Source organism: Neoarius graeffei, chromosome 7 (assembly GCF_027579695.1).
Source record: "Neoarius graeffei isolate fNeoGra1 chromosome 7, fNeoGra1.pri, whole genome shotgun sequence".
Taxonomy (NCBI): domain Eukaryota; kingdom Metazoa; phylum Chordata; class Actinopteri; order Siluriformes; family Ariidae; genus Neoarius; species Neoarius graeffei.
Window position 1 is genome coordinate 42,773,440 of NC_083575.1, and position 144,179 is coordinate 42,917,618.

Sequence of the window (144,179 nt, forward strand, 5' to 3'; positions counted from 1 at the left end):
CGGTTAATTACGTTCCCTGTCAGCTGTTTAACAAATGGCTATAAAGTTATGTCTCTGTCTCATCCAGCTTAAGCCAAATGTAGGCTAATTCTATTACAACCTTCATTAAATAAGACAAGAAATAATTCAAAACAATTATTATTTCAAATGTTGGCGATTTGGATTCTCAGTATGCCTTCCCATCTACACAAACAGAAAAAGTGCCAAAAATGAAAGAGAATTCGTTTAGTGTGTTACCAAAGGCTAGTCAGGCCCTATGCATTGATTGGCTAACAGAGGTTAACGTCATTTAATGTTTGCGAGCCTCTCATTAATGTGGACAAATATATTGATATCGTGTTTCAAATTGAAGTTTCTGAATAACGATAGACTGCAATATTTACCTCTTATTTAAGATGTGGAGACGTGATAGTAGTCCACCCTCCCGCTCTCTCCATTCAGTCAGCGAACGTCACACAGGAAGTGAACCCCAGCGGGTCATAGAAACTTGCGCAGGAGAAGAATGACTTTTTTATTTGTACGCTACGGAAACTTTGAGGAACGAAATAAAAACCGGTATTAACCGGTTACCATTATTTTTAATAAGCGTTTCTGTTCCGGAACATAAAAAATAATAAAGTTTCTGGTTTCGTTTCTGTTCCATGTGAAATAGAAAAAGTTCCCGGTTTTCGTTTTCGTTCCTTGAACCGGTTCAAAGCCCTGATTTACAATACAGAAATGTCTAACTTCTGAAAAGTATATTCATTTATACACTCAATACTTGGTTGGGGCTCCTTTACCATGAATTACTGTATCAATGCAGTGTGGCATGGAGGTGATCAGTCTGTGGCACTGCTGAGGTGTTATTGAAGCCCAGGTTGCTTTGATAGTGGCCTTCAGCGTATCTGTATTTTTGGGTCGGGTGTTTCTCATCTTCCTCTTGACAATACCCCATAGATTCTCTATGGGGTTCAGGTCAGGCAAGTTGGCTGGCCGATCAAACACAGTAATATCATGGTCAGCAAACCATTTGGTAGTAGTTTTGGCACTGTGGGTAGGTGCTAAGTCCTGCTGGAAAAGGAAATCAGCATCTCCAAAAAACTCATCAGCAGATGGAAGCATGAAGTGCTCTAAAATCTCCTGCTAGATGGCTGTGTTGAGTTTGGACTTGATAAAATACAGTGGACCAACACCAGCAGATGACATGGCACCCCAAATCATCACAGACTGTGGAAACTTCACACTGGGCTTCAAACCCCTTGGATTCTGTGCCTCTCCACTCTTCCTCCAGACTCTAGAACTGTGATTTCCAAATTAAATGCAAAATGTACTTTCATCTGAAAAGAGGACTTTGGACCACTGAGCAACAGTCCATTTCTTTCTCTCCTTAGCCCAGATAAGACACTTCTGACATTGTCTCTGGCTCAGGAGTAGCTTGATATTAGGAATGTGAAAGTTGTATCCCCTTTCTTGAAGATGTCTGTTCGTGATGGGTCTTGATACACTGACACCAGCCTCAGTCCACTCCTTGTGAAGCTCTCCCAAGTTCTTGAATCAACTTTTCTTGACAATCCTCTCAAGACTGCGGCCATCCCTGTTGCTTGTGCACCTTTTCCAGCCACCCTTTTCAGCAATGACCTTTTGTGGCTTACCCTCCTTGTGGAGGGCATCAGTGATCATCTTCTGGACAACAGTCAAGTCAGCCGTCTTCCCCATGATTGTGGTTGTGTGTACTGAACTAGACTGAGAGATACACCATGTTCATACTGTTTTACTCAAATTCGAAATGAAATATTCTAATATTTTGAGATTTTTTTTAATGTTTTTGTACTGTATGCCATACTGATTAAAATTAAAATAGAAAAATGCTTGAAACATTTTAGTTTATGTGTAATGAGTCTATATCACATTTTCACTTTCTTAAATAACTGATGGAAAATATTGAACTTTTTCACAATATTCTAATTTTTTGAGATGCACTTATATAAGAAAATGGGCAACACGGTGGTGTAGTGGTTAGCGCTGTCGCCTCACAGTAAGAAGGTCCAGGTTCGAGCCCCATGGCCGACGAGGGCCTTTCTGTGCGGAGTTTGCATGTTCTCCCCGTGTCCGCGTGGGTTTCCTCTGGGTGCTCCGGTTTCCCCCACAGTCCAAAGACATGCAGGTTAGGTTAACTCGTGACTCTAAATTGACCGTAGGTGTGAATGTGAGTGTGAATGGTTGTCTGTGTCTATGTGTCAGCCCTGTGATGACCTGGCAACTTGTCCAGGGTGTACCCCCCCTTTCGCCCATAGTCAGCTGGGATAGGCTCCAGCTTGCCTGCGACCCTGTAGAAGGATAAAGCGGCTAGAGATAATGAGATGAGATGAGATGAGTCTATATCACATTTTCACTTTCTTAAATAACTGATGGAAAATATTGAACTTTTTCACAATATTCTAATTTTTTGAGATGCACTTATATAAGAAAATGGGCAACACGGTGGTGTAGTGGTTAGCGCTGTCGCCTCACAGTAAGAAGGTCCAGGTTCGAGCCCCATGGCCGACGAGGGCCTTTCTGTGCGGAGTTTGCATGTTCTCCCCGTGTCCGCGTGGGTTTCCTCCGGGTGCTCCGGTTTCCCCCACAGTCCAAAGACATGCAGGCTAGGTTAACTGGTGACTCTAAATTGACCGTAGGTGTGAATGTGAGTGTGAATGGTTGTCTGTGTCTATGTGTCAGCCCTGTGATGACCTGGCGACTTGTCCAGGGTGTACCCCGCCTTTCGCCCGTAGTCAGCTGGGATAGGCTCCAGCTTGCCTGCGACCCTGTAGAACAGGATAAAGCGGCTACAGATAATGAGATGAGATGAGATATTAGGAAATTCCTGTTCCTCTTTCGAAATCTCAGTATGTTTTCACAAATCACAGATGCTTTTACATTTAAAAAAAAATAAACTCCCAGGTTTATTCTTATACATTTTCAGCTAGTACATCTGAAAACTGTTGCATAATAAAATTATTTGAGCTGTGGAATGTGGCCATGTAAACTACTGATTGGAATGTAAAGGACACTCCTGGCATGTATTAACCCTCCTATGTATTATTAACCCTTTCGAAGCCGCAGAGCTGCATGGACATCGTCCCCAGCTCACGTTACATTTCCAGCCGAGCTCAGAGACATTGCTCTAGGATTGCATTCGCCATTGTAAGAAGGCCTGTGTGACTAACTCCAGGGGGAGGGGGAATAAGCGCAGCCAAATTTACTATGCTTTTGACAGTTGAAAACATTAGAATCCAGATCATATTTCGAATTACTCATTTTACAACTATCTAACATAACTGACTTAAGAAAGGTCATATCTATTCTGTGAAGAAATGTTTATTTTGTTAGTTGACAAGCGGAGTGTCCCCCCTCCTCACAGAAATGGTACAGGCGGTTGCTATGCTCGCTCGCCAGTGTTGCTGTTCTCCAGCTGAGGCTGTTGACTTGACTATGGAGATGTGCGCGAGCTGAAAAAAAAAGAAAGAAAAAACGGCGATTTCACTGTAAACCCTGATTGTTTTTTCATATAAATATGGCGAGTGTGTCCGGTATAAGTAAGACGAATGGAGAATCTTCTTTGGTCGGTCCGTCCGTGAGGTAATTACAAATTTCGATTTATAAGAAAGTGGATATATTTTTACTTGAAGGATGTGTCGTGTTTGAAACGAGATGACGGTTGTAGTGGTGATGATGTAATTGGGCCGATAGCTAACGCCAGCTAGCTGTTACTGTTTGTACGCCAGTGGTTGCTTTTTTATCCAGTCAAGCACCCGGTTATGGGCAGTAATAATTTTAATATATGTGTTTAATTTGGAAGTGCACGCAGCCTGTTGTCTTAACCTTTAGCTAAACCGAAAACATTAGATTGTTTGTGTTTTTCAGACCGTTAACCAGAGGCCCGGGGCCCAGAGGGAAGTTAATGTAAAACTGAGATTCGCCAAACCCACAGTTTTCAGAGCCAAAGTTTAAACAAAAGCCATATCACTTAGCTATTTATACTCCAGTTTACACTCTGACCTAACTTGCAAAATGTTTGCTTATTATGACTAATGCTTGATTTACCAAAATGCTTGCTTTTTATGGCTCCGGTCTGCGTATTATATTTTATTTGCACTTTAATTGGCCAGATATTCTTTAAAACAATCCTGTAACAATGCAGGAGAAAGGAAAGCCCCTAAAGAGCCAAAAGGTGATTTTTTTTTTATTATTATCATAATTTTCCCCCCCTTGCGCGGACATGATAAAAATATCACCTTTTTGGACTTTAGGGGCTTTCTTATCAATCCATTGTTGCATGATTGATAATAAATTGTGCATACAAGTTAAAGTTATTATCTTGTGCACACAAGATAACTTGTTCCCACAAGGCAATAACTTATGAGCACAAGATTTTTTAAAAAAAATCACCTGTAGAGACTTAAAAGCACCCCTGTAAATATCCAAAATAAAATGACATTTACCTACTTATGTAACTAGAAATCAGTACATTGAACATGTGTTTCCAAGATTAGTAGTTTTGTTATTAATAGTTTATTCACGGTACATTTAACAGTTATTCAACGAAATCGAGTCATACATGAGCTGATAGTTGGCTATAATCTCAAATGTACTTTTCTGCATTAAGTGCAAGTTACCTTTGGCAGGGACACTGACACAACCCCATAACATGACAGAACCTGGCTTTTGTTGCCGGTAACAGTTTGGATGTTCCTTTTAGCCTTTGGTCTGGAGTACATGGCATCCATTTCTTCCAGAAAAGACCTGGAATACTGATTCATCTGGCCACAATACACATTTTCACTGTGTGATGGTCCATCCCAGATGCCTCAAAGCACAGAGAAGTTGACAGCACTTCTGGACACAGTTAACATAAGGCTTCCTTTTTTGCACAGTAAAGTTTTAAAGGAACAGTCCACCGTATTTCCATAATGAAATATGCTCTTATCTGAATTGAGACGAGCTGCTCCGTACCTGTCCGAGCTTTGCGCGACCTCCCAGTCAGTCAGACACAGTCAGACGCGCTGTCACTCCTGTTAGCAATGTAGCTAGGCTCAGTATGGCCAATGGTATTTTTTTGGGGCTGTAGTTAGATGCGACCAAACTCTTCCACGTTTTTTCTGTTTACATAGGTTTATATGACCAGTGATATGAAACAAGTTCAGTTACACAAATTGAAACGTAGCGATTTTCTATGCTATGGAAAGTCCGCACTATAATGACAGGCGTACTAACACCTTCTGCGCGCTTCGGCAGCGCATTGATACGGAGCTCAGATATCAATGCGCTGCCAAAACGCGCAGAAGGTGTTAGTACGCCTGTCATTATAGTGCGGACTTTCCATAGCATAGAAAATCGCTACGTTTCAATTTGTGTAACTGAACGTGTTTCATATCACTGGTCATATAAACCTATGTAAACAGGAAAAACGTGGAAGAGTTTGGTTGCATCTAACTACAGCCCCCAAAAAATACCATTGGCCATACTGAGCCTAGCTACATTGCTAACAGGAGTGACAGCGTGTCTGACTGCGTCTGACTGACTGGGAGGTCGCGCAAAGCTCGGACAGGTACGGAGCAGCTCGTCTCAATTCAGATAAGAGCATATTTAATTATGGAAATACGGTGGACTGTTCCTTTAACTGGTATTTCGTGGATGTAACTCTATATTGTAGTGCTTGAAAAAGGTTTCCCAAAGTAATCCCGAGCCCTTGTGATTATATCAGCTATAGATGAATGAGGGTTCTTGATGCAGTGCCATCTGAGGGATCGTAGATCACGGGTGTTCAGCTTAGGCTTGTGCTCTTGCCCTTTTTGCATCAAAATGCCTCCAGATTCCTTGACTCGTTTAATGATATTATGTAATGTATGAAATGAAATGAAGAAGTTGACCAGGTAAAACATGAAATATCTTGGGTTCATACTACCTGCAATGAAAATTCACTTTTACAAGTCAAAGTAAATTTAGAAATCACTGTTTTCTTTTTTTAAATTTGCATTTTCCATACCATCCCAACTGTTTCTGATTTGGGTTTGCATAGGAACCTGATCATTAAAATTATGTACAAGTAGGTGATTGGTTGGATTGTATTAGAATTTTCTTCGAAATTAACTTGAAAGAAAAGTTCTGACTGCTATTGCTGCCTCAAACTGTAACCTTGCTAAGTTTAAAAAAAAAAAAATTAAGCTTTCTAAAAATAAGACAAACTTGTGACCAGGTTGTACATATTGTTAAGGCCAAAGGTAGATCTTTACAGGTGTGCTGCGTTTTCAGTTGTTCACGCTTACGGCAAGTTCAAGCTCTCCTGAAGGCTGATGACGAAACAGTACCAGATGGCATTCTCTGCTCACTGGGTGAGTTCATTAATGCACCCATTCCATGTTATATGTATCCATGTTAACAAGACTGAGAAAGTTAATAAACTGCTTCTTGATGCACTGTACCATATCCACAGCCCTCAGTGGCAGTGTGGCGTATACACACACACACACACAAAAAAAAACAAAACTTTCTTCTGCTTTGACACTGTCCTGCAAGATACCCAAACCCACACAGTAACAACTATAGCAAATATATACTTCTATATTTAATTAATTATAAATCCAGAAAGCAATGCGAGCATCAACATGATTCTTGGTTTCACCATTATTTTTCCTATATGCAGCACAAATGATTATATACTATTCAAAAAAAGTAGGGGATATTGGATTTACAAGTAGAATGAAATGCAGATCATGAGGTCAGGAAGGAAACAAATGACAGAAAAACATTAAGGAAACATTTGTCAATTTATTCAAAACCCTGTGTATAGTCAGTAAAGGACAGATTCTCCAGAATAAGGGTCAACACAAACACAGGGTCACACAGCAAATTTACCACCATTTTGAAACCGAGTCAGTAGTGGGTAAAACCCCCTTGGCGTGGCATACTCCTAACGAGACGTCCCAGGTCATTTTGGGGAATGTTATTCCATTCCTGTTGCAATGCTGCAGCAAGTTCTTGGACATTGGCAGGAGGTTGTTGACGTTGGCGTAGCCGCTGTCCAAGCATGTCCCAGACATGCTCGATGGGGGAAAGGTCCGGACTGAGTGCTGGCCATGGTAATCTGGTGATATTCTGCTGCTGGAGGTAATCTGTAACGATCCTGGCCCTATGACATCTGGCATTGTCATCTTGGAAAATGAAACGGCGGCCATAACGATGTGCAAACGGCACAACATGGGGTGCCAAGATGTTGTCCCGGTAATACTGCCCTGTGACACGTCCAGCAACAACATGCAAGTCTGTTCTGCCGGCAGCAGTGATGCCTCCCCACACCATTACAGAGCCACCCCCATACGGATCATGTCTAATGACGTTAACATCATGGAAACGTTCGTTATGTCGGCGCCAAACCCTCCTGCGTCTGTCCAGGAAGTCCACAGTGAACCTCGACTCATCTGAGAACATTACGTGGTTCCATCGGCGATTATCCCAGCATTGATGATGACGACACCATTGGAGTCTGGCCCTAATGTGACAATCCCTCAAACAGGGAATGACACGAGGACATCGGGCGTGTAAGTGAAATCTGTGCAGTCGATTCCTGATGGTCTGGCCACTCACTACCAAGCCAGTATCCCTTCGAAGTTGAGACCTTATCTGATTTGCTGTTACCATACGATTTCTCAAGGCAATAGTGCAGATGAATCTGTCCTGAGCCTGAGTTGTTGCCCTTGGTCGACCGGATCGTGGTCTATCCTGAACAGACCCTGTAGCACGATGTCTGGACCATAATCTGCTGATGACAGACTGGGAAACATTCAATGCTCTTGCCACAACGACCTGTCTTGTGCCAACCTGTAGCATGCCAAGGGCACGTAACCTCTCATCCTGTGTTAGACGGCGCATGGTCTCTGTTTAATTAACTACTTCAACCACTGATAATCTGATGCTTTCTCTTCAAAATCTTCCTTTGGAGTGGCTCTAACCTTCCAATTCAGAGTCATGCAAATTAGTGGCACGACCCCCTTGATCATCAGTAGCATCCCGTGCTGATCATGAGAGTGTCATTGATGTGTTTGGGTGATGAATTTCTTTGGAAATGCTTCCTCAGTAAGGAGCTATACAACATGCTTTCGTATCCCTTTGTATATGTGAAAATTTGGATCTCAAAATAAAATATCCCCTACATTTTTTGAATAGTATATTATGTACTGTACATCACAGGTATAGATAGATAGATAGATAGATAGATAGATAGATAGATAGATAGATAGATAGATAGATAGATAGATAGATAGATAGATAGATAAAACTTTATTGATCTCTTTGGGAGGGTTCCCTCAGGGAAATGAAAATTCCAGCAGCATCATTACAGAATAAACAGAGAATAGAAAATAGAGAAAACTTCTAGATAAATTAAAGTATTAACATATACCAAATATATACAGTACCAGTCAAAAGTTTGGAAACGCCTCTAATTCAGTGTTTTTTCATTATTTTAAAATTTTCTGAATTGTAGAATAATACTAAAGTCATCGACATTATGAAGAAATATATATGGAATTATTTGGTAAACAAAAAAGTGTTAATCAAACCAGAATATGTTTTATATTTTAGATTCTTCAAATTAGGCACCTTTTGCTTAGATGACAGCTTTGCACATCTTGGCATTTTCTCAGTCAGCTTTATGAGGTAGTCACCTGGAATGGCTTTCAGTTTACAGCTGTGCCTTGTCAAGAGTTAATTTCTTGAATTTCTTGACCCCTTAATGTGTTTGAGACCATCAGTTGTGTTGTGAAGAGGTAGAGTTGGTATACAGTGAATGGCCCTATTTGAGTACTGCTCTAATCCATATTATGCCAAGAACTACTCAACTAAGTAAAGAAAAATGACAGTCAATAATTACTTTAAGAAATGAAGGTCAGTCAGTCCGAAAGAGTTTGGGATGAGTTGGACTGCAGAGTGAAGGCAAAGCAGCCAACGAGTGCTCAGCACCTCTGGGAACTCCTTCAAGACTGTTGGAAAACCATTCAGAGTGATTACCTCATGAAGCTGATTGAGGTGGTGTTTACATTAGACCGTATCAGCGGATCATCAGATTAACGTTTTTAAAACGATTCGCGTGCACACAGCAACGCCAATACACGATTCGCGTGCACACAGCAACGCCAATACACGGATACGCTAATCACATGACTAATTAGACGGCACGCAAGTTGAAATGTGTCAGTGTGGCTCAGCGCTTCCTCCTCAGCGGCTGCGCTCCAAATCACTCCGCCCTGAACAGCGAGTGCCCTCTGGAGGGTGCGCACTCCGGCCCTGCGCAGCTCACAGAGCGCGCGAGTGAAGCGCACGAGCAGTGATTCGGGACTGAGCCGCTGTGTGTGTGATCCCAGTGCATATCGGGCATGCGCAAGTCACTCACCACTTGCAAGTGGAAGGATGGCAAGCCTAAAGACAATCATAACTACACAATGGGCAGTATTTGCATCTTACCATGAACAACATTAAGAATGACAAAGCAAAGCATTATATTCATACTTTTATACTTTTTAACGAAAAACAAAAAGATGATACAAGGCGGAAACAATAGCAGGAAGTGAAGTCCGCGCCGTTTTTCAGCAGTCGCGTCACATGACCAACGTGGCATGAACAACGCCAGCGAATCAGGAAGGTGGATGTCACAGTGACGTTGTCCAATGACGACGTCAGCTAGAGCTCAGCACTGCGTTTCCTCGTATCTCAATGTTTACACAGCACCGGATCAGATACGAACTGGGTTGAATACGTGGGCCCTGGCGGATTCAAGTTGTTCCGCCTGTGGAGTCGTTTCCCGGCGTTTTAATGTGAATGGACAGTGCATCCGCGACGAAAACGAGACAGATACGGTCTAATGTAAACACCACCTGAGAGAATGTCAAGAGTGTGCAAAGCTGTAATCAAAGCAAAAGGTGCCTACTTTGAAGAATCTAAAATCTAAAACATATTTTGGTTTGATTAACATTTTAAAGTTTACTAAATGATTCCTTACGTGTTGCTGCATAGTCTGGATTACTTCAGTGTTAATTTACAATGTAGGAAAAAAAATAAAAACATCGAATTTGAAGGTGTTTCCAAACTTTTGACTGGTACTGTATATATCAGCAAAATTTTCTCATTAGGAAATTATTTCAGCTTAGAGATTGATGTATTTTATTAGTGCAGAAATAATTTTTAGCAGGTTAAACGAGCAAATCTCATGTTCCATATAGCCCTAATCTTAATTCACAATTCTTTCTGTCTCCATTTTGTGCATCTGTGGCTTGATCAGGTATCGACAGCCGTTATAATGAGGGCTGTAGTGAGCTGGCCAGCTACCTTTTCTTTGGTCTCTATCAACACAGCCAGAAGCAGCTCTGTGAGGACTTTCCTGAGGAGGTGCTAGATGGTATAACTACTTCCTTCATCAGACTTCTTTTCCAAAAGATTTCAGAATGCAATGATTCAACATATGAAGATTTTTCTTGCGTGGCTTTCAGCTTGAGTGTGCATGATTGCTTGCCCAGTGCAAGTTTCAGATTTTGCTTCAGTTTAGAGTATATTTAATGTATAGAATGTAACATGTAACATATTTGTGATCCTCCAACAGAAGTTACACTAAATACTTGAAACTACTGTGCTGGGGCTTTATATCTCGCTATTATACTGTAAATCTCGATGTGGTTGTTTCCAGATGTGATCCTTCTCATAAAGGCAGAGAGTGTGCACCTGTATTGTAACCCTGTGAATTATAACTACTTGCTTCCTTACATTTCCCACTGGAGGAATCTGCACCTGCACTGCATGACTGAAGCTGAGGTGATCAGCTACACTACCCATTACAAACATAAAGCAGAGACTGAGACTGTATCATAAATTTTGTAGAAGGAATCCTTATTCCTTATATAGTGTGATCTGAATCCAGGAACCAGTGATTGAGTGAATGAGTAAGCACTTTCAGACGTACAGTACCAGTGAAAAGTTTGGACATACCTTCTGATTAAGTAGTTTTTCTTTATTTTTTATTAATTAAAAGACACTTTTTTATCTTAAAGCAGGGGTGCCCACAATATTTTGATTCGCGAGCTACTTTTAAAATGACCATGTTAATATGATCTACTCGGACTAGGTTGTTACCACTACTAGGCCTACTATGACTACTAGTACTGCTACTACTACTACTACTAATAATAATAATAATAATAACAATAATGACACTTGTTTTGATTTATAAACATTCATATGCAATTTGTTTAATAATATGCAAACATGCATACAAAAAGGTGACTGAAATTTACATTCAAATTATGTTAAATGCATAAGCTTTGTACTCCTAAACGTATTTTTGTTCAAATCACTGTTAACTTTTATAAACCGCAAACTACTAATAAGTAGACATGAAACAAGCCCACTGTAAAAAAAAAATGGGCTATGTTTAGAAAAAAAAGTTAAATGCATCCAGACAGGCATTGTAAACCCCAAAACATTTTTGTTCACATCAATTGACTTTTGTATAGCCTGCTAGACAGAGATTTGACATTTACAACAATTTTATATAAAAACATTTTTCCTTCTTTTATGTTTTTTTTTTAATTATTATTTTTTTAACCGTGGAACTTAGCAACAGCACAACATTAATACATAGCATACTGATGTAGGCCCTAAATCAGATCTTAATCCGATGATGATCGGCACTGGAGGGAGTCAGAGAGGGCTGCATAGTCCGGACAGTAGCTGCTGGTAGCGAGCCTCAAGCAGGCCTCGAGATGATCGTCGGACATACTGGAGCGGTATTTAGACTTGATGATCTTCATATGCGAAAAGGCCGACTTGCACAAATAAGTGGAGCCGAACAATGCGGTTAAGGAGGTGGCACATTGCCGCATGTTTGGGTACTTCGCCTCCGTGAGTAAATTCCAAAAGCCCATGTGCCCTGGACTTCAACTCGATGTCAGACTGCAGCATCAGCATCTCGTCTTGCACGGCAGACGTGTTCAGCTGAAACAGTGCCGCAACTTTTGAGGCGAGGGAATCCACCTCAGTATCTTCCCCGAATGGGTGGCACATGAATGTAGCTAGTGGCTCGAGCAAAGCAAAGCCTTGAAATCGCTTCTCAAACTCTGACTGGAGAATTTCAATCTGCTCAGTGTAGCGCGCACTGTTAAGTTGCGCAAACGCCCTCCCTTGCATCTCCAGCTCCGAGGCGAGGTTTCGGAAGTTTCCTAAATCACGGCGCTGCATCTTTGAAACCAGCAGTTTCATTTTACAGGTTGTCATGGTAACCTAATGTAACATTTTTTTTGACACAGCACTTGGCTGACATTTCGCTTCAGGGAAAAAGCGAATTTGTTTACATGTAAAAATGACCACGACGTGTTTTTTTTTTAATTTCATAAATATATTAATATTTACATATCAATCATGAGATCTACCATCCCTGCCTTCGAGATCGACCGGTCGATTGCGATCGACGTAGTGGGCACCCAGGTCTTAAAGTAATGATGGACTGTCGTTTCTCTTTACTTACTTGGTTCTTGACATAATATGGATTACTACAGTTGTCAAATCGGGCTATTGACTATACTTTTATTATTTACTATTGTAGTGTCCCATAGCAGTGGGATGTGACACAGGCACGTTGACAACAGGGGTGAGGTGCAAAAAGGTGCTTTTTTTGCCTCAATTGTCAGCTGAAGTGAGCCAGTCAGTATGTGAAAGTCCAGTGAAGGGTTGCGTGCTGGAGGTTTCCAGGGTGTGAGGACTGAGAGACTTCCTTTCAAAGTGCACGGGAGCCACTTTGTAGTCCTTCTAGTGAGGCAAGGCATCATCTGAGTTGGTATCTGACAAGAGAATTACACAGTGGGTCAGATTAGGCATTTAGATGGACCTAACCACATTCCATACATGGTGCGCTGCCCTTATATACTCTTCTGGAGGCTCGTAGAGGGTGAATGCATGCACTGTGATTAGCACTTGCCAGCCACACAGCATTAACCTGCTCCTCCCTTCATGTGCGCGAGAGACACTGTTTTCCGCCAGTGGTGCTGAACTGCCACTGCTGAGTGCGACAAGTGGGGCGCTGTACTTTCAGCACTATGGTGGCAGGGCCATGAGGAGTGCCTGCATAGAGGGAGAAGACAGCTGCTGGCCCACCGTCATTACATTGCCCCCCCCTCCCCCCAGCTCCGAGCTGGCCATCGGAAAAGATTGCACCCAGAGTGCGTGTTGTCGGGAGAGGACATCAGCATTGCCGTTGTGGGCTCCTGCTCAGTGTTGTACCTGGAACAAGAAGCCCAGAAGAAAGAGAAACCAGTGGGTTGTGTTCTCCCTCAAATTCTTGCAACAGCACAGCTCCTAGGCTTGTCTCTGATGCATGTGTGTGTACCAGGAAGGGGCACTGGAAGTCAGGGTTCCTCAGGACCAGAGAGCTGGTGAGGTCGGTTTTGAGGGTCTGGAATGCTTCCTCAGGTGGGGAGTTCAGTGGACTTTCTCCGGCTCCCCCTTTTTGGTGAGATCTGAGAGAGGGGAAGTTATAGAGGCAAAGTTAGACACACAGTGCCAGTAGTTGCTGGCCAGCCCCAGAAAGGCACATACCTGTTTCTTGGTGGTCAGCCTGGGGTACTTTTGGACAGCTTCCCTCTTCTTTTTGGGGGGTTTCAGGAGGCCCTGGCCAATGCAGTACCCCAGGTACTGTGCCTTGGTCAGCCCCAGACAGCTTTTTTTTTTGGGGGGGGGGTTTGCCATCATTCCTGAATTATGGAGTCTGCTCAGGACCTCCCTGAGGTGGTAGAGGTGATCATGCCTGTTGTTGGAGTGGATGATCACATCGTCCAGATAGGCTGCAGCATAGGGGCTATGGGGCCTCAAGACGATGTTCATCGTCCTCTGGAACATCGCGGGTCCTGCCAGCAAGCAAGGAACTTGCAGCTTGCATTTTTGAGGAGCAGGAGCACATGATCACCTGTTTAAAACTCTCAGGGTTGGGCCGGCCGGTTGTAGATCCACTGTTGTTCCTTCTGGACTGCTTGCATGTGCTCCCGGATGATGGGGGTCAGCCATTCAATACACTCTTGCATCTCCTGGATGTAGTCTATGAGGGAGCAGAAAGGGAATGGTTGCTCCGCCCAGGCTTTTGTGACTGTGTTCAGTAGGCTCCTGTGCAGTCAACTGAACGGGAGCTCAAATGGCATGAACCCTGTAGAGTCCTGAGGAGTCTCCCACATGGTGAAGAGGACATAGGGGAGGAGTAGGTCCTAGTTTCACCCATCTTCATCTACCACCTTCTTCAGCATGCGCTTGAGAGTTTGGTTGAAACTCTCCACAAGGCCATTGGTCTCAAGGTGGTAGACCAAGGTCCCGAGGTGTTTGAACTGCAGCAGCCAATACAGGTCTGCCATGAGCTTGGAGATAATGGGGGTTCCTGGTCAGCAAACAGGTCCTTCGGGAGTTAGACCCAGCTGAAGAGGAGCATCAGTTCCCTGGTGCTATTTTTAGAGGTAGCTTTGCGAAGAAGTACAGCCTCTGGGTACTGGGTGACATTGCTGACAATGACCAAGATTTACTCATGGCCCTGGGCAGACTTAGACAGCAGCCCTACGAGATCCATGCCCACCTGCTCAAAGGGGACCCTGATAATTGGCAGAGGGATTAGTGGGGCCGGTGCTGGCCTGTACAGGGAAGTCCGCTGGCACCCTGGGCACTTCTGGCAGAAGTTACGGACCTCAGCTATCATTCCTGGCCAGTGGAACTGGTCCCGGATCTTTTCCAGCATGTTCTGGGGTCCCAGGTGGGTGCCAAGCAAGTGGGTGTGGGCCAGGTGCATGATGGTGTTTATTTTGGACCAGGGGCCAACAAGGAGGTTACAGGGCTCACCCCGGCACTTGCAGTAATAATATAGCAGCTTTCTCTTTACCAGGAAGTAGGCCGGGGGCAGCCCCTGTTGGGATACAGGCTCTCCCCATTGACCTGTAGCACCTGGCCCCAGCAGTGCTTCAGGTGGTCATCCTTCTTTTGTTCTTTTCTGAAGTTCCCCTCCTTTGCAGCTTGCTGAGACAAGGAAGATAGAGGGATGGGTAGGGAGGGCTCACTTTGCCTCTGGCTTCTGCAGCTGCTGTCTCTCCTTCAGCCAGGAGTGCAGTTCTAATGGTGGCTGGCAGTGTGTGCTGTTGCTGCTGTCACAACCTTTTGGAGCTCCTCTTTTTTCTCTGCTCTGGGCCAGGAGGCCAGAAACCCCAGCCAGCTTCTGCCTACAGGGAGGGGCACAGGGAGATCAGGGATCATACCCATCATTACCGGCCACTCACCTCTTTGGCCTCCAGTCTGGACGTCTGCAGCAGGGACCTCCTTTATGTCCCTGTGCACACAGGTGATGGCCAGACTTCCACAGGGTGGGGAGGTCCGAGCCAGGGTAATGGTGGTCCCTGAGTCCAACAGCACAGGCACTGGGACACCATTCAGCCTAAGGGTGGTGGTGGGAGCCAGTGGCTGGGGGGGGTATGAAGGGCGCATCCCACCAACTAGGGCTTGAAGGGTTTAGCTGCTGCACGATGCTCCAGCTCCATGGGCATCGAGCATCCCGAGGTGAGGACTGTGGTAGGGGTTCCTCCTGTGATCTCCACGCAGCCCCGCAAGGAGCCCTCTACGACTCCTAAGGTTGAAGTGGTGGGGCTCATGCTAGACTGTGGTTCTATTTTACCCCTTCCCCATCTCCAGGGTGGCTAGGGTCATCCCCTCTCTTCACAGGTCTTCTCTCTTCACCCCGGAGGTCCCACAGGAAGCGGTTGAGGGCAACCTGCTCTATGATTTCTGCAGGGGTTAGCTGGTCGGGCTGGAGACACCTCTGAGCAATTCTTAGGAGGCCATCCATCTGGTCCTGGGCTCTTAGGTCAGCCTGCAACTCCTATGGTGGAAATCAGAGGTAGCTTGGGTAGGGGAGAGCCCGCAGCGGGCCAGGATCTCTTTCTTGAGGGTGCTGTAATCCTAGGCTTTGGCTGGGGGACGGCATGGTAGGTCCACTGCCTTTGCCGGTGAGGAATAGGGCAAGGATATGAGCCCATTCTTGGGGTCGCCACCCCTGTCTTTCCATGACCCTCTCAAATGTCTCCAGGAATGCCTTGATGTCATCATCTGCATTGAACTTGGTGAAGAGGCGTTGAGTGTCTTGGGCTGGGTCGGGGAGGGGGACCACGGCTGTGGGCAGTGTGTGCCTTAAGCTCATGAGCTCCTGGGCAACAGTATGTAAACCATGGGTCAGCTCCTGAAATAGTTGGCCTTGCTGCATGCTGACATTGAGGAGGTATCTCACCACCGGGTACATGGCTGGAGTGCTTGGGTCTATGTCTCCTGCCCACATTCTCCACCAGTGTAGCACTCCCTAGCGGCAGGATGTGACACAGGCATGTGGACAACGGGTGAGGTGCAAAAAGGTGCCTTTTATTGTCTCAATTGCCAGGTGAGTTGAGCCGATCAGTGTGTGAAAGTCCAGTGAAGGCTGGTGTGCTGGAGGTTTCCGGGGTGTGAGGAGTGAGATACTTCTTTTAGATGTGCAGGAGATCTACTTTGTAGTCCTTCCAGTGAGGCAGTGCCTCATCTGAGTTGGTATCTGACGAGAAAATTACACAGTGGGTGAGATTAGGCATTTAGACAGACATACCACACTCCATACATGGCACACTGCCCTTATGTACTCTCCTGAAGGCTCTTAGAGGGTGAGCGTGTGTGCCGTCATTAGCGCCTGCCAGCCACACTGCATTAAACCACTCCTCCCCTCATGTGCGCACTAGACACAGTCTTCTGCTGGTGGTGCTGAACTGCTGCTGCTGAGCGCAGTGAGTGGAGCGCTGCCCTTTGAGCACCACAGTGGCGGCACCATGAGGAGTGCCTGCAGAGGAGAAGATGGCTGCTGGCCTGCCATCGTTAGAGTATTTACTGTTTAATGGTCTCAAACACATTAAGACATTAATCTATCATGCAAAATTAGCCATAGTGGGCAGCTACAGTGGTGCTTGAAAGTTTGTGAACCCTTTAGAATTTTCTATATTTCTGCATAAATATGACCCAAAACATCAGATTTTCACACAAGTCCTAAAAGTAGATAAAAAGAGCCCAGTTAAACAAATGAGAAAAATATTATACTTGCTCATTTATTTATTGAGGAAAATGATCCAGTATTACATATCTGTGAGTGGCAAAAGTATGTGAACCTTTGCTTTCAGTATCTAGTGTGACACCCTTGTGCAGCAATAACTGCAACTAAACGTTTCTGGTAACTGTTGATCAGTCCTGCACACCGGCTTGGAGGAATTTTAGCCCATTCCTACATACAGAACAGCTTCAACTCTGGGATGTTGGTGGGTTTCCTCACATGAACTGCTCACTTCAGGTCCTTCCACAACATTTCGATTGGATTAAGGTCACAGGGTTGCCGCGGGGTTGTAAAAGGTAGTGAAAGGTAGTAAATGAAATTAGACCAAATTAAGGCTTGTAAAACGTAGTAAAAAGTAATAAACGTCATCTGACCAGGTAGTAAATTTTTTAACCTCCATAATGTGTCTAAAATATATTTTTCAATTTGTGTAATTCACGTGCAAGCCTATCTCCTTGAATTAATAAACTAGCGTGAATTTATTTGTATGTTGCGAGTAGGACCTGAATGACGTCACTATCATAGCGTTACTTCAGATATGGGCAAATGCAAGTTTTCAGACCTCTGGCTGGAGGAAGCTACGTTTAAAGACTGGCTTAGGCCAGTAGTTGGCAACAGCCGAGAGGCTTATTGCAACGTCTGTAAGAAAGCTATAAATATTACGTGGATGGGGGTGAAGGCGGTGAAATCACACATGGAATCGAATAACCATCAAACAAGGATGCGGGGAAGAAACGTGCAGCTACCGCTGTCTCTGTTTTGCGTTGGCACTACGGCTACATCTACGTCCTCGACCTCCACTGCTCCCTCAACCTCCACCGCTACCTCAACCTCGCCTGCTCCCACCACCAGTAACGTTAATCCCACCAATAGCATTCAGCCGCTCTGCACTACCACCGCTACACTGCAGGCCGAGGTGCTATGGTGTTTAGATTTAGCAACGAAACACCACTCGTTCAAGTCGAATGATGGCATAGGAGAGCTGTTTGGCAAGATGTTCCCGGATTCCCAAATCGCCAAATCGTTCGCTTTGGCCAAGGACAAGACCGGCTACATGATCAAATTTGGCATTGCCCCGTATTTTAAGAGGCAACTGGTTGAGGCCATAAATCATGCCGGCTCTTACGTCCTTATGTTTGATGAGAGTCTAAATGAATCGTCAAAGAAAAACAAATGGACATACACATTCGTTTTTTGGAGGATGGGTGTGTTCGGTCGAGATATTTTGGTTCACAATTCCTGGGACATGGAAGAGCTGACGATCTGTTGCAGCACATCAAAGTAAGTTTATTTTCCTGTACTATTGGTTAGGGAGACATTGTTTGCATTTGAACATTTTCATGGATTTTTATCATTTTATTTATTTAGCCTTCTGTTGAATTTCTGTGACATAATATTGGAAAATGTAGCCTATAATTAAAAAAATTGTAGCCTAACTGCTTAATCTGAAGGTTGATCATTGCTCTGGATTTTGAATAGTGAAATTTGGCAAAGCAGTCCTTGGCATGGGCCTATACTATCCATCACTGTCAAAGTATTCCAGCACCTGACTCATGTTTTACTTAAGATAATAAAGCTAAATGTTTAATTTGAAGCATAGGATATACCATATTACTGTCTTTATATTGAATGTGATTTTCTTAAGTAATATGTTATTTAAACAAACTTTTTTCTCAAAATAATTAGTTTTTCTTTTGTTTCAGACATGTAAAAGCTTTTTACCTTTACCTGACATGTTTCGACGGTGTAACTTCCGTCTTCATCAGAGGGTCACCCTCTGATGAAGACGGAAGTTACACCGTCGAAACATGTCAGGTAAAGGTAAAAAGCTTTTACATGTCTGAAACAAAAGAAAAACTAATTATTTTGATTTAAGAAGAAGACATAATGAACGTAATATATTTATTTAAACTTTTTTCTGTTTGAATTCACAGGAATGCATTGCTCAACTCAATATGAGGCAGCTCCTCTCAGTTGGAATGGATGGGCCCAATGTAAATTTTAAACTCCTTGATCTCCTTCAAAAGGAGTATGCTGAGCTGAATGGAGGTGCTCAAGTCCTGGTGGTTGGGAGCTGTGGACTTCACACTCTCCACAATGCCATGAAGGCAGGCTTTACAGCCTGGCAAATAGACAAGCTCCTGCGTGCGCTCCATTACCTCTTCCACAACGTTCCTGCCCGGAGAGAGGACTACACCAACATCACTGGGTCGACCTGCTTTCCCCTCTCTTTCTGTGGCCACAGATGGGTGGAAAATGTGCCAGTTGCGGAGAGAGTCCTGGAAGTTTGGCCCATGATTCAGAGATATGTCAGTGCTGCGGAAGATAAGAAAGTCCAAAAACCGAACACAGCCTCTTATGACGCCATCCTGGCAGCAAGAGGGGATCCACTCTTAATCCCAAAGCTTCAATTCTTCCTCTCCATTGCGAGAAGTTTTAACCCTTTTCTTCAGAAGTACCAAACAGATGAGCCAGTGTTGCCTTTTTTGGCAAAAGATTTAACTGAGCTTCTGTTGGTAAGTATCACTATAAACATTTTGATGAATTCATTTGAATGTAAACCTGTATTAATTGATGGAATGGCTTGGTAACTATCTGATTGTTGCCATCATCAGAGTTTACTGCGGCGCTTCATCAAAAGGGAGCTCCTACAGGACCAAACCCCCTTGCAACTCATTAAGTTGGACATCTCTGATGAGAAGAACTGGGTCTCGCTCAAAAGGGTAGACATAGGCTTGGGAGCTGAATCAGCCATCAAGGTAATTTCATTGTTCTTTAATTGTCTGGTGAGATAAATCTGTGAATTTATGACTGCATAAATCACATCTACAGTAGTAAATGCAATTTGGTCAGTAATAATATTATCATCTTTAAAGGAACAGTATGTAAGTTTGTGGCCAAAACTGGTACTACAATAATTTTCAAAATTCTGCAGAGCATGGTATTCCCTCCTCCTCCCCCCAGACAAGAGGTTATCAGCTACTGTAGGTTGCCGAAATCAGATAGGTGAAGGGTGGCGCAACAGGCCAAAACAAATAATACACACACACAATGCACACATATCAACAACATCAATGTAAGTTGAGGGCTGCAACTTCATTTATGTAATGGGAATAATCTGGCTGGATTGCTGTTGTCAGTGATAAAAATATTTGAAATGATCATGATTCCTCAATGTCTAGTGATATACCAGGGGCATTTAATGATTATTTTGCATTTATTTCTAACATGGGCTACTGTTCCTTACAAAGGCTACTGTAATATTAAGCAAACATTTCTTTTCAAAGAGAGCACTGACATGCATGTTCCTTAATGTTCCTTAATAGGCACTCATGGGCAAACCAGGAACCAAGATAGGGGAACACTCTGTGCTCAGCCTGAGAAAAGAGTGTTTGCAGTGTCTGGTTCAGATCATAAAGAAACTGCAGGAAAGGTCCCCGTTGAAATTCCCCATTGTGAGGCAGATTGCCTGCCTGGATCCCACAAAGATGGCCAAAGATCCAGAGTGGTGCATCGTACAGATGAAAGCATTAGTACAGACATTCATCCAGGGGCAGCAGTTGGCAGGTGGCGTTGCAGCTGATAAGAGAATATTGTATAGGGACAGTAGAAGTCAATAGGTTATTCTAATTGATTAAGGTCTTGTGCTAGGAATCTCCCTTGGTTCTCTGCCTTTTTTAATTCAAGAGGTGTGAAGGTGTTAATGATCAGTTTGTAATTTAGACAAGACTTCTGTGCCCCCAGGTTGAGAACCACTGCTTTAGATACTGCTGTGTATCTATGATGTACTGTATGTACTTTTGTTGAATGGTTGATGAAGCAGTGGACTGGAATGTGTTAATGTAATGAACACATCTTAATTTTCTTGTTCATGTCGCAGGTGATGTCATCATTCAACAGTTCTCCTCTTTTCTCTCGGATGTGGGCAGAGATGAAGAATTTGTGTCCTTCCAGCCCCTTAGCCAGCGTCTGGATGTCTTCCTCCATTCCAGACTGCGCACTTCCCACCCTGACCTGCTGAAGTTTTGCCAAAGTGCTCTCCTCCTGTCCCATGGGCAGGCCACAGTTGAAAGAGGCTTCTCGGTCAACAAGGAGGTGGAGACGTGCAACCTCCATGAAGAGTCTCTTGAAGCCCTCAGGTTAATCTGTGACAAAGTGAATGTCTGTGGTGGTGTCCTGAATGTACCTCTGTCCAAGGAGCTCCTGGCCTCTGCTGGTTCATCAAGATCACAGTACAGGCTACACCTTGAGAGTGAGCGGAAGAAAAGGGAGAGTGCCACTCAAGAGCTGAAGAGAAAAACAGCGGAGAAAGAGCTGGAGGACCTCCGGAATCAGCGGCAGGTGCTCCATAGTGTGTGCCATTCCCTGGAAAGTGATGCTGATAAGTTTGCGGAGAAGGCCGAGGGTAAAGCGGGAACGAAGATGGCTGAGCTAATTGCAAAGTCAAATTCCCTTCGACGAAGCCACAAGGGGAAAAAAGCAGAGCTTCTGACATTGGAAAAAATGATCGAGGAGAAGGCCACACAGCTCAGGCACTTGTGACTATGCATTGCTGTCTAACTGTTTTAATGTTTGTTTGCCTGTTGTTCCTGTTGTTAATTACTTAGGTTTATTCTCTCTCTCTCTCTCTCTCTCTCTCTCTCGGCCAGTTTTAGTGTCCAGTATTGAAGTTTAAGTTTAGTTATTTGTTCCCAAGTTATTTATTTTTTAATGAAATACTGTTTTTACAGTATAAAATTGCATTTTATTATTAAGTTTCTTCCCCTTTAAATACCCTGATTTTGCAATTTGCACATTATTTCAAAGTCCAATGTGTAGCTGTTCATTCTAAAGGTCCAGTCTGTCTTCTAATTGTTATGCAATTATTACTTTGTGACTTATTGAGTAAAACCTATGGACTAATTCCTGGTCTGACATCTTGATTAATCCTACTCCTATAGCAGAGATCACTCTTACTTAAATGTATCTCACTCGCTTTCCCCAACACACATGCACAGTCATATACACCTACAAAGCCTCTTTCTCTCGCTCTTTGGTTCTATGTTCTGTTTGTCCCTCTTTCTCCCACTCTCTATTTGGCGAGTTGTGTCCAGTGTTGAAATTATTAAATTGTGAGGAAATATTTTAGTAATTAATTTTGGAAGCATATTTCTTTACTTTACCCGTCACTTTACTTTACACTATGCTGCTACAGTTTGACGTCGTGTTGGTAGTAAAAAATATTGTGGAGGTAGTGAAAAAGGTATTAAAAAGGTAGTAAATGCAACTTAAGAATCTCTGTATAAACCCTGGGTCAGGACTTTGACTTGGCCATTCCAAAACATGAACTTTATTCTTCTTTAACCATTCTTTGGTAGAACGACTTGTGTGCTTAGGGTCGTTGTCTTGCTGCATGACCCACCTTCTCTTGAGATTCAGTTCATGAACAGATGTCCTGACATTTTCCTTTAGAATTCGCTGGTATAATTCAGAATTCATTGTCCCATCAATGATGGCAAGCTGTCCTGGCCCAGATGCAGCAAAACAGGCCCAAACCATGATACTACCACCACCATGTTTCACAGATGGGATGAGGTTCTTATGCCAGAATGCAGTGTCTTCCTTTCTCCAAACACAAGGCTTCTCATTGAAACCAAAAAGTTCTATTTTGGTCTTATCTGTTCACAAAATATTTTTCCAATAGCCTTCTGGCTTGTCCATATGATCTTTAGCAAACCGACTATTACATGCCTTGCTCTTGGAGTGTTCTTTGTTGGTCGACCACTCCTGGGAAGGGTAACAATAGTCTTGAATTTCCTCCATTTGTGCACAATCTGTCTGACTGTGGATTGGTGGAGTCCAAACTCTTTAGAGATGGTTTTGTAACCTTTTCCAGCCTGATGAGCATCAACAACGCTTTTTCCGAGGTCCTCAGAAATCTCCTTTGTTTGTGCCATGATACACTTCCACAAACATGTGTTGTGAAGATCAGACTTTGATAGATCCACGTTCTTTAAATAAAACAGGATGCCCACTCACACCTGATTGTCATCCCATTGATTGAAAACACCGGACTGTAATTTCACCTTCAAATTAACTGCTAATCCTAGAGGTTCACATACTTTTGCCACTCACAGATATGTAATATTGGATCATTTTCCTCAATAAATAAATGACCAAGTATAATACTTTTGTCTCATTTGTTTAACTGGGTTCTCTTAATCTACTTTTAGGACTTGTGTGAAAATCTGATGATGTTTTAGGTCATATTTATGCAGAAATATAGAAAATTCGAAAGGGTTCACAAACTTTCAAGCACCACTGTATGCAGGGTAGATTACTTTTGTAAAGTAAAGTAAGCAAATCTGAACCTTCTTAGTTAACCTGTCTAATACAACGCTTCATAATGTCACATCCACACATGTTCGTGCTTGGCGCGCCTTAGACTGTCACTCTCGTCCACGCGCATTTTTGCTCTGAGCGAGTAGCACATGCCGCAAAGATATTTTGGAACAGTTTGTCAGCATGCGTTTCAATAAACTGTTTCAACACTTCCATCCGTCTATTGCCCATTATCATGACAGTTAGTGCTACTAATAATAGTAATACTAATAGCGTTAATTGATCATTAATATTATTCTGGGATATTAATGATATATTAGCTCTAGTCTAACACGTTAATGTTAACGTGAGTGACTAGATTTTCTGTAAATCTACAGGGTGTTTCAAACCATTTGATATCATTTCACAGTCTAATAACTTTGCCAATTGTCAATCAGTTGACCTCAAATTTTAACAGCATGTGTAGAAACAGGTCAGAATTTTTTGTTTATTGTTTTTTGTTTTTATCTTTTTAGGTATAGAAATGCCATTCACTGGAAAAGAAAAGGCATTTTGTGTGTGAGAGTATGCTCGAACACAGTCGAACAAGACTGTGCAGTATGCATTTATGAGAGAATTCGATAAAAATGCACCAATTGCAATGCAGATTTGGACATGGCGCAAAAAGTTCAAAGAGGAAGGCTGTTTGTGCAGGGCAAAAGGATCTGGACGACCAGGTGGCGCGCATATTGAAAATTTGTGAAATCGTTCATGGAATCCACACACCTTTTTGAATTTCTCATTCAAATTTTGAGGAATAAATCTTATATTGCTCAACATTAAAGGAACAGTCCACCGTACTTCCATAATGAAATATGCTCTTATCTGAATTGAGACGAGCTGCTCCGTACCTCTCCGAGCTTTGTGTGACCTCCCAGTCAGTCAGACGCACTGTCACTCCTGTTAGCAATGTAGCTAGGCTCAGTATGGCCAACGGTATTTTTTGGGGCTGTAGTTAGATGCGACCAAACTCTTCCGCGTTTTTCCTGTTTACATAGGTTTATATGACCAGTGACATGAAACAAGTTCAGTTAAACAAATTGAAACATAGCGATTTTCTATGCTATGGAAAGTCCGCACTATAATGACAGGCGTACTAACACCTTCTGTGCGCTTCGGCAGCACATGTATCAATGCACTGCCGAAGCACGCAGAAGGTGTTAGTACGCCTGTCATTATAGTGCGGACTTTCCATAGCATAGAAAATCGCTATGTTTCAATTTGTGTAACTGAACTTGTTTCATGTCACTGGTCATATAAACCTATGTAAACAGGAAAAACACGGAAGAGTTTGGTCGCATCTAACTACAGCCCCAAAAAATACCATTGGCCATACTGAGCCTAGCTACATTGCTAACAGGAGTGACAGCGCGTCTGACTGCGTCTGACTGACTGGGAGGTCGCGCAAAGCTCGGAGAGGTACGGAGCAGCTCGTCTCAATTCAGATAAGAGCATATTTCATTATGGAAGTACGGTGGACTGTTCCTTTAAGCCTGTTCAGTTTCATTTGCCTAGACTATGTAGTTTCTGGGATATTTACATCTCAATATCAAATTTTTTGAAACACCATGTATAGATAAAGTCTCAATCTACCGGTCCTAACTTTTGATTGAATTTGTTTAGTCCTCAGCTTCTAGATCTACTTACGTTCTGGTAAACAGAGATGCTAGTTTCTGTGAGCCCCTTGCTGCTTTTACCAATTCTTTTTTTCACACCTTTGTAGGCATTGCTGTTTTTCAAACATACCTTGCTTCACTGACTCATTATTGTAATAAGACAAAATGATCGACAGAGCATGTCCATGAGCCTGTGCGAATAGTGTGTTGTGATTGGTCAACATGTGTTACCTTCATTGCATATCGGCAACACTCGTTAGGGCACACTTTCTTTCTGTGATAGAAGGTATGTGCCGGGCACTTGGAAAGTTCTGAAAAATTATGAGTAGGTCGCATATAAATTTGGTTGTGGCACTGGTATTTGAGGGTAGGGCACGTTCTTGAGGGCAGGATGTGGCAAAATAAACTAGCTGGAACACTGTCCACAATGCAGAAAATAGTCAAGGTACAGAAAAACCCATGAATGAGTAGCTGTATTGAAATTTTTGACTGGTACTGTAGCTTAAGACTCAGTTACACTATTGACACAAATTTTTATCACTTATGCAATGAGAATTAATTTGGTTAGTGAATTTGGGTTTTTACAACTGATACGTTTATTTCAAGACTTTTGTTGATGTAAATTTTTATGAATTATGAGATTGAATTGGGCTGACATTTACAAAGAATTTATGTCTGGCATTCTCTCTGGCATTCTCTCTGGCTCTTAGTACGAGGATGAGGAAGCCGCAGAAGAGTTTAAAATCTCCAGTTTTGTGTCTATGGTTGAAGACTGCAGTTGCATTGGAATACCCTACAGCTCTCAAAGTAAGACAACTGTGCATTAAATTTACACATGGATATTTAACAATTATTCCACGAAATTGAGTTGTACATGAGATATAAGACATGTACGACAAGATTGAGTGGAATAACTGTTTTATTCTATCCACATTCACTGGATTTTGAGAAACAGAGCATTTTTATTTTTAGCAAATTCAGTAAATAAAAACTTTATACAAAACGTCTGACAAAATAATTTCCGCTTAGGCAGACTTATTAAAAACCTATCAATGGCTGCACGAATTGACTTTAGTGTTGTTTTTTTTTGTAGAAAGTGCTGTCTTGCTGTCGTGCCGAAGTATATAATAGCTTTAGACATTTATTTAATTCTTCATTGGACAGTTTTGTAATTTTCAAACTTCTTTTAGCTTTTGAACCAGTCTAAAAAAATTCAACAAAATTTAATGCTTAAAGATGAAGAATGTAAACAAACCGGCAAAATGACAGTTGCAGTTCTCATCTCATCTCATTATCTGTAGCCACTTTATCCTGTTCTACAGGGTTGCAGGCAAGCTGGAGCCTATCCCAGCTGACTACGGGCGAAAGGCGGGTACACCCTGGACAAGTCTCCAGGTCATCACATCACAGGGCTGACACATAGACACAGACAGCCATTCACACTCACATTCACACCTACAGTCAATTTAGAGTCACCAGTTTACCTAACCTGCATGTCTTTGGACTGTGGGGGAAACCGGAGCACCCGGAGGAAACCCATGCGGACACGGGGAGAACATGCAAACTCCGCACAGAAAGGTCCTCGCCGGCCCCGGGGCTCGAACCCGGACCTTCTTGCTGTGAGGCGACAGCGCTAACCACTACACCACCGTGCCGCCCACAGTTGCAGTTTGTGAAAAAAAAAAAAAGTGTTATAATAATAATTCTTGAAAAATAAAAAGCATACATTCTTACCATCAAATACTTTCATTCCATATTTTGTTGCTTTATGTTTTGGGGGGTTTTGTTTTCGAGTAGAGTTTTTTATTTCATCCTCAGTTGGTTCAGCAAAACGCTCCACTATTTTGTTTTTCTCTACTCATGGTATATGAGCTGATAGCCTAGTAGTAGAGTAGCCAATCAGAGCGCACGATTGCTCATATACAGTGTATGTGGATATAATAATCATTATACCAATGCTGCTGATGATCCAAGTTTAAATGTTGTCTGTAGGGCATGTGCAGAAGTTTGATATGTTCATGTTGGAGAAGTGGCCCATTATTCAGGCATTTGCTCTGGAAGGAATTGGAGCTGGTGGTTTTTTCACCATGAAATACAAGGTAGAGCATTGCTGCAAAGATTTAATAGTTATCTGTACAAACATCACACAGAGGTCTCCTACAGAGTGTTTACGTATGTGAAATATTTTTCTAGCTGACTGATATGAGTGAGAGTCTTTGGGAGATTTATACAAGACTAGACCCGGTGTCTTTGGACTATCTGCTCAGTGAGGTACAAACACAATATCATTACTTAATTACACATTGGAAACAATTGCAAACACAGAGAGGTGATGTGAATGAAGTGTTCTTTTACAGGATTTGCTGTTGTTTGAGAAGCAGTGGAGCTGCTTGTTTACCAGTGTGAACACAGAGAGCCTGCTGTCCATGCAAGAGATGTCAGAGGCTCAGACTGCAGAGGTACAAATGCAGATTTCAGATTTTTTTTAAGATGCTATCATTACTGAATACAATTCCCAGAATATTTTCTGAGATGTGATAGATCGGTAGGCTAATTAAAAGACTATATCTGTAGTTTGATGCTTAAACATCCCAGTCATGTAAATGAATACGGTAAGACTATAAACTAAGTATCAAATATAAAGAAAGAGCAAAAGCTTACAAATGTCTGTCAAAGTGAAAGATCAAATGCTAGTGGGATAATATTTTAATTGTTTCAAGTTAGAACCATGCCCTTTGTCTTATTTGTCTTTACCTATTTGTATTTTAAATGGTTATAAATATAACATTCTCACTTTTTTCTTTTCTTTCTTTAATGAAGTCATTCAGAACATATTACTCCCATGGTCTCATTTCAAGTAATATCACAGATAAAAGGTATTTGATAATATACTTCTTGGTCTTGGACTTATTATTTTATACTGAGTCAGTCTGAAGAAAATGTGTTTGTTTTGTCTGTTTATAAGTAAAAGTCGGCAGCCATATGTGCTGTTTGGGAGTCACTCCTCCAAAGATGACTTGGAAAGCTACTGCTTCACCTTTCCCTCTGAGGGCCACCAGGTCCGTAACACTGGGCCTTGTGGGAGTTCTGCAAAACACATGGTAAGAGAACACCACACCTGCACAGGTAATGATAATTAACTACTTTCACATACCCATAATGCTTTGCGCCTTTGGGGGGTAACGAGGGGCTATATTTGTTTACTAAGTCAGATAACCTCAGTCATTTCTTCGAATTCACATGGGGAAAAACTACTTTTCCTGATTTAAAGTTTTATGGAATACCTAAAGAGGCTAAGCATCAAAGCGTGGTTAGGCAGAATTCACCGTCAAAATTTTACACCAACAGACAACACGCGACTGCTCTGCGCACGTCAGTGGTGGAGTAAAAGTCTGATGATCCAAGTCACAAAGCCTATAACCCCTCTGTGTTTAGTCATAAAAAGTACGAAAACTGAAAAACATGTACGTTATGTGTTTATGTAGGTAGATCAAATATAGTGTTTGTTAGGGTTTTGCTGGGATTCGAACCTGGTTCGTTGGTGTGATGATCCAGCAAACCCCCACTAGGCCACCAGGGGAATGACTCAAATGCAGAGGCGTGAGGCAGAAGTAGAAAAAGTAACAAAAGGTTTATTTATACTATGTACACTATATACAATCCAGGGCAAAACAAAAAAAACAAAAACAAAGAGTATAATTCAAAAAGAAAAAGGCAAAAATGCAAAAGCTCAGAAGATCCACAAAACACAGTACAAAGGAAACTGGAGATAAACATAACAGCACAAAGACTCCGTGACAAGAGGACTGAACTCAGGGGTATAAATACACAAACTAATTAAGGACACAGGTGAAGATAATTAGGACTAACAGGCAATTAACAAAAAAAAACACAAAACACAGGAACAGTGGCGGCCTCTAGAGGCCAAAATAAATATGACACGAAAAGGAAATAACAGCGGCCTCTAGAGGCCAAAACAGTCCAAGTCCTAACAGGACCCCCCCCTCTAGGAGCGTCTCCTGACGTTCCCAGGGCGATCCGGATGGGCCGAATGGAAGTCCCGACACAGTTCTTTATCCAGGACATCCCGAGCAGGAACCCAGCAGCGCTCTTCAGGACCATAGCCCTCCCAGTCCACCAGATATTGCAACCCGCCGCGGACCCGGCGGGAGTCAAGCAGGCGATGCACAGTGAACACAGTCTGCCCCTGGAAGATGCGGGGGGTGGGGGGTTCCTAGGGGCAGGGGCATACGTAGACGTCAGTACAGGCCGCAACAGGGAAACATGGAAAGTGGGGTTGATCCTCAGAGTCCGGGGCAACTGAACCCGGTAGGAGACAGGGTTCACCCTGCGCACCACCTTGAAGGGGCCAATGTAGCGAGGAGCAAGCTTGCGGTTCTCCACCCGCAGCGGAAGGTCCTTAGTGGACAGCCAAACCCGCTGCCCAGGGCGGAAAGTGTGTGCAGGTCTTCTGTGGCGGTTGGCCTGAGTCTGGTTGGTTCTGGAGGTCTGTATGAGGGTCTTCCTGACCTTGCTCCAGGTCTTGCGACACCGTCTCACATATTGGTTGACCGAGGGCACCCCCGCGTCCTCCTCCTGGTCCGGGAACAGAGGTGGCTGGAACCCAAATTGGCACTGGAATGGCGACAGCTTGGTGGCCGATGACTGCAGGGTGTTGTGGGCGTACTCTGCCCATGGCAGCCAGGTGCTCCACGATGTCGGGTTATCCATAGCCAGGCCTCGCAGGGTGGTTTCCAGGTCCTGGTTGAGCCTCTCCGTCTGACCATTGGACTGTGGGTGAAACCCAGAGGAGAGGCTGGCAGTGGCTCCGATGACCTTGCAGAACTCGTGCCACACTCGGGAGGAGAACTGGGGCCCTCGGTCTGAGACGATGTCCTGTGGAAGACCAAAGACTCGGAAGACATGATTAAATATAAGTTTCGCTGTTTCAAGAGCAGAGGGGAGTTTGCACAGAGGTATGAAGCGGCAGGCCTTGGAGAATCTGTCAACAATGACCAAAATGACCATGTTACCTTGTGACTCAGGGAGACCCGTGATGAAGTCGACTGCCACGTGGGACCAGGGACGCCGGGGAATGGTCAGAGGATGCAGGAGACCCTGGGGACGCTGTCGTGGGTTCTTGGTTCTGGTGCAAACCTCACAGGACAGGACAAATGACCTTACTTCCTGCTCCATGTTAGGCCACCAGAAGCGTCTTTTCAGGAAGTCCAGGGTCCTCCGAGCTCCCGGGTGGGCGGTGAGAGGGGAAGAGTGACCCCACTGGAGAACCTTGGCCCGGGCTTGATGTGGGACGTACAAGAGGCCCGGTGGCCCCGTCCCAGGACCGGGGTCCTGGCGTTGGGCTCGTCGAACAGCCTCCTCAATACCCCAGCGGACAGGGGCCACAATCCGGGACACCGGGATAATAGGCCCGACTTCATTCTCCCTGTTAGTGGCAGAGAACAGCCTGGACAGTGCGTCAGGTTTGGTGTTCTTGGAGCCGGGACGGTACGAGAGGGTGAAGTCAAACCGACTGAAAAACAGGGCCCACCTAGCCTGTCGAGGGTTCAGTCTCTTGGCTTGCTGGAGGTACTCCAGGTTCTTGTGGTCAGTCCAAACCAGGAATGGATGTTGCGCTCCCTCCAGCCAGTGCCTCCACTCCTCAAGGGCCAGTTTGACCGCTAGCAGTTCTCGATCCCCCACATTGTACCGGGACTCCGCAGGACTCAGGCGGTGGGAGAAGTAAGCGCAGGGGTGCAGCTTTCCTTCCGAACGTTGAGAGAGTACCGCGCCGACACCACTGTCCGAGGCGTCCACCTCCACGATGAATGGTTGGGAGGTGTCCGGGAGGACCAGAATGGGTGCCATGCAGAAGCGGGCCTTGAGGTCTTTGAACGCCTTTTCTGCCTGAGGAGACCAGCCGTAAGATCCACCAGTCCCTTTGGTGAGGTCTGACATGGGTGCTGCCACAGAACTGAAGTTCCTGATGAACTTGCGGTAGAAGTTAGCGAATCCTAAGAACCGCTGAACCTCCTTAACGGACTTGGGAGTAGGCCAGTCCCGGACGGCCAGGGTCTTGGCAGGGTCCATTTGGAGTTGGCCTGTCCGTACAATAAATCCCAGAAAGGAGACCTCGGGAACATGAAATTCGCATTTCTGGGCCTTGGCGAACAGATTGTTCTGTAGCAGCCTCTGGAGAACCTGGCGGACATGGTGGCGGTGCTCCTGCACGGTCTTGGAAAAGATAAGGATGTCATCGAGGTAGACAAAGACGTACAGGTTAATCATGTCCCTTAAGACGTCGTTGATTAGGGCCTGAAAAACAGCTGGTGCGTTGGTGAGTCCAAAGGGCATCACCTGGTATTCGTAGTGCCCAGACGGGGTGTTAAAGGCAGTCTTCCACTCGTCTCCCTGTCGGATACGGATGAGGTGGTATGCGTTCCGTAGGTCCAACTTGGTGAAGACGGTGGCGCCTTGGAGCAGGTCGAAAGCAGTGGACATAAGCGGAAGGGGATATCGGTTGCGCACAGTGATCTTGTTCAGGCCCCTGTAGTCAATACATGGTCGAAGCCCCCCATCCTTCTTGCCGACAAAGAAAAAGCCGGCACCAGCAGGTGAGGTGGAGGGTCGAATGAACCCAGAGACCAGGGCGTCTTTGAGGTATTCCTCCATAGCCTTGCGTTCTGGCTGAGAGAGGGAAAACAGTCTGCCACGAGGAGGGGTAGTCCCAGGGAGCAAGTCGATGGCACAGTCGTAGGCCCGGTGCGGAGGAAGAACGGCGGCCCTGCTCTTGCTGAATACCTCCTTGAGATCCCAGTACTCTGTGGGAACTTGAGATAACTCGGTGAGATCAGGGGGCTCGGCAGGAGACACAGGAGAGCTAGAGAGCAGACAAGAGGCATGGCATGCAGGGCCCCATTCCACAACCTGGCTTGTTACCCAGTCTATGCGAGGGTTGTGGCGAGTAAGCCAAGGAAGGCCTAGAATAACTGGGAACTCAGGTGAAGGAATCAGGTGCAGGGATATTTCTTCCTTGTGACCTTGAGACTGGAGGAAGACTGGAGAAGTAACTTGGGTGACTCTTCCATCACCTAACGCTTGGCCATCGAGGGCAGACACAGACAGTGGGACTTCAAGAGGTGCAGTAGGTATATTGATGCTTTGGGCGAAGTGAATATCCATAAAGTTCCCAGCCGCCCCTGAGTCTATCAAAGCTTGACAAGAGTGGACAGACTCACCCCAGGAGATGGAGACCGGGATGTAGATTCCTTGGCCAGGGAGTCCAGGAGAGAGGGTAGGCCCCGTCACAACCCTCCCTCGGCTGGACGGGGCGGTCCTTTTCCCAAGAGTTCGGGACATGATGCTCGGAAGTGACCAGGCTTGCCACAGTAGATGCAGCACTTGTCCCTCCTTCTGCACTCCCTCTCAGATGCGGAGAGGCGAGTACGACCCACTTGCATGGGTTCTGGACAGTCACTGAAGGAGGTAGACGGTCTCCAGGTAGAGGTAGGGAGGCTGGGGGGGCTCAAGGCTTGGTGGCGTTCTCTCATCCTGTTGTCCAGACGAATAGCATGTGAGATGAGGGTTTCGAGGTCACTTGGGCATCCAATAGAGGCCAGACCGTCCTTGATGGGGTCAGACAGACCATGGTGGAAGGCTGACACCAGGGCAGTCTCGTTCCATCCACTTACTGCTGCGAGTGTTCGGAACGAGATGGCGTAATCTGCGACGCTTCCTCCTTGCCGGATGGACATGAGCTTTCGGGCTGCGTCGGTACTGATGTCTGCCTGATCGAAGACCCGAAGCATCTCTTCAGAAAACAGCTGGAAATCAAAGCACTCAGGTCCCTGTCTTTGCCAGATAGCAGTAGCCCAGGCTCGCGCCTTACCAGCTAATAAGGTGATCACAAAGGCAATCCGTAGTGTAGGTGGTAGGCTGAAGCTCAAAGGTGAGTTGACACTGGGTAAGGAACTCTCGGCACTCACTGTGCTTGCCGTCATACCTCTGTGGTGCAGGAAGGCTGGGTTCGCAAGGTGAAGGCAGCATGGCAGGAGGCACTGGAGCAGGAGTGGGAGCTGGATCAGGAGCGGGAACTGGATCAGGAGCAGGAGATGCAGGCAGAGATGTCAGCTGTGCCAGGGTTTTCCCAATTTGCTGAAGCAGATCCTCGTGGCGAGCAAGGGCCTCACGTTGGCTGGTGAGCGTACATCCATGAGCTCCGAAGCGTGTCAAAGCTGCCATAATTCCCTGAAGGTTGGCCGGGTAGACAGTTGAAGCAGCCTCTGCTGAGTCGGTCATGACGGAGTCTTTCTGTTAGGGTTTTGCTGGGATTCGAACCTGGTTCGTTGGTGTGATGATCCAGCAAACCCCCACTAGGCCACCAGGGGAATGACTCAAATGCAGAGGCGTGAGGCGGAAGTAGAAAAAGTAACAAAAGGTTTATTTATACTATGTCCACTATATACAATCCAGGGCAAAACAAAAAAAACAAAAACAAAGAGTATAATTCAAAAAGAAAAAGGCAAAAATGCAAAAGCTCAGAAGATCCACAAAACACAGTACAAAGGAAACTGGAGATAAACATAACAGCACAAAGACTCCGTGACAAGAGGACTGAACTCAGGGGTATAAATACACAAACTAATTAAGGACACAGGTGAAGATAATTAGGACTAACAGGCAATTAACAAAAAAAAAACACAAAACACAGGAACAGTGGCGGCCTCTCGAGGCCAAAATAAATATGACACGAAAAGGAAATAACAGTGGCCTCTAGAGGCCAAAACAGTCCTGTGATTTTTGAAGGAAATCAAAATCACCATAAACTTAAAAAATAAATTTGACAGTTCTGCTGTGTTTACAGTATTTACTTGACTGAGTGAATTCCTTGCTTGTGTTCCCATGCACGAAGCGTTTTGTATTTTCTTACGACTTTCTCATCGTAACCAGCACCCAGCAAAAACCATTTCACTGTGGATCCTTCTATGATCAGTGTCGATCTTTCAAAGCTCTTCTGCCAGTCTTAACTTCTGCAGGTCAGTTATTGTCGGAACACCCATGTTGACAGACAAAGAAGGCTGCTGACTGTCACCCAGAGTAGAGTGTTGGGTACGTGAGGGAGGCGGATGTATGTGCAGAAGTTTCAGTTAATAAAGTGCTGAATATATCTGGGTCCGTCTCAGAAACTGGTCTCTCATTTGGGACATTATGGTCAAAAAATAAATTTTCTAATTTTACTATTTTTTTTGCATTTACCTAACATTCAATGTTTCTTTTGTCATGTGTAATAAGAATAAAGATAGTATCTTGCTTTATCTGGCCTCCACTGTGAAAAATTTTTTTGATTTCAATTCAAATGCTTTTGTAAAATTGATTTACATATAAAATAGCTAAATCATGAATTAAAGCCTCTCCTTCACAGATGATTGAAAATATTGAATAAATTTCCTCTGATTGCTTGGGTTAAAAATGCCAAGTTATGATGACTGAATTGATTATTCACTTAAATATGAATAATATGATACATTTTGGGTATTTGATATGGCGAAATAGGACACAATGGAAAAATCAAGAACACACCGGAAAGATGAGAATAACGGCGCTGGTAAAAGAACAGCGACTGTACCGGCTGAAGGTCGCGTGGGTCTTTGCTGTGGCGCGCGAGCAACGGGACATCACTACCGCACCGGACGGCGCGCGAGGCGGGGGCGGGGCAAAATGACTGGCCGTAGATTCTATCAGAAGTTCGATCTAAATTGACCATGGTTGCAAAATATTGGCCAAAAATACGCAAACACTACGAAATATGAAAGTAAGATGAAAAAGAAACATTCTATTGCCTTATACTGCAAGACTAAAACAAAATAAAACTGTCAAAACTCACCTTTTCAGTGATACCGTCCGAACAGATCACCCGCAACAGAAAGATCGCAAATGGAAGCACAATCAACTTCTACCTGTTGGAGTGGAAAATTCCATTCTACACATGCAAATTGTTAATGTATGTCCTTCCCCGCACACAAATAACATGCTACGGTAAAAAATAGACCACAACTCATTTTATAGCTCAGAAATTCATACAAGACCAGCTACCACTGTAACATTCTGTAAGAAACATATTCTATACCTAACTTTCAGCTTTCGTTTTAAAAACTAAATCGCAGATTTATAACTAAATTTTTATATGGCGTAGTGCTTTTAAGTTACTACTTTTGGTGAGGTAGTGACCTTGACCCTGAGGCTTTCCATTTAGATCAATACACACGATTGTATTGGTTTTGGGTATGCGGAAAACGGAGTTACAACGGTGATCAAATATTTTGCATGATGTTTTATTACGGTTCTGATTATTCTGTGAGCGTACCAATCCTTAGGTGTATAAAGTTACAACTTAAAATACAATTAGTGATAACTGTAGACTTTTCAGTGGACTACAACCTTTTTTAAGGGAATGCGATGTTGTCAACCATTTATCATGTCCCAGATCAAGCCGCCATTTTTCCACAAATTTGCAGAATTTTTGCCAAATTCTGAATATTCACATCAAAGATTTAGTTTAATCTGTGTTATTTCTTTCATTTTATTTCAAATTAAAACCAACATCACCATTCAAAACCGTATAGCTTATTGACTGTGAGTATATTTAGTGGGGTACCCCCATAGTACCCAGTTTCTGAGACAGACCCATATACACAACGTGAAGCAATACACACACATCCAAAAACGACAGGCAAAAAGGTTGGTCGAGGCACAAACAGTATATCAGAGGCAAATCTAGAACGGGAACGAGAAACAGGCACACGACTCGAGAAACAGGAAATCAAGAACACGGGTAGAAAGGCTTGGTAATGCGTACTTGCGTATTGTAATATTTCACGATGCAAATGTATCAACACAGTCCTTAAATAGGCAAACACATAGTTCTTTAACTGAGCTCAGGTGCGCCTTGTTCACGGCGCGCATGCTGGAGTCTACTCGGCGCACAACCCGAGGCGCACCTTCAGGTGCACGCTCCACATTGCGCAGGACTGACAGAGACGCTCAAAGCGTTCGATACAGTATTTACAAGCACTTTGTGACCAATTGATTTCTCAAAGTCCACAGAAAAGGCTTTACAGGTTATTTTAAGCTTTGGTTTAGTTAGTTTTGACACTTCTTTGAAGGTTTTAGGGAGATTTAAATTTGAAAGATTACTGTCAGTGTGCGACACAGTGTTGTTTTAGTTTGTTTATATTTTGGTTCTCTCCCCCACCCCCCAAGGCACAAAGCATTATGGGTAATGTGAAAGTAGTCAATAACCAAACACTGTATGGGAGCATGTCACAGAAAAAAAAACCCCAGCATTTTACTATCTTTTTGTTTTCAGCTGCTCCAGTGTGTGGCTCCTAAAGGCCCACTGACCTGTGCAAGAACATATTTCTTTGGCAGAACTCATGTCCCGTACCTGGGTAGGATTGTGTAATCAATTAAGCTTCTTATAATGCCATTGTTCTGAATGACGTTCCATATTATCTAGATTTTTATCTTGTTTGTGCAGGGAATGATAATAGCACCATGCAGAAGTCACCAGAAGTCATGTAAGGGTCCAGACAGTGTTGGTCTTTGATTAAAAGTTAGACTGCCTCCAGTGGAATAAAAACTGGATTTGATCTTTTGCAGGCTGCTTACACAGATCTACACAGCTGCTGTTCAGTCAGTGCTAGCAGGAATAAAATGCTTTTCCATCAACTCCAGCGTTAGCAAGGTAGATTTGTAATATCATTCAGCAGTGACTGATTAGTGTCATAAAAATCATATTGTATATCAAAAGATGTTTACTCTGCACAGGTAAACTTTTTTTTTGTTTGTTTTTTTGGACAAAACAGTGATTCTGTTAATTACAGCAGCAAAGCAGACTTTGACTTGTAGTCAGTTGAATTTGCTCATGGAAGCTGTTCCTGCTGTAAACCAAAGTTGAGGTGTTCTTGTGCATTTAGCACTTGTGACTCAGCATTGTTCATTTATTAGGCAAAGGACGTAGCAGAGCAAACATTTTATCTGGCTTTGGAAACCTTTGGGATGCTTCACTACCGGAGCGCTCTCAGGTGCCTCATTCTATCTTCCTCTTTTATACACTGTACACAATCCATGTGTTTATGGACCTCACTTTTCGCACAGGAGCATTGTCATGCTCGAATAGGTTTGGGTTAGCTTGATCCCTTAGTTGCAGTGGAGGGAATTTGTTATACTGTTGTATACAATTGCAGTCCTATAAAATTGTGTGCTTCCAACTTTGTGGCAAAGGTTTAGGGAAAGACCACATACGAGTGCGATAGTCTGGTGTCCACATACTTTTGTGTACAAGGTGTACATGCAGCTGTTGACAGGTTTTGCAGTGGTTAGTTGCATATAGTGTTTAATCTTGTAGCAGATAAATTGTATCTTGTAGCAGCTTCTGTTCATGACATGGCACTGACTGATGTTTTCTGGGGTAATTCAGGTCTAAAGCTGTATTCGGCATTGAAGCTGTGAACAATGCGGGCAGGTGGGTTTTCACATACACATTCATAATGCTCAAGTATATGGTTTCTTTCCACAGCCTGAGCACATTACACATTCTGTCTTCCTCCTCCTTCTAGAGTTATACCTCTCAGTGATGAGCACAGTCGCTTTCTGCTCAAAACTGTAAGTTGTTTGTCAAATGCTTAACAGGCTGATTCAAACGTTCTGCTGTAACCGTTCCTTCCTGTCATAGTATATTGAATAATGGAGTGTTGTCTGACCCTCCTCAGGCCTCCATGGTAGTGTATGATATTCCAGACCTCCAGTGGGGGGGAGGGAACCTGGGATCTGTAGTTTTCTCTGAGTCTTTCCTGGAGTCTAGCATCATCATTCAGGAGAGGGGTGAGATTTCTGTTTGTTAACTGTTTTGTGACTAGTAATTTTATGCCTCGGTTAAAACAAGCCTTCAGAAGCAATATAAATTATAAATGCAATGGATTTAACTGCACTGAACCAAAATGCTGCATGATGGTGTTGATGCTGTCAGTTGTTATGATTTAATTTCACTTACCAGAATTGTAGGTATTTATATTGATCCAAGCAAAACTTTTGTAATAGAGCAGCGGTTACAATTATCGACAGTCCATAATTATCAACACCTTTTCATATTTATCAGTAAAAGACAATTTTACAAAGGTGAGTTTCAGTTACAACAGTTATTGGTTAATTAATCAACCGGAAGACCCCCCTCGCCCTTTGATCTTGTCATCTGATGACACAGCTCGTTATCTGAGATGGAATTTTTTTTTAGCACGATCAGCAACTTGAAAACTCTGACGTTATCATTTCAGGTAAGCATGGTGGAAAGATCATAGACATGTTTTTAAACTTATCAAAGTCACCGATATTTCATGATATCCTTGTCGAAACCTAGTTTGTTTCTTATGCTTTTATTTGACAGTCACCATTTTGTATCTAAACACGCGTTTGAGAAGTCAAGTGATAATAGTGATCACTTTCACCAGTCCACCATTATCAATACCCTGTGGAATTAAGTGACATTTACAACTGTTATGGATCGATCTTTGTGTAACGTTGTTAAAGTAGATGGAGTACTTTAAAAAAAAAGTGCTGTGATTTATAATTTTTTTTCTGATTCATAACAGAATGGAATGTTTATAGAGTATTTGGAATCCTATTGCAATAAATAAATTTTAATAAAAATTAAATTCCTAGCATATAAAAAATTACATGCTTGAAATATTCAGATTTTTCTATTCCATTCAGAAAATATTTTTTGCTGTAAATATCTACCACACATTACAATATGAGTAGACATTTTATATTTTGGTACAAGGAATGACGTGACCTTTGACCTGGATTTTCATGTGGTTACAATGTCAATTACCTGTTGACATTTATTGGTAAACAACAAAACTAGAAATTAATACAAACAATAATGAATGATTAACAAAACATCTCTCGTCTTGTCTTCATCCGCTTATCCGGGGCCGGGTCGCGGAGGCAAACAATAAGTACCAGGCCAGCCGAGAGACAGTGTCCCTCCAGTGTGTCCTGGGTCTTCCCCGGGGCCTCCTCCCAGGGGGACATGCCTTGAACACCTTCCCAGGGAGGCGTCCAGGAGGCATCCGAAAAAGATGCCCGAGCCACCTCAGCTGATTCCTCTTGATGTGGAGGAGCAGCAGCTCTACTCCGAGCTCCTCCTGAGTGACTGTGCTTCTCACCCTAAGGGAGCGCCCAGCCACCCTGCGAAGGAAACTCATTTCGGCCGCTTGTATCCACGATCTTGTTCTTTCGGTCATTACCCAAAGCTCATGACCATAGGTGAGAGTCGGAATGTAGATCGACCGGTAAATCGAGAGCTTCGCCTTTTGGCTCAGCTCCTTCCTCACCACAACGGACCAGTAAAGCGACCACATCACTGCCGAGGCTGCACCGATCCACCTGTCGATCTCACGCTCCATCCTTCCCTCACTCATGAACAAGATCCCGAGATACTTACACTCCTCCACTTGAGGCAGGACTTCTCCACCAACCTGGAGAGGGCAAGCCACCCTTTTCCAGTCGAGAACCATGGCCTCTGACTTGGAGGCGCTGATTCTCATCCCAGCCGCTTCACACTCGACTGCAAACCGCCCCAGTGCATGCTGAAGGTCCTGGTTTGAAGAAGTCAACAGGACAACATCATCCGCAAAAAGCAGAGATGAAATCCTGTGGTTCCCAAACAGGATTCCCTCCGGCCCCTGGCTGCGCCTAGAAATTCTGTCCATAAAAATTATGAACAGAACCGGTGACAAAGGGCAGCCCTGCCAGAGTCCATCATGCACTGGGAACAGGTCTGACTTACTGCCGGCAATGCGAACCAGACTCCTGCTCTGTTCGTACAGGGACTGGACAGCCCTTAGCAAAGAGCCCCGAACCCCATACTCCCGAAGCACCCCCCACAGAATACCACGAGGGACACGGTCGAATGCCTTCTCCAGATCCACTAAACACATGTGGACTGGTTGGGCAAACTCCCATGAACCCTCGAGCACCCTATGAAGGGTATAGAGCTGGTCCAGTGTTCCACGACCAGGACGAAAACCGCATTGTTTCTCCTGGATCTGAGGTTCAACTATTGGCCGAATTATCCTCTCCAGTACCCTGGAGTAAACCTTCCCGGGGAGGCTGAGAAGTGTGATTCCCCTATAATTGGAGCACACTCTCCGGTCCCCTTTCTTAAAAAGGGGGACCACCACCCCAGTCTGCCACTCCAGAGGCACTGTCTCCAACCGCCACACGATGTTGCAGAGGCGTGTCAGCCAAGACAGCCCCACAACATCCAGAGACTTGAGATACTCAGGGCGGATCTCATCCACCCCCTGTGCCTTGTCACCGAGGAGCTTGTAAACCACCTCAGTGACTTCGGCTTGTGTAATGAATGAGTCCACCTCTGAGTCATCAGCCTCCACTTCCTCAATGGAAGACGTGATGGTGGGATTGAGGAGATCCTCGAAGTATTCCTTCCACCGCCCGACAGCTTAGCCCCTCTCTTCATCCGAATGTCCAAGACATAGGGCCGGAGATCAGATGAAACGACAACAAAGTCGATCATCGACCTCCGACCTAAGGTGTCCTGGTGCCACGTGCACTTATGGACACCCCTATGCTCGAACATGGTGTTCGTTATGGACAAACCGTGACTAGCACAGAAGTCCAATAACAAAGCACCACTCGGGTTCAGATCGGGGAGGCCGTTCCTCCCAATCACGCCCCTCCAGGTGTCACTGTCATCGCCCACGTGAGCATTGAAGTCCCCCAGTAGAACAATGGAGTCCCCAGTCTGAGCACCTCTCAGTACCTCTCCCAGGGACTCCAAGAAGGCCGGATACTCTATACTGCTATTCGGCCCGTAGGCACAAACAACAGCAAGAGCCCTCTCCCCGACCCGAAGGTGCAGAGAGGCGACCCTCTTGTTCACTGGGGTAAACTTCAACACACGGCGGCATAGCTGGGGAGCTATAAGCAAGCCCACGCCAGCCCGCCACCGCTCACCGTGGGCGACTCCAGAGAAGTGGAGAGTCCAGCCCCTCTCGAGGAGCTGGGTTCCGGAGCCCAAGCTGAGCATGGAAGTGAGCCCAACTATCTCTAGCCAGTACCTCTCAACCTCCCGCACAAGCTCAGGCGCTTTCCCCCCCAGCAAAGTGACATTCCATGTCCCAACAGCTAGCCGCTGTGTTTGGGGATCAGGTCGTCGAGGCCCCTGCCTTCGACTGCCGCCCAATCCACACTGCACCGGCCCCCTATGGCTATCTCTGTGGGTGATGAACCCACAGGAGGTCGGGCCCACGTCACCGCTTCGGGCTGAGCCCAGCCAGGCCCCGTGGGCAAAGGCCCGGCCACCAGGCGCTCGCATACGAGCTGGCTCCAGGGTGGGGCCCCGGCTGCACCATACTGGGCGACGTCACAGTCCTTGTTTTTTTTTTTAAATTTCCATAAGGGGTTTGGTGAACTGCTCTTAGTCTGGCCTGTCACCTAGGACCTGTCTGCCTTGGGAAACCCTAACAGGGCCGTAATGCCCCCGACAACATAGCTCCTAGGATCATTCAAGCACACAAACCCCTCCACCACAATAAGGTGGCAGTTCTAGGAGGAGATTAACAAAATATGATCTACGAAAATACTTAGAAAGTGGGTAGAAAGTAGAAAAAAGATTTTCTGGCAGGTTAAACATTATCAGTTCATTTGTTTACAAACATTAGAATTACTTCCTTATTTACATAAGCACTGACATTGATATATTTATATAAAATATATTTTGTACTAAATATAAGTCTATGGAAAACAAATTTTAAATCAAAACTGTTTTATTAACTTAATACCACATGCCTTTTTTTGGTTTGTTTTTTAAATAAATAATCATCTGGGTGTCTAATTGTGGAACTGTGTCGATAACTGTGGACAAAAGTGTCGATAAATGTGGAATGGTGTCATGTGATCTGATACACTAATCAGAAATCAGCTCATTTTTTTCCAGTGGAAGTTGAGTAATTATTCATGCACAATTTACGTATTGAAAAGTCTTTTCTACTTTTGCAAATGGCCAAAAGATCGTGAAGGTGTCGATCATTGTAGCCACCGCTGTAGCTACTTATAGAATCACATTGCATTTATTACAGTATTGCTCATGTAGCCATCGTCAGTGGCCTCCTTATTTACTGTTTTGCTAAAACAGTGGATGGATTGCGAGTGGATGGAACAATACAGATTTTTGAGAAGCACCTTCATGCATTGTTTACATAAATCTGTGATAAGGTGACAAAGATTCTAGATGCTACAAGGCACAAAAAACAATTTGATTATGATTATATTATGATTTAAGAATATTAATAGCAGACCAGAAAGGCATAACACTAGCAACTTGCTGAGCAGGTTTTTCTCAGTGGAAATAAGGCTTTCTGTAATCTTTCAGTTAAATCAGGGGTGTCAAAAGTACAGCTACAGGCCAGGAGCATTCTTAAGTTCTAAGTTGGTCCATCAAATTAATTCAGAGTCTGTGTTTTATAATCTTGTGGGCCATTTGAAAGTTTTAGGAGGGAGGGGCTGCTCGCTCTCACACACACAGGAGGGAGGGGCTGCTCGCTCTCACACACACAGGAGGGAGGGGCTGCTCGCTCTCACACACACAGGAGGGAGGGGCTGCTCGCTCTCACACACACAGGATGGAGGGGCTGCTCGCTCTCACACACACAGGAGGGAGGGGCTGCTCGCTCTCACACACACAGGAGGGAGGGGCTGCTCGCTCTCACACACACAGGAGGGAGGGGCTGCTCGCTCTCACACACACAGGAGGGAGGGGCTGCTCGCTCTCACACACACAGGAGGGAGGGGCTGCTCGCTCTCACACACACAGGAAGGAGGGACTGCTCGCTCTCACACACACAGGAGGGAGGGACTGCTCGCTCTCTCACACAGGAGGGAGGGGCTGCTCGCTCTCTCACACACAGGAGGGAGGGGCTGCTCGCTCTCACACACGGGAGGGGCTGCTCACTCTCTCACACACAGGAGGGAGGAGCTGCTCGCTCTCACACACACAGGATGGAGGGGCTGCTCGCTCTCACACACACACAGGAGGGAGGGGCTGCTCGCTCTCACACACAGGAGGGAGGGGCTGCTCGCTCTCACACACAGGAGGGAGGGGCTGCTCGCTCTCACACACAGGAGGGAGGGGCTGCTCGCTCTCACACACAGGAGGGAGGGGCTGCTCGCTCTCACACACACAGGAGGGAGGGGCTGCTCGCTCTCACACACACAGGAGGGAGGGGCTGCTCGCTCTCACACACACAGGAGGGAGGGGCTGCTCGCTCTCACACACAGGAGGGAGGGGCTGCTCGCTCTCACACACACAGGAGGGAGGGGCTGCTCGCTCTCACACACACAGGAGGGAGGGGCTGCTCGCTCTCACACACACATAGGAGGGAGGGGCTGCTCGCTCTCACACACACACACACACACACAGGAGGGAGGGGCTGCTTGCTCTCACACACACACAGGAGGGAGGGGCTGCTTGCTCTCTCACACACAGGAGGGAGGGGCTGCTCGCTCTCTCACACACAGGAGGGAGGGGCTGCTCGCGCTCTCACACACAGGAGGGAGGGGCTGCTCGCTCTCTCACACGGGAGGGGCTGCTCACTCTCTCACACACAGGAGGGAGGGGCTGCTCGCTCTCATACACACACACAGGAGGGAGGGAGGGGCTGCCTGCTCTCTCTCACACACACACACACAGGAGGGAGGGGGTGCTCCCTCTCAGAGAGACACAGGCTTGTAGCCTCATGGCAGTGTAACGAATAACAGTCTGTGTTGTTGTAAGTGTGTGTGTTCAGTGTTGTGTGCATGCGTGTTCTGTCTGCGCCTTGCTCCCTGTCTGTAGTTGCGTGCATTGCCTCTGTCTTGCACTGCGGTGGTTCCCACGGTAGCCCGGGGGGGGTTTACATTTTTTTGCCGTTCTGCCATGCTAGTGCGCTTTACCGGGACATGAGATTTCAGCATTTTTATTCTTCTCGGTCTGTAGCTTGAATAAGTTTAGGCTACTGAATAACACTTTCAGTTAAAGTTGAGTCTGGTGCTTTTGTGCTGATGCTACAATAGCCTACTATCACAATAAATATCCCCCGTAACATTTCCCGTTTTCTACTCATCTTTCTGTGATTGCCCCTCTTTCCCACGGTTGTATGTTGTGGGTGTGGCATTAGGTGGGAAAAGTGCTTTTTAGGGATTCATCAGATCATTCAACTGAGAGATAACTGAGAGCTGGTTCGGACCGAGCTGAGAAATATATTCGCTATGCAGAGAATAACGGTGTTTTTTTTTTTAAAGCAATGATGGTGGAAACAAGAATAAAAGAATGGACAAGGAAGAAAGTGTAGTGAAGAAAGCTAGAACGACGGGAGAAGGTGTGGGCAAATTATATAATGAGATGTAAAGCACACACCCCAGTGCAAACATTTAGATGGGAACATACAACACAGCAGAAAAACAAATAATATACAGTATATACAAATGGTGCATGTCACAACACAGCAGAAAAACAAAGAATATATATACACAACTGGGCGTGTTGAGTTGCAGATGTTAATTGCACATTAGTTATAGAAACTCACTTCAGCTACAAAACTCAGGATATTGCACTGTATTTGGTATTGCCTTGTATTGAGTATGGATGTAAAAGTGTAGAAATATAAAATATACAAAAGCTATAAAAACTAAAAAGTTGCTCTGTGAGGTTGCACTGTAATAAGTATTGCACTGTATCAGGTAAGTGTGAGAATATTGTCCTTTTAGGTCCTTGTTGGTGCATTGTTGCATCTGCCAGAAGTGGCATCAGTCAGTGTATGTAATTAGCCTTTTTCACATTACGTCACTTGCAGAAGAACCTCACATCCATTTTTCAGCCTTTTGAATGGAAGAGGCGGCATGCTAATCTGCTGGCTAACAAGTAGCAACCATAGAAAGTCAGTAAACGTCCTTTCCAAAACAAGGCAGATAGGTGACTGGAATGGTCGCTAACAATACGTAATGATAAACAACAATGCGCAATATTATCATCAATCTTATCTGTGAATGACAGTTTTGTTAAAATATGTTCCCGCCGTATACCTCTTCTTCCATTCAAAAGGCTGAAAACAGATACGAGTTCCCCTGCAACTGACGTAATGTGAAAAAGGCTAATTGTTCAAGGTGGTTATGGCCTGTAGGAAAGAACTGTTTTTGAGTCTGTTGGTCCTTGCTTTGATGCACCTGTAACGCCTGCCTGAGGGCAGCAAGTCAAAGAACTCAGAGCCAGGGTGGGAGCTGTCCTTGATGATTATGTTAGCTCTGCTGAGCTCTGCTCTCTGTTTAGCTACTGTTTGTTCATTCATTCAGTTGTTTGTTATTCATTTGTTTGTTTATTCATTCGTTCATTCTCAATTGAATTTTGCGTTTTGTGTGTTGGTGTGTCTAAGGTTTGCGCTGCAATAAACCTTTAAAATGAAAACCTACTTGTGCTTGTGCCCCCGTTTTTTTCCCTGTGCTCCTAAAATTTTTAACTTAGGAACACGTGTGCTCCTGGAAAAAAAAAAAAAGTTAGTGTAGAGACCTGTCCGGGTTCGAGCCCCATGGCCTACGAGGGCCTTTCTGTGTGGAGTTTGCATGTTCTCCCCGTGTCCGCATGGGTTTCCTCCGGGTGCTCCCGTTTCCCCCACAGTCCAAAGACATGCAGGTTAGGTTAACTGGTGACTCTAAATTGACCGTAGGTGTGAATGTGAGTGTGAATGGTTGTCTGTGTCTATGTGTCAGCCCTGTGATGACCTGGTGACTTGTCCAGGGTGTACCCTGCCTTTTACCCGTAGTCAGCTGGGATAGGCTCCAGCTTGCCTGCGACCCTGTAGAACAGGATAAAGCGGCTAGAGATAATGAGATGAGAAGCTAAAAATGTGATGCTGTAACCATGTCTATTTCCAAAAGAACTGATTTATGGGTTTCACACCAATGTGAACGAATAATTATGCAATCTTCCATCCATCCACCCATTATCTGTAGCTGCTTATCCTGTGCAGGGTCGCAGGCAAGCTGGAGCCTATCCCAGCTGACTATGGGCGAGAGGCGGGGTACACCCTGGACAAGTTGCCAGGTCATTGCAGGACTGACACACAGAGACAAACAACCATTCTCACTCACATTCACACCTACGGTCAATTTAGAGCCACCACTTAACCTAACCTGCATGTCTTTGGACTGTGGGGGAAACCGGAGCACCCGGAAGAAACCCACATAGACACGGGGAGAACATGCAAACTCCGCACAGAAAGGCCCTCGCCGGCCACGGGGCTCGAACCCAGGACTTTCTTGCTGTGAAGCGACAGTGCTAACCACTACACCACCGTGCTGCCCAATTATGCAGTCTTAACTTATATATATTTTTTATTTATTACTGCACACTCTATTGATTTCCTCTCCATTTCAATTATATATACACATATACGGTAAAATGACAATATGGTCAGCCCTGTGATAACCTGGCGACTTGTCCAGGGTGTACGAGCCTCGCCTCGTACCTCGCCTCTCGCTCATAGGCAGCTGGGATAGGCTCCAGCTTGCCTGCGACCCTGTCGAACAGGATAAGCAGCTACAGATAATGGATGGATGGGTGTTATTGATCTACAAACTGATTTTTTTTTTTTAATCTGGCCCTCTTGACATTAGAAGTGGAGAAATAAATAAGTGCAATGTGACCGATTACCTAAAATGACAACCCTTTGACAACCATTAAATTCATGACAACCCCATTCATGGCAGTAGTAATGTCCATATGTTCAAGCACGAAGCAAAGCAAAATGTGGGAAGGTTTTTTGTTTTTTTGTTTGTTTTGTTTTAGTCTCAAAACGAGGTTAGTGTGAAATCTTTCTTGCTTTTTATCTCAGGAGACATTCAAGTGTAATATCTGTCTTGTCCTGCAGATGGCACGCTTGCATCAAACAGCTTTTTCACTCTGCTTACCTCTTCAGTCCCTCGCTATATTTCCTGGATGGTATGGTGTTTCACTCTCTATACAGTGTCTGTTACATCTGTATATACATACTGACAGATGGATTGTTTTAATAACTTAATTTTCAACACATTTTTACATAATAAAGGCACACAAGTTGTAAAGGCGCCTGTACTATAATACAGTAAAGTGTCCTTTTGTATTTGGAGTATACTAGTTTCACCCTATAGCCTTTGCATCAATGAATTTGTTAATTGAATTGTTTGAGGGATGGTATGTCTCTTTTCTGTCAACTGTAGGTGGATGACTCTGATGTGAGATTGTCTGAGCAAGCTCTGCATTTGTTGAAGGTGAAATATATTTCAATATTTATTTTGTTATATATAAAACATTGTTATAACACTCCGTATGCTCAATCTGTGTTCTCCGATTTTGTTTTCTCCTACTGTATGTGTGAGAAAAGGAGCAGAATGGGACATGCTTAGGGGTTCCTCTAACAACAAAACACTCAGCGCAGGTGTTTTCTAGCAGTTTACTTTCTACACCTGAAGAAGGTATGAGTCATTGTATCACATGTGTAGAGTGTTTGTTTGATGACAAATGTTTATAACATGTGTTTGTTTGGAATTTTGTGTTCTAGGCAAGGTGGCATTTTTCACAGAGGGTTTATTGATTGTCCATCCACATTATGGCATCTTCACGCTGTCCAAGAATCATATCAGAAACATCAAAGTTTATGATGGGGTCAGTATCTACTTTCAACATCTACCAAAAAAAATTACGTACTAGTTTACTAACCAGCTAAGGCTGTGTGTATATTAGATGTTTTTGCTCAGAAACAAGCGTCTGATAACTCACTAACAGCTGCTCGCATTCTATATCCATCTAAGTTGTTTTCATTTCCATGCACCTGCAACTTAATTGGTTTGAAGATAAAAAAAAAAAGAGATGGGTGTCCATACATGGTTTTCTTAAGAATTGCATTCTAACATTTTTATGGTTGCCCATCTATTATCCATCCATCCATCATCTATATCACTTACTGTCAGGGCCACTGGGAATGTTGGAGCCAGTTCCAGCTGACTTCATAAGAGGTGGGGTTTACCCTGGGCAGGTAGCCAATCTATCACAGGTCTAACACAAAGACGAACAACCATTCACGCTCACATTCACTCCTATGGGCGATTTAGGCTACATCCACACTACAACGGCAACGAGATTTTATTTTAAAAAATAATATCGCGTCCACATGGGCAATGGATCAGTAAACTATCAGGTACATATGGCAACGCAACGCTTGCTGAAAACGATGCAATACACATGCCACACCTCTAGGGGCGCTATAAGACTGTCCCATCGGGGACACCAGAACAATAGAAGTAGACGCATGCGCATAAACCCCTTCTTCTACCCGGTGTGAAGCACTGTCAGGAACAAACGCACAACAAGAAGATGGCTGCGACTACGCGAGGAAATCGTGCCTTCTGTGTGTACAAATTAGTTTTATTAGTGTGCATAGTTTTATATAACTTAATTTTCTTATTGTGTGTGAACATTTTGAAAAGCAGTCTTATCCAATAAAAAAAAGAAATTCAAGAAATGGTTCAGTTGTTTATTTAAAAGAAAAGCTGTATACAAAAGTGAATGCAATGCAGTGGTTCATACAAAACAGCGAGTGCGCTGCTTGTTCTAGTCATGTGGTTGTGACGTCATTGTAAACAAATCCATTCTACTCATCCAGACGACTTCGCAACGGCGCCGTTGCCAGATTTTTCCACTCTGGAACCCGTTCTCAAAAAAATATCGTTGTAGGGCACCCAAAACGCCGGTGCCGTGTGGACGCCAGGCCGAAACGATAAACAATTTTATCAGATTCACCTGAATCCGTTGCCGTGTGGACAGGGCCTTAGAATTGCCTGTTGACCTAATCTGCATGTCTTTGGACTGTGGGATGAAACTGGAGCACCCAGATGAAAGCCGTAGGCACGGGGAGAATATGCAAACTCCATACAGAAAGGCTCCAGTTGGTCACGAAGTTCAAACCCAGAACATTCTTGTTGTGAGGCAACAGGACTAACCACTGCACCACCATGCCCGCTTCCCATACATTTTACAGAGAGAGTGTGTTTATTTATTTAAAAACCTTGTTTGAAAACAGCATAAATGATGCTTCAAAAAGAACATGGCAATCACCAGTATAACATGACTTGAATTGGACATTGTCCGATGAATGACATTCTCCAGCTGAGGTAGAAATGTAACTGAAGGGGGCATCGTGGCTCAGGTGGATAAGGTGCCATACCATAAATCCGGGGACCCGGGTTCAATTCCGGCCTGAGGTCATTTCCTGATGTCTCCCGCTCATTTCCTGTCTCTACACTGTCCTATCCAATAATAAAAGGTGAAAAAAGCCCAAAAACAATCTTTAAAAAAAAAAATGTAACTGAAAATGCTTTGTAAATATTGATGTTTTGCAGGACTCTTTCTCTGCGGTTACCATGCTATTTATTGAGTATGAGAAAACTCTGCTTCCACACCTTCCTTTTCCTCTACACAGCGCTAACTGCTGTCTGGCCATCTCTTTGATTCCCAAAACCAAGGGTTACAAAGACTTTTACTCACAGGTATCATCATCTTTTTGTGCACCAACTTTAGCTTAACCATTTAAGCACATGTATTCTGTTTATAAATCAGTTGTTTCTCAGGTCCTGCATGTTTGGAATAAGCCTGATTCTAAGCTCCATGTGCAGCATGTTGCCCAAGACCAGCTGGGTTTGGACCAGATGAGCATGTGAGTGAGTCAGTATAGTGTAGTATTAGTTGTTTTATGGCACTATGTAACTGTTCTGTTTCGTTTTCTCTTTTTTAATCTTCACATTTAAAGAAGTGAAGTTTAACACTTCTTTCTATATCTAATCCTGCTGACCCTGACAGGTACTCCAGATTGCTGAAGCTGCATAAGGCACATGGTTCATCAGCAGCAAATAGCAGAGCAACCCTGAAGACTGCTTATCCAGACCTGCCGGATATGGACAGGTAGCAGCACATTTCACTGAGTGATCAGTTACAGCTTATAGTGCTTCCATGATGGGTTTGTTTTATTTCACTGGCGTATTATCACCCTCAGGTTTCTGAAGCACTTTGCTATCAGTAGTAGCATCTGTGAGGAGTCTGTGTACAGTGAACACCTAGCAGTGCTATTCCCAAACACACACTCCAAATCAGCTGCTCCTGACTCAGAGCAAAAGGTCAGTTAATTAAATTCAGTGCTTATAAAAAATAATAAATTGAGTATGGCCCTCAAATTATATGATTGCTAAAAATATTTTACTTTCTATCAGCTAGTTTTTACTATGAGTGACAATAGAGTTAGTCAGTTCAATTGAAGGTACTACCCACTCAGAACACTCAGAAAAGGGAATTGTTGCACAGATTTTCAACTACTTTTATAAGTGTTATTTCTACCACTGTATGATTAAAGATAACTGTATTTGTGTGTGCGCCTTTAGGTGATCATTTCAATCATTACAGGCTTGCCAGGCAGCTATAAAGAAAGCTTGTGTGATTTTTTGGTAGATGTGAATCAGGAATGTGGAAGGTACGTAAGCTCAAAAGCTTATATAAACCAGCAGTACGCATTGGGTGATTATGTCCACAGTTTTGTATCAAATGTTTGGTTGATAGGTGGGAGGTATACCGCCCTGACCTGGACTCAAAAGATCTGTGTGTGCCACACCTCCAGCAGTTCCTAAGCAGCCTTGTGGCCAAAAGTGAGACGTATTTAAATGCCCCAAGAGTGCTGCTACTGACACCAGGGTAAGATACTGGCAGACAGATAGACACGCACTTACAAAAAAAAAAAAAAACCTATAATGGTTTGAGTGTTTTCTTACTCAGACTGTTTACCTAGCCCAAATCAGAGTGTTATTGATACATTTAGTTTATCTGTTTGGACTTTTTGGCTTGCAGAAATGCATAGAAATAATAGAATTCTAGACTGTGCTAACTAATTAATCTGCAGTTAAGTAGCAATATAAACAAGCGTTGCCAGGCAAAACAAACCTCACCCGGCAGCACTTATTTTATACCTATATGTTGATAATGGTAATATTTTTCAATCATCAGCTGATAGGTTATAGTTAAAAAAAAAAAAAACAATTTTTATATACTGTATATATTATTGTATATTCATGGTAGCCACGGGGTCTTAAAAGTCTTAAATTTAGTATTCCAAAATTAAGGCCTTAAAAAGTCTTAAATTGCTTTGCCCAAGTCTTAATTTTTTAAACAAAGGTCTTAAATTTACTCATACTATTCTACAATGTGAAAGCGTGGGTTTTGCGTAACATCAGTGAATTTCTTGGAGTATGCGCAAAGAAAGAAACAATATTGATACATTTTCGCGCCGGCGCAATCGTCGGAGTCCATGGTGGAGAGGAGACTCCGCGAATCGCAGCATGGGGAAGTGTCGTTTTAATCAGCAGTGGCCTTCAGATGAAAGATATCGTGATTGGGTGAGGGAGGTTCCTGGAAGCGACGTTGAAGCAAGATGCTGTGTTTGTCGAAAGACCTTCAAGTTGCCCACTATAGGTCATTTCGCTTTAGAGTCTCACATGAAGACCTCAAAGCACATTGCATCTGCCCTCCACCGCCACCGCCACCAGCCCACCGCTCAGTTCTGCATCGTTCAATCTCCAAATGCACCTGGAGTTGGCACTAGCACCACTGTCGAACGTCAGCAGCATCAGCCAAGCCAGACATCATCGGCAAGGCTAGCAACAACACAAGGGCCGAGCAGTGGCATGATGGGTGTCGGTGGAACCCCGACACTTCGGGCAGAGGTGCTCTGGATTTTAAAAACAATTACGGAACACCACTCGTACAGCTCGAATGAGGGCATAAGCGAACTCTTTAAGGCTATGTTCCCAGACTTGGAAGTCACTACAACATTCTCCTGTGGAAAAAACAAAACGTCTTACATAAAATTCGGTCTTGCTCCTTATATAACGAAGGAGTTGGTCAAAGACGTTAACGAGGCAAGTGGTGGATTTCTCATTGTGTCTCTTATCTATCCACCTCCATATCTATGTCTTCCCTCCCTCCCTTGTTTACTAGAAGTATTTACATTTCTTTATATTCTTCAAAATGTAAAATGGTTGAAGCAAGTTGAATGCTGGGAAACAGACAAACTCTGTCTTAGTTTATCATCTCTGGGTGCATGGTCATAATTAGTTTAGAGACAGTTCTTTAGGCCTTGAGTTGGGGTGGGCCCTCAGTTTGGCTTTTTGACTGGTGAGTGCACACCATTGTACCAATGTATTGGTACGCCAATTGCATTTTTATGCACCTTTAAGAGACTTTAGGCTTACCTTTTTTCTCTCGATCTATCTCTTCCCATCTATCCCCCTCGTCTCTTATCTATGCCCCCTGTATCTCTCTCCCTCCCTCGTTTACAAGGGTACAAAGTGTAAAATGGTTGAAGCAAGTGCTGGGAAACTAAGACAAAGAGTTTGTCTGTTTAGAGTGTTGTGAATGTTTTGATATTTTATTTAAAAAAAAAAATACACCCACATCACTTTATTTTAAGTATCATCTCTGGGTGCATGGTCATAATTAGTTCAGAGACAGTTCTTTAGGCCTCGAGTTAGGCCCTCAGTTTGGCTTTTTGACTGGTGAGTGCACACCTTTTGGCATTAATGTGTTGGTATGCCCAGCGCTCGAAACTAGCGGTGTCCCGACGTCCCGGGGACCATAAAAAATGTCATCGGGACACAAAATTATCATATCTGGGACAATCCCGGGACAATGGAAAAAATAGATCTAGAAAAAAAGTTCTACGTTCATATTATTTACAAAGCCGTAAACCATACGTAGACATTCACCTAATTTGTCAATTTTAAAACGTTAACAGCGAAAAATACATAGTAGCTACACTTTCGATGCACCTGCATCCGTAGGCTACAGAGCAGCGCATTCTGTTCTAGAATCTTCGGCCGGTGTCCGCATTATATGGACTTGGAATGGAATTGCTACCGCACACGCTGCGCCGACTCTTGCCAGAACAAAAATGCTTAAGTGGTTGAAGCGGACCGACCGCGGGGAAGAAACTGAAAGCCCAGACATAACGTCTCCGGGACCTTCAGGATCCAAAGTGTCATCGCCTAGTCTGCAGGCAACGCTAGCAACTGAATGAACTTAATGAACACTGTTAGACACGTTATAAAATACAACAGGAATGATGTGGATGATATTGACGGAAGATACCGTTCAACAGAACAAGTGAGTTTTCTTGGTGTCTTTCTAGTTCAGAAAGTTTAGTCAGTCAGCTGCACAACTAGGCTAGGACCTGGCACTATGTTGATGTTGCTAACATTTGCACCCACGTTTCGGCAGCGAAAGTTCATAAAATGGATAACGGAAAGTTCATAAAAATGGATAACGGTAATGGATAACGGAAAGTTCATAAAAATGGATAACAGTAATGGTGAAAATTATAAGTTGGCCTTATAAGTGCCAACAGATATTCAAGGTATAAGTAGATGAAATGAACATAAAAGGGGTCTTATTTTCAAGTGAAGTGTACTGCAGATGTAGGGAGTTGAAACATTTTCTGAATGAGCTAGTTGGCCCCTTTAAATAAATGGGTATCTATTCATACAGTGAGATCGCCAAAGTTTAATAAACTGAAAATGCAATAACTGTAATTTTGAAGTAGATGATGTATAGGACATGTGTCGCTTGTGTCTTGTGACTTATTGTAAAAATGATATAAAGGGTTCAAAATCGCATAGTTACAAATATAATAGTAACTTCATATGATAATATTAACCACTGGTTATTTCAGAGAGGAAAAAAATGGGGACACCATTGCTTCCATTCGGGACAATACAACACAGAATTCGGGACCACTGGGGGACACAAAGAAAAAAAGTTAATTTCGAGCCCTGGGTATGCCTATTGCATTTTTGTGTAACTTTAAAGGAACAGTCCACCGTACTTCCATAATGAAATATGCTCTTATCTGAATTGAGACGAGCTGCTCCATACCTCTCCGAGCTTTGCGCGACCTCCCAGTCAGTCAGACGCAGTCAGATGCGCTGTAACTCCTGTTAGCAATGTAGCTAGGCTCAGCATGGCCAATGGTATTTTTTGGGGCTGTAGTTAGATGCGACCAAACTCTTCCACGTTTTTCCTGTTTACATAGGTTTATATGACCAGTGATATGAAAAAAGTTCAGTTACACAAATTGAAACGTAGCGATTTTCTATGCTATGGAAAGTCCGCACTATAATGACAGGCGTACTAACACTTTCTGCGCGCTTTGGCAGCGCATTGATACGGAGCTCAGATATCAATGCGCTGCCGAAGCGCGCAGAAGGTGTTAGTACGCCTGTCGTTATAGTGCGGACTTTCCATAGCATAGAAAATCGCTACGTTTCAATTTGTTTAACTGAACTTTTTTCATATCACTGGTCATATAAACCTATGTAAACAGGAAAAACGTGGAAGAGTTTGGTCGCATCTAACTACAGCCCCCAAAAATACCATTGGTCATGCTGAGCCTAGCTACATTGCTAACAGGAGTGACAGCGCGTCTGACTGCGTCTGACTGACTGGGAGGTCGCGCAAAGCTCGGAGAGGTACGGAGCAGCTCGTCTCAATTCAGATAAGAGCATATTTCATTATGGAAGTACGGTGGACTGTTCCTTTAAGGCCATGACTTGGACCCTACGTTGTGCTCCTTTCTTCCAGGTTTAGACTTGTTTTTTTGTCTTGACTGAAGATTCGACAAGCAACACACAATGACTTAAGTATATAACTTTTATAATAAAAGTATTTTTACTTGAAACATTTGTCATTATTGGGAATTTGATCTGGTGTTCTACGATTGCATAATGGGTGCGATGTAGGCAGTGGTCAAGCTGTAAAATCAAACTGGGGGGATGGTGAAATTTTTAGTCGCATGTCGATCCATTGGTTGGTCCGTCGGTGGGAAACTGGTTTGCTTTTAGGAGGGTTTGCACGCAACGTAGGTCTGTGGACCTTGTTCATTTACCAGACATACAGTATTTTGTGCTGATAAAGTGTGGTATTTTACTGTAAAACATGCAGTGTGGATGTCATGTGTCATATTTAGTCAGTCTCCTGGCTGACATACCTACCACATTCTCCATATTAGAGTGAAATGCAGATGACAAATTTGAAGTGTAACTTCATAGTCATGGTAGGCTCCTTTTAAATCATTTGGTAAATAATTTATTAAAACCTCAGCAGGCAATGTAAATGAACAACTGAATCTTTTCATATCAAGTCAATAGAATTTTTATTCAAAGCTGAACATTGAGTTAAATACAGAGGTACAGTGGTGCTTGAAAGTTTGTGAACCCTTTAGAATTTTCTATATTTCTGCATAAATATGACCCAAAACATCATCAGATTTTCACACAAGTCCTAAAAGTAGATAAAGAGAACCCAGTTAAACAAATGAGACAAAAATTTTTTACTTGGTCATTTATTTATTGAGGAAAATGATCCAATATTACATATCTGTGAGTGGCAAAAGTATGTGAACCTTTGCTTTCAGTATCTGGTGTGACCCCCTTGTGCAGCAATAACTGCAACTAAACATTTCCGGTAACTGTTGATCAGTCCTGCACACCAGCTTGGAGGAATTTTAGCCCATTCCTCCATACAGAACAGCTTCAACTCTGGGATGGTGGTGGGTTTCCTTACATGAACTGCTCACTTCAGGTCCTTCCACAACATTTCCATTGTATTAAGGTCAGAACTTTCACTTGGCCATTCCAAAACATGAACTTTATTCTTCTTTAACCATTCGTTGGTAGAATGACTTGTGTGCTTAGGGTCTTGTCTTGCTGCATGACCCACCTTCTCTTGAGATTCAGTTCATGGACAGATGTCCTGACATTTTCATTTAGAATTCGCTGGTATAATTCAGAATTCATTTTTCCATCAATGATGGCAAGCCGTCCTGGCCCAGATGCAGCAAAACAGGCCCAAACCATGATACTACCACCACCATGTTTCACAGATGGGATAAGGTTCTTATGCTGGAATGCAGTGTTTTCCTTTCTCCAAACATAACGCTTCTAATTTAAGCCAAAAAGTTCTATTTTGGTCTCATCCATCCACAAAACATTTTTCCAATAGCCTTCTGGTTTGTCCACGTGATCTTTAGCAAACTGCAGACGAGCAGCAATGTTCTTTTTGGAGAGCAGCGGCTTTCTCCTTGCAACCCTGCCATGCACACCATTGTTGTTCAGTGTTCTCCTGATGGTGGACTCATGAACATTAACATTAGCCAATGTGAGAGGCGCCTTCAGTTGCTTAGAAGTTACCCTGGGGTCCTCTGTGACCTCGCTGACTATTACACGCCTTGCTCTTTGAGTGACCTTTGTTGGTTGACCACTCCTGGGGAAGGTAACAATGGTCTTGAATTTCCTCCATTTGTACACAATCTGTCTGACTGTGGATTGGTGGAGTCCAAACTCTTTAGAGATGGTTTTGTAACCTTTTCCAGCCTGATGAGCATCAACAACACTTTTTCTGAGGTCCTCAGAAATCTCCTTTGTTTGTGCTACGATGCACTTCCACAAACATGTGTTGTGAAGATCAGACTTTGATAGATCCCTGTTCTTTAAATAAAACAGGGTGCCCACTCACACCTGATTGTCATCCCATTGATTGAAAAACACCTGACTCTAATTTCACCTTCAAATTAACTGCTAAGGGCGGCACGGTGGTGTAGTGGTTAGCGCTGTCGCCTCACAGCAAGAAGGTCCTGGGTTCGAGCCCCGGGGCCAGCGAGGGCCTTTCTGTGCGGAGTTTGCATGTTCTCCCCGTGTCCGCGTGGGTTTCCTCCGGGTGCTCCGGTTTCCCCCACAGTCCAAAGACATGCAGGTTAGGTTAACTGGTGACTCTAAATTGACCGTAGGTGTGAATGTGAGTGTGAATGGTTGTCTGTGTCTATGTGTCAGCCCTGTGATGACCTGGCGACTTGTCCAGGGTGTACCCCGCCTTTCGCCCGTAGTCAGCTGGGATAGGCTCCAGCTTGCCTGCGACCCTGTAGAAGGATAAAGCGGCTACAGATAATGAGATTAACTGCTAATCCTAGAGGTTCACATACTTTTGCCACTGACAGATATGTAATATTGGATCATTTTCCTCAATAAATAAATGACCAAGTATAATATTTTTGTCTCATTTGTTTAACTGGGTTCTCTTTATCTACTTTTAGGACTTGTGTGAAAATCTGATGTTTTAGGTCCTATTTATGCAGAAATTTAGAAAATTCAAAAGGGTTCACAAACTTTCAAGCACCACTGTAGGTAGGTAACCAATAAGCTAAAACAAGCAACAGTAAATTGTAAATCAGACTAAACTTCCTAAAAGATGTTTGAGGCATTATGCATTTTTTTTTGTTTTTTCCTTTTTGTTATTATTGTGTTTATTCTTATGAGTAATGCAAATTATACATGTCCATACCGGTTATTATTTTAATGGAAAGAAAAGTACTTATGTTATTTCTGATTTATTTATTATCTGAACGAGGATTTGAGCTTTGAAAAATGGCCGGATTTTTTCTGTAACGTTGATTCCCGCTGTTATCTAGGTCACGTGACACCTTAACGTTGACGGTTACCAAGGAGCTGCCTTGGATACTTTGATACTTTGCTTCGATACATACCAGCACTTTGATACATACTGGATACAAGCTAGCAAAATGAGTTAAAAGCAGGCATCTTTGGAAAGGGGAAAAGGCCCATTGAGGAGACAGAAGAGCCTATAACGAAGAAAAAGAAAGCTGCATTTTAGCAGACACTTTGTCGAGTCCTACACCAATCCTGCTCTGCCTTACATGTTGTGACCGGCTCTCTAATGAGGCAGTGAAGCCTTCAAAACTGCTAGTGTCGTTTATTTTAGCCTTCCTGTCTTGAATAACACATTTTGTTGCCTGAAGAATAACAAACGAACATCCAGGCTGATTAAATTAATGGCCTTATACAAAAAAATCAAAGCTAACATGAACCTGATTTTTATTTCTTTGAATTTCATTAGAAATTTAACCCATTCAGTTCAGTTTACACAACAGAAGCTGAACACGTACAGTAACCATGTCAGTCTATACAACACATCATCCCCATGCTCGCCTTTGTTTTGGGACTGGCTGATGCTCCATCTCATCCTCTTCTTCAAAATCACTGTCAGACTCTGAATTTTCAGAAATGTGATCCTCACGTTCTGAAACGTCTTCCTCTACATCATCAAAAGCTCCTCTCTCTTCCAAAATCATTTGCAAGTCCATCTGAGCAGAGAAACTTTTGGCCATCTTGATCAGTTGTGATAAGGAGCCACATTGGAAAAGCTATATTTATTGTGCCCTGTGATGACCTGGCAACTCGTCCAGGGTGTACCCCGCCTTTCGCCCGTAGTCAGCTGGGATAGGCTCCAGCTTGCCTGCGACCCTGTAGAACAGGATAAAGCGGCTAGAGATAATGAGATGAGATGAGAAATTTATTGTGTCCTGCCCCCAATTTATGGGAACTTCTGTCTTGGTTCCTGCAAGACAAAGGGTAAAATGTGTAGGAATGTGAGAGCAGACAGGTGTCGGTGCTTGAATGGCAGGGGCAGAAACATAAAAAAAACACACACACACACACACACACACAAACTAACAGCAGGCCCAGACAGGAGGAGGACAGAGTGAAGGTACACACTTTTATTAGCCTCAGGTCCAGTGGACCCGAACATCCTGTATGTAATATAAATGTGTAGGGGGTGTACAGTGTGTGGTCATCAAAAATGTGTTCTGATATACGTTCTTCACAGAAAATGAGCCAAGGGCAGTGAGTCTGAGTTTGAAAAATAATTAATCGTATCATTGTTCCTTTGATAAAAAATGAAAATGGGTCCCACAGACCTGAACACCATACAAGGGTGAACAAGCTTTCAAATAAACAAAGATGTACCTTGTCGGATGAACGGTTGATGATGGATGGATGGATGGATGGATGGACGGACGGACGGACAGACAGAAGGCAAGCAGGCAGGCAAGCAGGCAGTGTTAGCAGGCCGGGTTAGCAGGCAAGGTTAGCAGGCCGAGTTAGCCTGCTAACAGAAAGGCTCCAAGGAAAGTCAGTAATCCAGTAAAGGTACATCAAAAGTATCAACTTAAGCTCAAAACCAAACTAAAAATATTTCCAACTTGTTCTTAGCTTTAAACTTTCAAAGTAGTTTCAAAATAGCTTTCTAATAGCTTTCCTAAAGGCTTGTAAAGAGCTGTGTGACCACCAAGTCCTTCAAACAATTCTATTGTTCTGCTCTGCTGAACTGACTCTTAAGGTCAAAGGTGACTGGTGGCCATCTTGGCTCCAAAGTTCTTCACAGGTATCAAAATAAGAGTATATTACCAACCAAAGTAAGGTCAACTAAAATAAACTAAAGTTCAACCAAAATTTCAAGTGCTCCTGTAGCACAATATTACAGTTTATCTTCACATCAAAAAATGGCTCTTACATGGCCCGCCCCTTATAGCTACGAAGGGACGCGAGCTATAATAAATTAAAAATCAATTTTTTCTCAAGAGCCATATTCCATGTCTACTGTGTGCAAGAATCAGTGCATGCATCTGTATGAGTGTGTGCACATGCACAAGTCTATGTTGGCTTAGTCAGCTTTAGTTTGCTGGCCATCTACCAGCAGGCAAATCTTGCTGGCGGGTCTTTCGAGCTGACTTGTTTTGGTCTGAAGTCGCACACTGCGGACCAAGCCTTTGGAATCAGGAAGGGCTTCTGTGACCCTGGCCAACATCCCTGATCCTCGTGGTGCAGTGGCGTCTGCTACAAGTACTATGTCTCCTTGTTGGAAATTGCGCTTGACACGAGTCCACTTTTGCCTCATCTGTAAAAGGGGCAGATATTCTTGGGTCCACCGCTTCCAGAATAGATCGGCAATGTACTGCACTTGCTTCCAGCGGTACCTTGCATACGCGTCTTCCTTTGTGAACAACCCTGGAGGTAGTACAGGCTGGACTTTCAGATTCAAAAGGTGGTTGTATGTTAATGGCTCCAAGTCATTCGGATCGTCCGACATAGTTGTGAGTGGATGACTATTAAGAATGGCCTCAATCTCGCACATCACTGTTTGAAGGCCTTCATCGTCCAGATGTTGTTGACCAGTCACAGTCTGTAGTATCCTCTTGACCATGCGAATGAGTCTTTCCCATATCCCTCCATGATGGGCACCATGGGGAGGATTAAAAGGTCCATTTTACTCCCTTTTGGAGCAGACTTTGCTGTATTTGTTGCAAGTTCCAGGACTTCAATGCTTCTTTCAACTCCTTCTCAGTTGAGACAAGGTTTGTTCCATTGTCAGATCGCAACTCTGAGACTTGCCCCCTTCTGGCAATGAAGCGTCTGAATCAAATCAATCAAATCAAGTTTATTTGTATAGCGCTTTTAACAATAAACATTGTCGCAAAGCAGCTTTACAGAATTTGAACGACTTAAAACATGAGCTAATTTTATCCCTAATCTATCCCCAGTGAGCAAGCCTGTGGCGACGGTAGCAAGGAAAAACTCCCTCAGACGACATGAGGAAGAAACCTCGAGAGGAACCAGACTCAAAAGGGAACCCATCCTCATTTGGGCAACAACAGACAGCCTGACTATAATATTAACAGTTTTAACAGGTATAACCCTCAACTGTCCTCATGGGGCCGTCCTTCACAGGAGCGGTGCGATAAAACTCCGACCAGACACAGGGCACCAGGATGGATCAAGCAGGTCCGAGGGGCAGAAGAGGCCAGCATCTCAATCCCAGGATCAACATGTAACTCAGAGGGACAGATTGGGGGGGGGGGGAGAGAAAGAAAACAGGTTGTTAGGTATGCCCTAAAAGTGACAAGTATTAAATCTGTGTGGTATGCTCGCAGAGACGAGAGTCTTTACATCAGGCATAACACACAACAATGGCATGTTAATATGGTAAAATATATCATGACCTGCTCTGGCTGGATGCTTGATTGGGTGATGGGAGCACACTCCTCAGCAATGATGAGATGCAGATGGGACCCTTAGGGCTGGCCAAGACAATTCAGCTACATTTCACCGGGTCTGGGATACGCGACAGAATGCCTGACGGCCGATTCCCTGCAGGCTACGATAGCCAGTCGAGGTCTCCACCCTCTCCACCAAAAGATTTCCTGTTGACTCCATGTAACTCAGAGGGACAGATTTGGGGTGGGGGGGAGGGAAAGAAAACACAGGTGGTTAGGTATGCCCAATGTCACCTGAATAAGTAGGAACAGTATACATATTGCACCGAGTACAAGCAGGGACTCCGGCAACTAACTATGACAGCATAACTAAAAGGAGAGAGCCAGAAGGTAACACAGGCATGAGGGAGCCCCGGGACATAAAGCAGCCAGCCACTACACTGTCAACAAACTCGAGTGAGCAAGCGAGTGGGGACTGACAGCATCCATACATCCCAGTTTACCAAAACACTATGTCTGAGGACCCTCCAGATCTACTCCTTTACCTCATAAACACCATTAACAAAAGGCTTGACTAAACAGATATATGTTTTCAGCCTAGACTTAAATGCTGAGACTGTGTCTGATTCCCGAACATTACTTGGAAGGCTGTTCCATAACAGTGGGGCTTTGTAAGAAAAGGCTCTGCCCCCTGATGTAGCCTTCACTATACGAGGTACCAGCAGATAGCCTGCACCTTTTGATCCAAGTAGGCGTGGCGGGTCATAGAGGAGCAGAAGTTCACTCAGGTACTGTGGTGCGAGACCATTTAGTGCTTTAAAGGTCAATAGTAGTATTTTATAATCAATACGAAATTTGATTGGGAGCCAATGCAGTGTGGATAAGACAGGCGATGTGGTCATATTTTCTAGTTCTAGTAAGGACTCTTGCTGCTGCATTTTGAACTAACTGGAGCTTGTTTATGCACTTATTGGAATATCCAGACAGTAAGGTATTACAATAATCCAACCTGGAGGTAACGAAAGCATGGACTAGTTTTTCTGCATCATGCAATGACATTAAATTTCTTATCTTTGCAATATTTCTGAGATGAAAGAAAGCTATCTGGGTGATGTTATCAATGTGAGTTTCGAATGAAAGACTGGGGTCAATAATCACTCCGAGGTCTTTTACTGCTGCACGTGAATGCATGAATGCAAGAGTCAGTGTTGAGTGACTGCAACTTCCAGATGTATAGCTTGGTTGGTGAGACATGTGAAAATCACTCCATAGCGCTTCACAATGCTACGGCCTCGTCTTACTTCCAGTGGTCCAAAGTAATCAACCCCTACATGGGTAAAAGGGTGGTAGATCGGGGATAAGCCTATCCACAGGGAGATCTGCCATCTTCTGTTGACCAGCGTTGGAATGGGCTTTTCTACATGTTGTGCATTCATCGATTACCTTCCTGGCAAGGGCGTTGGCACAGGGGATCTAGTATCTCTGCCTAAGTTTGGAGAGAGTAAAATTCCTTCCACTGTGTCCAACTTCTTCATGGGTATGACGAACTAACAGTTTGGAAACATGATGCTCCTTGGGCAAAATTGCAGGATGCCTTTGTTCAGTGGGCATGGCCATTTTTCTAAGACGATCACCAACTCTCAAGGTGCCAGAGTCAATGAAAGGGTCTAGCCTGTAGATGGAGCTGTTCCTGCTTACACATTGCATGCCTTTCTGCAGGCAGGATATTGCCTCTGGCAATATTTGCACAATAGCCATCTCTGCATCCTCCATGTCACGGACTGATATCACATAAGGGTCAGTTTTTTGCTGCTTGCTCTGCCTTGTGACCATTTTATGCCTGCTTTGATCAAGCCCTGCTTGGCGTTTCTTGGCAAGTTGCAGAAGAAGGGACTTCAACCTGAGGAACCATGCAACAGCCCTCTTCAGTTTCATCCATGTGGAGAAATAGTTCATCAGGTAAGTAGTGGCATCACAGCTGTCCTTTACAGCTACATTCACCATGACAACTTTTCTCAGTTCAGGATCATCTGAGGAGAGGATAAGTTCAACTGGAGAGTCTGGCCAGCAATCTGGTGGTTTGTTCAAGAAATCTGGGCCACTGATCCAGCTCTGTTTCTTTAAGAAGGCATCAATGTGCAGGCCCCGAGAAGCACAATCAGCTGGGTTCAATTTGGTGCCTATGTACTTCCACTGACACCCCTCTGATGTGCTTCTGATGACGTTAAGGCGGTTGGCCACAAAGGTTTGAAATCTTCTGCTTTCATTCTGTATGTATCTCAGAACAGTCATGCTATCTGTCCAGAACAGAGACCTTTCCAATTTCATGTGTATCTCCTCAGATAGCATCCTGTCTATACGCACTGCTAAGACTGCAGCAGTGAGCTCCATCCTAGGTGTGGTCATTTGTTTCAAAGGAGCAACTCTGGCCTTTCCCATTAGAAAGGTGACATGCACTCTGTTGCTGCTACTTGTCAACCTCAGGTAAGTGACCGTGCCATACCCTATGTCGCTCGCGTCACAGAAGTGGTGCATCTGGGCTGTGATGTTTCCAAAGTTGTTGGGAACAAAACAGCGACTGACCTTGAACTCCCTCACCTTTGGGAGGTCTTGCCACCATTGGTTCCAGGAGCGGACATGGATCTCTGGTAACTCCTCATCCTATCAAAAGTTCTGCTTGCATAACTCCTGTAGAATGCATTTTGCAGGAAAGGTGATGGGTGCAAGGAATCCAAGTGGATCATATATGGAGCTAACCATGGAGAGAATTCCACGTCTGCTGGTTGGGCGTTCTTTTATGGCTACTTGGAAGGTGAAGGTATCTTCTTGGACACACCATTGCACTCCTAGTGCTCTTTCAGTGGGCAGGTCCTCAATGTCAAGGTCAAGATTCCTTACATCCTTGGCCTTGTCAGCTTCTGGTATGGATGCTAAGACAACCTTGTTGTTGCTAATCCATTTGGTCAATGTGAATCCTCCAGTGGCACACAATGACTTCAGCTCCCTGCAAAGCTCGATGGCATGATTTTCCTTGTCAACAGCCTTGAGCAAGTCATCGACATAAAAATTGTTCTGTACAGTGCTTGTTGTTTCAGCTGAGAAGCACCCTGTGTTATCCTCCGCTGTCTTCCTCAACGCGTAACTTGCTGCGCTGGCTGAGGATGTTGCTCCAAAAAGATGCACAATCATTCTGTATTCTTTCAGGGGCTGAGTGATGTCCCCGTCTGGCCACCAAAGGAAACGGAGGAAGTTGACATGACGAGAGGAGACCTTTACTTGGTGGTACATTTTCTCCATGTCTGCCATGAGGGCAATTTGTCCAAGACGAAAGCGCGCCAAAACGCCAATCAAGGTGTTTGTGAGGTTTGGACCTTGGAGAAGCTCAGCATTGAGTGAGGTACCCTGCAGAGCAGTCAAATACTACACACAAGTTTCCCTTCTTTGGGTGGAACACACCATGATGGGGTATGTACCACACCTTTCCATCTTGCTGAGTCAGCTGGTCCTGGGGTACAAGCTCGGCAGGTCCACTGGCTAGGACAGTTTCCACGAAGGCCCTGTACTCCTCATGGAAATTGCTGTTCTGGAATTTTCTTTTCAATGATAAAATTCTTTGTTTTGCTAGGTGACGGTTGTTTGGCATTGTGAGGTTATCCTTCCTCACATAGGGGTTCACCAAAACCCCTATGGAGAAAAATCCGAGGACCGTGACGTCGCCCGGGATGACGCAGCCGGGGCGACGCAGCCGGGGCCCCACCCTGGAGCCAGGCCCGGGGTTGGGGCTCGTATGCGAGCGCTTGGTGGCCGGGCCTTTGCCCATGGGGCCCGGCCGGGCTCAGCCCGAAGAGCTGACGTGGGCCCGACCTCCTGTGGGTTCACCACCCACAGAGGTAGCAGTAGGGGACTGGTGCAATGTGGATTGGGTGGCAGTCGAAGGCAGGGGCCTCGACGACCTGATCCCCGGACACAGCGGCTGGCTGTTGGGACATGGAATGTCACTTCGCTGGGGGGGAAAGAGCCTGAGCTTGTGCGGGAGGTTGAGAGGTACCGGCTAGAGATAGTCGGGCTCACCTCCACGCACAGCTTGGGCTCTGGAACCCAGCTCCTCGAGAGGGGCTGGACTCTCCACTTCTCTGGAGTCGCCCGTGGTGAGCGGCGGCGGGCTGGTGTGGGCTTGCTTATAGCTCCCCAGCTCAGCCGCCATGTGTTGGAGTTTACCCCAGTGAACGAGAGGGTCGCCTCGCTGCGCCTTCGGATTGGGGAGAGGGCTCTTGCTGTTGTTTGTGCCTATGGCCCAAATAGCAGTATAGAGTATCCGGCCTTCTTGGAGTCCCTGGGAGAGGTACTGAGGAGTGCTCAGACTGGGGACTCCATTGTGTTACTGGGGGACTTCAATGCTCATGTGGGAGATGACAGTGACACCTGGAGGGGCGTGGTTGGGAGGAACGGCCTCCCCGATCTGAACCCGAGTGGTGTTTTGTTATTGGACTTCTGTGCTAGTCATGGTTTGTCCATAACGAACACCATGTTCGAGCATAGGGGTGTCCATAAGTGCACGTGGCACCAGGACACCTTAGGTCGGAGGTCAATGATAGACCTTGTAGTCGTTTCATCTGATCTCCGGCCCTATGTCTTGGACACTCGGGTGAAGAGAGGGGCTGAGCTGTCAACTGATCACCACCTGGTGGTGAGTTGGATCCGCTGGCGGAGGAGGAAGCTGGACAGACCTGGCAGGCCCAAACGTATGGTGAGGGTCTGCTGGGAACGTCTGGCCGAGCACTCTGTCAGGGAGGTCTTTAACTCCCACCTCCGGGAGAGCTTTTCCCAGCTTCCGAGGGAGGCGGGGGACATTGAGTCTGAGTGGACCATGTTCTCTACCTCCATTGTGGACGCAGCTGTTCAGAGCTGTGGCCGCAAGGTCTCCGGTGCCTGTCGTGGCGGCAATCCCCGAACCCGGTGGTGGACACCAGAAGTAAGGGATGCCGTCAAGCTGAAGAAGGAGTCCTATCGGGCCATGTTAACCTCCAGGACTCCCGAGGCAGCTGACGGGTATCGGCAGGCCAGGCGTGCTGCAGCTCGGGCAGTTGCGGAGGCAAAAACTCGGAACTGGGAGGAGTTCGGGGAGGCCATGGAGAAGGACTATCGGTCGGCCTCGAAGAAATTCTGGCAAACCGTCCGGCGCCTCAGGAGGGGGAAGCAGTACTCTGCCAACACTGTTTACAGTGCGGGTGGGGAGCTGTTGACCTCGACTGGGGACATTGTCGGGCGGTGGAAGGAATACTTTGAGGATCTCCTCAATCCCACCGTCATGTCTTCCACTGAGGAGACTGAGGCTGATGACTCAGAGGTGGACTCGTCCATTACCCAAGCCGAAGTCACTGAGGTGGTTTGCAAGCTCCTCGGTGGCAAGGCACCGGGGGTGGATGAGATCCGCCCTGAGTATCTCAAGTCTCTGGATGTTGTGGGGCTGTCTTGGTTGACACGCCTCTGCAACATCGCGTGGCGGTCAGGGACAGTGCCTCTGGAGTGGCAGACTGGGGTGGTGGTCCCTCTTTTTAAGAAAGGGGACCGGAGAGTGTGCCCCAATTATAGGGGAATCACACTTCTCAGCCTCCCAGGGAAGGTTTACTCCAGGGTACTGGAGAGGAGAATTCGACCAATAGTCGAACCTCGGATCCAGGAGGAACAATGCGGTTTTCGTCCTGGTCGCGGAACACTGGACCAGCTCTATACCCTTCATAGGGTGCTCGAGGGTTCATGGGAGTTTGCCCAACCAGTCCACATGTGCTTTGTGGATCTGGAGAAGGCATTCGACCGTGTCCCCCGTAGTATTCTGTGGGGGGTGCTTCGGGAGTATGGGGTTCGGGGCTCTTTGCTAAGGGCTGTCCGGTCCCTGTACGAACGGAGCAGGAGTCTGGTTCGCATTGCCGGCAGTAAGTCAGACCTGTTCCCAGTGCATGTTGGACTCCGGCAGGGCTGCCCTTTGTCACCGGTTCTGTTCATAATTTTTATGGACAGAATTTCTAGGCGCAGCCAGGGGCCAGAAGGAATCCTGTTTGGGAACCACAGGATTTCATCTCTGCTTTTTGCGGATGATGTTGTCCTGTTGGCTTCTTCAAACCAGGACCTTCAGCATGCACTGGGGCGGTTTGCAGTCGAGTGTGAAGCGGCTGGGATGAGAATCAGCACCTCCAAGTCCGAGGCCATGGTTCTCGACCGGAAAAGGGTGGCTTGCCCTCTCCAGGTTGGTGGAGAAGTTCTGCCTCAAGTGGAGGAGTTTAAGTATCTCGGGATCTTGTTCACGAGTGAGGGAAGGATGGAGCGTGAGATCGACAGGCGGATCGGTGCAGCCTCCGCAGTGATGCGGTCGCTTTACCGGTCCGTTGTGGTGAAGAAGGAGCTGAGCCAAAAGGCGAAGCTCTCAATTTACCGGTCGATCTACGTTCCGACTCTCACCTATGGTCATGAGCTTTGGGTAATGACCGAAAGGACAAGATCGCGGATACAAGCGGCCGAAATGAGTTTCCTTCGCAGGGTGGCTGGGCGCTCCCTTAGAGATAGGGTGAGAAGCACAGTCACTCGGGAGGAGCTCGGAGTAGAGCCGCTGCTGCTCCACATCGAGAGGAATCAGCTGAGGTGGCTCGGGCATCTTTTTCGGATGCCTCCTGGACGCCTCCCTGGGGAGGTGTTCCAGGCATGTCCCCCCGGGAGGAGGCCCCGGGGAAGACCCAGGACACGCTGGAGGGACTATGTCTCTCGGCTGGCCTGGGAACGCCTCGGTGTTCTTCCCGAGGAGCTGGCCGAGGTGTCTGGGGAAAGGGAAGTTTGGGCTTCCCTGCTTAGACTGCTGCCTCCGCGACCCGGTCCCGGATAAAGCGGAAGAAGACGAGACGAGACGAGGTTATCCTTCCTGAATGGTAACGGCAACTCGTAATGTCCATCGACCACCTTTGCAGAGGTGTCCATGATCTGCATGAATTTGCAGTCTTCCACTGACATTTGTTTCTTTTCATCATACTTCTTCTCTGGGAAGTCATGGTGATACTGCTGAATCAATAGCTCACCAAGTGTTTCCACTGAAATGCGGTGTGCATGAACGTGCCTTTGGCCTTGCTTGTCGGTGTATGTATTTTCACCATGAAGTCCATTCACCACCCAACCAAGCAGTGTCTTCATAGCAAAGGGTCCATTATCCTTGCTATTGATGATTCTCCAGGGTTCCATCAACTTTGGTGCATTTATACCAATAAGGTGGTCAATGTTTGCATCAATGCTTGGTATACAAATGTCCTGGAGGTAAGGCCATTTTCTTAGGTCTTCCTGCCTGGGGATATGCTCCTTGCTGACAGGGATTTCCTGCTGAGTATAAGTCTCCGGTAAGTCTACGAATGTCTTCGCATCCAGTGCAGCAACTTCCAGACCCCTAACAACTAGGCTGTTCACAGCTTTCTTTTGGCCCATCGTGCGCAGAAGAATTTGTTGGTTTTTGCCCACTGCATTCAACCTTTGTCTAAGTCGTTCTGTGCAAAATGTTGCAGAGCTCCCTGGGTCAAGGAATGCGTCTGCATTGTATGGTTTGAGTTCTTCAATTTCACTTGAACTGGGACAATTGAAAGAGTGCATTGCCTGTCACTACTTGCATGAAATGTCTCTGCCTTCAGTGAAACCAGCCCACTGTTCACAGTCTTTCCATCGGTCTTTGGAAGATGGTAGGGTGGGGTTTAGAGCACACCGAACATGTTTCCCTTTTGGTGCAGTTTCGGCTCATATGCCCTTTAGCCAGACATCCAAAACAAATACCTTTGGTCTTGAGGAGTTCAACTCTTGCGTTATGAGACCTCTTTTCCAGTTCCGGACATGACGCGGTCTCATGTTGACCATCACAGATAGAACAGAGCTTCATTGGGCCGGAGCCTTGCATGACATTCCCTGCAGTAGAATGCCCTGCAATGTTGTCATCTACTACTGCTATAGTTGTGGCGAAACTGGACCCTTTACTCTTCTGTTTGGTCCCAGAAATGGGCTTACTGCTGCTGGTGGTTGCCTTTGATGGTCTCTTGGGTACTGACACAGCTTGAAGATTACCGAAGATGGGGTCTTGTAGAATCCTGGCCTGCCTTTCCAGGAACTGAACAAGGTCTCCAAATGTGGCCTTTGCGCCAGTCCTTTCCCTTATATCAAAAGCATGTGTTCTCCATTTTTCACGGATCTTGTATGGCACCTTGGCCACAAGAAGTCTCAGGTTTGAAGGAAGATTCAGTTCATCCATGTACCTGAGCATGCGCATCAGATTGAAGCAGCTGCAAAGTAGTAGTGCATAACTCTGCAGAGCGTCACCATTGTCTGGTGGGATGTTCATCCAGTTCAAGGCTTTATCTATATAGGCGGATGTAAGTTTGAATTCGTCCCCAAAGTGGACTTCCAGCAGCCTCTTTGCTTCCCTGTAACCACTGTCAGCATCCACGTGAAGACAGCTCCTGACCAACTCCTGTGGCTGGCCAGAGGTGAACTGCTCAAGGTAATAAAGCCTGTCTTTATTACTAGTGGTGTTGCCTTCAATGTGGTGTTCAAAGGCTTGCATGAACAGTCTGAAGTTCAGAGGCTCTCCATTGAATACAGTAAGATCTCTTGTTGGGAGTGAATTCATCTTCTGCTGTTGTACAATGAGAGCGGCTATGTCCCGTGTTGTTGTTGCCTGACGATGAAGATATGGGTGGATGGGAAGCACTTGTAGCGGCTTGAGTGTTCTGTTGTGGCCGTGTTGCTTGAGCATGTCTGTCAGGCCTCCGTTGCTTCACGTCCGGCACTAACGCTACGTTCACACTGCAAGGCTTAATGCTCAATTCCGATTTTTTTGTGAAATCCGATTTTTTTGTGAGGTCGTTCACATTAACAAATATATGCGACTTGTATGTGATCCTCAGTATGAATGAAAAGCGACCTAAAAGTGTTCCGCATGCGCATTGCAGGATACGACGACGTCACACGCAGTGAGCATGGCCAGTGTTTATGGAAGTAAAACCGCCCGGTTGCGGTATGACCCATCCAATCTAGCTTGAATAGCTGTATCCCCCCAAATGGAAATCAGCTCCCTAACCTCTGCGTCCTTCCATTGAGAAGATTCAGAACCTTCACAGCCCGAAGCGTCCCTCGCATTGATGTCATGCGCAGGGGCGCAGATACGTTTTTTGAACTGGGAGGGACAAAAAACGGGGGGGGGGGACAAAGCTGCCAGCAAACCAACCCCAACCCCGATATGCCTGTCAAACTTGTTGTTAGTAACCATAGCAACCAAGCTCGAGCTCGCAACCTGTGCAGTCTGCGCAGCTCAACCAACCGAATATCAGTCTTTGTTTTATGTGAGTTGTTGCAACTATGTATACACTGCTGTGCACCTCAATAAACTGAATGGTAATTAGTCTTTTGATTTTTCCGTGAGGTTTGCCTTATACAAAGAAAGACAGCATAGATGTTTTTTCCTCCCTATAAGTGGGGGGGACCGAACGAGGTGAATTTAAATCTGGGTGGGACGAGTCCCCCCCCTCTATCTGCGCCCATGATTATGCGCCATGTTGTTGTAACTTTTTTTGAGAGACCCGCCGCCTACTTCAGCGCAGAATAGTGACGTTTGTGGCTTGTTGATGACGTGTAAGTCAGATGAATGCGACCTGGCGGTTCAGACTGAAGTCGCATATGAAAAGAGCGGATAGGGATCGGAATTAGGACCACATATCCAAACGGCCTGGGTCGGATTTGAAAAAATCGGATCTGTGTCGTTCATATTGTCAATAAAAGATCGGATACAGGTCACATATGGGCGAAAAGATCGGATTTGAGTCACTTCAGCCTGCAGTGTGAACGTAGCCTAAGACTCGTTGTAATGGTGTCTTGGGAACAACAGAAATCTTTGCATACTCCACAGGAGATAGTTCTGGCTGAAGTTCTTCCTTGACGTCCTTGTAATGACTCCCCAAATACGCATTCATGCCGTCTCCTGATGTTTCCAAAAGCTCAGTTGAGGAGATTGGTTCAGCATCAACACTCTGCAAGACTTATTTTTTGCATCTGCCGCTGCCAACTCTGTTTCAAGGTCCATTTTTTCCATGTTGATTTCAATTTCCATTTTCCTTTGTAGCAATATATGTTTTTTCGCTAGTGCTGCATGTTTTTTCTCAAGGGCTGCCCGTTCAGCTTCAGCCTTTACCCGGGCAGAAGAGACTGACGATGTTCTGGAAACGACACTGGTAGAACGTGCATGTCCCCTTTTGGCTGAAACATTGGAGACACTGTCCAGTGGAGTAACTTCAGGCTGTAAGTCACCTTGAGTGTTCTTCCATGTGTCAACTTCCTTCAAGAATGTCTCAAACGTTTGCATTTTCGTTCTGTACCAGTCATCATCAGATCCTTTTTCTTCTTCATCGAGCAGTTCTTGAACAGACTGATGAATGTGCTCAAACTCAAATAGTGCTGCATTCAATTGTTCAAATCCTGTATTCACATCTACATTTCCACTCTTCATCAATTCCTGCATTTCATTCATCCTCCTCGTACACACGCTAAGTTTTCCTCTGCGTGAGGAGCAAAGTGCTTTAAGTTGTTCATCAGCCATTTTTTAATTTCAATAAACAAAAACAGAAATATTCAAATGTAATTAATGTTGAATTCTTCAAATCCACAAAAAACAGTTGTATCTTGCTTTCCTTTTCAAACAAAAATGATGTTTGCTCCAGTAGCAATTTAAAGTTAATTCAGTAGGATACTCCAATAGTCATCCACTTCATTCAAAGTCAAACTTAAAACTTATAAAAATCTTCAATATTCAAGTTTCACTCCAAGTCAATGATCCTCTTCAAACAAACTCAAAAAATCCTCTCAAAAAATGTTCACTGCCCAAGTTTCAGTGCAATTCAGTTCAATGTTGCACTCAAAACTCAAAAAAGTCCTCAATTCAAAAATCTTAAACTCAAAAGGCTTCAATAGTTAGCGGTTAGCCAAAGTGTCCATGCTTTCTAAACAATTGTGTCCAATTTCAAGATTCAAGCAGACCTTGTGGCTTCCTTTAACAAGCTTTCAAATAAACAAAGATGTACCTTGTCGGATGAACGGTTGATGATGGATGGATGGACGGACGGATGGACAGAAGGCAGGCAGGCAGGCATGCAGTGTTAGCAGGCCGGGTTAGCCTGCTAACAGAAAGGCTCCAAGGAAAGTCAGTAATCCAGTAAAGGTACATCAAAAGTATCAACTTAAGCTCAAAACCAAACTAAAAATATTTCCAACTTGTTCTTAGCTTTAAACTTTCAAAGTAGTTTCAAAATAGCTTTCCGAAAGGCTTGTAAAGAGCTATGTGACCACCAGGTCCTTCAAACAATTCTATTGTTCTGCTCTGCTGAACTGACTCTTAAGGTCAAAGGTGACTGGCTGCCATCTTGGCTCCAAAGTTCTTCACAGGTATCAAAATAAGAGTATATTACCAACCAAAGTCTCATCTCATCTCATTATCTCTAGCCGCTTTATCCTGTTCTACAGGGTCGCAGGCAAGCTGGAGCCTATCCCAGCTGACTACGGGCGAAAGGCGGGGTACACCCTGGACAAGTCGCCAGATCATCGCAGGGCTGACACATAGACACAGACAACCATTCACACTCACACCTACGGTCAATTTAGAGTCACCAGTTAACCTAACCTGCATGTCTTTGGACTGTGGGGGAAACTGGAGCACCCGGAGGAAACCCACGCGGACATGGGGAGAACATGCAAACTCCGCACAGAAGGGCCCTTGCCGGCCACGGGGCTCGAGCCCAGGACCTTCTTACTGTGAGGCGACAGCGCTAACCACTACACCACCGTGCCGCCCCACCAACCAAAGTAAGGTCAACTAAAATAAACTAAAGTTCAACCAAAATTTCAAGTGCTCCTGTAGCACAATATTACAATTTATCTTCACATCAAAAAATGGCTCTTACAACACCCTTTAGGCATGCTAATAGCATAAAAAAACTCTCAAATTTGAACTAAATTGCTACAATACACAAACAGGCTTCTCCCTCCCTTTCACCTAAACCAATATGGCGGCTGGGTTGTCATGGAAGTCACATGACCAGTGACCCGGATGTCCGACTTCGAGAATGTCCACATTTATTGATAAAATTGCTCAAGGGAAAGGAGGGGGGGATGCCCGTTTTAGAGGGGGGATGATTTTGACCATTTTTTATTCCAGGGGGGATGGCATCCCCCCCCATCTCGAGTACAGGATGTAGGTCTTAATTCTCATTTAAGTGGTCTTAAAAATTGGTCTTAAAAAAGTCTTAAATTTATGGTGGTCAAACCTGGGGAAACCCTGATATTGCAGAGAGAGAGAGAGGACGCCCTAGATTTAGATTTAGAATCAGAATCGTATGTTTGTGAAAGAGAGCATTACAGTCAGAATCAGAATCACGTATGTTTGTGAGAAAGAGAAATAGAAAAAGAACCAGAAAGAAGATATCGCAAAAAAAAGCAATTTTGACCTTTTTGGTGACCTTGACTTTAACCGGATGACCCTCAAAATGTTGACGGTTCTATTTGAGACCAATACCCATCTGTCCTGAAAGTTTCATGAAGATTGGTCCAGCCATTTTCCCGTAACGTTGCTAACAAAGAAACCCCACTGAAAACAATACCTCGCCCCCTAGTGGACTCCATCCCAGGCGAGGTAATAAATGTGTTGTGGTTGGGAAGACCCATTGGCTGTCAATGAATTCTGGCTGAATTCACCATATGAAGAGTTTTCCCGGGTTGCCACACAAATAACCTAAAAGCATCAACATTTTTGTAGCCAGCATTTCAGATTTTGTGTTTTTGGCCCAAATATCCAGAATACATTATACATCTGTAGGACTCCAAGTCTGTCCTCTGGCACTCTGCATCTTGCATATCAGTATAGCCAGCACACATTAAACTCCAAATGCATAGAACAACTGCTTCACATTCTGCAATTATCTGAAATCAGGGTTAAATTGTGTTCTTACTGCAATCAAATCCCATTAGGTTTTGCTTATGGGTGGCCAAAAAATACTTCTTGCAAGTGGTCTCAGACTCAGTTATTCTGGTTCAGATTCAAATGCAGTTGCCCTGCTCAAACAGTCCTCACTAACGGCATTCACTATGCAGCAGTGTGAAGCATTTTTCTCCTTGTCTCCCACTCATTTTGTGAAATAAAAAATCCTATGCAGTGGATCGTGGGGATAAGAGCGGTGTGAAGCAGTTGAAGACAGCAGAAAAAAACCTGAGAATTTTGCAATTAAATGCAAATGAAAAGCGAACGTTGCTAGGTGGTGGCCAAGCATGCAACACAAAGACTGAAAGTCAGTTTTTATATCCCAGTATGCCTCGCATAAAGACCCTAAAAACAAGCAGGAAGTAACTGCATGTTTAAATGCATAAAAATGCATGGTGCAGATAAAAAATGCATAGTTTCAGAACGTGTACACCTTCAGTGAGACATAAGTACATTTGGAATTTAAATAAGTTTCAGTACAAATGAAGTTTTCTGAACACTTAAATATAGCGAGCTTGTTTCAGTGGGGTACAGATCTAGCCTACACCTCTGCAGGCACTTTATTCCTGGCAGCTAAACCTGCTTCTTTTTTAGCAGCACACCCCCAAAGCAGCCAGTGGCTTGCACAAGAAGTGTTTTGCTCCACTGCAATGTTAATGTACCATACTGTAAGGAGGTAAACACAACAGTTTGGGTCAAAAAGAAATACTGCATGTATGAAAAGCACCCCATCATTTTGTTAAGATGTTATGTGTTACAGGTACACAGATGTGTTGGATATGGTTCAAGCTGTCATATGTCATCCAGAGCCACTGGTTCAGAGCAGTGTGTGTGTGGGTGCTGTCACAGCCTGTGTCAACCCTCTAACATCCTTCATGGAACACAGGTCTTGTACCTTCTTCCTAAAGGTTTCCTGTCATTACATTTATCTGCAGAAGTACAGCCATCACACTCAAGCACACACTGCACAGAACAACAATGTTAAGACAGAACAAACAGTGCACATCCTTTACCCGCCCCCAGTGCTGTATCGCAAGAGAAAAATAATGTTATTAAAGCGTAATATACCACTGTCACCTCCTTAAAGAATTCATACAGTATTGAAGTGTATTTTAACTCAACCTAGCCTGCTTTATTTCCCCAGGCTTTTCTTCCCCAAACTCCTGGAGCAGTGCAGTCAGGGTAAGACCCATGGGAATATTTTTTTGTTTATCTAAGCAACTCTGTGTGTGTGTGTGTGTGTGTGTGTGTGTGTGTGTGTGTGTGTGTGTGTGTACACATACATGCATGTCCTTGTTTGTTTGATGCAATAAGATCTGTTTGTTTTGTGTGTCTAATACAGGTTTAGTGAATAATGTGGTGTTTACGGGTTTGACTGCTGAGCAGAAGCCCCCTCTGTTGAAATACGTGCAGCAGCTCATCCGTTCAGCGAATCCCGATGCATCATTTATCCTGGCCGAGAGAGGAGCTGTGACCAGGTTGGCAAGCACAAGCATTAATTTTTGTGTTATACCTTAGAAATTAAAGTAGCATTAGAGACTAAAGATGCTGTAGAAATGCGTGCTTTTGTACATTTATATTGTTTGTATTACAGAACAGAGGATATGCGGCTGATTCTGAGCGACAGCAGTTTTTATCAGTCTCAGATGATCAGAGCCAGATACCTGCTCTACCCTGGCTGGTGAACATCCTACTTAATTTTCCTCTTTTTTTAATATATATGTGTGTGTGTGTGTGTGCACACGTTTTTATATACTACTGAGGACCAAATGTCCCCACAAGGATAGTAAAATCTGACAATTTCAACCTTGTGGGGACATTTGGATGGTTCCCACAAAGAAATTGCTCTTGTGTGGGTTTTTTTTTTTTAAACAAACATTAAAAAAAGAGCCAAAAAGTTTCCTTTTCACGACTGAGGTTAAGTTTAGGTTGAGGTGCAGGCACAGCATTAATTACCTGCAGTAACAATTATGTCAATGGAAGGTTCTCACAAGGATAGTGAGACAAACGTATGCGTGTGTGTTTGCCATGTGAATGCACGGAGGATATAAATATACCTGTATTTTGTTGTGCTGTAGGTGGGAGGGCAGGTTTGTGTCTGGTTGTGGATCTATATCAATGTCTCAACACTGTATACAGTTCAGCCGTCCTCTCGAAAGATCCTTATTTCTGCATTACTGCAAAGGTAAGTGTGTGTGTTGTGTGTGTGCGCACGTGTGTATGCTTGTGTTTGTGAAAGAACAAAAGCAATTCTTTCATCCAGGTTTGGTAACAGACAGTGAAAATGATGTAATCTGAAGGTGCTATCGGTGTGTTAAGATACCAAGTCTAGCGATGAAAGCCGACACGCCTCTGTGGTGTAACTCTCTCTCCCTCTCTTTCCCACACACACACACATATCTGTATCTCAGGATTAAAGTCATCCCTCAGAGGCAGCCCTTTCACAGGAAACATCTATCACATCAGTGGGAAAGTGTTTTTCTCTGGTAGGTCGTTCATGTTTTACAGTTTCTTTACTGACTAAAATATCTCGTTCAACTTATAAATAATAGTCCTAATGCCCAGTGTTGCACATTTCTTCACCTTATTCAACCCTAGGATGTCTCTTGCTGTGGCTTTCTCTGTTTTGAGTGTGTATGTGTGTGTTTGAAATAAATGTGTGACTTGCCTTTGGGAAGTGATAGACAGGGGCCCTCTGGGCTACTTCTGGACGGTAGGACTTTTGCCTCAAATCCTCAAAGTAGTGTGGCCTGCTCCACTCATCTCCTTTACTTCCTTTTCTCCGCTCTTTATTTGCAAGGGTCTATCCATTCCTGTACCTTTTCTGTGGTGTAGTTGCATGGAGAGAGTGAGTAGAATGCAGAGTTTTGAATGGTTGGTAAGAGTTGATTTAGGAGCTTGTTTTCACAACATAAAAAGCACCCTGGGAAGCATAGTGTATTTTTATTCACTTGGCAAGATGTCATAAGGTCCTGCCCTCTGCGGTGCTCTGTTTTCACCATAAATCATCTGTGCTTTGTATTAAATACTTCTTTATTCTTTGCTGGTCTTTAATGTTGCTTTTAATTTAGTACATTGTTTTCCAAACACATGGAACACATTTAATTTGAATTCAAATACATTATTTTCAGTTATTTGATCCTCATTTAAACTTTTTGCCTGTGTCCAGTACTTTTTGAAATATTTGAAATATAAGTTTATATTGTGTTGAAGTGAGATGAGTGATTATTAGCATGCTGTGTTAGACATTTGATGTCGTTTTTGCAAAGCATGTCACTGTATTAGGCATGCAAATTCATAGACTAAAATTCTTCAACCACAACAGATTTCCATCCTACTTGTCTAGAGCAGTTTTAGATCCAAAATGTTGTATTAGTATAAACAAGGATGGGGCTAGGGGATAAGTCATCACAGGTCCAACCAGGGTGTTTATTTATTTATTTATTAATTAGTGGCTTTCGCATAAACCCTCACTGCTTTGCTTTCATAGACACAGTTCAAAATAGATGCACGTGGCAGGCATGGAAAGGTTTTGCGTGATACTCTACCAATTCTCTGTTGCTGCTTTGGCAATAGATGGGTAGCAGTTGTCTGTTTGGTTGTTTCATACAACCTTTTCACTGATGGTATGTTTAATAAAAGTACAGTTTGTATTACTTGGTTGCCTTTTTTCATATTTTCTAGTTTGCTTTTGGCTACTTATGTTTTTGTCACACTGACTCTGACTTTAATCTCTGCAAAGTGTGTGATTTTAATTGTGTGTGTGTGTGTGTGTGTGTGTGTGTGTGTGTGTGTGTGTGTGTGTGTGTGTGTGTACGTTTGCCCATGCATTTGGTTGCAAACAGACAGTGACAGGTTGTGGGATGTGAGCTGTAACTCCATCAGTGAGAGTGTGACTGTGGCTCTTGATCAGGTCTCAACCCATAGACCCCAAATCGCACAAACTAGTTACCTGGTGATCCATGGGGTAGGACTCACCCAGAACAGCCTGAAGGACTGGCTCAGACAGTGTGCTAAACAGGTACTCTTTTGGCCAGTTTTGGTTTTGTATTTATTTGAATGTCAAATGTCAGCAACATATAAGAATATAAACTATTCTCAGCTCTTTTATCCATACTTCTCCTAATTTCGGGGAACAAAAGGAACTGTACAGTTAGCTAAACCACTTGTTTCTTGTCTTGTCAGTGTCAGCTCTGCCAAGCCAACCAGTTAAAAGGCCAAAAATCTAGAATAAATCTACCAGGAAAAAATAATAGATAAAAACATTAGCGAGTAAAATATTAGGTGTATTTGTAATGAGCTGTCATATTGTTAAGTGCTTCTGACCTCGTGCAGGGTTCTGACTAGGTCTTTTCAGTGCGTTGGATTGATACGCAATGTTTTCTGACCGCTACGCCCACAGTATTGCCGACACGCCTGTAAAAGTTGCCACTACACTAATAAAAAGACTTGTCAATCTTGAAAATGTGGTCTTTTGTTTAATTTTCTCTTGTTATCCCCACGTGGCGGTGATGGCACTTTGCCATGTGAATGTTCAACAGTTGGACATACTCCACTCCCCATCCACGTAAGCGCCCAGTGCATAGCTGCCCGAGTAGTTCCGTGTGGAGATTGTCACTAATTATGCGAGTCCGGTTTACCTCCTTCCTTATGCTGTGTTCATCATAAAGTGCCATCCGTGTTAAGAGGCGCTTACGCGCCATGCATGTATTACGTGTCGGTCCCCGGCAATTTTTTTTATGATGCAACACGGTGCATTGAACCCGTAGAAGTAACAGTCAGTAGGGGAAGGTACGGTATGAGTTAGATCTGGATAGTCATGTACAGGGTTAGTCAAAATTATGTTAACACTAATGGATTATTTTTCTCCTGAACGTGTGGTGCACCGTGACCATGAAAAGCGTGTCCGAGCTTTAAATGGTACTGTTGCTCGAACAGGTTGAGACCATCCTGTAAATCATCTTGCACATGTGATGTATGTTTTGTGAATAAATGGTTTATACCATTTAAGTGTTAACATAATTTTGACTAACCCTGTATTATAATTGAATGACTGAAGCTGAAAATAAAGCTGACACTTGGTGAACATCAACTGGTTGTCAGTAACAGTGCTGAAAACCTGAGTTCGGAGCAGCCTCCAAACATGGCCACTCCAGACTACACTTCCCAAGCACCACAGTGCCCCTCGTCACCAGAGTTCTAACCTCAACACCTGTCTCTAATTTACTGGCAATCACCTTCCCTATAGAGATCTTGCAGTCACATGACCGGAAAGTACACAGCCGCCATCTTGTCGGTAAAAAACACAGCTGAATACTGCTGCACTCGTGTACAGAATGGCTCAATTTCAACCGACGGACTACACGGCTCATTTTTCTAATGAACAGATAACTAGATATATGTCTAAAATAAACGATCTACAGATTAGTGACCCTTATGGCTTACCGGACGTAGTTTTCACGACCGTGTCAGTGGATATTGAACTGCCAGAGGTGGAATACCCAGACGTGTATAATTACCTCATTAACTTTCCCTCGCTGTTCAGTGGTGAAGCACTGCGTGCTTATAAATCTCTGGACAGTTATCTTTACAGAAATTCAGGATTTGTCAGCGACTCAGATGTGGCATCTTGTAAACAAGAAAATAACAATCCTCATTGGACGGGTAAGTCACTTAAGTATTGAGTATAGCACTGACCAGCCGATTATAGAATAGAATAAGGTAATTCCAGTTGTAATTCCAAATCGTCCGTCTTGTTTATCATGGATCTGGCGTTGGAGAGGTAGAGGCTTAGCAGTGGAGATTTGAGTGGCTGTTTTCTGAGCTTAGTCAACAGGCTGGCTCTGCCTGCAGCCTCGCTTTTGCTTCCGCTCCCGGCGCCGCCTCCTTCGCTTTGCTTCCGATAACAATCCACGGAGACCCCGCTGGTCTCGCTATCTCGTCCAGAATGTTGTGCATGCGATGGAAATCGCTACAAACCGTCATTTTCTGCTGGAAACCAATGTCCAGTAAGTCCATACGGTTGTAGTGGATATTGAAGTCCGGTACAGACGAACAACACGCAAAAATACACACAAAAAACATAAAAAACGTGCACAGGTAGGGAGAGCTTGTAGCCGCAGCCGTTGTAGTAGAATTGTATATAGTAGGGTTTTCCAGAAGAAAAGGTAGAAGTAGAAGCAGAAGTAGAAGGCGGAAATATGGCGTTTGACCGACAAGATGGCGTCTGTCACAATCTGGATCGGCTGTGACGTCACATGCAAGTGCTCCATATAAGCTCAACTCTCACTCTGACTTTGTGAAGTATTGTTCTGTGTCCCTGTGCCTGACTTTACCGAGCCGTTTGACTATCTGCCTGACTTCCCATTATTGAACTCTGTTTATGTTTATTTCTGACTTCATTCTCTCGCCTGATCTCTGATGTTCTGTTCGCCGATCAACTGACCCTTGCCCGTCCCTGATTCCGTCTCCAGTTTCCCAATTTGGCTTTGTTTACAGTTTACAACGCACACGCTCTCCACTGCATTTGCATCCGTAAGTGCCTGCGCCCTGACAGTTGTTCTTATTCAGTGTAGGAAATGGGTGCCCGCCCCACCGCCCGTCGCGGTCAGTTTGCAGCAAGGGCGGAATGAATTTATAAGTTGCCAGCCCCACGGGCAGTCCCTCTTTGAGGGGGTTCATCGTTCTCTCGATATTTCATCATATTGAAGGACTTTTCAAGACATTTTCACTAGATTCTGTTGGTTTGTTTACCGACGCAGGCGCGGCCATATTGTTTTCACTTAGAAATGAAACGAGCGCTCTTATTGGCTGTTGCTTCGGAGGTTCAGCCAATCAGAGAGCTCGATACATACAGCTCAGTGAAATCCACCCCAAGTCTCCCCAAGTCACATCTATGTCTGTGACTTTGAAAACCAGCGTCCTACCACATGAGTTTTGTCAAAATATCACATAAACTTGATTGTTAATTGTTCCAAATATCTGAAAATGTTGTATGACTATCTTGGGATAAAACCACCTGAACCAAAGACCTCTCAAAAACGAAAACAAACTGAAGAAGAGAGAAAGAAAGCACAACAAAAATATGATAAAGATAAGAGAAGGAGAACTGTTGTGGACAGTTGGAAGCAAGAGTTTGACTGGCTGGTATCTGATGACAACAAACAAACTAGCTACTGTAAGGTGTGTAGAGCTGCATATGGGCCCTTGTCTAAACGAAAAACCCAGATAGACTTAGGAAATATGCCAATGGAGCTTTTGTCACTGGTTCTATCAATCTGAAGCATGATGGTTTGGCTGATCATGAGAAAACCATGGGTCACCGGGAAGCCAAGATGTTTGTAGATGGCAAGAATAAGCCTGTTGATACACCTGCTAGCAAGGCATTACAGTCAATGAATAGGTCTGGATAGTGTGCAGGATAGGGTACAAAGATAACAGCACTAACACCACATTATTTTTTGTTAGATAGGAACTCAATCAAACATAGGTCACATATACATTTATATACATAACCACCAGTAATAAATCATAAAACTAAATTGAATATATGAAATTATATGCATGATACAACATTACATGCATTGCCTCTTTTACAATTTTTCGAAAATTATGCGATATTACGGCGGATTATGGTTGAAATTGGGGCAGGCAACTTTTGAGCAGGGCAGGCAACTTTTCAGAGTTGCCTGCCCTGTGGTCTGGCTGATATTTTCCATGAATTTCCTACACTGTTATTCCATTATTATTCCGTAAATATGCCACTTATATAGTTGAATGTTAATTATAATAAGTCTTCAGTCAAAAACAATCACAGCAAATTTTGGTAAAAACAAATTTCATTAATATTACCAAAAAAGATTGACTTTCAGGGAGGCCTGCAAGTGCCAGGAAGTGCACTAGAATGCATCTCCGAGCATTTAGAACCCGTGAGCTTTTAGGAGCTTAAGGTGACCTCCAAACCCCTGTCTGTTATGACTGGTGCCACTACGCTGATACTTTGGTCTAGTTAGAACCCTGCTAGTGTTGTGTTCTGCTGGTGATATGTATCTGGTTGCAACATAATAATGGTGATCCAAAGTTGACAGATTGACAATACAAAAATGGTCACTGTCCATTCACTTAGATTCGGAATTGTCTAGATTTGTCAGCTCACGCTTGTATTGTCTTCCAGAAAGTACCAAAGAAAGCAATGAAGACCAGGCGTAATCTTATGCCACATGAGATCAGAAATATCCATGTGAGTAATGCACCTAACACAAGGTTTATGAAGTAGACACATGCTATGATATATGATCACACACACACACACACACACAGTACCAGTCAAAAGTTTGGACACACCTACTCATTTATAGGTTTTTATGTATTGTGACTAATTTCTACATTGTAGAACAACACTGAAGACATCAAAACTATGAAATAACATATGGAACTGTAACAGTTTGTATGGGTGGGTGGAGCACAGAGGACGGCAGGACAGAGATCAGGTTCGGAAATAGGGCTTTTATTGCCACACTTTTCAGTGAACAACTCTTAAACCAAACAGACACACACACACACACGACCGGCGTCTGGTTCGGGGATGAGCTCCTCTGCTCTCGCTCTCCCTCCTTAAGTAGGGCGCGGTCACTGGGAAGACACACACAAACACAGGTTAATTGACATCAGGTGTAGTGATTCTGCCACTTACCTTCCCTGACTCCACCCTCCTGTCACAGGAACATATATGGAATTATGTGGTAAACAAAAAAGTGTTAAAAAACTAAATATGTTTCATATTTTAGATTCTTCAAAGTAGCCACCATTTACTTTGACGCTTTGTACACTATTGGCATTATCTTAACCAGCTTCATGAGGTCGTCACCTGGAATGCTTTTCAATTAACAGGTGCCTCATCAAAAGTTAATTAGTGCAATTTCTTGCCTTTTTTATGCATTTGAGATCAAATAGTAAATAATAAAAATACAGTAAATAGCCCTATTCCACAACTGTAGTAATCCATATTATGTCAAGAACCACTCAACGAAGTAAAGAGAAATTACATCCATCATTTCCTTTAGACAGAAAGTGTTCTATAATTAATAAAAATAAAGAAAAACCACTGAATTAGAAGGTCTGCCCAAACTTTTGACTGGTATTGTATATATTGATCTGTTTATAGATGAAGAGGCACCTGGAGCCACTCCCTTCTGGTTACTTCTATAACGGCCATCAGTTTGTCAGTTTCTTTGGAGACAAGCAGAACTTCCATCCTTGTATCCTTCAATGAAAACACTACTCTCTGTAGAGCCTTTCTTTGTTTTCACGTATATACTGATTTGTCACTCTGTGCGTTGTGCTTCCTTATATGTGTGCATTCAGTAATGGACCAGTTTGTAGAGGAATATCTGCAGGAGGCCAATAAGGAGATTGAGCTCTTTAACAGTGAAGTGGACCTGTATGCTCCCAGGGATCTCTTTGACTAGAGTTCTTCCTCTGGTCCTGTTCACACCAGGGTGGGGTTTCACTTCAAGATAAATGATTTCTCCAATCAGCTGTTCACCCTACTGTTCACGCGATGTTAAGGGAATAGTAAGACGGGAGGGAGGGGTTGGCCACTTCATAAAGCCACACTATAATTTCAGGGAACCACTGCAAGTGAAAATGATGAGAGATCTTCACCCAGCTCACTACCACTCTGTACTATTCCCTGTGGGACATTCCTTCTGTAAATAGCACATTTAGCATACAATGGGAAGAAACAGAGTGCATATTAAGATGTGGCATGAGCTCATCCATCCATCCATTATCTGTAGCTGCTTATCCTGTACAGTGTCACAGGCAAGCTGGAGCCTATCCCAGCTGACTATGGGTGAGAGGCGGGGTACACCCTGGACAAGTCTTCAGGTCATCGCAGGACTGACACATAGAGACACACAACCACTCACATTCACACCTACGGTCAATGTAGAGCCACCAACTAGCCTAACCTGCATGTCTTTGGGGGAAACCAGAGCACCTGGGGGGAACCTTTGCAGACACGGCGAGAACATGCAAACGCCACACAGAAAGGCCCCCATCGGCCGCTGGGCTCGAACCCAGAAGCTTCTTGCTGTGAGGTGACAGTGCTAACCACTACACCACCATGCCCCTGGCATGAGCTCATATGTATATTAAAATAGAAAAGAAAAAAAAGCAAGCCTTAAGCTAGATTCATAATGGTGGTAGTATATTCCTAGGATCATCTTCACCATCTTGCGATGATCTCTTTAAATCAAGCTCCACTAATGTATTAATCTGTTCTCACATATACTTATAACTCTGTATGTAGGTTTAGTATTGCTGGGACATAAGCATAACAGGTGTAGGTACTCTTCAATTCTCTCTTTCTAGTAAATGTCATTAAAATGTATATAATGTGAATATACTAGTAAGAAGTTCCTGTCGACAGTGCTATAGCTAGAGATAACAATGGTTAGTTCTAGTTCCACTGTAACTTCAGTACCATTATCAAAAAAAGTAAGTGCTAGGATCATAGCTTAATGCTAATAGTGTTTGTCAGCAGGGGCAAACTTATAATCATAGGAGAAGCCTCAGAAGCCCGCATCCAGGGGAGTGCAGATGGGGAGACAGATGTGATGTTCCATCAGTTTGTAAACTCCAGCTGTGGAGCTGTGGTGATCATCTCTCATCTATGGCAGAGTTCAGACAACCAATGGCATCAGACTGAAGTAGCCAAATTAGAAAATTCCACCGGGGTGGGGGTGGGATATGCAGTCGGGGCGGGATGGTTAGGGAAGGGGCAATGGTCACACAGAGTTTGATGGGAATCGGAGTTTTCAGTTGAGTGGGAGGTTTGGCTGTAGAATGAATTTGTAATGTGTCACAACAAGGAAAAGCCTTCTCTTAATGTGAGATGAAAGCTTTCTTGTCAAGCCTATTTTCCAGTTAATGCGTGTAGGGGTTGAGGAGAGTCATCTATTAACTTTCTTTGACTAAAGTGTGGTTAATGTGTGTGTGTTAGAGCGTGTAGTGGTGAATCTAATGTGTCATGTTTGCAGGCAGATTTAGCTCTTCACCTCTGGTCTCACTCCTCTATGCATGTTTACTCAAACTAAATACACACAGCAGGGGAGAAGCAGTGTCATGCTCAAACATACATTCCGATATTTGACCTTGCGTCTGTAAGACAAGTATTAAAGAAGTCAAAAGTATAATGCTTCTAAAGTGAATATATAAAAGAAATGTTTGTGTGAAAGGGGGTGGGGATGCACAAAGACATTTAGACACTGCTGCTCCTCTCTGTGCTGCAAGAATAAAAGGTATGGTAGTGTAATTCTATATGTGTGTTAGCACTCTGTGCGCGCTAGCATATCTCTCACCATATCCAGTATAAGAGTATGTAACAGTTGCTGTGGTCATTAATATGCTAGAGAGGTGGGTTGCTGTTGCCATGGAGATTTACAATATGGCACATTTGCCACTGTCACCATGGAGACTTACCACTTCGTACCTTTTTAGCAATCAAACACCGTTTGCTTCAAGATAGCACAGTTGTCTTAGCATAAACTCTGTAAGTACAGGTTATTATGAGGATGTGTGCCCACTGTGTAGTAAAAGGTGAAGTCAGACCAGCTCACACCAAGTTGACTGATGGAGCTTTTTCACTGAGCAGTTGCTCTGAGATTTAGACCATTTCTGTTGCATCTCAGACACACAGAGCAGCTGTTCTGGGACTATGGGGCTCCATAACACTTCTGTAATCTGTAGTTCAGCGTAGCAGTCATTTTTAGCACATACTTTCTTCATGTGTTAATATGTCTTACTGAGGTATATTTATATTTATAACACAAATGCCTTTCACCAAACTGGTACTACAAAGAGAGAGAGAAAAAAAACCCTCTATTTTGCATACCTAAAGAGAATTGAATTATCTAGAGATGAAAGTGTATTTTTATAAGGCTGTGAATTTAAAATGCAAAGGGGAAAAAAGCCCTATTAAATTAGGGGTAGCTTTCATTCCTGTGACTTATTTCCGAGGCTTTGTATTAGGCTGACTGAAGTGCCTTGGCCAAGAGGAACAGGCACATTGCCAGGCAGAGTTGAGCACCAGTATTGGTGAAAGGATAAGCAGAGTGTTTGTCTTATTTGTGAAGGGTCGGATGCTGGCTGACAAGAGGGCACTGGAGGGCAGCAAAGCAAAACTTTAAACAAAGACACATCAGTGTCAGGGCAAAGCTTAAGCCTGGATTAAGTGAATTGGTTGTTCTTTTAAAGACCTCATATTTAACTGTTGGATGAATGATTGCGAGTTTGGCAATGGGGCCAGTCTTTAGTTTGCTTTTGGAGACAGACCCCACTGAGGCCCTCCAGAATGTCCCTATAACTGCCTGCCAGGTCTTCCTTGACCACTATACCTGTAGAGCTGAGGTTAGAGGACTAAAACAGAGTTTGGTGTCAAAAGAAAAATGAGCTTATTTATGAGAACTTGTTCGGATTATCCCGTTCGGACATACTGTGTACAATTGTATACATGAAGTTCCATAGCATGAAGTTCCATTGCCTTTTTTCCTTGTGTCCGAAGGGGTTAAAGAAAAATATATATTTTTTTAAGCTAAAGGGTCACATCAATGTCCCAAAAGGCCATTCCTTAAACTGAAGCACTTTTTTTTTAAACTATAATGGCAGTTGTCTTGGGTTTAGCCTTTACTGGAACAATAATATTATTCAGCAATATCTTAAACTTACTATCGGTAATAAGGGCTTGTTCCTGATCAAAGCATCTCACACCCATCTGTTAACCACTCTTTGAAATCTGTTCATTCCTAAAATCAGCAGGGGCTATGAGAGACTGTTATTGCTAAAGAGTTTCTTCTTATGTTAGCAGGTATTGGACTACATTGGCTGTACCAACATGTAAGAATTTCCCATCACAGATGACCGAGCCTTGATTGTGCTTGTTATGCTAATCAGGTTATAGTTGGTGGTGAGAGGAGCTTATTAGGAAAACAGAAACTTAAGGGCTAATATATTGACATTGCTGCTCAAGATGTTTGGTAGGGAACAAGCCTAAAGTAAGGAATTCCAGGCCTAAAATAGGAACAGTCAGTATGTTATTGCCTGCACAAAGATGAACACATTCCCATTCCGTCCAGACTGTGGATATGAACATAAAGGAATAGAAGTAATGGCTTTCTTTGACTTTACATCAGAGTATGCAATGTTTGGAGTTCATGCTGTTATTTGTGGTGAAAATGATTGTACCTGAAAACTGCCAAAATGTTAGAGATACACTAATGTGTGTGAAATTTCAAATAATTGAGTTGTATTTGCACAAAACTACTGAAACTCCTGTTTTGTCCTGTGACTTATGCTTTTTATAATATATATGTTGTATTTATGAGATTAAATCAATTAAACTATTTATAACCCACTTACCGGATGTCTTTTTGTGTTTTCTGTTTGTGGGTTTGTCTGCATTTTCTGGATGGTCTCATCATTAGTGAGTCACAATTGTTGGTGTGTGTGGGTGGGTGTTAATGTTTATACCCCTCAGTAATCAATTTGTCACATGGTGATAACATCTTTGAAAATGCCAAGTCCTGCATCAACACAAACCTTCAGAGCCTGCCATTATACACTCTCTCTCTCTCTCTCTCTCTCTCTCTCTCTCTCTCTCTCGGCTGTAAGAGAAATGTTTTTATCTGATAGTACATATCCGTTTTCCTGACCCTTGGTTTTGGTCTCCATCCAATCGTGGCCACATACCAAGCAGCTGTTTTTTCTGCAAAGACAAGCAGACTTGTCAGTCCCTTCAATGCATCCATACTCACATGCCAACACTTCCCTAGATATCTCTACACCAGGACGGCACGGTGGTGTAGTGGTTAGCGCTGTCGCCTCACAGCAAGAAGATCCAGGTTCGAGCCCTGTGGCCGGTGAGGGCCTTTCTGTGTGGAGTTTGCATGTTCTCCCCGTGTCCGCGTCGGTTTCCTCCGGGTGCTCCGGTTTCCCCCACAGTCCAAAGACATGCAGGTTAGGTTAACTGGTGACTCTAAATTGACCGAAGTGTGAATGTGAGTGTGAATGGTTGTCTGTGTCTATGTGTCAGCCCTGTGATGACCTGGTGACTTGTCCAGGGTGTACCCTGCCTTTCGCCCATAGTCAGCTGGGATAGGCTCCAGCTTGCCTGTGACCCTGTAGAACAGGATAAAGCAGCTAGAGATAATGAGATGAGATGAGATCTCTACACCAGCTCCTCACACACAGATCCAAGACACACAGTATTACTGGCACCTTACATCAGCACTACTTGACCTTCTCCCTACAGGCAATACCCACACATAGCAGGTATTGTTTTGACTTCTTGTTTTGAGTGGGTCTGCAGTCCAAGTGCAGACTGAGCTGCTATTTGTTATGACTGCAGCATATAAACAAGGGTGTCCCCTCTGGCCCCTGCAGAGCTTTGGGCCAATATGACACCAGATACGACTCCAATTTGGAAAGAGTTAGACTTTCTCATTTCCTACTATTTGGGATGAGTCCATATACTATGCTGCTCATTTGTCATTTGGTTTTTCTTTGCTTGGTACGAGCATCTCATCTCATTATCTCTAGCCGCTTTATCCTGTTCTACAGGGTCGCAGGCAAGCTGGAGCCTATCCCAGCTGACTACGGGCGAAAGGCGGGGTACACCCTGGACAAGTCGCCAGGTCATCACAGGGCTGACACATAGACACAGACAACCATTCACACTCACATTCACACCTACGGTCAATTTAGAGTCACCAGTTAACCTAACCTGCATGTCTTTGGACTGTGGGGGAAACCGGAGCACCCGGAGGAAACCCACGCGGACACCGGGAGAACATGCAAACTCCACACAGAAAGGCCCTCGCCGGCCACAGGGCTCGATCCCGGACCTTCTTGCTGTGAGGCGACAGCGCTAACCACTACACCACCGTGCCGCCCTGGTACAAACATATTTTTAGTAAAGGTTTTTCAGTAGTAAAATGTGATCTACCAAACTCAATAACCTCAGACAATGAGCTGAGGGATTATGGATGTTCACTTCAGTATTTTGTTCTTTGGCACATAAGCAGTATATCCTGAGCTTTAGTCAGTGGCAGACTGGCAATCTGTGCGTTCTGGAAAAGTCTGGAACGGCTGTCTGGTCTACGGCCGTCGGCCCTATTCAATAACCAAAATTTTCAGTCTATCAACTAACAACAGGTGGCGCTCATGATAATTAATCCATCAATCATTATTCCACAGGCCTAAAAGCCAACAAAGAAGAGTAACATTAGTGTCTGGTAACAGAAAGATGGCAAGCAGAGAACGTAAGGAGAAAGGTGGATGGGAAAAGTTAAAACAAAAGAAAGTGAAGTCACTTGAAGAAGATGCTTCAAAATGTAGAAAGCTCACAGAGCTTTTTGGCAGCAGTAGTAACGTTCATGTCACGTTATCACCGAGAGAGACTGAGAACCAGGTGGACATCCATCCTGGCCAGCCACATGCTGATGATGATAGTCATGATGAGGGGCAGGCAGCTGAGGGAATTTCACCGAAGGAGGAGGTACCGGTAAGTGACAACGACATAAAACCATAGCATAAAACAGGTTACGTAAAGGCCACTCATAGACCCCTCTCATAGTAGGCCAATCTTCTATTGACTGGATTTGCGGTGTGATGATGAGAAATATGTGGTTTATTGCTGTCAAAACAAACACGGAACTACCAAGCAAGCCAATTATAAATAGATAGGCAAGCACAAATGGCCGCGATTTCATATGTTCACCTCTGCATAATTCATGAGAACCAAAGCTCTAGCCTATCATTAACCAAAAGTTTGAGGGGGAGAAGTGTTTTCCATTTTGCCACTATTTATCTTTGTCTTCTCTTTTGTGGTGCGTGGTGGAATGTCTGTGGAATAGGCTACAAATGTTGTTTAAAGGATGATTTGTACTAATTGTACCAACCTTTAATAGCCATCATTCAGAATGACTGCTCAGTGTAATTATTGTTGGCAAAGTCAGTTATAAATATCAGTGATACAGATTTTTTTTTCTCTTTAAAATGCAAGCATAGAAGTGACTGTAAAATAGCAGTATAAAAGACAATGTCTATGTTCATTTTTGTTTAGGAGATGCAAGTGATGTTTAGTCGTTCTTGAATATTAGGTGTTCTTCAGTTCTTGAATAAACAATCCATAAATAGTTCATCTGTGTGGGTTTTGTTATGACAGACAATATACCGTACCACTATAGCACTTTACTATGGCACTATAGTATAGTATACTATAGTATAGTGGGCCTATTTGGGGGGAAAGTCCAGGGCCGTTTTTTGGTCCCAGTCCATCCCTGGCTTTAGGTCATATTTAAACTCTATTTTTTAGCACTTTTTAAGTGGCATGCCATATAAAAGCTGTTCATCAGTGGGCCATGTACTCTAGCCTTGAATCATATTGCTGCTAAACACGCAAAGAGCCCTTTTGTGACTCACATGTCCTTTACAGCTGTACCACACCCTCTTAAAATGTCTATCGTCCTTTACAGCCATCATAAGTACATTAGAAGAGATCCGACTGAGAAAATGGATTGAAAAAACAGAGACATTTAAAATGCTTGTGTTTTGACTTTATTGTATTTAAGAAATGCTTAAATTGCCTTTCTTAACCATTTCAGAAGATACATCCAGTGCAAAACAAACAATTTAACACAAAAAAACCAAAAAGAATTACAAGCAACTTTCTTGCTATAAACAAGCCATGCACTAGACATGCACACATTTACACACATACTTTCTCTCCCCCCCCCCAATCACAGTTTGCTCTCCAGGTTGAGGACATCAAAGGTCATGAGCACAGCCATGTCGCTGGTGTCCGAAGTGGCTGCAGTCAGTTTAATTTGAGGGAGGTTCCCTGTAAAGGCCTTGCCCTCCCACACCCTGCTCTTATTCATTTTTAAATTTACTTGCTCCTCTGCTAACACGCTCACTCTCCGTGCTGCTGGCACCCGCACACGGAAACACACCCAGCTCTGTGGAGCCAGCACACCTCCACGTGGTTCCAACAGCACGCACCCTTTCCCCCACGCTGAATACACACATGGGAATGGTTCTCCACATCTGTCACACGCACTTCGTAGCACGTAGTCACACAGTGGTGCGTAGTCTTGCTGAGGGGGTGTGCGTCCATACAAACCCAAGCGATAGACTCCAGGCTGCGGTACACACACGCTCACTGTCACTTTGCTGTCTGTGAACGTGAGCAAAATGTGTCGTGACAGTGGAAAGACGGCTTGATTCAATTTTTCTTTGTTCTTCTGATATGACTCTGCACTGAGGACTGCATGTATTTGCAGTTGTGATGAGGTACAGTGGAAAGTAATATTACAGCGACCCTGAGACAAATTCACCAATGCTCCTGTGTGGCTGAAGTGAGACAGTCCGGCTGCTTGAGTGCGCATTCCTGGTCCACACCAATGACTAAGATCAGGGGGGTATAGCATGTTCTGATTCACTCCTAAGCCTCTGCATCGCAGCAAGAAATTCCCTACATTCTGAAAGGAACCACTTCCATCATCGTAATCACGCACAAACACAGAAAGACGGTAATAGCCTTTGTATGGGCATTGCACGTTGCATACTAGTTGCTCTGCTGCTATTTGCAATGCCAGGCAGCGTTTAGCCAGAGCAAAGTCAAGTTCAGGGTGTATGAGTTCACACACCATCATCAAGGGGCGTGAGGTGTGTAGCACCACCTCACACTCTCCTCTCTCACAAACCTCCAAAGGGTCTTGGTTTGACACACTGCAGCCCTTCACCCCATGCACTTCTGCATTGTACCCTAAGCCCCAACTCAGATAGGGGTTAGCAGGCAGTGACTGGCTCTGCTGGACAGCTGGACACTCCAGCTCCAGAGTACAGACCCAGAGGAGAGTGCCAGTGTCATCTTCTGGTCGCGCAAACAGCTTCAGCTCATAGGCTCCTGGCTCTGGTGGCAGCAGACGAAGACTCATGCCCTGCTGTGTCACTGACAGCAAACCACAAGAGCCATCGACCTCATTCTGTCCTGCAGCTCCTGTCTCCGGGTCCTGCTGCCTGAGCTCGTAGGCAAAGGTCAACCGTCTGCATGAGCTTACAGACACAGTTGTCTCCCCATCGTCTGTGGGAAACAGAAAAAGATTTTACAAAATATTAAAGGCTTCTTAGTCAGGTTCAGTGTTCAAACTAGACAATCTCAGTTTTGGAAGGAGTTGCCTAAACCAAGACTACTACGACTACTAATACTACTACTAATAATAATAGGGGGCAGCATGGTGGTGTAGTGGTTAGCACTGTTGCCTCACAGCAAGAAGGTCCTGGGTTCGAGCCCAGCGGCCGACAAGGGCCTTTCTGTGTGGAGTTCGCACGCTCTCCCAGTGTCCGCGTGGGTTTCCTCCGGGTGCTCCGGTTTCCCCCACAGTCCAAAGACATGCAGGTTAGGTTAACTGGTGACTCTAAATTGACTGTAGGTGTGAATGTGAGTGTGAATGGTTGTCTGTGTCTATGTGTCAGCCCTGTGATGACCTGGCGACTTGTCCAGGGTGTACCCCGCCTTTCGCCCGTAGTCAGCTGGGATAGGCTCCAGCTTGCCTGCGACTCTGTAGGACAGGATAAGCAGCTACAGATAATGGATGGATAATAATAATAATAATAATAATAATAATAATAATAAACTGTACAATTAGGGTGGGGTGAATTGTCCTCCACTCATAGCATTTCTTACAATGTCTGTATGGAAACTATGTTGGTGGTAAGGGAGTTATTTGTTTTCACTTTTGCATTTTCCTTTCAGTGTTTATATATTTGTATCCTTTGCTGTGTGCAGAAGGTATTCTGTCACTGTTTCAGGAAATTTTAGTAACAATAACATATTGGTTCTCTTTCCCCTGAGATCCTTTAATCTTTAATGCACACAATAACTTCACAAACAGAAGAAGAATGTTATTTCAGGCCTCTCTGATGCATGGTTCCAGAGTTATGGAGAATGTTTTAAGGAGCCAGATATTAACTCAGTCTGTACTGTATGTCTATGCACTGACTGTTTTTCTACATGCAAATCTTTTTCTATTCTCCTCTGCATTATTGAGAGTGTGGGTGAGAACAAACATTAATTCCTTTATTACTATTTATTTTGTGTAAAATATTTGTACGTGTGGGTGTGTGACCTGTGGTTATTTTGTACTGTGTGGGTTGTAGAAGGGTCAGCCCCAGTGTATAGAATGCTGAGGTCTTTAATGGTATCAGTTCAAACTGTTCCAGAGAGATTGGAGTATCCAGCAGTTGCCAGTTCTCATCATCAGGAAAATGAGAGTTTATAAATTCTCTCGGCTCAGTCAGGAAGTAAAAATCATCAAATCTAAGAGACATAACACAGAGTTTTTTACCATGTCTTCTCTTTAAACAAGCAATGAATAGCAATGTTAGTAAGTATTTAGCACTTATCTTTGTACATATGTTTGCTCATGTATTTTGTCTACAGGTGTGATTATTGCACATACTGACAGAAGTCTAACCTCTTAACAAAAGATTTGATGTCCATGTTGACAGTGCCCGCCCCCCAACAGGCATCCAGAAGCCCCCACTGCCCCTTCACCCACACAGCATTCCACATGTGGTCAGAAGGCTTATCAGCTAGCCTGTGCCCAGGCCAGTGCCCAAGGCCCTTACTGTACCCACTCACCTCCTCACACTGAAGACCAACTTCTCTGAGGAATACAAAGAGAAAACAAGTTCAGCTCAGTCGATACTTCAGGTGAACTCAAAATATTTATGGTCTCATGGTACACTGCTCTAATGCTAATGCACACGGAATTGAGAGAAATTGAGAGAACAAAGCCTCCCATGAATGGGCAAGAGTGGCCACTGAATGATTTTATTAGCATTAAAATATTATACTGTATGTTATTACTCCATTGTATGCATTGTTGCTGAAAAAGGTATGGCATATTTATAAGAGAATGTGAAGTGGTCACTGAGATGGCTTGTCCATCACCATCACAGTCCCAACATTCTTCATGTTAGCAGTCTTTGTGTTTGTCACCTGCACATCTCCAGACAGATGCTGGAAAATCCACTGCATACTCCTCGGCCCTCCTTAATGACTTCCTCTGGGGTGCAGAGCTTTGGGGAAAGACCGAGGTACCCATCCAAATCATATTCTGCACACACAAGCACACAATATATTCCTGGAGCCCCATGCATCATACATTTTTATGATTTTATGTTACAGTACTTGTGCTTACTACATGCACTGTTTGCTCCATTCAAGAAAATAAAAGCAACTCAAATGTTTCAGCTGTTCACTTAATGTTTAGATTCTCTTCCTGTTTCAGTGAAAGTGTGTGTGTGTGCTTACCAATATTATGGCAGAGCCAGACCCATATGGCCCTGATTTTTTCTAACTCATTTCTGGCCCCCTGTGTAATTTTGCGAGCAATGCTCTGAGGTGAGAACACTCCCTGCTCTTTCAGCTGAAATATACATAAGAACTGAGATCATTTATCATTATATTGATTAATTAGACAATAATATTAAAGCTTATTTCATTGCGCTGTTCAGAAATTCTACCTAGAAATTAAAGCAAGTCTAGACACTAGACATGCCTCTGTCTGGAAGAAAACCATCATTTCGGTATGCCATTGTTTCTATGAATCACTTGATATTTTGATTATATCAACAATTATGAATGCTTTCACTGAGTTGGCGGTACAACTTGTTCTATGTAGCTACACACATTGCCAGGCAGGGATGGGAAAAGTACTGAGTAAATGCAAAGTATAGACAATGTGTCAAATTTGTATTCAATTATACGTGGAAGCATCCAGCTAGGAATGCACTCAAGACAAAGTAAAACAAGTTGCCACTTTTAAATGTACTGAAGTTTTACTTTTTACCTCAAACTGCCAGTAAATCATTTTCATTTTTCTGTTTTGCCTGAAAACATCATCTAATCTCTGTAAGCATGCTGGTCATATTAAATGATTAACCTGACATTGTTTGTTAATGAATCAATCAGTAGGGAAATATCCTGTAAATAACCAAAATTTACTGTTGGCGAGAATTTCACCTGCTCCCTAACCAATGATGTTAGACACTGGAATCAATGCTAGTTAAACCCTCTTTCACAATATAGCATCTTATGTTCAGAAATTAGCTAAACATACCTCAACATGCTTTTTCAAATTAGATGGAGTTCATGCTTTCTTGGGAGGCCAATGAAACACCTCATGTTATACATGTCTTTGCTTACTTCAGCATATTGAAACATTGAAACACATAGATATCCATATTGTTAACTACACTGTGTAGCATGAGAAGGTCAATGCAGATTATTAACTGGCAGAATTCTTGATATTTTTTTTCTACATTGATTTAAACTTAAAACTGAAATGATTGGATGCTAAACCAGGCCCATTCCATGGATATACAGCGTACAGTCATTGGATGGATGCAAAAAGAATCCTTTGTGATTTGTAATGAGTATAAATAAAAATGTTAGGAGTAAAAAGGAAGTTATTTTCTTGGATATGAAATTAGCCAAGAGTCAAAGTCGTCAGTTTCAATCATATACAAAGTAAAAAATGCCAAAATAATACTTAAGTAGAGTAATGAAGTACAATTACTGAAGTATTTTTCACCCTGGTCATCAGGCACACCGACTGATAAGGTGCGTTTTGCAGGGCAATAGTAATAGCTGTTGAAAAGGGACCACCATAGTACTTTTAATGATCAGGTATTATTTTGGTGGTGGACCGTTCATAGCACAGCAGTGACACTGTCATGATAGTGACATGCTAGTGTGTGTAATGCTGAGATGAGTGTCTCAGACACAACAGCACTGGGTTGAGAAGAGTTCACTAATGAAAATATCCAGCCAGTAGCAGTGCAGTGGTCAGAAACTGAGCACTGATGAAGGGCAAAGGGACAATTAAAACAAGCTGTTCTGTAACTGTACACAGATATGAACACAAATCAAAACTGAACACAAAACTAAACCTTGAAATACATTTTATTTTATAACAGTAGACACCAGCACAGAAATCTGGATGTAGATCTAAATTTTAATGAATAACTTTTTGAGATGACATGAGAAAGAAACCTGAAGATTTAAAAGGGAGAGTGGGAATTTGATCATTATAGTAAACAGTGAGATAAAAGAAAGCCAAAGAGTGCTAGACATGTTGAAGGAATGTTTGGTGTGATCATATCATGAGCAGAGTCAAGGGATTCTGCAGTATTTATAATCACATCAGGTGATCTTAAAATGTGTAAGTCTATGGTCGCCAAGTTATATTTTGGTGTAAACTTTTTGGCGTAAACTTTTTTGGTATGTGTAAATCCAAATAGGAACTCTGTCAGGTGTTGTATGTTGGCACCACTTAAAAGGAGGGCCAAAAGATATGTACAACAAGGGCACACTGGAACATCGATGTCGGGCTACTCCCCCCTCCACAAACCTAAGAGATCGCATTAGAGAGTGGGAGGAAACTGCCTCAGAACACCCAAGTTTACCGAACCTCTCTATGCCATGAACTTGGATCTTTGTGTGAAGTTATTTAACAAGGAAGTACCTGTGGCTTTTGATTGAAGCAGATGTGGCAGATCATCATCAACCAAATTTTCACTCAGGTACTGTGGGCTGAGGTACTTTATATGCATACATTACTATATGTGCATATATTTAGATATGAACCTACTGGAAGATCCAGACAGCAAATCATTACAACAGCCCACATTGGAGATAATAAGAGCATGAATTTTTGAGATGGAAAAAGACTATCCTAGTAATATCTTCTATCTGAGCTTTAAACGAGAGAATGGATTCAATAATCACACCAAGATTTTTCTCCGCTGCGCATGATGTAACTGAAAGGTCATCAAGTGTTACTACATAATTAAAAAGCCTACTTCTAACTGTCTGTGGCACTAGTAAACTTCTGTCTTGCCAAAATGAAGTAGGAGGAAATTACTCAGCATCCAGTGTCTAATGTCCTTTACACATTCCTGAAATTTAAGCTGGTGACTCTCTTCGGATTTGCAGAAACGTACAACTTTGTGTCATTAGCATAGCAATGAAAGCTTATTTTATGAATATTTAGAAATAACTCTACCCAGAGGCAGGATATAATAATAATAATAATAATAATAATAATAATAATAATAATAATAATAATAATAATAATAGCTTTGTGGAACACCAAAGTTTTATATGAACAGAGATATCACATTACATTATATAACAGGCATTTAGCAGACACTCTTATCCAGAGTGATGTACAACATACCCAGAGCAGTCTGGGGAGCAGTTGGTGGTTAGGTGTCTTTCTTAAGGGCACTTTAGCCATTCCTGCTGGTCCAGAGAATCAAACCAGTGACCTTTTGGTCCCAAAACTTCTTCTCTAAACTTTAGGTCATGGTTTCCTCCTTGATGTTTACAAATTGAGGTGATCCCAAAGCCCCAACAAAATGTTTAATCTCATGATTCAAAAAACCAACATGTACCACCACCAAGTAACATGTGCCCATCATGTCATGGGTACACAACTCTGATCAGAGACCAATATTAGGTAATTTACTGCTTTAACCCATGCTGTCTCAGTGCTGTGATAAGGCCTAAATCCTGATTGAAGTATTTAATGTATATGATTCCTATGAAACTATGAGTTCAGTTGCTGAGGTACAGCCTCCAAAATATTGGCCCCTCAGCCAGTGCTAAGGGAGGAGTTTATTTTGAAATTTTATCGCCTCTACTGGTATTTGGTGAAAATACATAGGTAGTGGATCTAGTACATAAATTGATGATTTAGAGGAGATCAGTGAAATTAATTCAATATATTGGATTGGAGTAAAGGATTCTAATCACTCCACTGAAGTGGTGGGATTGGTCTGTATACTCTAGTTAGGTAGTATGGCAGAGTGTGTTTTCTCAGTGGAACCTCCAAAAGTTTTCTCCCATTATCCAAGCACATGCAGGTAGGTGGATTGCCTCTATTAAATTGCATCTCGGTGTGAATGTGTGTCCCATCCCAGGTGAATTCTCCTGCCTTGCATCCAGTTTTCCCAGGATGGGCTCTGGAACCACTGTGACCCTGACCATGATAAAGGGGTTACTAAGAATGCATCAGTAAAAAATGTTAGGTATCAGGTTGTCTGAAATTATAATTCATACTTTGAATTTTTTTTTCATGGGAAAAATAAATAAAGCCATTGCTAGTACATACCATTACATCTTTGCATCAGTGCCTGGCTTTATCCTAGATTCATGGTAGTTGTGTTTAATAAAGAGACCAGTTAATGTAAACAGTATTTAAAAACCCATGCTGCAACGGATACTGTGCAATACCAAGTAACATGTGCCCATCATGTCAGTGCTCCACCATACAAGTAATTTCTGGTTAGTGATGATTATAAGGTGTTTGAGTGTGTGTAACAATGAAACAGTGACTATTGTTATAGGCCTAAAAACTTTATCCATATAGGTGGACCTGTGAAAATGGCAAATGAATGTAGCAACAAAGCAGGTGCAAGTAACTGGCAACTCAGTGTATACTGGGTATCATCACTTCGTGAAATATTCGGTATGGGCATAGTTCAAATACAACAATAATACAATGTACTAATAAATATAGTTTAATGTATTCAACACTAGCATTTGGCTACCAGACATTTATTAAGAAAAATATTGATTGGCTTCGAGTGTGTGCGTGCGTGTGTTACCTCCCTCCCTTTGCTAATTACGTGTGTGTCTACTTTGTGGAAGACCCCAGTACTGCTGAACAGCTGTCTTCTTGGCTGCCTCAGACAGGAGGAGCGTATGGGTAGACCAGCTTTCCTGGGCTGTATGCCAGGATTAGTGTGTGAGAGAGGCTTTGCTGGCTTTTCTTTATTGCTTTCCACTGTGCTCTTCTTCCTTACAGTCACACACTTTGCTGTGCTCTCTGCAGAGAGCTGACGCTTTGTACTAGGCCGTTGTTCTTCATATTGCAGGCTTGCCCATTTCTCAAACACAGTCTTGTAGGAAACCTTGCCTTTTGACTGCCTATTCTCCATTGATAGTGAATCCCTTTTCTGTTTATCAGAAGTCAAATAGGTTTTAATGGTGCCGTTTGTGCTTGCTGGAGGCTCTGAATAAGCACTGCCATTTACAGAATAGACCATATCTATGTTCTGGAGGTCAGGATCTGTGCTGAGAGCTTGTGCTTCTCTGACCTTGGGTACAGACACTGTGTCCTCATACTCCAGTTTTGAGTTGTTTTGGTTTGGATTATTATTTGGGTCCTTTGCTGCCTTTAGTGTTCCTTGGTCCAGCTGTTTGATGCCTTGGTGGGATCTCTGCTCTGCAACTGGCTGTTCATCAGGTTGGCCATGGCACAGTGAGGAAGAAAAAGGGAAGGAGAACTTCTGAACCATGGCATCTGTCATCTTGCTGTATGAAGATACATAAACGCATAAAGACAGTTTCTGAAGTTAGGTTAGGCAGATATATTTGAACATTTGTGTAAAACATTTTATTGAATACTTTTGGCAAAGCACAGAAATGATGTGAAGTGTGATGCACTTCAAAAAAAATAGAAAAACACAAAAACATATGATTTTCAGGTAAGCTCAAGATCTTACTTTGATTTAGCTGTTCTCTCCAGGATGCAAATATATTAATCCTCAATTGCCAATTAAGACAGGACATAAAGAATAAAGAGATGAATAACAATCACAACTTTTGTTCTCTGTTGTAAGGGGGTTCTGTATATATCTATCCCCTCACTTGCCGTATCCACCCCTCAGAAGGAATAACAGCCTAAAAATATATTTGGGCTTAACAGAAGAGCCAATGAGCGAAAAGGGAAGGCAGCAGAGGGAGGGGGTGTTAGTAGATGTTGGAAAGGGTGACAAGGGTGGCATGTTATAGATAAGAGTGTAAAGAAATGTGTACACAAACATGATTACAGTAGGTATTTGTCTTTAATGCATTCTAAAATATTCTGCAAGTGTGCATAAAGCAAAATTTAAAAAGGGAGCCAAGAAAAAAAAAGTGAAGCAGGTCTGAGAAAACAAACCCACTTTACCCGAGGACAATGACCGTTGCTTCTACTGAAACAAGTTATCTCCATTCTTCCTATTGCTGTACTTCAGTAAATATAAATCACTAATACCCAGAGGATTCATGACCTCGATGGATACTGTATCTATGTGCATGAAAACACATCAATTCTTATCTCTATACATAGAGCTTCTACTCTTAAACGCTGTCCTCAATGACTCAGAGTCTATGTTAGTCAGCCTGCCTGGGGTCCTCAAGGGTCTTCTCACATACAACACTCTAGAAGACCAAATTACCACTGAGCAAATTATCCACCAAATGCCTGCCAGTATGGCCTCAGTGAGGGGTTTATTTACATTTCTCTTTCTACTCTGGGCAATACATTTGCCTCCCCCTGGCCTGTATCCTACATACAAGCAAGGCTCACCTGCCATTTTATATTATACCACTGTATGCCATTACATGCTTTATGGGCTAACTTTTGTACACTGTACAGGTTTTGAACATCTTTGTGGTCTGCATATTTATAAATGTGGCTATGTGCACATCCATCCATTATCTGTAGCTGCTTATCCTGTACAGGGTCGCAGGCAAGCTGGAGCCTATCCCAGCTGACTATGGGCGAGAGGTGGGGTACATCCTGGACAAGTCTCCAGATCATCGCAGGGCTAACACATAGAGACAAACAACCATTCACATTCTCACCTACGGTCAATTTAGAGCCACCAATTAACCTAACCTGCATGTCTTTGGACTGTGGGAGAAACCGGAGCACCCAGAGGAAACCCATGCAAACACAGAGAGAACATGCAAACTCCACACAGAAAGGCTCTCGTTGGCCACAGGGCTTGAACCCAGGACCTTCTTGCTGTGAGGCGACAGTGCTAACTATGTGCACATCGACTGGGAAAATAATCAATCACTAGGTAACTTAGTCTGCACTCCTGGAAAACCTGGCTATTGATGTGGTTCATGTAGGAGTGTATAAGTTACCAATGATTGTATTATTATCTCATCTCATTATCTCTAGCCACTTTATCCTGTTCTACAGGGTCGCAGGCAAGCTGGAGCCTATCCCAGTTGACTATGGGCGAAAGGCGGGGTACACCCTTGACAAGTCGCCAGGTCATCACAGGGCTGACACATAGACACAGACAACCATTCACACTCGCATTCACACCTACGGTCAATTTAGAGTCACCAGTTAACCTAACCTGCATGTCTTTGGACTGTGGGGGAAACCGGAGCACCTGGAGGAAACCCACGCAGACACGGGGAGAATATGCAAACTCCGCACAGAAAGGCCCTCGCCAGCCACGGGGCTCGAACCCGGACCTTCTTGCTGTGAGGCGACAGTGCTAACCACTACATCACCATGCCGCCCCTGTGAGAATGTAACCCAGTTATTAATTCCAAAGATCTGCATGGAACTCGTATTCCATGTGGCCTACTTTTAACCCTATGGCTGGACACCCAAGTCAGGATAAGACACTAGCTCAAATAATGGCCCGGTTCTATTGGCCAGGGAATCGTGGAGGTGTGCGGCATGCCACAAATGAATCCAGCAACCACTCCAAAGTGCATTTGCACTCTCTTCCCCTGATCGAGACCCCCTTCGAAAGAATTGGTATGGATCTCATTGGGCCATTAGATCGGTCTGCATGAGGGTATCACTATTTAATCCTAGTGGACTAATGCAATGCTATACCCAGAAGCAGTCCCGTTGGGCAACATTTCAGCACACAATGTGGCAGAGTCACTGTTTAAATTATCTCCCAAGTCGGGATTCCCAAAGAAATCCTGAGTGACCAAGGCACTACATACATGTCATGCACACTGTGGGAAGGCTGAGTTATTGGGGGTTAAATCCATCCACACCAGCATTTATCACCCACAGACACACGATTTGGTCAAACAGTTTAACCAAACTCTATAAAACTTGATTCGTAAGTCTGTAAGTGAATCTACACTTAATTGGGATAAATGGCTCAAGCCCCTGTTGTTCACAGTACGAGAACGTGGTGTCTAAATTCGATGCGTATCCAATGTCTTGCATTGATGAGTTGCTTGATCAGTTAGGCGCTGCTCACTTTTATTCGACACTGGATTTGACAAAGGGATATTGGCAGATCCCCTTGACTCCTCTATCCCGAGAAAAAACAGCTTTTTTCCACACTGTTTGACTTACATCAATTCATCATCCTTCCTTTCGGGTTATTTGGCGCTCATGCAACGTTCCAGCAGTTCATGGACAAAATCCTCTGTCTGCATGCCACCTATGCTGCCTACCTAGATGACATTAATGTTATATATAATGATTGGCTGTGGCACCTAAAACACCTCAGGGCTGTCCTGGAGTTGTGGAGGCATTCAGGCCTCATGCAAACTTCTTCAGGTTAGCCAACTGGGTGGGTGAAAGTATGGTATCTGAGTTTCCACTTGGGTCATGAGCAGGTGCGTCCTCAAATTGACAAGACTGCAGCGATTGCAGCCTGCCCAAGGCCCAAGACCAAAAAGGGGGTGAGACAGTTGCTGGTGCTGGCTGGCTACTATCACAGGTTTATACCTAATTATTCGGATGTTGCCAGCCCGCTGACTGATTTCACTAAAAAGGGAGCACCAGATCCGGTCTAGTGGACAGAGCAGTGCCAACAGGCGTTCACTAGGGTAAAGGCTGCACTGTGTGGAGGCCACTTTTACACTCCCCTGACTTCTCTCTCCCTTTTATTTTGCAGGCAGATGCATTGGACAGAGGGCTGAGGGCCGTTCTGTCCCAGAAGGTGGAGGGAGAGGAATGCCTGGTGCTGTACATCAGCCACAAGCTCTTGATGCGAGAAAATCAGTACAGCACCACAGAGAAGGAGTGTCTGGCTATCGAGTGGGCAGTCATCACCCTCTGGTACTATCTGCTGGGGCACTCTTTCACCCTCTGTTCCGATCATGCCCCGCTCCAGTGGCTCCACCGCATGAAAGATACCAATACACGGATCAACTGTTGGTATCTAGCCCTCCAGCCTTTCAACTTTGAGGTGGTCCACAGGCCAGGGGCACAAATGGTGGTGGCAGAAAACATTCAACAGAAGACATACCGTACTACAACGGGTTCCACCCTTATTGTTTGGCAGCTTGTAAAATAGCAGTTTATCACGTCTTAAATCCAGCACATCTTGTTATTTTGCATACAACTACAGCTCACTTTAAGTGCTATTATCCATAAAATTTATCCATAAAATATTCATTCCTCAAGATAAGCTATCTCTGATTAAAATGCAGTCTCCTCCATTGACCTCGCTTTAGCTTTAAATATAGGATACAATTAATTGTTATATTTATACATTTAATATTGCACTGTAAAAAAAAATTTGTTGTTTTAACTTAAAAAAGTTAGTGCAAGGGCTGCCTTAAAATTTTGAGTTCACTGGAATTCACATAGTAAGTTAAATTGTTGTGAACTTACTATATTAATTTCAGTGAACTCAAAATTTTAAGGCAGCCCTTAAAGGGATAGTTCGGGATTTTTGACATGAATCTGTATGGCATCCCCATCAATAGTGTCGTGCAAACACACTGACTTACCCCTGACAGCATCCTGTGAGTCCAGTTCTTGTCCAGTTTTGGTCCAGACGAAAGTAGTCCGGCAAGTTTGTTGGGGTCACAAAAGTAAAACGTTTTTCGTCTCAAAACAGTATGTGTTCAAAAGAGTGATATATTTGCATCACAAAACCGTTGCCAAATAAAAAGTCAGACCTTGAAATCGCTTGGCACTATTTTCTCTCCCTTCTTATCACTGCGCGCTGCCGCCAGATGACAGCCACGGCTGTTTCATTCATTGTTTTAGTGATGGGAATTTCGGCTCTTTTGGCTCTTCTTACTATAAGGAGCCGGCTCTTTTGGAAGATTTTTTATAATTATTTCTCATGACTTGTACATTCACATCGAGTACACATATCAATGCAAATTAACACGAAGGGATTTACTAGACCAATTTATATCTGGAACTATTTTCAGCCACAGCACAGGCAAAGCACCGCTGCAGGCGCAAAGACACCGCGCAGCGCCTGAAAACGGGTGCGCAGCGCCTGAAAACCCGTTTTCAGGCGCTGCGCGGTGTCTTTGCGCCTTCCTTTTCCTACCTATTCCTTTAATTGCTGCAATTAACTAGTTAATTCTGATTCTATTTCTCCTCTGTTATAATCTGTCCTGCTTTTGAAAAGATCCTCTCTGGGGGGACAGATGCTGCCACTATACACATCCTCCGTGCCATGACGTGTGTAAGCCGTGGATCGAGTGCAGCCTTGGTCTCCCACCAGCTTAGTGGGTCTGCGTTTCGCTGTCACCTGGCGGCAGCGCGCAGTGATAAGAAGGGAGAGAAAATAGTGCCAAGCGATTTCGAGGTCTGACTTTTTATTTGACAACGGTTTTGTGATGCAAATATATCACTCTTTTGAACACATACTGTTTTGAGACAAAAAACGTTTTACTTTCGTGACCCCAACAAACTTGCCGGACTACTTTCGTCTGGACCAAAACTGGACAAGAACTGGACTCACAGGATGCTGTCAGGGGTAAGTCAGTGTGTTTGCACGACACTATTGATGGGGATGCCATACAGATTCATGTCAAAAATCCCGAACTATCCTTTTAAGGCAACCCTTGCACTAACTTTTTTAAGTTAAAACAACAAATCATTTTTTACAGTGTGGTCTCAGATGGCATTCCATAGTCTTTGAATGTATTTACAGCCAGAAAACATAAATTTACATCAGAAAACACCTCACTCAATCTCCACCCCACATGCATAGCTCACACATCCCTCTTCTCACCCAAAGTCAGCTAAGATTGGCTCCAGCTTCCCCCGCAACCCTGATGGACAAGTGGAATAGATAATGGACAGATGGATATTGCTATACAGTTAGGTCCATATATACAGTATTTGGACACTGACACAAATTTTGTTTTTTTACCTGTTTACTGAAACATATTCAAGTTATAATTATATAATGGGGGCGGCACGGTGGTGTAGTGGTTAGCGCTGTTGCCTCACAGCAAGAAGGTCCGGGTTTGAGCCCTGTGGCCAGCGAGGGCCTTTCTGTGCAGAGTTTGCATGTTCTCCCCGTGCCCGCGTGGGTTTCCTCCAGGTGTTCCGGTTTCCCCCACAGTCCAAAGACATGCAGGTTAGGTTAACTGGTGACTCTAAATTGACCGTAGGTGTGAATGTGAGTGTGAATGGTTGTCTGTGTCTATGTGTCAGCCCTGTGATGACCTGGCGACTTGTCCAGGGTGTACCCCGCCTTTCGCCCGTAGTCAGCTGGGATAGGCTCCAGCTTGCCTGCGACCCTGTAGAACAGGATAAAGCGGCTAGAGATAATGAGATGAGATGAGACTATTTCATGGGCAGGTGTGGGCAATTCCTTCGTTATGTCATTTTCAATTAAGCAGATAAAAGACCTGGAGTTGATTTGAGGTGTGGTGCTTGCATTTGGAAGATTTTGCTGTGAAGAAAACATGCGGTCAAAGGAGCTCTCCATGCAGGTGAAACAAGCCATCCTTAAGCTGCGAAAACAGAAAAAACCCATCCGAGAAATTGCTACAATATTAGGAGTGGCAAAATCTACAGTTTGGTACATCCTGAGAGAGAGAGAAAGAAAGAAAGAAAGAAAGAAAGCACTGGTGAACTCATCAATGCAAAAAGACCTGGATGCCCACAGAAGACAACAGTGGTGGATGATCGCAGAATAATTTCCATGGTGAAGAGAAACCCCTTCACAACAGCCAACCAAGTGAACAACACTCTCCAGGAGGTAGGCATATCAATATCCAAATCTACCATGAAGAGAAGACTGCATGAAAGTAAATACAGAGGGTTCACTGCATGGTGCAAGCCACTCATAAGCCTCAAGAATAAAAAGGCTAGATTGGACTTTGCTAAAAAACATCTAAAAAAGCCAGCACAGTTCTGGAAGAACATTCTTTGGACAGATGAAACCAAGATCAACCTCTACCAGAATGATGGAAAGAAAAAAGTATGGCGAAGGCGTGGTACAGCTCATGATCCAAAGCATACCACATCATCTGTAAAACATGGCAGAGGCAGTGTGATGGCTTGGGCATGCATGGCTGCCAGTGGCACTGGGTCACTAGTGTTTATTGATGATGTGACACAGGACAGAAGCAGCCGGATGAATTCTGAGGTATTCAGAGACATACTGTGTGCTCAAATCCAGCCAAACTGATTGGCCGGCGTTTCATAATACAGATGGGCAGTGACGCAAAACATAAAGCCAAAGCAACCCAGGAGTTTATTCAAGCAAAGAAGTGGAATATTCTTGAATGGCCAAGTCAGTCACCTGATCTCAACCCAATTGAGCATGCATTTCACTTGTTAAAGACTAAACTTCAGACAGAAAGGCCCACAAACAAACAGCAACTGAAAACCGCTGCAGTAAAGGCCTGGCAGAGCATTAAAAAGGAGGAAATACAGCGTCTGGTGATGTCCATGAGTTCAAGACTTCAGGCAGTCATTGCCAACAAAGGGTTTTCAACCAAGTATTAGAAATGAACATTTTATTTACAATTATTTAATTTGTCCAATTACTTTTGAGCCCCTGAAATGAAGGGATTGTGTTTAAAAAATGCTTCAGTTCCTCACATTTGTATGCAATCATTTTGTTCAACTCACTGAATTAAAGCTGAAAGTCTGAACTTCAACTGCATCTGAATTGTTTTGTTCAAAATTCATTGTGGTAATGTACAGAACCAAAATTAGAAAAATGTCTGTCCAAATATTTATGGACCTAACTGTATATCCACCTCAAAAATAAATCTAGTTAGTCTTTCAGTGCTTTCTTTGGTGAAGATCAGAAAGTTGCGTGCTCTGTGATTGAGTGAAAGATGGTCAGGGTTCTTTCTGTTGGAATTAGCTTAGTATTGAGGTGTGCTCATTTCTTTCTATCTATCTACTGTCAACGCCCTGTGGGCCAATTGGCCCGTCAGTTGCCCACCTCTTACAAGGCTGTCTGCGTCTATCGTGAGCACACTTCATCTACCGCTGGTTTGCTAGGCCTGTCGCAGCTTCGCCAGACAAACAACCATTCACACAATGAGAAATTTAGAGTAGCCAGTTACCCTAACTACACACCGTCTCTGGATGGTGGGGGAAACCAGAGCACCTGGAAGAAACCCACATAGACACGGGGACAGTGGCGGCTGGCCCATAGGGGGCGCTTGGGCGCCGCCCTCCCAGATGTGGAGGGGGAAAAATATTAAATATATACACAGGGCCAGAGTGGGCCCCTTTTTCAGCCCGGGAGTTTCATGCCCAAATCCAGCCCACTTTTCCATGGAGGAGGACTTTGAATAAATGAAACAGCAGCTAGCTCTTACAATGCCTTTTTATTGATTATAGTTCAGGCATACGTTGGTAAGTTAACAGAAAGCATTTCACTTAAACAATATGTTTAATTCAAATTTAAATCAGATAAATATTTAAAAGGTAAAAAAATGTGATAAAGATGAAAACATATTATTTACCTTTGTACAGGAGCAATAATTTGTAATTAAAATAATTTGAAATTAAAATTGCATTTTTCTTCCCATTGCTCTATTGTTATTGTTTAGATTTACACTAAAGTCTTAAGTAGCTTGACTACATGCATATTTAGTAGGCTACCTACAGCATCAAAAGCCTCCTAAGCAGTGCACTGGTTTCTGCAACTTTATTAATAATGGTGTCATTGTCTATAGACATGAGAATTTCCTTCTCTGTGTACATTAACATGAAGGCCTCCAAGAGGCTCATCGACACTAGCAGCTGCCTGAATCTGTGGGACCTCCTGCTGCACTGCTGCTGTCTCACTGGACTCTTCCCTCTCAGCATCTGACTCACCTGTATTATATAGCATATAGAGCATATACACTGTGATCATGGACAGAGATAATTATTGATTAAACAATGTTTACCTATTTCAATTGGGCTGATTTTAAAGCATTATCAGCATTCTGAATATCTGGGTACTGGGTATCATTTAGAAACTATCTGTCTATCACATCTGTTCTGTGTGCATTTTCTTACATAAAATAGTTTTTTTAGTTGACTTTTATTCTCTCTACCTGTTGCCTCTGTAGTCTTGGCCTCTCCGTGCCTACTTGGTTCAACAGCAGGATCAGACTGGCTTATCTGCTGCTCTGAGGCTACAAAAACATTAATTAAGGGTTAGCCTATTTTGCTGAATAACGTAACATGCTTGAAGTCCACCACCCCAATTTAGCCTATATTGTGATTGTGTAAAATTGATAGTGATTTAGGCTATTTGTCTCCATTTGTCAAAATAAATTAGGCTATCGTGCTGACATCTTTCTGAATGTCTGAACAATTTAACATATATTTATCATATATCTCTATGTTATCTTTTACATTACAAATAACTATCTAAGTTTAAATAAATAACTGTTAGACCATCCTCTACCTGTCCCTTCAGTAGTCATGGCCTCCTCGGGATCATCAGTGGCGTCAGAAGGGGTTTGCTGCTCCGACGCTCCAAAAACATTCCATTAATGAGATGCTATTTAATGGGAAATTTGGTCTCTGCATTTATTCCAATCGTGAATTAGTGAAATGCACACAGTGAACACACAGTGAGGTGAAGTACAACCCCGATTCCAAAAAAGTTGGGACAAAGTACAAATTGTAAATAAAAATGGAATGCAATAATTTACAAATCTCAAAAACTGATATTGCATTCACAATAGAACATAGACAACATATCAAATGTCGAAAGTGAGACATTTTGAAATTTCATGCCAAATATTGGCTCATTTGAAATTTCATGACAGCAACACATCTCAAAAAAAGTTGGGACAGGGGCAACTAAGAGGCTGGAAAAGTTAAAGGTACAAAAAAGGAACAGCTGGAGGACCAAATTGCAACTCATTAGGTCAATTGGCAATACACTGAAAAAAGTAACCTATAGAATTTACCCAATAAATCTGAGGTAACAATTTGCATTGACTTGTTTGGGGTAGATTTAATTCCATATATTGAGTATAAAATAACTGAAATAAAAAGCTACTGTATGAAATACTTAAATAAATTGGGTAAAATTTACCTCCCATTTATGTATCTATTCAACAGCTACTTTCTCATTGACATTGGGTAAAATTATCTCTTGTTTGCTAGTACCGTAGGTTATACCTGATAATTACTAATCAAAAGTAATTAATATCACTTAGTAACCATTACTTATTCGGAGAAGGTAAGATGTACCCCCCAAAAAGACTTTCAGATGGTTCCTAAATATTCCTTGGCTGACTGCAATAATCGAGTAAATTTTATCTGGTTTGCTTAGATTATATTTACCACTCTCCAAAATCACTTTTTACAGTGTAGGTCATTAAAATGACTGGGTATAAAAAGAGCATCTTGGAGTGGCAGCGGATCTCAGAAGTAAAGATGGGAAGAGGATCACCAATCCCCCTAATTCTGCGCCGACAAATAGTGGAGCAATATCAGAAAGGAGTTCGACAGTGTAAAATTGCAAAGAGTTTGAACACATCATCATCTACAGTGCATAATATCATCAAAAGATTCAGAGAATCTGGAAGAATCTCTGTGCGTAAGGGTCAAGGCCGGAAAACCATACTGGGTGCCCGTGATCTTCGGGCCCTTAGACGGCACTGCATCACATACAGGCATGCATCTGTATTGGAAATCACAAAATGGGCTCAGGAATATTTCCAGAGAACAGTATCTGTGAACACAATTCACCATGCCATCTGCCGTTGCCAGCTAAAACTCTATAGTTCAAAGAAGAAGCCGTATCTAAACATGATCCAGAAGCGCAGACGTCTTCTCTGGGCCAAGGCTCATTTAAAATGGACTGTGGCAAAGTGGAAAACTGTTCTGTGGTCAGACGAATCAAAATTTGAAGTTCTTTATAGAAATCAGGGACGCCGTGTCATTCAGACTAAAGAGGAGAAGGACGACCCAAGTTGTTATCAGTGCTCAGTTCAGAAGCCTGCATCTCTGATGGTATGGGGTTGCATTAGTGCGTGTGGCATGGGCAGCTTACACATCTGGAAAGACACCATCAATGCTGAAAGGTTCTCGAGCAACATATGCTCCCATCCAGACGACGTCTCTTTCAGGGAAGACCTTGCATTTTCCAACATGACAATGCCAAACCACATACTGCATCAATTACAGCATCATGGCTGCATAGAAGAAGGGTCCGGGTACTGAACTGGCCAGCCTGCAGTCCAGATCTTTCACCCATAGAAAACATAAAACGGAAGATACGACAAAAAAGACCTAAGACAGTTGAGCAACTAGAATCCTACATTAGACAAGAATAGGTTAACATTCCTATCCCTAAACTTGAGCAACTTGTCTCCTCAGTCCCCAGACATTTACAGACTGTTGTAAAGAGAAAAGGGGATGTCTCACAGTGGTAAACATGGCCTTGTCCCAACTTTTTTGAGATGTGTTGTCTCATCTCATCTCATTATCTCTAGCCGCTTTATCCTTCTACAGGGTCACAGGCAAGCTGGAGCCTATCCCAGCTGACTACGGGTGAAAGGCGGGGTACACCCTGGACAAGTCGCCAGGTCATCACAGGGCTGACACATGGACACAGACAACCATTCACACTCACATTCACACCTACTGTCAATTTAGAGTCACCAGTTAACCTAACCTGCATGTCTTTGGACTGTGGGGGAAACCGGAGCACCCGGAGGAAACCCACGCGGACACGGGGAGAACATGCAAACTCCACACAGAAAGGCCCTCGCCGGCCCCGGGGCTCGAACCCAGGACCTTCTTGCTGTGAGGCGACAGCGCTAACCACTACACCACCGTGCCGCCCGAGATGTGTTGTTGTCATGAAATTTAAAATCACCTAATTTTTCTCTTTAAATGATACATTTTCTCAGTTTAAACATTTGATATGTCATCTATGTTCTATTCTGAATAAAATATGGAATTTTGAAACTTCCACATCATTGCATTCCATTTTTATTTACAATTTGTACTTTGTCCCAACTTTTTTGGAATCGGGGCTGTACACACTAAATTATACCTCTAAATTATGTTTATTATTGTCAGCTTGAAACTGGATATTTGTGATTAATGGTGTGTATTGGGCTCTACAAAATAAATGATGCTAAACTGGCATTGCAAACGTTGCGCAATAGCCTTACACTGACAGGAGGCTGTCTTTACCAGCTGCAACTGAGGTCTGTCGTCTGGAAAACAGGTCTGTCGCACATTTGGCAGCATCTTCTTCCAACGCCTTTCTTCTTTTTGTCCTGGCCTTTTCGGCTCCACCTGGCCTCTTCATGCCCTCCATCACCACTGACTGACACTTCGCGCTATTCTGTTGCTATATTTAATTTTACCGCTCCAAAAAAGATGACTCGTGGGCCCAACCAAATTAAACATTTGGGAGGGGAGAATTCATCAGATGGTAGAACCCATCTAATCTACTGCGCTGTAGGGGCTGCGCTGTCAGATGAATGGAGAATGAATGCAAGAAGATTAGCTAAGGGGGCGGCACGGTGGTGTCGTGGTTAGCGCTGTCGCCTCACAGCAAGAAGGTCTGGGTTCGAGCCCTGTGGCTGGTGAGGGCCTTTCTGTGTGGAGTTTGCATGTTCTCCCCGTGTCCGCGTGGGTTTCCTCCGGGTGCTCCGGTTTCCCCCACAGTCCAAAGACATGCAGGTTAGGTTAACTGGTGACTCTAAATTGACCGTAGGTGTGAATGTGAGTGTGAATGGTTGTCTGTGTCCATGTGTCAGCCCTGTGATGACCTGGCGACTTGTCCAGGGTGTACCCCGCCTTTCGCCCGTAGTCAGCTGGGATAGGCTCCAGCTTGCCTGCAACCCTGTAGAACAGGATAAAGTGGCAAGAGATAATAAAATGAGATTATTAATGTCAGTTTTACTTAACCCTTTGGTGACTGACCCCTTGAAAATGGTTCCTCCAGGAACTATGACTTTTCAGTTGTCAAGACAACAGAAGAACTAAAATACAAAAACAGAAAGATACGTCACAATGCTCTTGTGCACAAAACAAAATGCTCTTGTATTTTAGTTTTTCCGTTGTCTTGACGACTGAAACGTCATCGTTCCTGGAGGAACCATGTTCAAGGGGTCAGTCACCAAAGGGTTAATAGCCTACATGCAATCTTAATTATTTAAACAACATTTCCACCAACTGTCTCTCATTCAACAGTGAATTTCCACCGACAGACTCGTATCATTTCTCTTCTTGGGTGCTCATCAAAGCGCCCCAGAAGTGCAGCGAAATAGCCAATCGTGTATGGTTGCTAGGGGAAATAATAAATATTTGGCCAATCAGCATCACCGAATTTAATGGTTTTGGGGCGCTGGAAATGTCGCCCCTGCTACAGAAAATGTGGGAAAGTTTTGGTTGCTATGGTGATAAACTTGAGGTCTCAGGTCAGAATCAGAACTTTTTTTTATTATTATTGTTAGTGTTGTCTCTCAGTTCTGAACTGGACAGTAACTTCAAATCCTTCACTCTCTTACACAGAAATCTTACCCTCATCTCAGAAACACACACACACACACACACACACACACACACACACACACACACACACACACACACACACCACCTCTCTCTCTCTCTCTCTCTCTCTCTCTCTCTCTCTCTCTCTCTCTCTCTCTCTCTCTTTGTCTCTCTCTCTGTCTGTCTCTCTGTCTCTCTGCCTTTGGTTAGAGGTGATGTTCAAAACTAGACTTTTGGTTCATACTGGACAATAATCACACATATTTCTTGTCATAGTTTGTATTCACAACAAGAGTGTCAACACTGTGTTTCACTCCCCCTCCCCCCGTTTCACAGAAATATAGCTCAGAACACACACACACACACACACACACACACACACACACACACACACACACACACACACACACACACCTCATTTCATAGTCACTCTCTCACAGAAATCTTACGCTCAACTTAAGGGCCCCATACACGTTCAAAAAAGTCGTCAAAATTTTGTATCAAAATTTTGATATCAAAATTTTGATACAAAGTTTGATTGTGTGTAGGGTGTTTTGATGTCAAAAATTTGATGTCAAAATTTTGAACCCAAATTTTGACATATCAAATCACTTTGATATTTTTTGAAGAGTCGTCAAATTATTGATGCGTGTGTGGGGGGCTTGATGGACAAGCGTTCACTTGGTGGTATAGATGAATGCATCACAGTGTCTTCTTTCAATATCAATGGCTTGACAAGGTCCAATAATTCATCGAAGGATGGGGCATCCATCCTAAGGAAATTACGGAAGTCCTCTGGTTCTTTGAGATGAAGTTCTCTGAGGAGGTTGACGTGACCGTACGTTCGCCGTTTCAAAAACCAGTCTTTCGACCATTTCCGTCGATGCCGAGGCGGTTCATTGTCCAAAGCGAACACAAGTGCTACGGCCACTGCTGCGTCGATGTCAAAGTTTTTGACAATACTGAATTTTTGATAGAAAAAACATTGAATCGTGTGTGGACATTTTACATCAAAATTTTGTATCAAAATTTTGATACAAAATTTTGACGACTTTTTTGAACGTGTATGGGGCCCTTTAGAATCAGACACACACACACCACCTCTCTCTCTCTCTCTCTCTCTTTTCATACAATCACACACTCCCCTCGAAACCTTCCCCCCTCTCTCTCACTCACTCATTCACACACACACACACACACACACACACACACACACACACACACACACACACACACACACACAGGCCCGCCGACAGGGGGGGACAAACGGGTATGTTGTCCCGGGCCCAGGAATGGGGGGGGGGGGGCGCAGAACTGGACTCTCATGAAGTTGTGATTATTTTATTTCATTTCAAAATGTGTTGATTTGGGGGAGAAATGTGGTATATTTGCATTCAATAAATGATTTCTAGATCTTTTGCCTTTATTGTCTTTGAAAAAGGCGTCAAGAACCCCCTACCACCCCTAATGCACAAATGGTTTGGTCTGACTCTTTGATTAAGGGGAAAAAAACGACATCGTTCAATCATAGCGCTTCGACAATCAGCATGCGTGCCATATGCCAACATGCACAAGTCAGGAGCACAGAAAAGAAAAGAAAATAGAAAAAGAAAGGAAGAAACCAAGAGACTCATGCTCACTGCATAAATATTTTAAAAAAGATTTGGATGATGCAGCAGGTACTAGCAAAGGCAGTGGGGCAGCTGAGCCAGGTAAGACAGCCAACTTTTTCCAGCCCCGTAAAGTAACCCCAACCAAGGCACGCGCGGCACGCAATTCATGTTACAAACGAGGGGAGAGCAAGTCACACTGAACACCATATCAAACGCACAGGGCATTGAATCATTTCATAACCACAACGGCTTAATAACATTGTGTTTCATATATCTGATTGAAGCTAAGAATATTCACATTAGCCCGCAATCATATCCCACCGTTTCTCGAGCGCTGTGTTCTTCTCTGCTTTTCACACTGGACAGTACGCACGCACAGTATACTATGTTCGCCCCCAGCCCTGCCCGAAATCCCCCGTCCATCGCTGCTCCTTCAAGAGCACCCCAATCGCCTAATTATAGTAGACTATCCACGAGTTTAGGAAGGCATTGCGGGGGCTGTCGCATGCAGGCTTGGGGTGTAACGGAATACATTTAATGGCGTTCGGTTAAAGGATACAAAATAACAGTAATCGCTTATTCCGTTACAGTACAGGGGGGAAAGATTCAGTGAAATTGGGGATTACTTCACAGGATCACAATGTGTGTGAGGTTGCTGGTTTTGGGCTTTTTTAACCCTGTCATTTAAGGGTTGGAGTGAGTAGAGACTGGGATAAGAGAGGGGTGTGTGTGTGGGTTGGGGGGGGGCATTCAGAGCATTTTGTCCCGGGCCCAGCCAAAGCTGTCAGCGGCCCTGCACACACACACACACACACACACACACACACACACACACTGTTGATTTGTATAGATTCAGCTGAAATCATACCCTTGCTGTAAACTTCTCTCAAGATCTTGAGTATTGTATTGTATTTGATACCGTTCCTTTCCAAAGCATAAATGGAGCCTAATAAAGCTGTAAATTGTTAATTTACTTTATCTATGAAACTACTGATTTTGAGAAGGAAATTAAATTATTATTGCGGAATTGTTGTCATTTTCTGACTGTTCATTTGAATGCTCATACTGGACTAGGCAGGGAAATCTATTGGCACACCAGCCCCACCAAGAATTTTTTTCACCAGCCGCCACTGCACGGGGAGAACATGCAAAGTCCACACAGAAAGGCCCCTGCCGGCCACTGGGCTCAAACCCAGAATCTTCTTGCTGTGAGTCAACAGTGCTAACCGTGCACCACCGTGCCATCTGTTGATTTCTTTGCCAAGGATTAATAGCAAAGTCATCAATTTATGACCATGAGCCCACATGAGTAGGTCCGTCTACATCACACTTACCCTCTGGCTCATTTTCTCATTCACCTGAGTGACCCAGGGATGGTGATACCTTCTTGTGCACATGTACCATATGGTGCATGCTGCAAAACAAATTCTGACTATGGTTGGTGCTACAGGTATCCTGCTCTCCAATGCTGACAATAGATTTAACAGGTGGTTAAGATTGTGTTCCCATCAATAGCATTCTTAACCTTGTTAACTTAATCACAACCTTGTTAGCGTTCACTCGATTACTACTCTTTGGGGTTGTTACTCTATGGTGGCACTCAGCTCTCATTTTTCTGCCTGGGTTGGTTTTCCTAAGCACCATCTCCTCTGAGTATTCACATTTAATAAAATAGCTGACAGCCACTCTGAAAATGCTGGCAGTCCAAGTGACGCGCAATCTGTGCCACTAAACCTGCTCTTTTACCCATTGTTGGTTGCTATGGATTTCATTTTACCATAGTGAAAGGATTTTATCACATGCTTTAAAAGACTAACCATGCCTGGATTTTGTGGCACATGGCTTAGCTAGTAGGACTGTTCACAACTAGGTCAGCCTGTTTTCCACATGAGCTGAACCACGTCCTTGGAAATTTACAATTGCCTGTGCACAGAACTGCTACAAGAGAGCATTTCCAGTATCTGACTGTATCAACCTTATAGTTAGGCACAGAAAGGCCCCAGGATTTAACAATTGTATATTTGTTAAATTCTGGAGCTTTCCTGCTCACCTTAACATCATTTGCAATTTTGTGGCCCTTGGTAGTTGATATCAGACATTGTGATGAGCTTGTCAGTCCACACTGGTATGGTGACCTTATTAGGGATTACTGAAAATTATTCCAACACTGGCCATACAGTTTTAATTTCAAGGATGTTGATATGCTGAATTCACCGCTCCCCCCTAAATACTACTGATATCTGCTTTAGTGATATGTGATATATGATTGTCAATAATGTTGACAATCAGATAAATCTGTGGTGCAACAACCTCAGGTTTCACAAACTGGAGTAGCAAATAATAACATGCCATTGAACAGTCTGCAAGGTTAGAACCTTTCTCTGGCTTATCACCTGCTGTTGGGAATCCCTCAGCCAACAGTTCAGATAAGAGTTTATGCACAGGCAATGGCACTGCAGGAGCTTCAAGACAGCTTGCAGAATTGAACACTGTGGGTGCAAAAGCTATCCCCAAGGGAAAGGTACACCAGTGTGCTGATGTGAAAAGCAGGGGTTATTGCCTGAATTCCACATCATTTGAAATGTGGGACTGCATCTTTTAAATCAGTGTTTGTTGTCAGAACAGTTGATGGAATGGCAATTGTTTTAAGAAAATCCAGGACGAGTATGGATCAGAAAATATCTTGAAAATAACCCAGCCAGGCAATCTGGCCTGTGTACTATTTAGGCACTGCCATGGTGCAGTAACTGAACAGGTAACTAGACTAAGCTTAAATCACAGTGAAAATTAAACACATAAATGGGACAATGGTAGGCAATAAAATAATTTCATGTTGTACAGTATATAATGAGAAAATGATGTCAAATTCTTTGTTTAAGCCCCTTTTCAGTGTTACATTTAGCTATCCTTGCTGATATAAAATAATGTACATTGCCATTTCAAAACATATGTCTTGTGTCGTGAAAGTATTTATGTAGAAACCAGACAATAACAGCTTTTATGACAAAAAGGGGCTCATCTGAACAGACAATGTCATTCTAGATCAGTGTTTCCCTAACTCATCCATGGGCCCATTCAGATGGTCCAGGGACCATTTAATAGAGGAGTTAATTTTTTTTTTTGCACAACCCAGACAACAAATGTACACGTCAGTGGATTAGGACCAAATGTAGTGCTGTATCTGCCCTGGAACTGCTTAGCAGAGCAAGTCTGGTGTCTTTTTGCACAATGACCCAACATCAGAACTGATCCCTTTCTACAAATTTTAGCTAAATCAGATTTAGAATCTGTCTGTTCAAGCTGTACGCAAGTGGCCTTGTCTCCCCTGATGACCAGTTGCCTCAAGATGAATATGAGGCTCAGCCCAGTGTGTGGGATATATTGTGCTTGCCAATCAGATTCAACCAAGCTACCACATGAAGTATTGGCATCTGTTAAGGATGGTGAGACAAATGATGGCAGGCACAGCAGTGGCTCCTTTGGCCTTGCTGGAGCTACAAACTTTTTAGGAGTAGCTTACTAACCTATGTCTGGATCCCAAAGGTTAGAGACAGGTGTCCCTCTCAGTGAGAGAAGCCCATACAAAAGCAAATTAACATTCACAGGAAATGTTATTTTAAAAAAAAATCAGTTTGGTGCAGAGGTTGTGCTAACATAAAAAACACGATTTGTCCAAGAGTACACAAAAGTTTGCATACAACTGTATGTTACAGTATTATATGCATTTCCTCCTTTACCACCAATTCTTCCCACATTGCATGAGCCCTATTTATGACCCTGCCCTGGCTCACAAGACCTTGGCTTCCACTACTGCTTTTATAGACCCCTTCGCAGTAAATGTCATTCATACGTAAGCGGAAATTGCGCGCGCAGCCTGGACCCAAAAAAGACTCAGAAATGCCTAGTTGTTGTGTTTTCGGGTGTCAGAATCGTAGCAGTGATGGGGTTAAAATGTTCAGAATTCCAGCAGGATCTCACCCATTCAAAAAAAAATCGCCGATGTCTATGACTACAAGCCATCAAACGTGTAGACTGGGATGAAAGCACTATCAAAAATGCGCGGGTTTGCAGCGCCCACTTCATCACAGGTAAGATCAGGCTATTTATTAAATCTTTCTTTTTTATTCTTTCTAGTCTTCGTTTATTGATGTAGCAAAATACTTTGGTAACGTTTGTCTGATTAGCTGGGTCATAGTTACGCAATGTAATGAATATTGTTAGCATGTTAACTTAGCTTTGCATGCAATTTTGTTTGTAGAAGAGGTCTCGCTTGACTCAAGCAGTCCAGATTTTGTGCCATCATTATTTGTGTATGCCGAAAATCACAATTTTAAAGCATGGATGGAAAGGTAAAATTGTGTGCCCTCACTCTAAATGCCAACTTACGTTGACTGCTCTAACCTAGCTCCCGCCCCGTTCAGTTTCATTTCTGCTCTCTGCCTCTCGCTTTTTACGCAGCTCTGATTTCTCTTAGCTGCACTCTTTACACTATCATTCCTTTCATGCCATTACCTCCTGCAAATTGCTGTTTAGTGTTGGTATTTGCTGTTGTAGCTAAAGCCACATTGCCATCACATCACTGGCATAATTTGATTAAAACAAAATGAATATGAATGTCCCATTGTTAATCAAGTTGTACATGCCTGCACATAACATAATCATATGCGTCTAAAGACTTGTAGGCACGAAGTTTTTCGTGGGTGTACACCACTGGCGGCTCGTTAATAGGGGCGATTTGGGCGACGCACTCCCAAACAGGGAGGGAGATTTTTTTTTTTATCTACTCCTACTACCACGGCAACAGTAATGTCATTGTCCAATCAGGCTAAGGTCGCGCCTGGTGTAGCCACGCCCTTTTGGGGCGATTTCTGTCAGGTTCAGATTTGCCCCAAAATCTCTCATTGACACTAATGATACGTACGTTTTTTTCGAAAATCATGCTCCCAAGGCATTTTCTATTAGGTTTTATGTGCTCGCACAAGCAGCGTGCTTACGTCATATGCCTGTTGCGCCTCGCAAGTGTTGCCAGATTGGTTTTAAGTGCATTTTGGCGGGTTTTGAACATAATTTTGGGCTGGAAAACGCAACTTGCGCGGGAAATGTGTGAACATTCTATGAAGATGGCGGTGAGTGTTGAGTGCAACAATACGATAGCGTCTCTGAAAGAAGTTCCCTTTAGTCGTCGTACCAATGAGGAGAAAACGGCAATCAAACAGCTAGGACCTCCTAGACCGAATTTAAACATCAAGCAAGTGTCTACGAAGGGGAAGAAGACCTACTCAAGAGGTTTTAACAAGAACTGGTACCACCGGAAAACTTGGCTAGCTGGCTGTGATGTAGTCAATGCTCCTTTTTGCTACCCTTGCGTTCTCTTCCACCCTGGAAGTAGCACAGCAGACGGTAGAGTGATATCTGATATTTGAATTTACTAGGCAAAAGTTGTTTGTGTGTGTGTGTGTTACCAATGGCAGTTTAACATTGCCATGCTTGGAATATTTCAGTAGCCTCAAGTTCTCTCTGACTTGGTGTAAATTAAGCATATTTTCAGTTTTTATATATTGTACAGTATATGTGTTCATTGGAGCCAGCAGCACCTTACCTTTTTTCCAACTTGTTAAGCCAAGTTGCACTGACTACAAAACCTTGTGTAACCTTGTGTGTATATAGCTAAATAACTAAAGCCTTTTGTGTTCATTGACATGCTTGTAATACTTTAAATTTCCTTTTAAGGCATGGCTTTCTGGAGGAATTCTTGGGAAAAAAACTGCAGAATTTATTTAGAATTATTTGTTGTTAAAATGGTGCAATTCCATATAAAAAAAACACATAATTAAGCTGCACATGTTTGTTTGATGGTTATGCTTTTCTTCATCTTTTTCAAAACTTAAATAAACACTTGTTTTGGATTTATATCCTGCCACTTTAATTGCATTCTTTAGAATTGAAGAAATTAGAATATGTTTATAATTAAGAATTTGTGTCTACTTATTATAGAATACTGGAATAATATGAGAAAATAAATGAGTAATGTAATATTAATTGATTGTGATGCCAAATGTTTTGCTTTGAAGGCTTCACAATGAATCTTCCTTAGTTTTAGCCTGGCAAGCCAGACTAAATGTGAATATTTGCCACTCGTAGGCAAAAATATTTTTGGCCGCTAGGCGGGTGGGTCTAGTTTACTAGGCTACCTTAGTTTGCCACCTTTAACTTGTTTAGTGTTGCCACCTGGTGGAGAGAAGAGATATTGTCTATATTGATATCTGAATTTACCAGGCAAAAACAAGTTCGGCCAATTGATTTGCTACCTAGGTCAGTTTACTTCAGTCCTGTGGACATTTACGGTCCGTGTAGACATAACGGGGGAAAATTGCCCCCCCCCCTGAAAAAAAATTCAGGAGCCGCCACTGGTGTACACTGAAGTCTTGTCAATAAGGTACGAGTATATATCTGGCCATTGTATACCAGGGAACTTACTAACATCGTCCGTCCACTCTTTTATTAAATGCGGATCCGGTAGGTGATGTCCACTTGTTAGAGTTAACTTATTTATGTAGCATTCTCGATCTTGTAACGACAATTGTTTTGCATAATCTGACAGCTCATAATGCCGGTCTATGGGCAGCGCCATTGTTTCTGGGTCCAGGCTGCGCGCGCATCCTGGCAATGGTCGGTTTGTTTACAAACATGCAAAGGGGTCTATAAGTAGCTGGAATGCCCTGGGACCTCTTCCCCTGCTTTGGCACTCTTGTCCAAGTCACCTGTGTCTATGGAGCAGGCCCCTTGGATTGAATCACTGTCTGAGAACTGCTGTGCAGCAGTCCAGGAACCACTCGTAAAGAAAAAGACCCCTAGCGTACATACATTGTATGCTCTTAGTTGTATCCTGTTGGATCTGCTGGATCTGGTTCATTGCCCAATTCCTAAAATACTAAATTTTCTTCTGGGACTGTATGGCTGTAACAAGTTCCTATCTAAAAGGTGTATGTCACAGCTAATACAGTGTCCCACAACAGTGTGAATGACATCTCCCTAGGGTCTCATATGCTTATTACTGACTTTCTTAAAAGAGCAAGGTACCACCATCCACCACAATTGGGATCTCCCCCTTTTGCTGGAATCCCTTCCTTGCAGACCTATGCAGGATGCTGAACTAAAGTGGGATCTCTAAAAATAGCTTTTTTGTTCATTCCTCAACATATTATTGTGTTGCTTATTGCCATAACAATCATCAAGGTAGTTGGACTCATGCAGCCTCAGTCACAAAGAGATGAGAGTCAAACACAGAAGTCTTAGAAGTCTCATTAGACCTGGCTCTATATTGTTATACTGTGCCAAACAACTTCGATGTTATTAAAGTTCACTTGATGCACTGTGGTCATGGTTACACTGTGTGTGATTAAAAGCATTAGAGAATCTGGAACATAGAATACTGATGAATTTTCTGCAGAAGGATTTTACATCTCTTTAGACATGAGAATTGACTCATGTTCACCTAAAAGAACTAGCCCAACGAGTCAACTTATTCACAAACAACACATCACTAATTGAATCACATTTGCTTACACTGGGGAATTAGCTAGCTAATATAATGTGCAATGAAGGGAGAAGCATTACATTTCAATACAAGCACACATCTGCTTTGAAATCAGTCTTTTGTAACTGTGTGCTGTTTCAAACCTGAGCAAAAAAAAAAAAAAAGGAAGGCAGGATCTGTCCTGGGCTGTGCACTGGACTCAGTGGATGTAGTGGGGGAGAGGAGGATGTTGGCCAAGTTGTCATCCTTAATGGCGAACACCTCCCATCCACTGCAAGAGACAGTAGCAGCACTGGGAAGCTCCTTCAGTGACCAGCCCCTCCATCTGTGGTGTGTTAAGGAGAGATATAGCAGCTCCTTCCTCCCTACTGCTCTGAGACTGTACAACCGGCACCTCACCAAGCACAGCACTAGATACTCCTAACAATAATGAACAATACTGTCCAGATCACTTCTACATCCATAGAGACCCCTCTGAATGTATACTGTTTTCACTGACTATCAGCATCAGTACTGTACAACGAACTGCTAGCTACACACTGTTAAAATGGCTCCTGTGCAATATATCTACTTACTTGTGCAATACTACCTGTGTTATACTGGTAATACTACCTGTGCAATACTTAAGCGTGTAATACCACCTGTGTAATACACTTATGTTAACTGTATATCTGCAAACCTGTTAATTTATGCAAATTTGTTAATTTTTATCTTTAAATTTGTAATTTATTTCTTTTTATATATACCCTTTTTTGTATACTTAGTACTTTCTGCACTACTCCTTCACTGTCTTATCTTTTTTTTTTCTATATTTTGGTGCTTTTTTTGCTGCTGTAACAATGTAAATTTCCCCTTGTGGGATAATAAAAGGCTATCTTATCTTATCTTATCTTATCTTATCTTATCTTATCTTATCTTATCTTAAAAATACTGGATGCTGATTCATTATTTAATGTTATGAAACCAGGAGATCTGTGACCTGCTATCCAGAGATAAGTGCTGAGCACTAGCTCATTAGCTATTATATCTCTGCAGTTACGGTATATGTGCTGCAGTAATCTAACATTTCATACAGGTGATTCATGCAAAATCAGTGCTTCATCTTACTAGCTCACTATATGATGAAACAATATCTGATCTTTATGTAAATGTGGCCAATAATCCACATAGTTTGCCAGTTTATAACATTAACATTCTTTGTCATGAAGGAGCAATGTCAAACTGATGTCTAACAGTATCCCCTTTGCATTAAAAATGTTTTTCATCTTATAAAGACAATTTGAAGATTCTTGTTATATTTTCTTTTGGCAATGTTTGTATGTCTACACTGGGCAGTGTTGCCAACTTCAAGATTTTTTTCCAAGACTTGTCCTGCACTCTATACAGTTCTCCCATTCACATCGCAGCTGGTTATTGGAGTATGTCAGCTGACTTATCACCAGTGTGTAACTGATTGAGCCCAAGGCAATGCTCCCAGCAAACAGTGATCACCACTGATTCCCTCTGGTCACTGATCACTGTTTTTCCCCCATGCACTTTTTTGTTCTTCAGCTTCATTCAAAGTTTCTTCTTAACTATATTTCCAAGTAATAAAAATTAATTATTGCTTTTAAAGCAGTTCTCTTTATATCCATTTCCCAACTGCTCACTACCACTACGTTTGTGTGTGTGTGTGTGTGTGTGTGTGTGTGTGTGTGTGTGTGTGTGTGTGTGTGTTCTTTATAGAAGCTATAGTATTTTTATACATGCATAAATAGTTTGAGTCTATTTTTAAGTACATACGTAGTTTATTTGTGGTGCTCTATTCTATTCTGTTCCATTATAAATGTCATCAGAACATTTTCATTTAATGCCAGGATCAGACTACATGAATTCAGCCCAATTTTGAAACGATTTTGTTGCTCCACAACACCCCAATAAAAAGTCTAGCATGTCAGAATTTTTTTGTATTTTTTCACCTGTTTTGACAATTCCTACCATGAGGGGGCAGCCATGGCCTGAAGGTTTGAGAAGCAGCCTTGGGCCCAAAGGATTGCAGGTTCAATTTCCAGGACCAGTAGGAAAAATGTGAGGGAAGTTAAAAAATGAAAGTGAATGAACAGCACTTTCCCCTCCCTCATGGCTGAAGTGCCCATTGAGCAAAGCACCTAACCCCCAACTGCTCCCTGGGCGCTGTAGCATAGCTGCCCACTGCTCTGTGTGTGTGTGTGTGTGTGTGTGTGTGTGTGTGTGTGTGTGTGTGTGTGTGTGTGTGTGTGTTCATTGCTCACTTGTGTGTGTGTGTGTGTTTACTGCTTCAGATGGGTTAAATGCAGAGGAGGAATTTCGCTGTACTTGTGTACCTGTGACAAATAAACGTTTCTTCTTTTTTTGTCTTCTTTTTCCTTGATGTTAACCAATAGAATGGAAACTTCTCTGTTTTACATACACAAACATGATGAAGAGAAAGAAGGATACTGCTGTTGCGGCTAGGTGGAACAATGAAACGGGTGAAAAGCTCATTGAGCTGTGGCAACACACCTTTTTTTATGTTTCCTCAAGGGAGTACCATGATAAAATCCAAAAAAATAAATGTTGGAATGAAATAGCAGCTACAGTAGCATGTGATTTTTTTTTTTCTGAACACAAGACCACCAGCTTCACACACTTCTGTAGTCATGATTGACAATTCCGTGACCCACCTCCCTGACGACATGTCAGGATGTGACTGATGATTGGCTGGGAGTCAAATTTGTAGTGTTGCCAGTTTCCAGACCAAGATATGGCAAGAATTTATGGCTCTGTGATTGCCTAATCTGACATGGTAACAGTCATGAAAGACAAAAATATCATGTATTCTGATCATGGCGGACATAACACATTTTCATATCAAAATGACCATAGTAATACAAGTAATATGTGAATTAGTATCTGGCATCATCTGGCAACAAATAGAGGTCTGAAGATTTAAAGGATGGACCTGACAGCAGCTAAATAAATTCATGGTCCTCTGTTTTATCTCAGGCATATAAATATGCTTATAACATATAACTTCAAGAATTATTTTTCATGTTTTTGTGTTCTCCATATATTCACACGATATATGTTATATCTGGACAAAAGAACACAAAAAGGACTATACTGCCCAGCCACAACAAATGTCGCACATGCTAATATTTCGTTGTACCACTTTTAGCTTTGATTACGGTGTGCATTTGCCATGGCATTGTTTCAATAACCTTATGCATCGTCACAACATTTATTTCCACCCAGAGTTGCATTAATGTTTTTGCTGAGATCTTGTCGTGATGATAGGAGAGTCGAACCACTCTGTAAAGTCTTCTCCAGCACATCCCAAAGACTTTAAAGGGGGTTAAGGTCAGGACTCTGTGGTGGCCAATTCATGTGTGAAAATGGTTCCTCATGCTCGCTGAACCAGTCTTTCACAATTTGAGCCTTAATTTTATGGTTGTGCCATCAGGGAAGAAAAAGTCCATTGATATGATAACCTGGTCATTCAGTACATTCAGGTTCAGCTGACTTCATTTTATTGCCACATAACATTGCTGAGCCTCGACCTGACCAATTGAAGTTGAAGTCTTTACAGGGTTAGTCAAAATTATGTTAACACTAATGGATTATTTTTCTCCTGAATGTGTGGTGTGCCGTGACCATGAAATGTGTGTCCGGGCTTTAAATGGTACTGTTGCCCGAACAGGTTGAGACCGTCCTATAAATCATCTTGCACATATGATGTATGTTTTGTGAATAAATGGTTTCTACCATTTAAGGGTGAATATAATTTTGACTAACCTTGTATTTGTCACATGCACACACAAGCACAGTGAAATTCGTCCTCTGCATTTACTGTAACCCATCTGAAGCAGTCAACACACGCATGCACACACACAAGTGAGCGATGAGCACATGCACATACCCAGCGCAGTGGGCAGCTACACTACAGTGCCTGGGGAGCAGTTGGGGGTTAGGTGCCTTGCTCAAGGGCACTTCAGCCCAAGGCCGCCCCATGTTAACCTTACTGCATGCCTTTGAACTGTGGGGGAAACTGGAGCGCCCGGGGGAAGCCCACACAGACACGGGGAGAACATGCAAACTCCACATAGAAAGGCCCGTGTCGGCCGCTGGACTCGAACCCAGACCCTTCTTGCTGTGAGGCAACAGTGCTAACCACTACCTCACCGTGCCCATAACACTGCCTTCCGAGGCTTGTACAGTGGCCACTATGCATGATGGGTGCATCGCTTCATGCGCTTCCCTTCTTACCCTGATGCACCCATCATGCAGAGTAAATCTGGACTTATCAAACCACATGACTGTTTTCCATTGCTCCAGAGTCCAGACTTTATGCTCCCTAATAAAGTGAAGCCTTTTCTTCTGATTAGCTTCATTAACAAGTAATTTTCTTATGGCCACACAGGTGTTTAGTCAGATTCCTCTGAGTTCTTGGTGCATTGTTTGTGTGTAAATGCTCTTACTTTCACAGTTAAACATAGCTGTGAGTTCTACTGTCCATATGATTCAATCACACTCAGTCAGGTTTTTTTTTCTGAACACATTTCTTCTGCAAAGTTAATGGTTCACCATTATTCTTTCAGGTTTTAATAATGCGTTGGTCAGTTCTTAACCCAATTCCAGTAATATCAGCAATCTCCTTAGTTGTTTTCTTTGCTTGATGCAGGCCGATAATTTGACCCTTCTGTAACACAGTAACATCTTTTCCATGACCATAGGATTCATCTTCTGACATGTTTAAGAAATGAGAAGCTATTCACTGCATCAGTTAGGGTTAATAGAATTGTCGCCAGCTGAAACATTTTAATCACTGTAGTAATTATCCAGTTAAAGGCTCTGAAGTATTTGCTTATTGAAATCCAAAGGGCGCCTTTTTATTATTATTTTTTGGCCAGGCAGTGTAAAAAAATAAAAACAAACAAACCTTTTTTAGACCTTTTGGTTTGTTTGTTTGATTTATTAGGTTAAAATGCAGTACATACAAAATACAGTATGAACATGGCATAAACACCAGGATTACACAAAAAAGTGTGAACACTTGTTTCCATTGTGGTCCCAGAGACTTACCACAGACAGCCATGGTTAGTATACTAAGTCGATACCCAAACTATAAAAAATAATAAAGTAATACAAAAAAAAAAACTTAAAAAAATAATAATAACAATAACAATAAAAATAATATCAAATAATAATATCAAATAATATCAATAATAACAATAATAATAATAATAATAATAATAATAATAATAATAATAATAATGTTATGGTAACAAAAACGACATAGCCACAGAGTAAAAAATCTAGAATAAATTTACAAGAAGAAAACATGACTAGTGAACATTAAGACAGACCACAATGGAAGCTAATAGTAAACAAAAGTGTTTCTCTTCTGGTGTGATATCTGATTAAAATAATGACTTTTTACAGCTTTCTTAAAATTAGACAGATCTTGTATGTAGTGTAACTCTGAAGGAAGACTGTTCCATGCCTGAATACCAGTGTAAAGGAAACTAGATTTACCAAAAGACTTGACCCTAGATATCTGCAAGGATGATGTACTAGATCTTGTATTGATTCAATGGGGTTCCTTTGTATAGTTGAAGCCTTGGGCCAAAAAATTTGGGGCAGAACCATTTTGAATTTTGAAAACAAGATTAAGCTTCAACTGGGCAACGTGCATACTCACTGGTAACATTGGCCTGCTTGAATTCCTCAGCACCAATATGATTCCTGGCTGGTGCATTCAAAATATCTCATCTCATCTCATTATCTCTAGCCACTTTTTCCTGTCCCCTCCTAGAACTGCCACCTTATTGTGGTGGAGGGGTTTGTATGCTTCAATGATCCTAGGAGCTATGTTGTCAGGGGCATTACGCCCCTGTTAGGGTCTCCCAAGGCAGACAGGTCCTAGGTGACATACCAGACCAAGAGCAGTTCACCAAAACCCTTATGGAAATAAAAAAAAAACAAGGACCATGACGTCGCCCAGTATGGCGCAGCCAGGGCCCCACCCTGGAGCCAGGCCTGGGGTTGGGGCTCGTATGTGAGCACTTGGTGGCCGGGCCTTTGCCCACGGGGCCCAGCTGGGCTCAGCCCGAAGCAGTGACGTGGGCCCGACCTCCTGTGGGTTCACCACCCACAGAGGTAGCCATAGGGGGTTGGTGCAATGTGGATTGGGCGGCAGTCGAAGGCAGGGGCCTCGACGACCTGATCCCTGAACACAGTGGCTAGCTGTTGGGACATGGAATGTCACTTCGCTGGGGAGGAAAGAGCCTGAGCTTGTGTGGGAGGTTGAGAGGTACTGGTTAGAGATAGTCGGGCTCACCTCCATGCACAGCTTGGGCTCCGGAACCCAGCTCCTCGAGAGAGGCTGGACTCTCCACTTCTTTGGAGTTGCCCATGGTGAATGGCGGCGGGCTGGTGTGGGCTTGCTTATAGCCCCCCAGCTCAGCCGCCATGTGTTGGAGTTTACCCCAGTGAATGAGAGGGTCACCTCTCTGCGCCTTAGGATCAGGGAGAGGGCTCTTGCTGTTGTTTGTGCCCACGGGCCGAATAGCAGTATAGAGTATCCGGCCTTCTTGGAGTCCCTGGGAGAGGTACTGAGAGGTGCTCAGACTGGGGACTCCATTGTTCTACTGGGGGACTTCAACACTCACGTGGGTGATGACAGTGACACCTGGAGGGGCGTGACTGGGAGGAACGGCCTCCCCGATCTGAACCCGAGTGGTGTTTTGTTATTGGACTTCTGTGCTAGTCACGGTTTGTCCATAACGAACACCATGTTCGAGCATAGGGGTGTCCATAAGTGCACATGGCACCAGGACACCTTAGGTCAGAGGTCGATGATCGACTTTGTTGTCGTTTCATCGGATCTCCGGCCATATGTCTTGGACACTCGGGTGAAGAGAGGGGCTGAGCTGTCAACTGATCACCACCTGGTGGTGAGTTGGATCCGCTGGCGGAGGAGGAAGCCGGACAGACCTGGCAGGCCCAAACGTATGGTGAGGGTCTGCTGGGAAAGTCTGGCCGAGCACTCTGTCGGGGAGGTCTTTAACTCCCACCTCCGGGAGAGCTTCTCCCAGCTTCCGAGGGAGGTGAGGGACATTGAGTTTGAGTGGACCATGTTCTCTGCCTCCATTGTTGATGCGGCTGTTCGGAGCTGTGGCCGCAAGGTCTCCGGTGCCTGTTGTAGCGGCAATCCCCAAACCCGGTGGTGGACACCGGAAGTAAGGGATGCCATCAAGCTGAAGAAGGAGTCCTATTGGGCCATGTTGGCCTCCGGGACTCCTGAGGCAGCTGATGGGTATCGGCAGGCCAGGCGTGCCGCAGCTCGGGCAGTTGTGGAGGCAAAAACTTGGAACTGGGAGGAGTTCGGTGAAGCCATGGAGGAGGACTATCGGTTGGCCTCGAAGAAAAGGCAGGCAAGCTGGAGCCTATCCCAGCTGACTATGGGCGAAAGGCGGGGTACACCCTGGACAAGTCGCCAGGTCATCACAGGGCTGACACATAGACACAGACAACCATTCACACTCACATTCACACCTACGGCCAATTTAGAGTCACCAGTTAACCTAACCTGCATGTCTTTGGACTGTGGGGGAAACCGGAGCACCCGGAGGAAACCCATGTGGACACGGGGAGAACATGCAAACTCCGCGCAGAAAGGCCCTTGCCGGCCACGGGGCTCGAACCCGGACCTTCTTGCTGTGAGGCGACAGCACCGTGCCGCCGCATTCAAAATATACCAAATTAATTTATTCTGGGACACCTGTAGTCTATTTTGGAACTTTTTCGATAACCCAGAATACCATGAAGTACTGGTGTAGTCATAGTGACTTTGAATAAGGGCTGATACGAGCAATTTCTTTGTTTCTTGGGTCACATGATTTACTTGCCGATAGAGAAACTTTAGTTTAGCATTGGATTTTTTCACTATATTATCCACAATGCTTTCTCCATTCGGAAATTGGTCTAAAGTTAAGCCCAGATACTTGACATGCGAGCAGCATGCAAGTTTGTCGCCAGTACATTGCACCTGAATGGAATTTATTTTGTTGAATTTTCTCTTTGAAGCAAAGGGAATTGTCTCAGTTTTGCCGAGATGTAGGGAGAGCCTACTGTCAATCAGTCATTCTCTGATTGATTTCGTTTCCCTTGAGAGTCTATGCTGGATAGCCTCAAGACTCTTGTCTGCCACAATAAGGGCTGAGTCATCTGCATATACAGTGCCTTGAAAAAGTATTCATACCCCTTGAACTTTTTCACATTTTTCCACCTTACAACCACGAACTTAAAAGTTTTTTATTGAGATTTTATGTGATAGACCAACACAGAATAGCACATAATTGTGACGTGAAATGGAAATGATAAATGGTCTTCAAAATTTTAAACAAATAAAAATCTGAAAAATGTGATGTGCATTAGTATTCAGCCCCCCTGCGTCAATACTTTGTAGAGCCACCTTTTGCTGCAATTACAGCTGCAAGTCTTTTGTGGTATGTCTCTACCAGCTTTGCACATCTAGACACTGAAATTTTTGCCCATTCTTCTTTGCAAAATAGCTCAAGCTCAGCCAGATTGGATGGAGAGCGTCTGCGAACAGCAATTTTCAAGTCTTGCCACAGATGCTCAATGGGATTTAGGTCTGGACTTTGACTGCCATTTTAACACATGGATATTCTTTGATCTAAACCATTCCATTGTAGCTCTGGCTGTATGTTTAGGGTCATTGTCTTGCTGGAAGGTGAATCTCCTTCCCAGTCTCAAGTCTTTTGCAGCCTCCAACAGGTTTTCTTCCAGGATTGCCCTGTATTTAGCTCCATCCATCTTCCCATCAACTCTCACCAGCTTCCCTGTCCCTGCTGAAGAAAAGCATCCCCATAGCATGATGCTGCCACCACCATGTTTCACAGTGGGGATGGTGTGTGCAGGGTGATGAGCAGTGTTAGTTTTCCGCCACACATAGTGTTTTGCATTTAGGCCAAAAGTTCAACTTTGGTCTCATCTGACCAAAGCACCTTCTTCCACATGTTTGCTGTGTCCCCTACATGGCTTCTGGTAAACTGCAAATGGGACTTCTTATGCCTGTCTTTCAACAATGGCTTTCTTCTTGCCACTCTTCCAAAAAGGCCAGATTTGTGGAGTGTATGACTTATAGTTGTCCTGTGCACAGATTCTCCCACCTGAGCTGTGGATTTCTGCAGCTCCTCCAGAGTGATCATGGGCCTCTTGGCTGCTTGACGAGTGCTCTCCTTGCTCGCTCTGTCAGTTTAGGTGGATGGCCATGTCTTTGTAGGTTTGCAGTTGTGCCATACTTTTTTGAATGATGGATTGAACAGTGCTTCTTGAGATGTTCAGAGCTTGGGATTTTTTTTTATAACCTAACCCTGCTTTAAACTTCTCCAGAACTTTATCCCTGACCTGTCTGGTGAGTTCTTTGGTCTTCATGATGCTGTTTGTTCTTCAGTGTTCTCTAACAAACCACTGAGACCTTCACAGAACAAGTGTATTTATGCTGAGAGTAAATTACACACAGTAGGACTCTATTAGCTAATTAGATGACTTCTGAAGGCAATTGATTGCACTGGATTGTATTTAGAGGTATCAGAGTACAGGGGGCTGAATACTAATGCACACCACATTTTTCAGATTTTTATTTGTTGAAAATTTTGAAGACCATTTATCATTTTCGTTTCACGTCACAATTATGTGCTACTCTGTGCTGGTCTATCACATAAAATCTCAATAAAAAAACTTTTAAGTTCATGGTTGTAAGGTGGAAAAATGTGAAAAAGTTCAAGGGGTATGAATACTTTTTCAAGGCACTGAAGGAGCAATTTACATGTAACAGCTGAGGCAATATCATTTACATAGACTAATAGTGGAGGCAGTAGTAGCATGGTGGTATAATGGTTAGCACTGTCGCCTCACAGCAAGAAAGTCCTGGTTTCGAGCCCAGCGGCTGGCGAGGGCCTTTCTGTGTGGAGTTTGCATGTTCTCCCCATGTCTGCATGGGTTTCCTCCAGGTGCTCTTGTTTCCCCCAAAGACATGCAGGTTAGGCTAATTGGTGGCTCTAAATTGACCATAGGTGTGAATGTGAGTGTGAATGGTTGTTTGTCTCTGTTTCAGCCCTGCGATAACCTGGTGACTTGTCCAGGGTGTACCCCACCTCTCGCCCATAGTCAGCTGGGATAGGCTCCAGCTTGCCTGCGACCCTGTAGAACAGGATAAGCGGCTACAGATAATGGATGGATGGATGGATGGATGGATGGATGGAAGAACAGCAGCGGACCAAGAATAGATCCTTGGGGTACACCACAGCTAATATTTGCTGGTTCAGATAATGTGTTCCCCAGTTCGAGATTTGCTGGTTCAGATAATGTGTTCCCCAGTATGAGGCAAACCAGTCTATAGCTGATTTATAAAGCCCTGTTGCTTCCAGTTTCATAAGTTTCAAACAACCCTGCACTATGTAATTAAAGTTCTGCTTTCTCAGTTAAGACTGTGTGTGTTTCGCATTAGCAACATCGAGATTGAGTGCACTTCGCCTAGAGCTGGTGGGTCACTGATTGGTTCAAGTCACCGGTCTTGAGCTACATCCACAATCGCGTACTAACCGACTAAAAATGACCTTTCACCCTAGTCAGTTTACTGCTGCCTGTACACTTCATTTTCCTGTGTGGTTTAAGACGCAGCCCTTTGGTCGTCTTGCGTTCTGGGGGCGGAGCGTGCTGTGAAGTACACCTGCGGAACGGTTGCACGCGCGCGTTCTCACTGTGCGCACATTGAGAGGGAGGGGTGAAGTGAGGAGGCGCTGAAGGCACTTACATTTAGTCAAGGGGCTGTTTTGAGGAAAAATCGGAAAGAAAGCAAAAAACCTTTCCCAGAGCTGATTCCAAAAACTGAAAAGATGAAAACTGACCGTGACGAAGTAGACCTGAAGGGGGCGACGGTGATCGTTAACAGATTCGTGGAAGGTAAGAAACTTGTGAGATGAAGAACCTGTGAAAATGACCGTTATCTCGAGTTTTAAACATCAACATCGTCCTCTCACAAAGTGCAAATATTTGAATTGTGCCATTTTGGTTGATATAAACCTGTATTAAGTCCACTGTGATAAGCTGGTAACTAAGAAAAAATACAAAGTGAATGAAAAAAGATAAAAAGTGAAGAATACTTCTTTAACTTGGTTTTTCAAGGGAAAAAAAGTGGAGAATATTTTTCTGACCCTAAGGGAAACGCTGAAGAGATGCTCAAAATTTCAGTCTAACAGCAGCATCACACACAATGCAAAATAATTTGATTTTAAGTAAATGTAATTACTGTTCTTTTCTACTCTGTACAACTTGGTTTTGGAGCTGACATTTGGTTATGCTGAGTCTATATAAATTAACAAAAAAGGGTTACTTTTGAAACAAACGAGTTTCATTTCAACTTCTCATTAAATAATGAAATTGGAATCTGTTTAAAAAGCGTAAATCCAACATTGGCATTGCTTCCACGACTGATTCATTGTAAGAAATCCAGAAGAAAAATGCAGAGCAGAAGAAAAGAAAAAAATCAATACATTTTTATATAAAACAGTGAACACAAAAACGTTGTGTAATAAGTATTTCTTCTAATGTGAATAAAAGATTTTAGGTTTTTCTTTTCTGCAAAAATAAATCTGTACAGGTCAGAGATGGAGGCAACACAGTATCTGCAGTGTTTATTATTTGAAACCACAATCCATTTTATTTGCCAGGGCATCTACATACAATTCATATATTTTGTCTTGATATAAATATAGAGAACTATAACAATAAGATGTACATTATGTCTGTAACAAAATAACAGGGAATTACAGGCAACTATGTTTGATGTTTCTGATAAATAACCAATATTTCATTTCCAGTCTAATTTATTTTGAAGACCAAATCTGACAGTCACCATGATAGATGAATATTATTCATTGAGACTCGTCATTCTGTGTGTGTGTTGTCTTTAATTTGGGGGGTATGCAGTGTATTTACATATGTGTACTTAGTGTAATGGAGTGCATGTGGTGTGTGTGTGTGCATGTTTTCAGAGCAGAGGGAGCGAGATGAGCAGGAGGAAGGAAGTGAAGATCGGGAAGAGGGTCAGGACTCTCCTATCCCATCAGGAGATGACCTTCACTTCTGCGGTAAAAAGACACACCAAGGAGGTACAGGCATGTGTGTATGTGTGAGTCTAATTGAGCCAGACCCAGAGTTATTGATTAGCTCCAGAGATGCTCAGTGATGCTTCCTGTTCAGAGAGCATGCAACACTGGAAAATTTCTTTGTGATAAAAGGTCTGTGGCATATAATCTCATATAATAAGTATGCTCCCATCCTTTGATAGTTTTAAACTGCACTCCTGGATGAACGTGAATATGATACAGAACAAACAAACAAGTGATCAGTGACAAATATGTGTACATGACCATCCAGATACATACACTTACATGCATGTACTCTGTATGTCTGAACATGTATTTTCTGCTGAGTTTAAATTGCTGTTTTATGGTCATTCTCACTATTTTACTCTCTGTGGTCTCTGCACTTCTAGAATTTGATGTCCATGGCGGTGCCTCGCTCTATACATCACATAGAGTAAGACCTTTTTTTCATCCACAGTCTTTTAACATTTTACAAATATATGCAGAGTTATATTGAGACAATTTAAAATTTTTTATGCTGCGTCTGTAATCAGTGGCTCTGTTATCTTTGTCTTCACATATCTGTGTACATGTATGTTCTGTTTATGCATATGTCTACATGGGTGTTACTAGTATATAAAGCTGATGAATTTTGAGGAGGAAGTGAGGGCTCACAGGGACCTGGATGGCTTTCTGGAGAGGGCAAGTATTCTGCTGCATGAGGATGAGGCATCGCTAGACGACGTGCTGAAGACGATGCTCCGGCACATCTCGCAGGACCCGCACACGGCCGAGCCTGGCTGCAACTTTGAGGCGATCATGAGCTCACGCTTCACCGATGCCGGCTCACAGGAGGTCAATGGTAAGGGAGGGAAAGAGAAAAAGAATGTATGAGTTTTGGAATAAAGCATTTAAAAAAAAATTTAGCTCACCAGGGCATGAGCATACGGTGATTGACACACTGGGGACGCTAACCACAGCCCTCGTGACAGCTATTATTCACTCTCTTCCTTTGTGACCAGTGGCTTCCTCGTTTTGTAGATTTTCAGTGAGCATAAGTTAACATTTTGGAAGAAAATGGCAAAAAATAGAGTTGGAAATAGAGATATAAGGAGAAAAATTAAGAGGAAATAGACTTGGAGGCTGTACAACATGATGTTTGACAGCAATAAAGTCAACCATCCTCTTCCCACAAATCTCAATCGAAAATGTGTTACACAGGGGTCAGAGGTCAGACCTGACTCTGAACAAACCGTGACCGAGAAGTCAGGTGATAGTGGCTCACTTGTGTCCATGCATTTACACATCACCACTCACTGTAACTGTCATAGCCTGCCAGAGGACACCAGCCTACATGGTAGGATATGATCTCCAGTTATCCTTGTCCTGCATTCACTCCACTAACTTTTAGGATGACACTTAAGCAAAGCAAGTCACCTAAAACCAAACGGAACTATGTTAAAGAACATCCAGACGGGAACATTTTAAATACAATTAATTGGCTGTTTTACTTGGTACTAATGACCAGAATTGTTAATCATTGCACAGCTTTAATTCAGACCCAATCTGCACATGCTTAAAGGAGAAGGCAAATTAACCTGTACAGCTGTAGAGCTTAATTGACTTTTGAAGCATGAAAACAGAATTTGTATCAACCAACCCTGCGTTACTGTAGGTATCATTTGGGTGTTTTCTGATACTTTTAAAATGGTGCCAGTGCCTGAACGAATACTTGTATATGTTTGATGAACTTAAAGAACTGCTTTTTTTATTTATAAGGCAAATTTAAACTTCAAATTGAACAATATATATTTAAGCATTTTAACTGTGTTTAAGGCAAGGCAAGTTTATTTATATAGCGCATTTCATACACAGTGGCAGTTCAATGTGCTTTACAGAGGTAAAGGCAAAACAGTAAACAATAGAAAATAAAATTACATAAAATAAAGGGGGAAGAAGAGAGAAAAAAATAAGCATTAAACAATAGTAGAAATAAAATAATAAAATGAAGTAAAAGTTCAGTAAAAAAAAAGCAGAATAAAATAGAATAAAAGTTAAGTTTAAAACATGCAAAGACTATAAAAGTTAAGTAAAGTTTAAAACGTAAAGATGATGATATTTATCAGTTAGCAGAAAGCAGCTACCAGCTAAATGGTAGGCATCTTCTGCTATCAAGGCAAGTGTAATGTTGACTTGTGATGGCATGTGAGGTGCAGTGATGGTTATGGTGTCTGTAATGTGCATTTCGGAGCACCATACAGCAAATATTTTATTCAATTGATCATAATCTTTCAGTTGATTTTATTAAAATGATTTGTGTCTTTTTATTATAATCCCAAATCAGAAAAAGTTGGGACGGTGTGTTGAAATTTAAATTAAAACTGAAAACAATGATTTGTAAATAATATTTGACCTGTATTGCACTCAAAACAACACAGCACATTATTTGATGCATTAGCTCATGATTTTTTTTTTTCAAAATAAACATTTATTTCAATTTTGATTCTTGCAACACATTTCAAAAAAAGTTGGGATGGTAAAGCATTTACCACTTTATAATGTTGCCATTTCTTCTCATGACACTTAAAAAAATGTTTTAAGGCACCCTCTCCTTCCACAGCCATGCCTTTGTAATGTGTGCAGAATGTGGTTCTGCATTGTTTTGTTGCCATCGCATGGTCCACCCCTTGTCGTGGTGTGATGGCTTGAGTACCTCAATGATCCGGAGAGCTATGCCAGCGGGAGTGTATGCTCCTGGTAGGACCACCCATGCTGGACAGGTCAAAGGATAGAGGTCAGACAAATGTGGACCACCTCACCCAGAGGCTAATTGGGTTTGCGTAGGGTTAACACCTCTACCTGTAAAAAGAACAAGTTACAGAAGCATTGACGACAACAAACCTAATCACTCACCTGGGAGAGGAAGGGTCTCCATCTGGGAGACACATGACGCAATGCAGTGAAAGCCGAAAGGAAGCTGTGAGGCCGACTCCCCTTCTGACATCCAGGACACCAACAAGAATAGCTACATGGAACATCAGGACAATGTATGAAGCGGGAAGAACCATCCAAGTAGTGAGAGAGATGAAGAACTATAGGATCGGAGTTCTCGGATTGAGCGAGACAAGGTGGCTACAGACAGGACAGCTAAGACTGTCATCAGGAGAGCAGCTGTTGTACTCGGGACACACAGAGGATGGAGCCCCCCACACTGAGGGCGTGGCCCTGATGTTGGCACCAGAGGCACAGCGAGCACTCATTGGCTGGGAACCTGTCAACTCCCGCATCATCACAGCCAAGTTTACCACCAAGAAGAAGGACATCAGGCTGAATATCATCCAGTTCTATGCTCCCACCAACGATGCGGAAGAAGAAAGGAAGAAGGAATTCTACCAGCAACTGCAGGCAGTGATAGACAGAGGAGGAGCCAAGGACATGACCATACTGATGGGAGACTTCAACGCCAAGATTGGGTCAGATAACACTGGCTACGAGGACATCATGGGGAAACAGGGACTGGGACAGATGAACGAAAATGGTGAGTGCTTTGCGGACCTGTGCGCACTGAACCAACTGGTGATTGGAGGAAGTATCTTTCCACACAAGCGCATCCACAAAGCCACATGGAGATCTCCAGACCAAAGAACGGAGAACCAGATCGATCATATTTGCATCAGCCGGAAGTTCAGGAGGTCATAGCGGGATGTGAGGGTGCTGAGAGGAGCTGACGTGTCATCAGATCACCACCTGGTTGTGACAACAGTGAGACTCCGGCTCAAGAAATACACCAATGCCAACAATAACACACAGACAAGATACAACGTGGGTCTGCTCAGGAACAAAGACACACAAACAGCATTCCAGATCAGCCTTTCCAACAGGTTCCAGCTACTACAGGGGCTGATAGATGACAGTGAGACAGACCTTGAGACACAGTGGGAGGAGAGCAAGAAACTCTGGTGAGATACGTGTGAAGAAGTCTTGGGTAAGAAGAAGGCCCAGCACAAGGAATGGATCTCCACTGATACCATCCAGAGGTTGGAGACAAGGAAAGAGAGGAAAACTGCACTGAACACAAGCCGGACAAGAGCAGCTAAATCAAAAGCACAGGCAGAATACACAGCAGCAGACAGAGAAGTAAAGAGGAGCATCAGGAAAGACAAAAGGGACTTCATCGATAACCTGGCAAGCCAAGCAGAGGAAGCAGCCAGACAGGGTAACCTTAAAGACTTGTACCTGACCACCAAGAAGCTGGCAGGCAAGTTCCAGCAGACGGACAAGCCAGTGAAGGACAAAGACGGAAAACCACTGACGACTGTAGATGAACAGATGAAGCGATGGGGATAACACTTCAGAGAGCTGCTGAACCGCCCTGCCCCTGAATTATTACCCGACATCCCACCTCCGGAGAGAGAATTACCAATCAGCTGCGATCAGCCCACAAAAGCAGAGATCAAGAAAGCCATCATGACACTGAGGAACGGGAAAGCGGCCGGGCCGGACGGGATACCAGCAGAGGCCATAAAGGCAGACATTGAAACCACGACCAGTGTGCTGCACAGCCTCTTCAGCAAGATCTGGGAGAAAGAGGAAGTGCCAGCTCAGTGGAAAGAAGGGATCGTGATCAAGCTGCCCAAAAAAGGAGACCTCAGGGACTGCAACAACTATCGAGGGATCATGCTCCTGTCAGTGCCAGGCAAAGTGCTCAACAGAATCCTATTGGAGAGGATGAGGGAGGCAGTTGACCCCAAGCTCCAAGATCAGCAGGCAGGCTTCTGCAGAAACAGGTCATGCGCGGATCAGATCGCCAGCCTACGCATCATAGTGGAGCAGTCGCTTGAGTGGAACTCCACCCTTTACATCAATTTCATAGACTACGAGAAGGCTTTTGACAGCGTAGACAGGGAGACACTGTGGAAGCTGCTATGGCACTATGGAGTCCCTGACAAGATCATCTCCCTCATCCGGTGCTCGTACGAAGACATGAGCTGCAGGATCGCCCATGCCGGCCAGCTGTCCGAAAGCTTCGAGGTGAAGACCGGAGTCTGGCAGGGGTGTCTGCTGTCACCATTCCTCTTCCTCCTGGTTATCGATTGGATCATGAAGACCACCACAATAGGCAGGAACAACGGAATACAGTGGACACCCTGGACGCAGCTAGATGACCTCGACTTCACCGACGACCTGGCGCTCCTGGCACACAACCACAGCCAGATGCAGGACAAGACCACCCAACTGGAGACCGTATCGGCGGGGACAGGGCTCAAGATCAGCAGAAAGAAAACGGAGCTGATGAAGATCAACTCCACTGCCTGCACACCAATTACAGTCGGGGGAGAGTCCATCAGGGAGGTGAATTTCTTCTTCTACCTTGGAAGTGCCATTGACCGACAGGGGGGCACGGACAGAGATGTCACAGCCAGGATCGGCAAGGCAAGGGCAGTCTTTGTCATGCTCAAAAACATCTGGGCCTCCAAAAAGATCAGCACACGAACCAAACTGTGTATATTCAATTCCAACGTGAAGTCAGTCCTGCTGTATGGATGCGAAACATGGAGGAAGACAAAGACAATGCTGGGGAAGATCCAGACATTTATCAACACATGTCTGAGGCGCATCTACAACATCAGATGGCCGGAGATGATCCCAAATGAAGAGCTGTGGGAACGAGCAGGACAAGAACCTGTGGCCAAGCAAATTCTGAAGAGGAAGTGGCGCTGGATAGGACACACCCTCCGTAAGCCGGCATCCAGCATCACACGCCAAGTCCTGACCTGGAACCCGCAGGGGAAGAGGAAGAGAGGCCGGCCTCGCAACAGCTGGAGGAGAGACACTGAGGCTGAGCTGAAGCAACAAGGCACCACCTGGACAGGAGCAGCAAGGACAGCCCAGAATAGAGTGCGCTGGCAAAGAGTCGTCGATGGCCTATGCTCCACCGGGAGCGAAGGGCCTAAGTAAGTAAGTAAGTATTGTTTTGTTGAAATATCCCTGGGAAAGATGTCGTCTTGGTAGGCACAATATGTTGCTTCAAAATCTCCATGTACTTTTCTACATTAATGCTGCCATCACAGAGGTGTAAGTTACCTTTGCCAGGGACACTGACACAACCCCATACTGGGACAGACCCTGGCTTTTGGACTCGGTTACAGTTTAGATGGTACCTTTTCACCTTTGGTCTGGAACACACGGCATCCATTTCATCCAAAAAAAAAAATAGCTGGAATACTGGTTCATTTAACAACACGTGTGTGATGGTCCATCCCAGATCCCTCAGAGCCCAGAGAAGTTGACGATGTTTCTGGGCACAGTTAACATAAGGCTTCCTTTTTGCACAGTAAAATTTTCACTGGCAGTTGTGGATGTAACTCCGTATTGTAGTACTTGACAAAGGTTTGCCAAAGTAATCCCAATTATATCGGTTATAGATGAATGACGGTTCTTGATGTAGTGCCATCTGAGGGATCGGAGATCACGGGTGTTCAGATTAGGCTTGTGTTCCTTGCCCTTTACGCACCAAAATTCCTCCAGATTACTTGAATCATTTAATGATGTTATGCACCATAGAAGGTGAAATATCCAAATCCCTTCGTAGCCTTCATTGAGGAACATTGTTTTTAAACATTTCAATAATTTTCTCATACATTTGTTGACAAACTGAGGATTCTCGGCCCTTTGCCCCTCAAAGACTAGGTCTTTTCTGGATATTGATTTGGAACCAAATCATGATTGTAATCACCTGTTTCAAACCACATCATTATTTAATTGTTTTACTTCATTACTAGCCCTAAATTGCCCCCGTCCAACTTTTTTTTTGGAATGTGTTGCAGGTCTGAAAAGCAGGAATGGATGTATATTAATAAAGGAAATGAAGCTGACCAGACAAAACATGAAATATCTTGGGTTCATGCTGGCTGCAATGAAATACAAGTCAAAGTAAATTTAAAAATCATTGCTTTCTTTTTTTTTCATTTTTCATACCAACCAAACTTTTTCTGATTTTGTGTGTGTGTGTAGAAATGTATATAATGATTTTATTACTGCACATTTCCTGTAAGGCTTCTGTAATACTATATTTGCAGGGAGTCTTACATCTCACTGTACTGAGTCCATACTGTATCCTAACATTGCAATATGTTCAATATCCTGTGACGTAGACAACTATAATCTTTGAAGAAGCTTACATAGTTGCCTCGGTCATGCACTTTTCGATGGTTCCTTACTTTCGCCATTGCTATAAAGTGCTGGTGACTTGTGGTACTGAATGATTAGTTTCAGTGGGCTTTTCCACTCCAGAGGAAGAAAATATACATTTTGTCCTTTTTGTGCATTTATTTCTTGAGAAATAGAAGAGAGAATGTCAACTGCGCAGGGAATGACCTACCGTATATGAACCCAGGTTTATCGTGGTGCATTTAAGTAGAACTTAAATCTGCATTACAGTTGGGTTCAGTAGATACCAGTCGTGTAGGAATCTGTACCATATTAGCACCGGGTTTCAGTACCAAACCCCTAGTGCTTAATGACTCTAACTTTACCACTGTCCCATTTTGTCATTCCAGCTTATCTGGAATAATATTATGCTAAGACCTTTTTTTGTGTGAGTGTAGAACAAGCTGATAGCTTACCAGTTATTATATCACTATATGATGGGATTTTGCCACATCGAAGAAGTAGCAGTTGACGTTTTATAGTCCATTATATGTAAGCTGTATTTAGATTTTTCTCTTCACAGGTCAAGAGGTATTAGCCCATGTATTTTGCTATGTTTGTATTTTGTTCTTTGTATTTTCTTATTTAAGGAACAGTGAGGAAAGAGACAATTAGATTGAGAGTGTTTTTTGTAGAATTTTGTACCACCAGAAAACAGACGGTTCCAACAGCTGTGCGTGCGTGGAAGGGTTTGGTCAGCATGGATGCGCGTGTGTGTGTTTGGGTGTATATAGCGTGTGTGTGTGTGGTCATGTTTTTATTGGGGACCAAATGTCCCAATAATGATAGGAATATGTAACAATTTTGTCCTTGTAGTGACATTTGAAGGATTTTTTGTTTTGTTTTTTTAACACAAACTTAAGCTATTATTAATTTTTTTTTAATTACTCGTGAAGGTTAGGGTTAGGATGAGGCACAGCATCAATAAGCTGCAGTGAGTTAAGAGGGAGAAAGAGAGAGAGTGTGCATACATGCGTGTGTATGTGCATGTGTGTGTCTGCTTTGTTCCAGACTGTGCCTGTTTATTCCTCTTTTCCTCCTTTATTCCTTTGGGGGAATGTTCATTAATTTGCCTATTCACTCCTAAATGTCCCTAAAACTACAGTAAAATTCATCATGTAGTGTGTCAAGTCCTAAGATTTTATCTCGCACTTCACTCTCAATGGCTGATTCCTTTATTTTAGAAGGCCTTTATATTAAAGAAAAAAAAAATATATATATATATTAAGGTGTTAAAACATAGATGATGATTGGTTGTTGAACTTATTTCAGAACCACATGGATGATCCATTTCTCCTTTCCCTTGTTGCTAGAATACAAAGCTCCCATGTGAGAGAGAATCTTAATGACATGAGTCTGAGAGCATGCAAATGAGCTGAAGTGTGATTGGATTGTGGAATGTGAACATCACAGATATGATAATGTTTGATATTCTGTGGTAAAGCCTTGAATGGAAGCTAACTGTGAGGCTTTTAACGCATGTTATGTGTTTGTGTGAGAAATGCGCGCGCACGTGCACACACTCACTCACACCACACAACAACGTCTTATCAGGCAGCAGTAGATGAAATTATAGTGAAATGAGAATGAAGTTAAATTTGTGAGCTCCATCACATCTCCTTCAACCAAGACACAATTGCAATGACGAGTTACAAAGGAAAATCATATCAGGGTTGGGGTGACGCAGACCTCAGCGTCTGCCTGACAGTCCAGTCTCAATTACAGAAAGAGACATGAGTGTCAACATGTATCGATTTGAATTTGTGTGAGAGGGGAGTTGCAGGTTATCACCTTTTTCTGTGTCTAATCTTTACCCTTTTTTCTTCTGTGTGAACTTTGAACTCTGAGTGTGTCTGTGTCTCCGATTCTCTCATGCAGACAGGTCTCCCAATTTCCTTTTCTATGATAAGGGTAAGGGCATGTGAACAGATGTGACCTGCCTCCATCATCATTGTGACATGTCCCTCACTCCATCTGCTTCTTACATTTTGTCCTTCTTTCTGTTGGAGTTGATTGGATAAGGCTGGCGTTAGATTTAGGTGTAGAATACTGTAGCATTAATAATTGTCAATGAAAGGTTCTCACAGGGATAATAAGACAAACGTGTGTGTGTGAGAGAGAGAGAGTTATATGCATGTAATTCATTTATGGAGATGAGAGCTTTGGTTAATATCTTGAAAGAGGAATGATCTGAAGCGTGCACATTTATATTAGTGTGTGATGGTTAGCCTGGATATCAGTGACAAGGTCTCGGTGTGTCTGTTTTACATATATCTATACCTGTACACTGTAAAATATAATAAGTTGACTTTACTTAAAAAAAATATGCAAAGTCGTTGCCTCAAAAAAAGTCATTTATGTTGATTTAGATAAATTAGATTGGGTTAACTTATTTTTTGTGAGTTTGCAGTACTCAAATTAACTTAGATTAGTTTGATTACATTAACTTATTTATTTTGAGTTTGCAGTACTCACATAAACTTATATTAATTTGATTACATTAACTTATTTATTGTGAGTTTGCAGTACTCATCTTATATAATTTTGATTACATTAACTTATTTATTTTAAGTTTACAGTACAAGTTAATGTAATCAAAATTATATAAGATGAGTACTGCAAACTCACAATAAATAAGTTAATGTAATCAAATTAATATAAGTTTATGTGAGTACTGCAAACTCAAAATAAATAAGTTAATGTAATCAAACTAATCTAAGTTAATTTGAGTACTGCAAACTCACAAAAAATAAGTTAACCCAATCTAATTTATCTAAATCAACATAAATGACTTTTTTTGAGGCAACGACTTTGCATATTTTTTTTAAGTAAAGTCAACTTATTATATTTTACAGTGTACCTATGTGTGTTG

The 144,179-nt window shown here is 43.4% G+C and overlaps 4 protein-coding genes across 4 annotated transcripts in view; 3 read left to right on the forward strand and 1 right to left on the reverse strand.

Moving 5' to 3' along the window:
* Window positions 1–3,434: 3,434 nt before the first annotated feature.
* On the forward strand, window positions 3,435–87,564 carry dnaaf9 (dynein axonemal assembly factor 9). The gene is made up of 37 exons (XM_060925709.1): window positions 3,435–3,597; window positions 6,271–6,350; window positions 10,292–10,408; window positions 10,694–10,818; window positions 25,830–25,926; window positions 27,112–27,218; window positions 27,313–27,390; window positions 27,477–27,578; window positions 27,940–27,995; window positions 28,085–28,220; window positions 36,485–36,566; window positions 36,656–36,695; window positions 36,778–36,862; window positions 37,126–37,202; window positions 37,598–37,642; window positions 37,737–37,782; window positions 37,890–38,001; window positions 47,103–47,173; window positions 47,431–47,481; window positions 47,595–47,685; window positions 47,772–47,875; window positions 49,609–49,755; window positions 49,837–49,922; window positions 50,066–50,167; window positions 50,259–50,379; window positions 50,641–50,729; window positions 50,816–50,947; window positions 74,948–75,073; window positions 75,332–75,369; window positions 75,530–75,665; window positions 75,782–75,868; window positions 76,266–76,372; window positions 76,599–76,673; window positions 78,033–78,208; window positions 82,361–82,426; window positions 83,351–83,444; window positions 83,551–87,564. The coding sequence occupies exons 1-37, from the start codon at window positions 3,533–3,535 to the stop codon at window positions 83,652–83,654; spliced, it is 3,453 nt and encodes a 1,150-aa protein (XP_060781692.1). The 5' UTR covers window positions 3,435–3,532; the 3' UTR covers window positions 83,655–87,564.
* LOC132889329 (uncharacterized) lies at window positions 18,287–20,983 on the forward strand. The gene is made up of 4 exons (XM_060925710.1): window positions 18,287–18,424; window positions 19,078–19,659; window positions 19,759–19,902; window positions 20,470–20,983. Exons 1-4 carry the CDS (start codon window positions 18,317–18,319, stop codon window positions 20,761–20,763), a joined length of 1,128 nt encoding a protein of 375 aa, XP_060781693.1. The 5' UTR covers window positions 18,287–18,316; the 3' UTR covers window positions 20,764–20,983.
* A 3,422-nt stretch (window positions 87,565–90,986) lies between the features above and the next one.
* Window positions 90,987–99,633, reverse strand: LOC132888853 (lim and transglutaminase domain protein ltd-1-like). Its single transcript, XM_060924947.1, has 6 exons — window positions 98,929–99,633; window positions 94,568–94,682; window positions 94,253–94,370; window positions 93,726–93,917; window positions 93,378–93,568; window positions 90,987–92,332 (listed from the first exon to the last, which is right to left on the reverse strand). Exons 1-6 carry the CDS (start codon window positions 99,631–99,633, stop codon window positions 90,987–90,989), a joined length of 2,667 nt encoding a protein of 888 aa, XP_060780930.1.
* A 33,214-nt stretch (window positions 99,634–132,847) lies between these two features.
* The window catches only part of LOC132888854 (sodium-driven chloride bicarbonate exchanger-like), a 168,007-nt gene continuing 156,675 nt past the window's right edge, over window positions 132,848–144,179 (forward strand). The window contains exons 1-5 of the mRNA XM_060924948.1: window positions 132,848–132,914; window positions 134,006–134,128; window positions 134,509–134,552; window positions 134,732–134,960; window positions 143,186–143,218. Coding sequence (XP_060780931.1) covers window positions 132,848–132,914; window positions 134,006–134,128; window positions 134,509–134,552; window positions 134,732–134,960; window positions 143,186–143,218 — 496 coding nt within the window. The remainder of the gene's footprint in view (window positions 132,915–134,005; window positions 134,129–134,508; window positions 134,553–134,731; window positions 134,961–143,185; window positions 143,219–144,179) is intronic.

What these genes read in the sequence shown, in the direction of transcription:
- LOC132888853 (XM_060924947.1), bottom strand. Translation starts at nt 99,633, where the DNA reads ATGACAGATGCCATGGTTCAGAAGTTCTCCTTCCCTTTTTCTTCCTCA. An exon ending in TAATTAGCAAAGGGAGGGAG is followed by an intron (nt 94,683 to 98,928) that starts GTAACACACGCA and finishes TGTATATTTCAG; the next exon opens with CTGAAAGAGCAGGGAGTGTT. An exon ending in CTGGCTCTGCCATAATATTG is followed by an intron (nt 94,371 to 94,567) that starts GTAAGCACACAC and finishes TTGTGTGTGCAG; the next exon opens with AATATGATTTGGATGGGTAC.
- LOC132889329 (XM_060925710.1), top strand. Translation starts at nt 18,317, where the DNA reads ATGGACATACACATTCGTTTTTTGGAGGATGGGTGTGTTCGGTCGAGA. An exon ending in ATCTGTTGCAGCACATCAAA is followed by an intron (nt 18,425 to 19,077) that starts GTAAGTTTATTT and finishes TTGAATTCACAG; the next exon opens with GAATGCATTGCTCAACTCAA. An exon ending in ATTTAACTGAGCTTCTGTTG is followed by an intron (nt 19,660 to 19,758) that starts GTAAGTATCACT and finishes TGCCATCATCAG; the next exon opens with AGTTTACTGCGGCGCTTCAT.
- dnaaf9 (XM_060925709.1), top strand. Translation starts at nt 3,533, where the DNA reads ATGGCGAGTGTGTCCGGTATAAGTAAGACGAATGGAGAATCTTCTTTG. An exon ending in ACTTTCTACACCTGAAGAAG is followed by an intron (nt 47,686 to 47,771) that starts GTATGAGTCATT and finishes TTTGTGTTCTAG; the next exon opens with GCAAGGTGGCATTTTTCACA. An exon ending in CTCCTGACTCAGAGCAAAAG is followed by an intron (nt 50,380 to 50,640) that starts GTCAGTTAATTA and finishes GTGCGCCTTTAG; the next exon opens with GTGATCATTTCAATCATTAC.